The 130,117-nt window shown below is 47.4% G+C and overlaps 6 protein-coding genes across 11 annotated transcripts in view; 2 read left to right on the top strand and 4 right to left on the bottom strand.

Moving 5' to 3' along the window:
* The window catches only part of PPP1R37 (protein phosphatase 1 regulatory subunit 37), a 50,214-nt gene extending 31,402 nt beyond the window's left edge, over positions 1-18,812 (bottom strand). The window contains exon 1 of the mRNA XM_081200191.1: positions 16,441-18,812. Coding sequence (XP_081056317.1) covers positions 16,441-17,197 — 757 coding nt within the window. The 5' untranslated portion in view covers positions 17,198-18,812. The remainder of the gene's footprint in view (positions 1-16,440) is intronic.
* Positions 18,813-19,174: 362 nt separating this feature from the next.
* On the top strand, positions 19,175-35,277 carry GEMIN7 (gem nuclear organelle associated protein 7). 2 transcript variants are annotated; one of them, XM_081200761.1, is made up of 2 exons: positions 19,175-19,440; positions 34,853-35,277. In XM_081200761.1, the coding sequence occupies exons 1-2, from the start codon at positions 19,303-19,305 to the stop codon at positions 35,234-35,236; spliced, it is 522 nt and encodes a 173-aa protein (XP_081056887.1). In that variant the 5' UTR covers positions 19,175-19,302; the 3' UTR covers positions 35,237-35,277. The 2 variants fall into 2 exon arrangements, with proteins under 2 accessions (XP_081056887.1, XP_081056888.1); XM_081200762.1 differs by having other exon boundaries at positions 19,190-19,440; positions 34,856-35,277.
* LOC308590449 (bone morphogenetic protein 4-like) lies at positions 23,492-29,823 on the bottom strand. Its single transcript, XM_081200507.1, has 3 exons — positions 29,396-29,823; positions 27,198-27,538; positions 23,492-25,872 (listed from the first exon to the last, which is right to left on the bottom strand). Exons 1-3 carry the CDS (start codon positions 29,422-29,424, stop codon positions 24,977-24,979), a joined length of 1,266 nt encoding a protein of 421 aa, XP_081056633.1. The 5' UTR covers positions 29,425-29,823; the 3' UTR covers positions 23,492-24,976.
* Positions 35,278-36,874: 1,597 nt separating the features above from the next.
* Positions 36,875-60,005, bottom strand: CLASRP (CLK4 associating serine/arginine rich protein). 2 transcript variants are annotated; one of them, XM_081200359.1, is made up of 21 exons: positions 59,890-60,004; positions 58,755-58,869; positions 57,948-58,045; positions 57,699-57,800; positions 56,575-56,654; positions 55,512-55,596; positions 54,614-54,759; positions 53,723-53,819; positions 52,020-52,098; positions 51,645-51,718; positions 51,260-51,301; positions 49,900-50,142; positions 48,293-48,550; positions 48,022-48,204; positions 45,958-45,997; positions 42,346-42,406; positions 42,160-42,218; positions 41,095-41,141; positions 40,891-40,973; positions 39,273-39,297; positions 36,875-37,050 (listed from the first exon to the last, which is right to left on the bottom strand). In XM_081200359.1, exons 2-21 carry the CDS (start codon positions 58,851-58,853, stop codon positions 37,008-37,010), a joined length of 1,944 nt encoding a protein of 647 aa, XP_081056485.1. In that variant the 5' UTR covers positions 58,854-58,869; positions 59,890-60,004; the 3' UTR covers positions 36,875-37,007. The 2 variants fall into 2 exon arrangements, 1 of the variants encoding a protein (XP_081056485.1); XR_014009759.1 differs by lacking the exons at positions 36,875-37,050; positions 39,273-39,297 and having other exon boundaries at positions 40,938-40,973; positions 45,954-45,997; positions 59,890-60,005.
* Positions 60,006-67,619: 7,614 nt separating this feature from the next.
* On the bottom strand, positions 67,620-93,875 carry RELB (RELB proto-oncogene, NF-kB subunit). 3 transcript variants are annotated; one of them, XM_081200326.1, is made up of 13 exons: positions 93,818-93,875; positions 90,064-90,362; positions 86,393-86,449; positions 85,936-85,989; positions 80,441-80,970; positions 79,134-79,291; positions 76,176-76,267; positions 74,752-74,883; positions 73,716-73,820; positions 72,385-72,600; positions 71,759-71,827; positions 71,564-71,641; positions 67,620-68,620 (listed from the first exon to the last, which is right to left on the bottom strand). In XM_081200326.1, the coding sequence occupies exons 2-13, from the start codon at positions 90,227-90,229 to the stop codon at positions 68,253-68,255; spliced, it is 2,025 nt and encodes a 674-aa protein (XP_081056452.1). In that variant the 5' UTR covers positions 90,230-90,362; positions 93,818-93,875; the 3' UTR covers positions 67,620-68,252. The 3 variants fall into 3 exon arrangements, with proteins under 3 accessions (XP_081056452.1, XP_081056454.1, XP_081056453.1); XM_081200328.1 differs by lacking the exons at positions 90,064-90,362; positions 93,818-93,875 and adding an exon at positions 88,559-88,758; XM_081200327.1 differs by lacking the exons at positions 85,936-85,989; positions 90,064-90,362; positions 93,818-93,875 and adding an exon at positions 88,559-88,763.
* A 77-nt stretch (positions 93,876-93,952) lies between these two features.
* On the top strand, positions 93,953-126,166 carry CLPTM1 (CLPTM1 regulator of GABA type A receptor forward trafficking). Of its 2 annotated transcripts, none has more exons than XM_081200341.1 (14): positions 93,953-94,068; positions 99,776-99,894; positions 109,030-109,153; positions 110,224-110,382; positions 111,754-111,871; positions 113,485-113,570; positions 114,729-114,849; positions 115,401-115,645; positions 117,384-117,477; positions 118,162-118,352; positions 119,916-120,011; positions 120,750-120,885; positions 122,295-122,462; positions 124,712-126,166. In XM_081200341.1, exons 1-14 carry the CDS (start codon positions 94,009-94,011, stop codon positions 125,026-125,028), a joined length of 2,034 nt encoding a protein of 677 aa, XP_081056467.1. In that variant the 5' UTR covers positions 93,953-94,008; the 3' UTR covers positions 125,029-126,166. The 2 variants fall into 2 exon arrangements, with proteins under 2 accessions (XP_081056467.1, XP_081056468.1); XM_081200342.1 differs by lacking the exon at positions 93,953-94,068 and adding an exon at positions 94,196-94,330.
* Positions 126,167-130,117: the final 3,951 nt, after the last annotated feature.

Here is a 130,117-nt window from a genome sequence, read left to right as displayed (position 1 = left end):
GCTACAGCATCAATAGGGGATGCGGGTGGCACTGTGGGTAAAACCTCAGTTCCTAGGACTTGCTGATCGTAAGGTCAGCGGTTTGAATCCCCGCGGCGGGGTGAGCTCCCGTCGTTCAGTCCCAGCTCCTGCCCACCTAGCAGTTCGAAAGCACCCCTAAGTGCAAGTAGATAAATAGGTACCGCTTTATAGCGGGAAGGTAAACGGCGTTTCCGTGTGCGGCGCTGGTGCTGGCTCGCCAGTTGCAGCTTCGTCACGCTGGCCACGTGACCTGGAAGTGTATTCGGACGGTGCCGGCTCCCGGCCTCTTGAGCGAGATGAGCGCGCAACCCTAGAGTCGGTCACGACTGGCCTGTACGGGCAGGGGTACCTTTACCTTTTACAGCATCAATGTCCAGATGGGAGTGAGGGTGGCAAGGTGGAATTCTCCACAAAGAGGCCAGAGCAGCAAAGAGGTCAGGGGGTGCTATGTGAGGTGCTCTGGCTTCCTGGCACAAACAGACTCCCTTGGCTGCTTTCTCTGCAGTTCTCCGATGGGGAGTCCCAGGGCATCAACCTGTCGTATGTCCTTCACCTCTTGCTGGATATACTCAGCACCTCTCTCCCCGGCCGCCTGCCTTTGTCATCTATATGCTTCCAGCCTGGTACCCCAAATACCATTAGCCAGCCTCAGTTTGCTAAGAGAAAGCAGCTTCCAGCTGCCACCGGGGTATTGGTGCAGCTACAACAGATGGCTGAAACCAATTTCAACAGAGGAGTTCAAAAACGGATTCTTCAAAGAGCCAGCATTGTGTTGGGTCCGCTTAACTCTCAACTGCAGTTGCGTCTGTATGTTGCTTAGATGGAAGAAACAGACCATCTGGACTTGAGCTCAGTTGGTCCTAACTTGGGATGTTAGGCAGGGGTTCGGCTTGTGCATCATCACCATGCAACTCCAGCCAAGGGAAGGAAATGGCCAGCAAGACACCCCCCCCCAAAAGCCCCATAGCAAGCATTGGCCAGAGTAGATCAAACAGTGCTCTTTGAGCTCTGCGCCTTGCCAGTCTAAACAAAGAGACACTGCTAGTAAGCACCTCCATGATTACCCAACTTGAAAAGAGCAGAGTTTGGCAAGAATTCCCTGGGAACAAAAAAGTGGAGATGTGCTTCTAGAAGACAAAACCTTTGGCCCTCCAGACCTTGAGGAACTACAACTGCCAACCGCCCTAGCAAGCATGGCCAAAGGCAAGAGATGATGAGAGCTGCTGCTGTTGGCATCCAACTGTCTTGAGAGAGAGACTGGAGTGTGCTTCTGGAGGTAAAGTCAAACTGCTGTGTTGGCAACACTGAAGTGACCTCCCCAGGGCATAATCCTGGGTTATGTGTATGGAGGCCCTGGGCTGTCCACATGACAAGACCCCCCTCTCGGCCTCACTGAAGTGGTCCAAAGGTAAGCATAGCAATACATTTGGGGCCATCTGGGCTGCAAGAGTTTCTGGAAGGAGGCGTACAAGGCACCATCCAACCATCTTAGGGGCTTCGCTCTGGATCTGTGTAGGGTTTACTCCTTAGCCTTTTCTGCTCCAGAAAATATTCTGCAAGGCAGCCAAGGTAAGAAGGCTCCCTTAGAAAATGGAAGTCTTGTCCAAACGAGACCAAATGGAACGCAAAAGATATGTAAGTGGACATTAAGAGATGCTTAAAAACAATTTGAGGAGCACGTTGCTGAAACATAAAGGTTAACAACAAACGGTTCTTTAAATACATTACTAACAGGAGACCAGCTGGGCAGGCGATTGTAGGATGACAAGGCAATAGTGCCTTAGGTGTGCTAACGGAGGATAAGGAGATTGCAGATAAATTGAGTGAATTGCTTGCATCTGTCTTCACAGTGCAATATATGATGTAGAACAACTTCCATATGTGGAGAGCCTGAAGAACTAATGGAAATAGTGTTGACAAGAACATTCCAGGCCTTATAGACAAAATAAAAACTGACAAACTGATGAGTCCAGATAGCATTCGCCCAAGTTTCCTGCTTGGCAGGGGGTTGGACTCGATGGCCCTTGTGGTCTCTTCCAACTCTATGATTCTATGATTCTAAGAATCCTTAAGTAACTCAAATGTGAAATTGTTGCTCTTTTAAGAGTTGCAGTTCAGCAATATTTGGAGGGTCAAAGGTTCCCCACACTTGTGACAGCTATTTGGAACATGCTGGTCTTAGTTCTACGTGAAGGCACATTGCCTTGAATCCCACAATAAAGACATGGAAGATAGAAATGTAAAGAAACATAAATAAGTAACACCAGCAGACCCAACACGATCCATTTTTTACCATGCTAATTTATTTACATAATTTATATCTCACTCCTTCAACACAGATTTAGACTCCCAGGGTGTGAGAAATGTAAAGTACAACTTAAGGCGGGCAAGCTTTTAGCAGAAACAGCATGCACAGAAACGAATTAAGGACAGACTACAGCAGAGCCTGTAGGAAGCTACTTCATTAGGCGGCTCTCCCCATGAAAACTAATGACATCATAATTATTAAGAAGTGCCAGGCAACAGAGAGCAAGGATGCAAGTAAAACCAAACATTGCCAGTTCCTGCAGCGGCTCTTGATCTAGGGAGCTTTCTAGCCCCCGAGTCCACAGGCTCGGCTTTTGACATTTCAGCTCCCAGCTCTCAGGCAAAAATATTGTTTGTTCCTGCACAAAGCCAACTCATTTTCCATCTGGGACTTCAGCCAAGAGTCACGACCCAGACATTAACCCTTTCCCAGCCTCTTGCTTTGGCAAGCTTGCCAAGATTTGTCTTTCTCGCAAGCAAACAAAACCGCGCCAGCGAAAAGAAGCACTGGAAATTGGACAGACCTCTCGGTTCTGACCCAGAAGCTCGGGGAGGGGGGTGGCAGGGAGAAAAGAAGCAACTAGCCCAGGAGAGGAGAAGCAGCACCCCGTGCTGATGGCAAGGAGTTGAGTGAGCAGGCTCTAGCCCAAACTTGCCAGAAGGGGTGCAAAGATAGTCCTTGCATCACGTCTCAGCGGATTTTGGCAGAAAGAGACCTTGTGCAGCCCAAGGAACAGTGGTCAAGTAAGAACTGGCTTCAGTGGCAGAGGACACACTTTGCATGCCAGAGACCCCAGGTTTGATACCCACCATTGCCATTTAAAAAACAACCCCATAGGCAGCAGAGCTGCTGTCAGAATAGACAAGGTATAGCCAACATGGTGCCCCACAGTTGGGACTGTCATCTCCCATCATCTGTCAGGAATGAGGGAAGTTGTGGTCCAACCACATCTTGAGGGTACCACCATGGAGTAGTTGACTCAAATGGGAGAGGGCCTGGTGGTCAGGCCAACAGGTCTGACTAGCCCAGTGTTTTGTTTCCACAGCAGAGTACTTCTCAGAAAACCTACAACAGGGCACAACAGCAACAGCCCCATCCATTCTGCTCCTAGCATATCATAACCAAGAAGGGTGGGCTGTTTCTGACAATACAGAGATGCCATTTACTTTTCGTGGTTCAAAGCCGTTGACAGATCTACCTTCCATAAAAACTGACTCGACAAAATGAGCCAGTGACCCGATTCAGTTTTTAAAAAATATATATATATATGCTCAGTTTCTGCACAAACCTGGAATGAAACCCCAGGCCTGAGTCCAGGAGGCAAGCGCTGCTTGCCAGCTATGGTTGGGCTGTGCTGCCATTTGGGCACTTCAGTACCTGATGCTCAGGCAAACCATTTCCCTCTCAGCCCAGCCTATTTTCATAAGGTTGTGACAGTTCATCTGTCATGCTTAGCTACTTGGAGGAAGGGTGGGATAATAACATAACAAATAATTTAGGACTGCGACCCAATTAAATAAATCTTAGTGGATTGACTGATTGATTATATTTATATACAAGTAAAACCAGTGTTTTGGGAAGCAAAATCATACTTTATTTGTGTTTAGATTATGCATCACCTTAGAAAAGACATTTCCTTCTGCGTGAGAGGTAAAAGTCAGGGTCTCTCCTAGGATGGTGCTTACCATCTGCAGTTTCTTATGAGCACAGTACTTGTTTCTTAAATGTCTCTCTGTGTTTTAATTTGCACATTTTTGTCACTTAAAAGCCTGACTGATTTCCCAAACTTGGGTCTCCAGCTGTTTTTGGACTGCAATGCCCATCATCCCTGGCAACTTGGTCCTGCTAGCTTGGGAAATCTGGATCTAACCAATTAAAATTGCAGCCCTAACATGCCTAGCCTCTGAAACACAACAAGCTATATAAACAGCTAAAAAAAACCCACGCACAACCACTTTTTAAAGCAACTTTATTCTGATCTAGCTTTGACGGTCACAACATCTAACACTGTCAGCCAGGAGGTTCAATTGGGGCTATACATAAGCTTCCAAAGTTTGTTCTGCAAGTCCACAGACTCCACAGGTCCTCCGAGTTGAGCAACTTGGGAGCTGCTTGCTTACACAAGGCTTCCCAGGAAAAACATTAATCGTCATGACCAGACATGACTCAGCTGAGGTTTTAAAGGCAAAAGGCCTCTGGAAAGGCAACGCTTCAACTTGCGCCAACACAGTGAACAAAACCACATCATTATATGCACCAGGGCAGGCAACACACAGCCACCAAGCAAAAGCAGTTCCGAGATAATAACTGGGAAAGGGAAGGCTGGGGAGGGTTCCCCCCCCCCAATAACCCAATGTTAACCTTCAAAAACAGTCCTTGTTAACTTACAATTAGAGCCAGCTTCTTGCTAGCAAATGTTTCCTACAGTGAGGAAAGGGAGAGAATCATGCTTGCCTTAGGTAGAGACTACACAATTTATGACACAACCAACCAAGGAAACACCCCACTTCCCTAAGGCTGCAAATAATGGAGAGGGCTTTGCCAAGCTCCTGGGAAGTTCCCACATGGAGCTACTTTTGGCTTCTTGTGTCACAGGATGCGCAGGCCTGGCCTAGCTCCACCCCTCCCCTACCCCCACCCCTGTCGCCCATATCACTCCTTGCCAAGCTCCCAGGCCCACCCCTTCTCCAGCAACAGCGCCTGTGGTAGGCTGTTCTCCAGTGAGCTGAAAATACTCCCAAATCTATGGTACTCAGCCAAAGGTTCGGAACATACAAGGTGGTTATAATGCTTTAGTGTGGGTCACACCACCCACTGGCATGGGTGGGTGGGTGATTTCAAGGACTGCGGGAGGGTATGGGAGACAAAGATGGGGGGAAGAAAATGTAGGAGCCAAAACAGGGAGTAGGGAATTAAGCTAAGAAGTGCCAATCGGAGGCAGCAGTTTTCATAGGGCAGCATGCTCTCTGCCACACTTCTGCAGACACTAGAAACTTTGTTTTAAATGAACAGATCTGCAATTCCCACTGACCATACAAACGTGACTTGGTGGCCAGGCTCTTGCCCACAACATTTCAGCAGAAGCTCCTAGGTGTGAGCAAAAAAATTATGCTTAAAAGACCTACATTGGCTCCCAGTATGTTTCTGAGCACAATTCAAAGTGTTGGTACTGACCTTTAAAGCCCTAAATGGCCTCGGCCCAGTATATCTGAAGGAGCGTCTCCACCCCATCGTTCTGCCCGGACACTGAGGTCCAACTCCAAGGGCCTTCTGGTGCTTCCCTCACTGCGGGAAGTGAGGTTACAGGGAACCAGGCAGAGGGCCTTCTCGGTAGTGGCTCCCACCCTGTGGAACGCCCTCCCATCAGATGTCAAAGGAATAAACAACTATCTGAAGTTTAGAAGACATCTGAAGGCAGCCCTGTTTAGGGAAGCTTTTAATGTTTGACAGACTATTGTATTTTAATATTTTGTTGGAAGCCGCCCTGAGTGGCTGGGGAAACCGAGCCAGATGGACAGGGTATAAGTAATATATTATTAATTATTATTATTATTATTATTATTATTATTATTATTATTATTATTTGCAATGGTACAAGTCGTGGTGCAAACACAGTTCATCTAAGGCAGTAGCCTTCAACCTTTTCAGACCCAGGAACCACCTTTAACCCAAACATGCATTTGGGGGCCCCACTTAATCTATTGCCATATATTTGCATGGTGGTAGTGCAGCTATTGTGACCCACCCTGGATCAGTTGAAGACCCGCAATCTAAGGAACAGGACCCCAAGAAGGGTCCAAGACTGAATGAAAGCTATGAAGATGTCTCAACAACTGGTCATGCCATCCTAAGACCTTTCAAAGGCAGAATGGCCACACTCATTTGCAAGACTCTCTCTCCTTACAAGGCTGGAGGCACACACTTCTCAGAGGGACATAGGTCCACTGCCAACATGGGAGAGGCAGCACAAAGGGGGGAAAGCTCCTCTGGCTCCTCCTCCCGTTGCTAGGGAATGTCTCTGCTCTATGCGCAGGGCACCTGCAGGACTGTCTCCCCTTCCTCAGCGTCTAAAATCAAAGGGGCAGATAGGCCCTTCCTAGGCAGCTCCCCACCTATGGAATCACTCCCGCTCTACTCCTCTACTCCTGAAATCAACCTGCTACCCCAGCCCCGAGCTAGTCGGGATTGTAGGGCTCACGACACCCAGAGGCTCCATGCAGCCCAAACACCATTATATTACGTCACCCTGCCAGAAGCAATTTAAATGCTTTCTAACCAGTTAGACCAGTCAAAGTGCCAAAGTACACTGAGAAAAGGTCACCGTCCTCTCTTCCCATGTGTAAAGGCCACGAAAATGATGCAAGCTAGCTGTGAATGGGAAGCAACCACCAATAACCCATTCATTTGCTCTAGAATCGAATGATTTCATAGGTGAGGGATGGCCACTGCTAATCAATGGTTAGTACCGTATTTTTTGCACCACAACACTCACTTTTTTCCTCCTAGAAAATAAGGGGAAATGTCTGTGCGTGTTATGGAGCGAATGCCTACGGGTGGCGGGGGGGATCTGCTGCAGTCGTGAGCAGAGGATCCATGGTTCCCCTTCCTTTCCACCTTCGTGGTTACAAAACATGGATCCACATGGATCCTCAGGATTTTTGCATTTGGCTACTCCAAACTCACTGTCAGATCACATGTCTGTGGCCACAGCATGAACCACAAAAATCATATATCCACTATTTCGTTTAGAATATTTTTTTCCTTGTTTTCCTCCTCTAAAAACTACGTGCGTGTTATGGTCTGGTGCGTGTTATAGAGCGAAAAATACGGTAGTTTCCGCAACAGGCCAGAGCCAGAGACAACTGTGGCAGACAAGTCTACTCTCTTGCTGCAGTCAGACTGCTGGACAGGCAAGGAGGAGCTGGAGGGTCATGCTCAGAGCAAAAAGCTGCCCAAGGCCAAGAGATCCTTTGCAACAGTCAGAGACCTGGGCCTCCTTAGGAGCTGATGTGGAGCGCAGCCTTACCCAACCTAAGTGCCCTTGGATGTTGTGGACTACAACTCCCATCAGCCATGGTGCCTATGGCTGATGAGAGTCGCAGTCCAAAACATCTAGGGCATTGCTTTTTTTCCAACTGTTGGCTTGCAACCTCACCAGTAGTAATATGACAGTTCTGTGGAGGAAGGGCAGCAGGGGAAGAAAATAAGTTTGTCTACATAAGCCATGCATGCATTCGACATCAGCAAAGACTGACTTCCAGACCAAAGTTGTTATAATGTTGTTTGCACATCCCGATTGCCATCTTTTGTACTGCTGCTACTGAATGATGGGTTTGTGGTATGCAACAAAAAGTCATCCTTTGTAACTGGATTAAACTGCCTTGAATAAACAGGCTTGGGTAAATGGTACAAATACTTCGTTATTAGACTGTGCGCTTGCAGGGAGGGTCTGTCTTTTTTTGATATATGGAAAGCTCTTCATTTTGGGGGGGTAGTGAGCTGCTGTTGTTTTTTGATTAAGCACTGCATAAACGTTAATAGCAGTAGTACTAACAGAAGCCTGTTTGCCGGTTTGAATCAAAGGTGGACCCTGAATCCAGTCAAACCTCACAGATAGATGTGACAAAGGTCGGGGGAGGGAATGCACCCCACATTTCCCCCTGGGCTTTTACCTCTTTAGCTACAGGTGGAGAAAATTAATTTTAAGTGGGATGATAAGGATGTACAAATGGGTCTTGCCCCGACCCAAGACACTAAACAACCACTGGCACCATCATTCTGTTTTGCAATAGCTTGCTTCTTCGTTTGTGTTGGGGTTTGTTTTTGTTTTTTGGGAGACACAGAGGCAATCAGATGCAAAGAAGGAAAAGCCTTATGCAGCCTTGAATTGCTGGTAGAAGACAAAATTTTGGTAGGTGCAGCTTGCCATGCTGGGAGAAACTATTAAGAGTGATATTCTCTCTTTTTGCATGATTAATGGAATTTGCTGCCACTGGACAGTGCAGTAGCTATGTGCTTAGAGGGCTTTAAAAAGAGATTAGGCAAATGTATGGAAGTGTTTCTGCGGCTATTCACCACAATAGCTAAATTCAGCCTCTAGGTTCAGAGACAGAAATCACAGTCCCTGGAGTGGTCTGCTGCCTTAATGGGCTATGGGATTTCCTGAAGCGTATGACTGGAGTGGCCACTCTGGGAAACAAAATGCTGGACAAGATGGGCACTTCATTGAATTTGGCAGAGCGCTTCTTATGTTCTGATAAGACAGAGGAGACCTGTCTTCCTTTGCAGTTGGTCACCCAGAAAGAGGACGAGAAATGCTAACATCTACAGTCTTTACCTTACAGTCGAGAAAAAGCAAATCCTACACTGCAGGCTGGAATTAAAAAGCTGACAGTGCATCTGAGAAGTCTGAAGGCCCTGGGTATACAAACACTGTTGCACCAACAAATGGCATTCACTTCCTGCTCTGATCGCAGCTGCGAAAAGGCCCCGATTTGGGCCAGGGCTCAACCGCTGTTGTGCAACAAGAGCTGCTGGTGGACAATGCCTGTGACCAGCCTCTGACCCACCTAGCCAAGCACAGATGTACAGTAGCCCCCAAGGGGTTCATAAAGCTTCCTGGTTGTCAGGTGGGGGCTGTCATGTACCTAGAAGACCATGATGCTTCCTTAGCTAGTTGATTATAGGATGGTGAGTCTCAAACCCTGCAGTCCTGTGTTCAGCCAACTAATGTCCACAGTGCTAGAGAAGACTATCGGAGGGCAATGTGGGTTCTGTGAAAGCATTACATACTAGCTGTAGCAAAGTTCAGTATTAATCCAGCAGCTGACATCGAGGAGAGTACAATATTAAGAAAAATTCTGAGCTCTCTTAAAGCTCATGCAGTAAGCTGGCTTTCAGCTTTAACATCCTTTCTAGTTAAATGTGGTGCAAAAAAACACACAAAAACCCAGACATTTCCTTGGCTCAGACAAGCAGCTGTGCCCTTACGGATGGGCAATGATTATCTGGATAACAGGACCTGACAGGTGTCAAGAAAAACAGGACCCAAAACAGCGTAGGCAACGCATACCACTGGCGCAATCAGAAGGAACAGAAGAAAAGTACAGCGTTTATGGGGATGTCTGGGTAAATAAATCAGGCACAGCAACACCAAGAAACCCGAGAACGATACTTTTCAAAGAAAATACGTTATCAGCTATTGTTTGGACAGGATACAACCCACCCACCCCGCTTCAGTGGCAGTCGCCTAGAAGTCTCATTCCCAAATGACACCGTGAGAGGGGCACACTGCGGGGGAAGCTTTGTGCCTAGCTGGCATGCTGTTGTTGAACAACCCATGGCACAGGTTGCACGGGTAGGACGTACGACCTGTGTGCCAATGTGAAACCAACTGATGGATTTCTGGATACGCCCTGAGTGGAGACGAACACATGAAAAGCATACTGCTTTCTTCTTGTCACATATCATTTGCACAATGTGCCAAGAGGATACCTCCCCTCTCTTGTTGAAAGCAACTGAAGGGTGTGGGAGTGTGAGCTGAAGGTTTGTCTTATAATAGGAAGCAGTAAGAATGCCTAATGAAAGGAAGGCTGCCTTTTCACAAATCACCTTGCATGCATGTGACTCGGTGTCTCAGCTCAGCCTTTCCAGGTTAGGTTTGGCAGGGATGGCCACCCACTTATAGCCTAGAACCACCCCCCACTTCTTTTCCTCCCTTCTCCCACCGCTGTGTGTCAGAGGAAGAAGCAGCAAAGACTTAGAACCTGCTATGTTTCTCCAAGTCATAAAAGACAAATGCGTGCATATGGTACATCACAGGGTTCAAAGCACTTCAGAACAATACCCAAGATATACTTACAGCAATCCTGTAATGCAAGACAGTATCTTCAGATGGTAGTTGAGGGGTGCTGATGGTGAGGGGCACTTCACCAAGAAAATGCAGTGAATTTGAGACAGAGGCAAAATTTGAATTGAGGACTTCAAATCAATGCAGAAGGGGTGGACTAGATGACCCTTGGTGTACCTTCCAATTCTATGATTCTATGTCTCTAGTTTTTATAGTTGCCCCTGAAGAATTATTACACCAAATGTATTGGCAAATTTATCTTATGTGCACATTTGAGGTTCTTTTTTCCTCTTTCAGTCCTGCATTTTTTACTTTCAGCCCAAATATAAACACTGCAAAACCATATAAGTAGTTAAAACTAGCACCAGTGAAAACAAACTGAAACTCGAGCAGGTATACAATTAAGAGAGGGAGAAAGTTTTCCACAAAAACAGATTATGCACACAATGTTCGACTACCAACAGAACTGTTGGCACATGCAAATAAAATACATTGGTTTTCAAGAAGGCAGTGCAGAATCCGTCAGAGAACAAGCCCCAGATTCCTGAACTGAACAGGAATTTATAGCAAGGGGCTCTGAAATGCCATTAACCTGAGCAAAGGCCGAACGCAAGTGTTACGCGCATGCATTGCTGCTATAATCCGATTTAAAGGGGCATTTGATATTGAAAGCGAAATTAACAGCTCCAACTGTCCCTGTTTGAATCAATCACTGCTTTTATATGACAACCACTTCAATTAAGCCATACAGCCATCTGCAACAAAGCACCATGTCCCACAACATATGGGCATTGTGCAACACACAATATCTCTCTCATAATCACTGACTAAGAGCTCTGGGGGCTTCTTGATACACACACAGTATTCTCAGAGTATTCTCCTGCTCCACGTCTAGAGGAAGTGGCTCAGATCATGAATAAGCGCAGCAAACTGCTGTACCAACTGGGAAGGCCATGGCTACTGCAGGATCTCAGTGTGCACATTGCAACTCCTGTATGAGACCTTATGGTGAAGGGCGGGCAAGAAATCCAATAAACAAGCAATAAAGGAAAAAGAGCTGCAAGGGAAACTTGATCTGCTGACTTCAATGAAACCAGAAAATTGCCTAGCCCAGGGTTCCTTATATGTAGGCACAGACAACTGGTTGGCTCCACTGAGTGACAGAGGGTGTAATTGTGTTGTGACTGTATCTGTAGCCACCAGGCATGTCTACTAGCAGAACAGGGAACTATTGCCTCAATGAAGTCCCACCAATACAAGCACTGAAAAGGATATATCAAGAACTCTGGCCAAAAGTTTCAATATAAGGAATAATTCCTACTCAAGAGTTGAAATGAAAAACATGTGTATTCTGCTAACTGGTTACCACTACTGAGTCGTACATCTGATTCACACTCCGGATACTCCTTTTTGGCCCTATTTGATCCTTTATTCTTTATTCTGATTTTATATGATGTGGACTCTTTTTGACTGCTATTGAGACTTGTATAAAACAATTGTTGTGCACTGGTATTTTATGTACCTTTGTACTATATCACTGTATATTTGAAACTACATTATTTCTGTACTTAAACGTTGTATCCAAACTTACCATTACTTTAAAACTATCGTACTTACACGTTGTGTTTAAATTTACTACTAGCTTCAAACTGTTATTCTTAGCAGAAGAGTTTCATTTCAACTCTTGAGTAGGAATTATTCCTTATATTGAAACTTTTGGCCAGAGTTCTTGATATATCCTTTTCACTGCAGTTTCAACAAGAACTCCAATTTCTTTAACCACCAATACAAGCGGCATTTCGTTATGGATAGGTGTCACTCTTCGTTATAGTTTTTAAACCACATGCTTGTAAAGATGTGTTCAAAAACTAATTGGTGGCCACTCTAAAGAGTCAGAAACAATTAAGGGGGGGGGGGGGAATCAAGCAGATCTTGCCATTTCTGTCTATTGTGTTTTCTGCCTAAATACCCTAAGTGGGTTATTGTTTTTTAACACTGCACAAACTCGCCATCCTCAACCCAATGCACAACTGAAACATTTGTTATTCTTATTATGTTAATTACATTTGTATACCACCCTATACCCGCAGGTCTCTGGCCAGTTCACAAGATAAAATCACAATATAAAAACACAATATACATAATAAAAACAAAAACAAGAACAACCCAATAATCCCCCCCTTCCCGACACATTTTAAAAGGGCATTTGATATCAATCAGCCCAAAGCCTGTATCTGGTCTTACAGATACAGTACAGACAACTCTAATAGAATACAACATTGTTGATACAATTATGGTCTGCAGCCTCCCACCTCCCCCTACAAAAAAATACCGTATTTTTTGCTCTATAAGACTCACTTTTTCCCTCCTAAAAAGTAAGGGGAAATGTGTGTGCATCTTATGGAGCGAATGCAGGCTGCGCAGCTATCCCAGAAGCCGGAACAGCAAGAGGGATTGCTGCTTTCACTGCGCAGCGATCCCTCTTGCTGTTCTGGCTTCTGAGATTCAGAATATATTTTTTTCTTGTTTTCCTCCTCCAAAAACTAGGTGTGTCTTGTGGTCTGGTGCGTCTTACAGAGCGAAAAATACGGTAATAATAAAACCACATTTGACAATAATGTAAAATCATGACCATGGCTTACTTCAGTTGTAACACCAAACTATGGTTTGGCACCATGAGAAGGACTCTTGTCCTCTGCACTTTCCTTTCATCTTCTCTGCTTCAGCTAGTTAACTTCTGCAATTAGTTAAGTATTACTTTTATGTACACTGTTCTGATTATGCTATGTATATTTTATTTTCTACATAAAATAAGTACTGATGAAAAGCAGTTACCGCTGCAGTTACATAAGTCAGTAAATTATAGATATTTTTTTTCCACCCTAAACCAAGGCTGCAAACCTAATTCCAACCATTACTGGTTTGTGTGAAAGAGGAAATAAGCAACTGAGGAGTGAGAACATGAAGGGAGCAGTGAGAATGTAAAATAAAGATGCAGCTGTAGTTTGGCTTTATGCATAAAGCAATCAAATGTGTATTCATTCTCCAGTATGCAATGCGTTTACAATGGAAACTGCCTAAAAACTACCATTTCAAGTCTTGTCCGACTGGCCAAATGTTAAGGGGTTCATTGAAAGTAATATAATTTATGAGACCACAACTGTTCTGTCACATACACTTTCTCCCCTGTTACCTCTAACTTACCACAAATTAATTTATAAAAATACACATCTGGTGTGACCCCATCAAAACTGCTCTCTAGGGGTCTTAGTAGACCACAAGCTGAATATGAGTCAACAGTGTGATGCAGCAGCAAAAAAAAGCTAATGCTATTCTAGGCTGCATCTAGTGTCCTGATCAAGTGAAGTCGTGGCAAAGAGGAGACAGAGGAGATATGATAGCCATCTTCACATATATAAAGGGTTGTCACATGGAGGATGGCACAAGCTTGTTTTCTGTTGCTTCAGATGCTAGAAGCCAAACCAATGGATTTAAGTTACAAGAAAGGAGATTCTGGCTAAACATCAGGAAGAGCTTTCTGACAATAAGAGCTGTTCAACAGTAGAACAGATTCCCATGAGAAGTGTTAGAAACTCAGATATATAAGCTAGGCACCAAACAGCTTCTAAAAGCAGAGTTACAGTCACCAAAATGGAATGCCTAGCTATCATTTTGGGGCCAGACGGTTCAAGCATCCTATTTTCCAATACAACTTTTTGGTTCCTGAAATTCATTCTGATAACACAGATAAAATACATCAGATAGAATTTCACAGGATAGGGTGTGAAAACAGTCGAGATACAAGGATCCCCAGGCAAGCACCTCCACATGATGGAGACCTCAGGCGCCGACCTGGTGCCTTGGCACCTTCACTTGGTTGAAAGTGGCCAATAGCCAGGTGCAAAGTGCACCTGAAACCTGGCAAATTTTGAGTGGTGATTAACTCTCCTTCCTTGAAGGTTCTTAAGCAGAGTTTGGATGGCTATCTGTTATGTAGGACCTAGCTGAGATTCCTGCATTGCAGGGGGGTTAGACTGTATGACCCTCACAATCCCTTCCAACTCTGTAGTTCTATGAATCTATGATAGGTAAGGCAAACCTCGCACTTGGGGACAGAAAAATGACTTCAGGGTCATTCTCCTTCTCCTAACATCTGTACATCCACCTGGCGTTCCTAACAAAAGTATTTACACGTATTTCCCTTTGAGCTCAACAAGTGTAAATGCATTCAAGTTTACTTTCTTAACCTCCATTTATCTCTAAACATCCACTTATCTCAAAACAAAGGCTTCAGGGAAAGTAAAGAAAAAGTTGGGACAACTTTACATTCCTGTTCGATGTTCAATTCAGTGGGTGGAATTAAAACATCACACTATTAGGATAGTTCTGTCAGTGCAAGCATTTCTCTTTGCCGGATGAAACACTCTTCTCTCTCCTTCCCTACCCCCATGTGTTGTTATGGGGATACTCCCAACAACCCCTCAGAGACTATGGGACTGCAGGGGTAGGCAAGCCCCTTGGTGCTAGTGGGACTTCCTGCGTTGACTCCTGCTTGCACAGTTATTAAGTTGACTCTGGCCCTATTTCTCAGTTCTGGAAGATCAGCACAGGTATTGTCAAAAATATCATACGTATATTTTAAAACTCCAAATACAACCTCGGAAAAACTAGAGCAACTCAGATGCTCTTACAACTGGGGGGGGGGGGGGACCAACAAGAAGGAAAGTGCTTTGGAGGGAGATCAAGAACTCCCAATGCAAATGTAATAATCCAAGGTTAGACAGATCCTTTGAAAAAGACATCTTAAAATGGCATACAAAACGTGCAAAAAAAAAATATGTTCTCAACGCACTTGCACAGCATGCATACCTGCAACACAATACTAACATCATGCTCTGGTACAGAACACTTGTGGTATATACCATCCAAATGTACCCATGTGCTATATCCATAAGAAATCTTAGGATCAGGCTTTTAGATTCCAAGGAATGTGTAACTTGAAAGAGGAAAAAATACACATGTAACAGGACATGCTCAGGAATGAAAAATTCTTACCACCAATGTAACATTATTATCAACCAGACTTTCATAAACTTTTCAGTCCTGTGTATAATACTATAGTATTCTTCATTATTGAAAAATGCTCAACGATGCATTCTCAATAATGCTAACTAGTGATATGAATTATCAATAATAATAGTAATACTTCACCATTTAGCTTTTTTAAAAAAATTATCTGAACCTAGATACTGTATTTTTAAACAATGGAGCCATCAAAACTCCACAATGCATACACAATGGCAGTGTTTGGATGCAATACTAAACCATAGTTTAGAACTACAAGAATAAGCCTAATTTCTCCCACCCAGGGTCACATGCTTCTTTCCTATCCTAGCCTCCTCTAGCGGACAGAAAGAAGATGGTAAACTTCTGTTTTAGATCAACCACACTTTTAACTATATTGTCCAGGCCCTAAACCATGGTTCATCTTAACCACCGTTAGTGACAAGACAGCTTTATGCCTGGAAGTTTGATTGTTTCCATTATCCACAGTTTAGATGAACCCGTTTGTCCAGATTTAGACAACATGGCAAGCTGTGGTTAATCCAAAGCAGAAGGTTCTGTATTTCTACTCACAGTCTACTCAAAGAAGGGGGCGAGTGCAAATTAGTATGGCATTCTGTATGAACCAACCCGATAAAAGTCATTTATGCAGGGCTACTCTGCGCTTAGAATATCAGACATGAACCAGGAGCCCCAGATTCAATTCTGTGCTTAGTCACCAATTCAGTGAGTGACCTTGGAAACAGTTCAGTTCTGCAGCCATAAAATGGGAACATTAGAAGCATGCCTGAACCATCTGGGGCTGATGGGAATTGTAATCCAAAATATTTTGAGGGCACCAGGTTAGGGGTGGCTGTTCTAGAACTTAGTCTGACAACTGAATTATTTTCCTGTTTTCAAGAGCAGGTCAGTGCCTATTGCTTTGTTATTTCCTAGTTCATCTTGTTGTATCAGCTTTCTGCTTTTATAGCATGCACTTACTTTTAATTGGATTGCATAGCTTTGTGTTTGTAACCCTTGATCATAAGATGCGTTGAGAGCTTTTGGTAGATAAGTGACTAACAAAGATAAAAGGAAATATTCGGTTCTCGTACTATAAACCAATTGCCGATCCTGTGAATAAAGGAACTGGCTTGGACAAGTCCAGTCCAGCTGCAAGAAGAGAAAAATGTTTCTAGAGAAGTTGGAACTTGCTTACCATGACGCCAAGGATCTTTGGGTTCCACAGCCCCAGACACAATGTCTTCATCGGAAGGAAATGTGACATGTTTTGCACCAGGCTTCAGTTTCCCATCATCAGCAGGCAAAGAACCATGGCTTGTTTGGTCATCTTCTGGACTCTCTCTACTTGTTGCTTCCAAGCCTAAACAACAGTTCTGCGAAGAGGAGTCCAATTTTTCCTGCAAACAGTTGTTCTGTTGAGAACATTTTTCAGCAACCGTAAGGCATTCTCCGGCAGCTGTGGCCAAAGGAGGATTATTACAGGCCACCTTATTTGCCAGTGACTCTTCCTGTAGCGGATGGCTCAAAGTCTCTTTCCCCGATGGCTGCAACTGCTCCTCTGCCAGATCACAGCGCTCAGTATCTTTCAAATCCTCCTTTGAAGGACATGCAGTAGAATTGCCCACCATCTCTCTGCCAGGATGGCTCCCTAGCGTGGGAGGGCTGTGCGTGAGGTTTTCTGTATTCTGAAGATGTGATGAAAAGTCCAAAGCCTCTTGAAGTTTTGTCCCACCTTGACTGCCGTCCACTCGAGAGACAGCCCAAGGATCAGAAGCCCTTAGCAGGCCCTCCTCTTCCTTCTGCACAGCAGGAGGTGGCAGCAGCAGCATGAGGTGGTCCCCCTCAGCAGCTTTCCCTTGTTGCTGCTGCATGGGGGACACTTGTACACACTCCATGGCCAGGCAAGCGTGATAGGTTTCTGTCAGGGAGAGCTCTCCTTCTTCCCTTCTCATGGAGTCATTACTGAGGGGTCACCTCCTGTCTCTTTTTCACCTTCCCTCACCTGGCAAGAAAAGGCTCCCAAGGTCTCCAGACCCTTTCCTCCCAGCAATGGTGCAATGAGACCATGAATGATGAATGGGATCACCTGGAGGAGGATGCAGGGAGGACCCCTGCCTTTTTGGTACAATAGAACCTTTACTGAGGGTTGGAGGAGAGTGAGCAAGACAAAAAGGGCACTACTTTAACTGGGCTTGGGTCAATTTCTGTGAAGATTTGGCAGGGCACGGAAATATTTTGCTGGTCTGGAAAATGTGGAATGCTCCCTTGCCCGTTACGTTTTTACCCAGTAGGGGTAAACAATGGAGTGTTAGTATAATGGTTGAAGAAGGACTGATTGGAACTAACACCTGCAGAATAGAAAAATGTCCAACAGAAAAGGAACAAAATGGGGCCAACGTCTGCTCCAGAGGCCCAGGAAAGGAAATGCACAGGTTCCTTGTGAAAGCGAGAGCTATCGTAACAGGAAACAGTCCCGTCTGAGTAGTGTGGGAAGCTTATGTGCGTGTAGACTAAAAACACCTGCAGCATAAACAGGACTAGCTGGCAGAAGAGGGCTAAAAGGACTAGTGTCAAGCTGCAGAGGAAAATAAACCTCACAGCTGCCCGCTTTTACAGAAACGGGTGCCTGGTAAGAACCAGAGAGCAATTAATGCCTCACAGGTAAGTAGGGACTCTCTGCCAAGTGTTTAAAAGGAACAAGGTGAGTGCCCGCTCTCTTTTTTGGTGTGCGTGTGCTGGAGGGAGGAATAGCAAAAGGTATAAACAAATGCTATCCTTTTGGAGGAAAGGCGATGCCTATCAAGATATCTGGGCTAGGGGTGGAGTAGATAAACCGTGATTAGTAATGGAAAGTCGCAGAAAGGCTCTTCGTCGGCTGCTGAGGGGTAAGAGGGCCTTTGCTGATCCTCTGGCTCAGGGCTTTGGTGGTGGCAGGCTCGGAAAGGAAGGGGAAGAGGGGAGGGCTGGCGGGGCTGCCTGAGCCGAGGCAAATGCGCACCCGGCGAGGCTGAAAGGGGGGGAGAAGAGAAGAGGGAGCCGGTTCTTGGGTGCTGGCGGGGCCGAGGAGGGAGAGCAAAGGCGCCACACGCTCGGGACCGGCAGGGAGGGATGATGGGGAGCCGGGCAGGTGCGTGCGCGAGAGAGAGGCCCGTCCCGAGCGAGCGGCCCCCTCCCGCGCCGCCGCCGCTTCAGCCAGGGACGGACCCGAGAGAAGCCTCCTCGTAGTCTTCTTTCGCCGCCGCCGCCAGCAGCGAGTGCGCCAGCGGCCTGCGCATTCGCCGAGGCCCTTTCCGCGCGTGCGGGTAGAACAGCCTTCGCGACCACAGGAGCCTCCGCGCGGTGTTTCTCCCTCCCTCGGCAAACCCAGCGGCGGTGGCGGCTCTACCTTCGTCCCCCTCAGCGGCAGCGGCTCCTCTGGCAAAACACCCACCTCACGCTCGGAGCCGACAGGGTCACGTGCCCCCTTTTCCGGTGCTCGGATTGGCGGGCCGGCGGACGGCGCTGGTTGTTTTTTTAAAACGCAGCCAAGCTTGCCCCCTCCTTTCCTTCCCACACTCACTTCTCGGCCCCCACCTTCCCTTTCGCCAAGCGACAGCCAGCTGCTTTTCAGCTATGGCACTTTCGACAACAGCGGCCTCGAGTGAGGGGGGGCGGGGCGGGGCGGGATAAACCTGCCGGTGCGGCTTTCCGCGTGGGGCGGCAAAATGCAAATATTGTATTATTATTTTTAGTCGTGTTCGCATCCTCCTGCCCAAGCGGCGAAGAGGAAAATGGAAGGATGGGTGTCCTCGAATGTGCTGACGGCGAGACAAGGAATGGCGAAACACGGAGGGCCTCCTGATCATGACGTAACGATCACGCGCTTCCCTTTCATCTTTCAGCCCACCAATCGCTAGGAGGAGCCGGAGGCGGGGTGCAGGCACATGGGCCAACGCCGCTCGCCGCCGCCTAGGGGCATACAGGGCAGAGTCATAGAGTTCCCAGTCCTCCTATTAGCAGAGGGGACCTTAAAAAAAAAACCGATAAGGGAAGCGCGGCTTGTCGTCCGCTCATAATAATGTACTTCCGGGTGAAGAGGCTGCTCCTTCCTGTCCCGGCCGCCAACGTGCTGAGTGCTTTGAGGCCCGCAATTTTGAGCGGAACGGTTTGGGGTTGCCATGACGACTTGAGCGGGACCGAACCAAGGCCTATGCAGGTTAGTCGGCGTTAACTGAATTGTTTCATAACTGAGGGGCAATATTTATGGCCAGAGAGAGGAGCGTCTGTTTTCAAAGAGTTTTTAGCTTAATACAGGATGTGGGAAGAAGCGTTTGGGCCTGGCGTCATGACCAGAAGAAGCTCAAAGCTGCTTTCTGGGGAACTCGGTCATGGAGCGGACTGAGTGAAGGCGGTGAAGGTCCTGTGAGTGCCTGGAGGCGGTTGGAGGATGGATGGCGGCTAACAGATTGAGGTTGAATCCTGACAAGACAGAAGTGCTGTTTGGGGGGGACAGGGGGTGAGTGGGTGTGGGGGACTCCCTGGTTCTGAATGGGGCAACTGTGCCCCTGAAGGACCAGGTGCGCAGCCTGGGAGTCATTTTGGACTCACAGCTGTCCATGGAGGTGCAGGTCAAATCTGTGTCCAGGGCAGCTGTTTACCAGCTCCATCTGGTACGTAGGCTGAGACCCTACCTGCCGGCGGACTGTCTTGCCAGAGTGGTGCATGCTCTGGTTATCTCCCGCTTGGACTACTGCAATGCGCTCTATGTGGGGCTACCTTTGAAGGTGCCCAGAAACTGCAATTAATCCAGAATGCGGCAGCTAGACTGGTGACTGGGAGCGGCCGCCGGGACCACATAACACCGGTCCTGAGAGATCTGCATTGGCTCCCAGTACGTTTCCGAGCACAATTCAAAGTGTTGGTGCTGACCTTTAAAGCCCTAAACGGCCTCAGTCCTGTATACCTGAAGGAGTGTCTCCACCCTCATCATTCAGCCCGAACACTGAGATCCAGCACCGAGGGCCTTCTGGTGATTCCCTCGCTGCGTGAAGCCAAGTTACAGGGAACCAGGCAGAGGGCCTTCTCGGTAGTGGCACCCGTCCAGTGGAACACCCTCCCATCCGATGTCAAAGAGATAAACAACTACCTGACATTTAGAAGACATCTGAAGGCAGCCCTGTTCAGGGAAGTTTTTAATATTTAATGCTGTATTGTTTTTAACACTCGATTGGGAGCCCTCCAGAGTGGCTGGGGAAACTCAGCCAGATGGGCGGGGTATAAATAATTAATTATTATTATTATTATTATCCAGGTGCATCTCTGTCTGCCCACACCCCTGCCATCACATAGGTCGTGAGGTATGGGATAGGTGGGGGCGGTTCGGAGGAAATGGCAACTTGGGCTGAGCCAAAGTTGGCCCACAGACTAGCAATTCCCAACCCCTGTTTTGGACTATAACTCCCAGTCTGGTGGCTAAGGCCAGATTATAAACTAATCCATGTAGAAGATGGAGAAATATATTATATCCAGTGCTTTTTTCTTTAAAAAAATAATGTTTAGGGGTACTCTCATTTTGACTCAAGAACATCACCATTTAATAGTTCAAATCGAAAAAAATAAATACAGTAAATGGACAAAAGTGCAAAGATTCACAATGTTTAGGGGTATGTGTACCCCTGCGCGCCCCCAGAAAAAAGCATTGATCATTCCATCTCTCATATATATGCATATGCATCCCAAGGTATGTGGTTATTTGCCACGGTGCAATAGGAAACTCGCATTAATCAAGGCCCATTGTGCCCATTATGTTGGTTAACCTTCATAATAAAATGCTTTCCTCTGAGTTGCTTTTAATACTAAAAATAGCCTCAAGCTATATAAGAGAGATAAGTGATGTTTAAGAAAAAGATGAAATTTGAAGTGATATTATGTTTAAACCAAGCAGTTAAGTATTTGATAAAAATATTCAAAGTTTGAGGCATAATATTTGAGAATTACAAAATAAGAATTGAAACAAGGTAACAAATTGCTGTTTATAACATAATTATGGAGAACGCAGGAAAGGGAGATGTGAGGAAGTCCAAAAGTTATGAAAATATGATTTACGGATAGTTGTTTTTATTGTATCTTTTTGATTCTATGTTTATTTTTTTGTTCACTTCTGTTTTCTTTTGTTTGTTATTTCTTGGTGATGGTATTTTATATGTTTGGTGATTCTTTGTTTAAAACTTGTAATAAATATCTTATAAAAAAAACAAGCTATATAAGAGAGAGGGCATGATTCAGTTTTAATATATGTCTGTATTCTTTAAAGTTTAATAGTAAGAATCCTGTTATTCAGGTTTCATTTTAATTTTTAATTACAGCATCTGTTACTTTTCTATTATTGATTGGATCTACCCAGCTTCTGATTCTCAAAAGCTCTTCCCTCGCTAAGTCTTCCTGGGTCTCTGGTTAATTTATTTTTCTCTTGCCCTGCTCTGCATTTGGTTTAGTTGCTCACTCTGATGTGTTTTTGATAGTGTGTCCGCCCTTTAGTGTACGTAGCTTCCTTGGATGTCTTGATGACAGGAAGGTGGGGTAAAAGTGTTTAGAGGTGTTTTCTTGCTGTTCTAAGCCTTGCATCCTGTCCAGCCCATTTCAGACCTGTAAACTGAAATCCACTCACATGATACTGTCTCTGTCTCTCTACATTACTTACAGTGGTGCCCCGCAAGACGAACGCCTCGCAAGACGGAAAACCCGCTAGACGAAAGGGTTTTCCGTTTTGGAGGCGCTTCGCAAAACGAATTTCCCTATGGGCTTCCTTCGCAAGACGAAAGCCCATAGGGAAATCTCCGGGACAGCGGGGAAGCGCAGCGCTTCTTCCCCACTGTCCTCGGACCTCCTCCGAAGGCTGGCGGTGGGGCGGAAAGCCCTTCTCCCCGCGCCAGCCTTTGGAAGGCTCCTCCGAAGGCTGGCAGTGGGGCGGAAAGCCCTTCTCCCCGCGCCAGCCTTCGGATGGCTGTCCTGAAGTCTTGCGGTGGGAGGAGGGTTTTCCTTCCCACCGCCAACATTCAGAATGCTGTTCTGAATGTTGGCGGTGGGGAGGAAAAACCCTCCTCCCACCGCAAGCCCCGGGAACAGAGGAGAAGCGCTGCGCCCCTTCCCCTCTGTTCCCGTATCTGTCCTGAAGGCTTGCGGTGGGGAGAAAAGCCCTTCTCCGCACCGCCAGCCTGGCAAGCGGTTTCCATAGGAACGCATTAATTGATTTTCAGTGCATTCCTATGAGAAACCGTGCTTCGCAAGACGAAAAACTCGCAAGAAGAAAAAACTTGCGGAACGAATTAATTTCGTCTTGCGAGGCACCACTGTACTTTGGAGTGCACTATTAACTCTGACATCTCTTTCATAAAGCTTCAATGTTGCATCTTAGCCCATTTTCTTACACCCATATTTCATCTGTTTTAAAAGAAGAAAAACATCAGCAAAAGCTCTACAGTTTATTTCACCACTGAATACATTTTTTAATGGACACAAAAGTAGAAATCTTGTGCCCTTTGAAAAACTTTCCCCAGCCAAGTGGCCTCCAGATTTTTTGGATTACAACTTTCACCATCCCATTGTAGTCCAACAACATTGGGCTTGGGTGTGTGGCAGTTTGGAGAAGGCTGACTTAAAACAATGCACTAAAATGCACCATATTCCTGTTGAGTGTTACATTTGTCACCACCACATACCTCAGAGCTTTTTGTCCCTTTCCTTGGTATGAAGCAGAACTTGAGACTTGCCTTGAGACACCAAATAGGGGCTTAGAAGCAATGACTAGCAGGGTGTTTTTTCGGTGTATGTAGTTAGAAGCAGGGTGGAGAAAATCAATTATTTAAAAAATAAATAAATCAGATTTTTAAATTTAATTTGGATTTTTTTATTTGAATTGGATTTTTAAAATTTTTGCTTTTGGAGGAAAAATCTTTCTAAAGATGGTTTTCTATTTAAGTTACATTATAGTCCAAATGCTATTCATCAGGAAATAAGGATTTGTTTTTAATTATGAGGCATGAGTCTTTACATGCAATGTTTAAATTTTTAGGTAAATTAATTCCATTAATCCGTTCACAATGTCATGCTCTTCCAGAGGTTTCTATAAGATTATTTGGGGAAGCTTTTCTAACAAGAAGATATTATCACAGATGCTTGTTTTTGCAGTTCTCAAAAGGGTGAATTTGTGTCTGCAGAGATAACATGCCTTCTCTTCACAAGAAAAATGTCATAAAATAAACATACAGTTGAGGAAAAAACTTTAATCCCATTGTTCCTTTGCAAATTTATATACACAGAATCAACCCCTTACCAAATGTTCCAAGAGGTTCAATGAATAGATTTGTTTTGAATGGAATAGATCTGCATAAGTAGCGAAGTGTGAAGCAGTAAAAATGAAAGTGCAACCTTGTGAGCAGAATACTCCACAAGTCTTGGGATCTTTGTGTAATACTTGTGCACGTCAGTAATTTTTGATAAAACTGTAAAAAGTACTCTGGAAATTTATTATTCCAAAAAATGAAAGCTTGTAAATATTAAGATTAAACCACCAAGAATGAGTCTTTCTGTAAAAAAATTGATTTAAACCAAGTCTTACTGACTAGTGATTTAAATCGATTTGATTTAAATCAAATCCACCCTGGTCAGAAGAAAGTGCTGACTCCCCACCAATAAAATATGGACCACCTGCTCTCTTGTGTCAATCTCTGTCTGCCTTTTTGTCCACACATTTGGTGCAGTGAGGTTTATGATGCCCCTCTGCTTAGAAACAACCCCCAGGGGTATTAGACTCTTAATGCAGGGGTGGAGAACCCTCAGCCTTTCAGATTGCTGCTGGAGCACACCTTCTGTCATTCCTGACTAGTGGCAGTGATGGCTGGAGCTGATGGAGATTGGACTGGAATCCACATCCCTGCTGTAAAGGGTTAGGGAGGGCTACATGTTTCACACAACAGCTGCTGGGAGCACACTGCCATTTTTTCACCCAAAATGTCAGTTCCAGCAGAATTGACAACCACTGCTCTCCTCTACTGGATAAACACTCTGATGGAGAGCTTCTATTTTAGAGCAGGAGTGAGGGAAGCCTGTGGTTCTTCAAGTGTAGGGCCATTGGCTGTGCAGCCCGGGGTCCATGAGAGCTGGTGGTCCAGCAAGTTTGAAGAGCCACAGGTTCCCCATAAACAATGTGTGAAAAGTCAGCCAGCTCTCCCAAATCATCTTTTCAGGAACATCTGGTGCTGATTCTCTTTGGTCATGTGAATTCGCCTTTAGTGGCAACCACACCGTCACACAGTTTTCGCCTTGGCTTAAGGATGCTCACTGTGACAGGCTTGGTAGCGTTCTCATTTATTGTTCAACTAAAGGTCATCACAGTTTAAAACAACAACAACAGCAGCAGCTATTCATCCGTATAGAGAACTTGATGAGGCGTGATAAGAATATAAGAATTCTGCCTTGTTGAATCAGAGGCAAGGTACATCTGTCTCGTACAGCAGGCTGGTGATAGCCTTTGCCTGTTTGCCTCTGGCGCTTGGTGTAAAGTCATATGCTGCCTCTGTGCCCAGATGTCCCATGTATCTCATAGCTGAGCCATCTAATCTTCTGGCTGTCCCCACCTCTTGTGGTAGGAAGTTCCATACATTAATTCCATGTTGCCTGAAGAAAGACTCGTGACGGTGCCAAGCCCTCTGGCTGGGTTACCTGAGAGGAGGCTTATCCCTGCTCTGTGGTTTCTACCGGCACCCACAGCCCTCCACCACCATGTCCTGGTACGTCTTCAGGACCACCATGTCGTGTTGGTCCAGGTAGAGCATAGCGATGGGGCTGAGGTCCGTCGGGACGCAGCACGCCTTGGGCACCCTGGAGTTCACCGAGCTCAGCATGGTCTGCACCACAGCATGGCTGGAGGAGTTCATGTGGTCTGCCAGCGGGAACTGGCACTCCCCGGAGCAGTAGAAAGCATGGTAGCCGCTGGGGGCAACTATCCAGTCGTTCCAGCCAACTTCCTTGAAATCTACAAACAGGCGCTGCCTCCGGCACCTTGTGCTGGCTTTGGCCTTGGGCTTCAGGCCTTTGCGTTTGCTGCGGGAGGCCGGCCCCTTGGGGGCTCTTCGAGCTCCTTTCTGGGTTAGCCCACCCGGCTGGCTCCTGCTTTGTCTCTTCCCACGAGTCAAAGGCTGCCCCCTCCGGTCGTGACTGTAGGTGACCAGCAGAGGCCTTTCTAGAGCCCACTGGGCCTCCTCCTCTCCGGGAGACCGCCTTGCGCGAAGCGGAGCCTGGTGCTGAGGAAGCTCGTGGCTGCCGTTGGGGCGCTCCACCTCAATGAGAAACCCAAGGTGGGGCCTCTGGCCCTCGGCCCTCTGGAAAGCAGCGGTCACGTCAAAGCTCTCCCACCTGGGCTGCTTGGGAGCCAAGAATCTGCGAGCCAGGAGGAGACTGCTCTTGTTTCCGGAAACGGGCAGGGGGCCCATTGCGTGGTATATGTTGATGTGGAAACCCCTGCTTTCCTTCTGCGAGTGGTACAGGCGCAGCTCCAGGGCGGTCAGCTCCTCTTCCACAGGCAGCAAGGTCAGGTTGAACAGGAAGTAGAGCGAACCATCTACGGCTTCAGGGGTGTTTTCCAGATCCTCTAGATATGAAACAGAAGCCGGAAAGGGATTGAGGATTGAGTGTTTGGGGCTGGTGTGGGGAACCTTTGGCCTTGCAGATGTTGCTGAACTACAGCTCCCATCACCCCTGGCCATGGGCCATGCTGGCTGGTGGGAGTTGTAGTTCAGCAACATTCACAAAGGTGGTCCATGCCAGGACTGCAGGAATTGCCTTCTTGCGTCCAACCAAGTGTCCATCTAGCCCGCTCTGTGTTTTGCCCCCTGCATCCAGCCTTGTGCTTCTAAGAAGCTCCCAAGCAACAGCTGTTCCCTGTACATTGTCTTAAAGTTATTGACCTAACTTTTTAAAATAAAAGAAAATACTTATTTGTGGCTATGCAGTGTGCTGCACTTTTTTCTTAGACTGTTTTGGGGTTTTTTAAAGAATCAGAACCGTATCTTGGCATCCCTTTCTGTCCTTGCCTGAAGTGGTGCAGAGTTCCTGGCTCTGCTGATAGCGCAAGCGCCTCCTACCCCGTGTGTGGCTCTGTTGCCTTGCTTGCTCTGCAGGTGGCACTGTAACCCAAGGCAAATCATACACCTCCCAAACCGCAAGAGGGAAAAAGAAGAGATCTTCCTTAAGTAAGCAGAGCATATTCTTGAAATATCTTGGCATTAGGGAGCTTTGCTTTCCTTCCTCCTCGATGAAGCATGTTTGACCCTCAGAGTCAAAATCGGAATTGTAGAGTTGGAAGGGACCACAAGGGTCATCTAGTCAGTGCAACCCTCTGCAATGCAGGAATCTTTCAATGTAGGGCTTGAACCCACAACCCTGAGATTAAGAGTCTTGCGCTCTCCCAACTGAGCCTTCTACCAGGTCAGGCTATTTTGTCAGCCTCTTGTCAGCCGTGGCTTGCAGTGGCTCTCTAAGGACCAGGGCAAACAGAGGGGCTTTCCTTTTAACTGGGGGTGTCAAGGATTGAACTTGGGACCTTCTGCATGCAAAGCAAGGTTCCTGCCTGCTGATCTACCTCTGTTTCCCCTTATTCAGTGCAGCCGCTTATCTACAGCTTTCCACCTCTCCTTCATCCCTGTCCCTGGCTCCCGGTTTTGTGCAATCACTTCAAGGATGGAGAGCCTGTGGCTGCCTCTAGTTGGACTCTAGCTCCCATCAGCCCCTGCAGCTGGCATGGCCAATGTTCAGGGAGATGATGGGAGGTGTAGTCTAGCAACTCTTGGAGGGCCTGGGCTAAATTTCCCCGCATTTCTCCCCTCTACTGCTACCCCAACCAATTTTTCAAGGCCCCAGCCACCCCAGCAGCCCAGATGTGGAATTTGAAGGCGGACGTGGCAATCGCAAGCTCACCAACATGGTGGAAGGTGCGGATGGTGTTGGCTCTCCCGGCTTGTTCCTCCAGGAAGGGAAGCTCTGTCTCTTTGAGGGAGGAGGGAGCCTTCCCCAAGCAGAACTGGTACAGATCCAGAAGATATTGGGGGACCACAAGCCCCGCCCTTGGCTCCGGGCGCCGTTGCAAGCCCAGGCGTCTCAGCAGGATGGTCTGGAGGGCTTGGATGGGGACCTGCTTTGAGGAGTCATGCTCGCCAGCAGTTCCTGGAGAGGCCGCTAGGAGGCCTCCAGATCTCCAGAATTCAAGAGGTATAAGCAGGACCACCAAAACAGCCAAGTTACCAGAAACCATTGTGGAACTGGGGAAGGCAGAGGGAAGACAAAGACATGGTTGGTGAATGTGGCTTATAGACAGAATTGGATTTCCTGGGTTGTTTCTTCCCTTTTCCTCTCCACTCCCCGCCACCCCCACCCCCAAAAAAGAAATAGAAAATCAAAGAATGCATTTGACTTGGAATACGTATAGTGTAGATTAAACTATAGTTAAAGGGAGTAAGTAAAAAGCTGGGTTGCCTTTTTAGCTTTGTGCCCCCTGCTGGTAGTGGGGAGAATTACCCCATGCTGCGCATCAGTATAATTTGATGCAGTTCAGTTACTGTATTTTTCGCCCCATAGGGCGCACCGGCCCATAGGGCGCACCTAGGTTTTTTTTGGGGGGGGGGGAATAAAGAAAAAAAATTATTTTCCCCCCAGGTGTGGGGCTGGGGCAGGGGAAGCCCGAGCTTCCTCCGACCCCAGCCCCCAGAACAGGCTGCTATCCACAGGGATGCAGGCAGCTCTCCGCAAGCCGTGGGAGCCCAGCGCGAAGTCGGGCTTGCAGAAGTCGCTCCCAAGGCTTGCAGGCAGCTTCCTGAAGCCTGGAGAGCGAGAGGGGTCGGTGCACACCGACCCCTCTCGCTCTCCAGGCTTCAGCGAAAGCCTGCATTCGCCCCATAGGATGCACACACATTTCCTCTTCATTTTTGGAGGGGGGAAAGTGCGTCCTATAGGGTGAAAAATACTGTAATTCTGTGGGATTAGGATATAACCTCAGAGAGTGTATGCGTGTTAAATTTCTCCCAGACTGTCTCCGTAGGATGCTGCAGGCAAGTTGCTAGCAGAGGTCTTAGTGAGTACAAAATAAGCCTGAAGAAAGATGCCTCTGCTGAGACTTTTGAACAGAGCAAAACCCTGGGGCGTTCAGATCCCTTTATTTTATCAAGTGCACATTTTGCTTTGCAAAAGGGTTTCAGTGCCAAACAAAATGTGTTGCAAGAAGGCAGAGGGGCTTCTTGGAGCAAGCGAGTTAGATTATTGAGAGTGATGTGTGCTGCATTTTTTGTTTTTGTTTCAAGAGCATGTCTTTTTCCTTTGAAAGAATTCTGCGGTAGATAAGAGAAAGTCCTGGCCTTTGTTAATGTCTTGACATCCCTGCTCCTCCTTGATCTTCCATTTGCCTAGGCTTGGGGTGGGCAATCATGCCTGGTGCCTCACTCACCCTCCCCATAGCTTACCACAGAGGAAGTCATCCTCTGTCATCCGTAGAATTGTAGAGTTGGAAGGGCCTGCAAGGGTCATCTAGTCCAACCCCCTGCAATGTAGGAATCTCAGCTAAAGAACCCCTGGCAGATGGCCACCCAATCTCTGCTTTAAAACCTCCAGCGGAGGAGAACCCACCAATAAAGGAGAGAGACTGAGGCACAGAGAGCTTGCCATATAACACCCACGAAATGGGCACAATTTGCTACAGGCCGACATTTGCAACTAGCCTTGACCATAAGCACTCAAGTCAGCTGTACCCTGGAGATTGCACAAGCCCTTTGAGGTGTTGTGCAGATGAATGTGGGAAGATTCTGGAATGGTGGCCGTAGCCTTGCCCTCAACGTGGCACCATGCACTAGTTGGGTGGGGTTTCTGCCAGAGGTGGGCAGGCAGACTGGCAAGTGGGTGGAGCTTCTCATGAGGGCATCTTGCTGCTGGATGCTGTCTTGAGACACCCTCTTCACCAAGCCTCGGTTAATACATGTAAAATTAGCAGAGCAAGCAAGGACCCATCCAGGGCACTGCCCATAAGAGCCCTCTAAGCACGTCCACAAGGAGGATAGTGTTGCTTTTCTGAAGTGTTGTTGACGGTGTGGATGTCCCGTCCCCCGTTCACCCCGCTCAGAAGTACTTACTTGCAAAGGTTGAGGCTGTTGGCAGGCATCCATTTTCCCCCCTCCTGCAAATCCAGCAGCTTTTCCTTGCCGTTAGGTCTCTCCCAACCTTGCTGCTGCTTCTCTCGGGTCACCCAAGCCAGGGAACAGCCCGCACTGCCCCATGGCCACCCCACTTCTCCCTGGCGACCTCCGCCGTCCTTCCCTTGCTCGGCAAGTGAGCCAGAGGCCGGCCAGCCTCCCAGCTCTTCTCCAGAGTGCTGGGGCTCTGCCCACCCTGCCTGTGGAGGTGCCGTCCTCGCTGCCTTCAGGATGTGATGTCAACCAGGCCAGGAGGCCGAGCCAGAACAAACAAGTTTGTTGTGAGTTGTCGCCTCTTCGCTCTCTCCAGCACAGCACGGTGGCCCATTTTCTGGACTCGCCACTTGCTTCGGCCCTGCCAGAAAGGCAAGAGTGCTATGCCAGCTCTGATCCCAGGTGGGGAACAGGAGGCGACTTGCATCTCCACCCCAGAAAATTATGGGACATCTGCTTCACCAGTTAACAGCTGGGCCAAGGACACGAGGTAGCCAAATTGGGCCAACTCTTCATCTCCCCACAGCCCAGTTAGCAGCAAGGCCTTCAAAAACACCCAGAAGGTGCTGCTACCATGAGCCAAAATTGGTGACTTGACACTGTTCGAAGGCCGACCCTCCCAGTCTGAAATTTGGGCTGCCTACCACCTGGAGCTGACGTTTATCAACCTGCTACTAAGGCACACTGAAAAACAGGGACATGGGGCTTCGCTTGGCACGAGGCTAGTTTTCACAGCGTTTGTGCTGGCAGCCCAATTTACAAGCCTGCAAAGTCAATGCAGGCTTTTACATTGCAGCTTTGACTGCCCCCCCCTTCTTCTTCAGAGTAACACGTGCGATTATTCTCAGGTCGCGTTCAAACAGAAGCTGGTGCCGTCCCAAAGGCACGAGCCTCGCCAGAAAAACAGCCAACCCGTCCCCTCCCCAGGCCCTGTTCTTCCTGGCATGCTGCCCGGGAGTGCAGGAGATCTGGGCCAGGTCCTTATCAGGCCAGAGGGGGAGAGGGCTTTCAGGGGCCGGTGCTTCCTCCGCCACCAGACAGCACGCGCCGGGAACGAGCTGTCTGTGGAAAGAGCGCGTCAACAGGGCCTGAGGAGGAAGCGCTGCGGTCATCGCCCAAGGCAGACTCTTGGAACAAACACACGGTGCAGGAATGTGGCCTCGTTGGGGACCTGGGTGAGGGGTTGGGGAGAGGTAATCTCCAGCAAGGCTGAAGCTGGCGGCATTCCCTCCCAGAAGCCTAAGCTGGAAAAGGATCTTGGCTGCAGGCGCACATTAAGCCAGATTGAATGCGCAGCAGTTCGGCTCTCCTTTCCCAAGGCAGAATTGCAGTTCCTTAAGCTGGAGGTGTGCAATATAATGGCTGCTTTAGTTGAGATCCCTGCATTGCAGGGGGTTGGACTAGATGACCCTTGGGGTCTCTTTCAACTCTACAATTCTGGGATGCTTTTTCTTCATGCTCATGCTGGGGACCCTGACCACTAAGCAAGCCACCGTCATTCCCAAGCAGCAACTTGTGCTTTGAGTCCACCACCGACACCAGGAAAATTCTGCGGGAGCTTCCATGGAACGTGGTCCATTTGAACCACGGGAAGGTTTCCTCTGGCGCTCCAGAATTGAGAAATCGGGAGCTTTTTGTCTCCCTCCAGTTGGTTCAGAGAGCATGCTGAACCCGTATGTACATGTCCTGGCTACCCACTTAGAATCATAGAATCATAGAGTTGGACGATGGAGTGTGTCACAGCAGTGTCAGGCAAGGAATGTCCAGAAGGAGGAGTTAACTCTTTATTGTCAAAAGTACACTTACAAGTTGGGGAAAGGCATGTCCACCCATGCTACCTCCCTCAACTACGCCAGGTTTGCACCCGATGAGGCAGTTGCTGCAACAGAGAGCCCTCGCCCCCAGTTTATGTACCGTATTTTTCGCACCATAGGGCGCACCGGACCATAGGGCGCACCCAGTTTTTAGGGGGGGAATTCAAGAAAAAAAATCTCCCCCCCCCACAGCCCCAAAGAGCAGCGTACAGGCTGCACACAACCTCTCCCTGCCGGAGGGGTTGCGTGCAGCTATGGATCAAGCCAAGGCAGCGAGCGGGATGGATCCCGCTCGCTGTTTTGGCTTCCCCTTTAGCCCCGTGCAGCCTCTCCTTGGCGGAGGGGCTGCACAGGGCTTTCCTGGCTTTACTGGGAGGTGGGGGGATTCCCTCACCTCTCCCCAAAGCCCGCAGAAGCCGTGCAAACCCTTTAAAGAGATCACGGCTTCTCCTGGCTTTCCTGGGAGGCGGGAGGATTCCCCCACCTCCCGCAAAACCGGCAGAAGCCACGCGCCTTTTAAAAGGGCTGCACGGCTTCTCCTGGCTTTCCTGGGAGGCGGGGGGATTCCCCCGCCTCCCGCAAAACCGGCAGAAGCCACGCGCCTTTTAAAAGGGCTGCACGGCTTCTCCTGGCTTTCCTGGGAGGCGGGGGGATCCCCCCGCCTCCCGCAAAACCAGGCTCCCCCCCCCCCAGCCTTCTAGCCAAGTCGGGGGACAGCGGCAAAGGCACGCTGCGCCCCTGCCGCTGTCCCCCGAGTTTGCGGGGCTGGCGACGGGGAGGAGCAGGCTTCTCCCCCCGCCAGCCTTCTAGACAAGTCGGGGGACAGCGGCAAAGGCGCGCTGCGCCCCTGCCGCTGTCTCCCGAGTTTGCGGGGCTGGCGACGGGGAGGAGCAGGCTTCTCCCCCCGCCAGCCTTCTAGCCAAGTCGGGGGACAGCGGCAAAGGCGCGCTGCGCCCCTGCCGCTGTCCCCCGAGTTTGCGGGGCTGGCGACGGGGAGGAGCAGGCTTCTCCCCCCGCCAGCCTTCTAGACAAGTCGGGGGACAGCGGCAAAGGCGCGCTGCGCCCCTGCCGCTGTCTCCCGAGTTTGCGGAGCTGGCGACGGGGAGGAGCAGGCTTCTCCCCCCGCCAGCCTTCTAGCCAAGTCGGGGGACAGCGGCAAAGGCGCGCTGCGCCCCTGCCGCTGTCCCCCGAGTTTGCAGGGCTGGCGACGGGGAGGAGCAGGCTTCTCCCCCCGCCAGCCTTCTAGCCAAGTCGGGGGACAGCGGGAATGGCGCGCTGCGCCTCTCCCGCTGTCTCCCGAGTTTGCGGGGCTGGCGAGGGGGAGGAGCAGGCTCCCCCCCCTGCCAGCCTTCTAACCAAGTCGGGGGACAGCGGGAAGGGTGCACTGCGCCTCTCCCGCTGTCCCCCGAGCTTGGGGGGCTGGCGGTGGGGCTCTCCTGAAGCCTGGAGAGCGAGAGGGGTCGGTGCGCACCGACCCCTCTCGCTCTCCAGGCTTCAGCGAAAGCCTGCATTCGCACCATAGGACGCACACACATTTCCCCTTCATTTTTGGAGGGGAAAAAGTGCGTCCTATAGTGCGAAAAATACGGTATATTCCCTACCCGAGTTTTGCACTGGCAGGTGCAGACTACGCCTGTGTGTATGTGTGTAGCCTGCTTCTACTCCTCCCACTTCAATCCTCTTCTAGTCCTGTGACCCAGAGGGCAGAGATGCAGCAGGTAGCCTCTTCTTGGGACAGGCAGCCCTCTTGCAATCACAACCCATGGCAGGACCTCACCCAGTGGCAACTGACTGGAAGGAGGCAAGATGGGCATGACAAATTGGGCAGAGAGGCAGCAGAAGGGCTGCTCTGTGGCTGGATCCTTTGAGCCTAGAGGACTGTGAATCATGCAGTTTTCTCCCAAAGCTAGTGCGTACCGCCCTGCCTTTTTGGAATCAATCCTCCTCTGGGGGCACATCTCCACCAACAGAGGTCAACTGTCACGGGTTTTCCCGTTGCAAGGAACTTTGGGAATTCCGAATCGGACCAGGGGTTAACCGCCTCTTCTTCAAGCTACTGTCCACCAGGGATGCTGTGGAGAGGAAGCAGTAAATTCATTTTAGGAAACTAGAGTTACCTAGCGTTTTGCTAACAGTCTAAGCTTCTGGATTCAGCAGCATCCTTTTCTGGCCCAGGCCAACCCCTCTCGCTCTCCTCCTTGCACCAGAGTTGTCCTTGGCTGCCGGCGGCTGTTTCTCCAGCTCGCTGTGCAAAACATCCTCTTCGCCGCTGACCCTGGGCTTGGCCGCCCGCCACAGAGGATGTTGGCACAGTGAGGGAGCGTCAAGTTGGTGCCGCCACCGTCCAGAGGGGAAAACAGGCTGTCCTCGTGCAGCAGCACTTCCTGTTTACAGGCCCCCTTAAGCCTGTGCTTAACCCTCTGCTGCCTGAAGACCAGCAGCCATGGCTGCTTCAGCAGGCAAAGAGTTCCCAGCTGGCAAGAGTTCTGCCCTTGGCATAGGGCAGAAGTGACCCAAAATTCCAAGTCAGTAGCTCACCTCTCCCCTAAATCTACAGCACAGGGTGGGAATAAATTTTCATTCTCTTATGGGTAATGAACAGCCATGCCGCATACCAGTGGTGGGCAGGGCCAGAAACAGACCTGGGCAGAGCAATGGGTGGGACTTTTCCTTTTGTGCTACATTCCAGCTGTGCGAAGGTCAGAGGCTTTCTAGCAAGAGGCTTCATCGCCATTGTAGGACACAGCCCAGGCAGGCAAAAGCACTTTAGGGGCAAGGTTGACAGAAGAGAGTAGCCTGGAGGGAGACGCAGGGGCTGGAAGGCTGCTTTTGCTCCGAGGTTCCCAACCTCCCAACCTTCCACCCACCTGGAACAAAAAGTACATTGCTTACCTAGAGCTGGTTGTCTTCAACCTTCTCACACCCCATGACCGACATTTAACCCTGTTGCAACCCACCAGTTGAAAACAGGATGTGAAATTTGTGGCCATCTTGATCAGGCGTGAGAAATCCAAACATTAAGGCCACGGGACCTTGAAATCTTTGTAAGTCTGGGGTTTTTTCTCTCTCCCAGCACAGAATCATAAGGTTCCTTGAACATACAGTGGTACCTCTGGTTAAGAACTTAATTCGTTCCGGAGGTCCGTCCTTAACCTGAAACTGTTCTTAACCTGAAGCACCACTTTAGCTAATGGGGCCTCCCGCTGCCGCTGCGCCGCCAGAGCACAATTTCTGTGCTCATCCTGAAGCAAAGTTCTTAACCCGAAGTACTATTTCTGGGTTAGCAGAGTCTGTAACCTGAAGCGCATGTAACCCGAGGTACCACTGTATAAGCTTTTCTTTAAACATTAAAATGGGCTCATACCTCTCGTGATTATGGAACACAGCAACAAGAGCAAAAAATCCTGCAGTCTATTTCAAACAGCTTAAACTACAGAGTTAACTTGGTCTGCTCAGCAAGGTGAATGGGAGGGCAGAATGTATTCTAAGCCATAGGAGCACCTACTTCCTGAATTATTCCTTAAGAGTACCTGCTGCTGCTGACACAAACAAGGCGCCATTTGTATAACATATTTCTCCTCTTTGCCAGCAGGAGTGCACGATGAAGGTGCCAGTTGCGGTCATCCGCCTGCCCCACGGACCCGACGGGTCAAGCCGCGGCTTCGATCCCAACTCCCCCCGTTTCCAGGCCCTTGGTCCTGCCAGCCTCTCCTCTGGGAGCGCAGCAGACCTAGAGCAGGAGCAGCAAAGCCGTGTGACGCTTCGAGAACGCTACTTGCGCAGCCTCTCAGCCATGGCTGGGCGGCCCGTCAGATTCACCATGTACGAGAGGGTCAAGGTCACAGCTTTGTTTGGAGCGTCCGACATTGACATCCTGAACTTCCAGGTCTCTGAGCTTCAGACTCCACTGGGGATACAGAGAGAGGCGCTGCTCCGATGTTCAGACATCATCGCATACTCCTTTGAGCTTTGACAGCTCTGCCTTTTTACTATTAAAGCACCTTTTATAAGCAAGTGTTCAGTCCTCTGTGAGTTGCAGAGAGCAGACTCGGTTTATTCCTAGCAGACATGTCCAGCGGGCTATGACAAATTAAGTAATGAGTTTGAACTGCAGAGGAGGCTGCCTGCTACATCTCTGCACGATTCACTGTTCTGCACGCACTGCCTCCCAGATTCTAGGTCTGTGTTGCAAGTAAGAGCTGTAACAAAATCTCACAGTATGAAGTGCTGCACCCCACCGCTTTCCTGTTTTGTTTCCCCAGTATTGCCAACATTACAAGCTCCCATTTTTGCTGTTTCGGGGGTCTCCCCCTAAGCCTGCTAATCCCTCCTTCTTGTGGGCAGCCCCATTTTAACTACACTAGCAGTAACGCAGCATCAACACTGTAGAGGGAGTTATTCTCTCATGCAATAAAGCATTGCAATACAGCAAATGCTGATTCAGCAGCTGCTTCTAAACAAACGGCAGGACCCTGGAGGGATGGCAGTTGACTGCAGATGTTTGGTGCTGGGTCTCCCGTGTTCTTTGGCATTTACCTGAAACTAGTGGTGCAGTGGAAATTCTCAGCTGCTTCGGCTCAGAGGAAAGTGAATTAAGGGGCCCTTGTTTTTAAAAAAATGCATTGCAGCTCAGTTCAGGCTCACGCACAGGCGTGACTTTTTTGTGTTTATCCTTTTGAGTATATCATAAACCATCATGAAATATCCATTTAGCCTACTGACCGCTGAGGACTCCAGCCATGGTGCTTTGATTCACACTGAGTTGCGCACACAGAGAACAGGATGCTGCCCTAGATAGGTTTTTGATTTGATCCAGCAAGGCTGTTGTGTCCAGAGAAGGGACCCCCTGGGTCATTTGTGCCTGCCCTTGGACTTATGTGACTATATTTCACTCTAGCACCCTGACTAGGACTGGGCGATATAACATCCAAAACTGGCGTGAAGTCAATTTTGTGATACCAGTTTCATAATTTCTGACCTGCCAACGTATCTCAAATCATGATTGTGTATGTGTGTGTGCTCTGCCAAAATCACAATGCCTCTCTAGATTATTGCAGCCCATTAACTCTGCCAGCTCAGCTCTCCCCTGCCTCCTGCAGGGGAAGTGAATGACAAGAGCAGGCGTCAGCAAAAATCACAATGCGGGGAAAACTGTGAAGCCAGCCAGTGCCTTGACATAGCTCCATCCTTCTTTCAGATACCATGATATATCACTATACCACAATGTTTAGCTGGTGATATATCACAGTGTTGAAAACCATGTCTCACCCAGCCCTAGTCCTGACTCTAAGCATTGGTGGTGGGGAAAACCCAAAAGTAGGAGCGGGCTTGATTATTACATAGTAGTTGCTCTGATTGGTGCCTGTGCATTTTGCTTCACAACTTTTGAGCTGAGTGGCTTATTCCCAGGCTGGCTCTGGATGCAAGCGGAAGCCCTTGGACTTCCCATCCTCACTCCTTGCTGTGCATGATCTCTACAGGGCTTATTACACACAGCTTGGGGATGAAAGGAAGCGCACGTCCTTAGAAGCTCCTATCAAAGTCTTTCCGAAAGGGAGCAAGACGGTTCTGTGCAGCTGAAGGTGCTCGTCAAGAGATGACCGCTTCTGGCTTTATTTATGTATTTATTTAGACAGCATAGAAACAAAAACCAGCAATGTACAGCGTTATTACAGGATTACATGAGGCCTGGTGAACCAGCTGGGCGGGAGGCAGGCAGCGTGGAACAGAACCAGGAACAGATTCTAGTGGCGGTAATGAGGGCTCCGAGATCGGGACCGTGAATGCCTGTAGGAGGCAGAAAAACAGGTCACATGAGAACTCAGAAACCTATATACCGTATTTTTCACTCCATAAGACACACCTAGTTTTTAGAGGGGGAATGCAAAAAAATAATATTCTTTAAAGGGAGCGCTGAGCAGAGGCTGTATGCATCCCAGGCTCTGCTCAGCGCTCCCTTTCACGAGCCGCGTGGAGCGTGTGTGTGGCTCTTGGAGGCTTTTCCCTGAGGAGGGAGAAGGGACTGACGGGCTGCCCTTCTCCCTCCTCAGGGAAAAGCCCCCAAGAGCTGCACACACACTCCACACGGCTCTTTAAAGGGAGCGCTGAGCAGAGCCTCCCACCTGCATTCGCTCCATAAGATGCACACACATTTCCCCTTACTTTTTAGGAGGGAAAAAGTGTGTCTTATGGAGCAAAAAATACAGTAGTAAGAGTTCCACAAAGTCACAACTCCTGTCGGTGGTAGATGATTGCTCTGTTAAGCAAGCACTAGCCAGGCCAACACGGTGTAGCAGATAAGAACACTGAACTTGGTATAGGGAAGTGGTCAAGCACTTTTAATTGCCGAGCCACAAAGCCCACAGTGGCTGGCCTTCCTTGGGAAAGTCTTCCTCTGTGTCAGCTGCATTTTATTGGGTTTTTGTGGAAGTAAAAAAATCAGAAGGCCTAATACTGCAATGCACCAAGCTGCTTGGAAGCAGGGCAAAGTACCGTATTTTTCGCTCTATAACACGCACCCGACCATAACACGCACGTAGTTTTTAGAGGAGGAAAATCCGTAGGCATGCCACCCGTAGGCATTCCCTCCATAACACGCACAGACATTTCCCCTTACTTTCTAGGAGGAAAAAAGTGAGTGTTATGGTGCAAAAAATATGGTACATCCCACTATCCATGTACTTAACCATGTTACTTGTACAAAGAGACTTCAAGGGCACTTAATGACAACTCATAAGTTCAGAACTAGTCACTTGGGTCTTAATAAAGATAATGGCTTCCTGTCCCGACAGATGTGGACACAATTATCCCAGAGATTCCGAAATAAGTTATCACCTCTCCGCCACTTGCAGAGGCTTCTCATGCCTACTGTTTCCCTAGTTATTAATATTTAGGCAGAATTTATAAACATTGCTGTTCACCCAGACGCTTGTTGGCTGAAATATATTATTCTTGGCAACTCTGAAAATTATTTAGCTGGGAAAATATTCTGCCTTTTTAAAAAAAAATCCTTTGCATTGTTTTTGCTGTTTTGTTGTTTACTACCCCAGGCTCCTTTGGGAGGAAGGGCTAGAGAAACAGCTAAAGACTTTTTTAGGTTTCCTGCTTGGCAGGGGGTTGGACTCGATGGCCCTTGTGGTCTCTTCCAACTCTATGATTCTATGACAATACAGAACATGCATCTGAAAGCTTGGACCAAATGACCACAAACTCTTTCTTTTTGCATCTCACTGCCATTCAGCTCCTGCCTTGCATTTTTCTTCTTTAAAATTATTCACACACGTGGGTGTGTATGTGTGTGCAAACGCAAGCAAGCACAACTATACATATATAGTTCTGTGGACCACCCTGAAACTTCCTGGTATGGGGCGGTATATAAATTCAATAAACAATAATAAATAAATAATATACAGTGGTACCTCTAGATATGAACGGGATCCGTTCCGGAGCCCCGTTCGCATCTAGAGGTAAACGTAACTAGCGACGGCACGTCTGCGCGCGTCACTTTTCGCCGCTTCTGCGCATGACGTCATTTTGAGCGTCTGCACATGCGGTGAAACCTGGAAGTAACGCGCTCCGTTACTTCCAGGTTGCCAAGGAGCGCAACTTGAACGCGCTCAACTCGAAGCATACTTGACCCGAGGTATGACTGTACACACACACACACCCTGCCAACTTGAGATTTCATTTCCTGCACCGAACAAAGTAGGCTTGTGCCCATGAACATAGGAAGCATATTGCTCATGCCTTAGCAAATCTAAGAAGACTTGAAGGTGCCAAAGGACCCTTTGCAAACTGTTAAAGTGGCTGGAGAACATCTGCAGCCTGAGAGGGATCAGACTGGCCTCACGTTCAAACTATTTAAATGTTTCAGGCAGCTCAGAGGAAGAAATGCAGGTTCTGAAAGGCGCCTGTATCTCTCCACCTCTGCTCCGTCTTATCAGCTCAGTGAGAGGCCTGCGTCTATCTCCCTTTCGCCACTAGAGTCAATAAGCAAAAGCAAAATTTACCTCCTCGAAGAGCTGTAGTCTCGACCTGCAAGACAAACGGGAAAGTCAAGAACCCCCAAATTACATTTCCGGAACTCTCCGCATTTGCCCATTTAGGCTAAACCTGTTAATCTCTTAGCAAGGGCAGTGGAGGAAGGAAAGGATGTGAACCTTTAAGAAGCCATTAAGAAGCAGAAAAATCACGGAGACCCTCTGGTGCCCCTGAGGCTCGGTCAGCCTTTACAAGGGACAAAGCCTCTTGTTGTAGGACAGTCCCTGTACTATGGAACTCCCTGCAAACAGAGGTTTGGCAAACCGCCTGGCAGGAATATTTGCTTCCTTTCAGGGTCCCAAAGCCTGCAGAAAAGCGAGTCGGGGATGAATCGGCTATGGGGGACCACCTAATTCTCTTCTTAAATCTTTACAAGGGTGGAATTCATGTTCTAATCCAATGTTACCGCACTCCAACCACCCCAGGGTCAGAGCAGAGGTTGGATGGCCCATCTGTCGTGGATCCTTTAGTTGAGATGCCTGCATTGCAGGTGGCTGGACTAGATGATCCTAACTACAATTCCATGATAGTTGTGTGTGTGTTTTTCAGGAAGAGTCAATCTGCAAACAGTGAAGTACAGTGGTACCTTGGTTCTTAAATTTATCCGTTCTGGAAGTCCGTTCCAAAACCAATGTGCACTTTCCCATAGAAAGTAATGCAAAATGGATTAATCCGTTCCAAACTTTTAAGAACAACCCCCTAAAACTGCAATTTAGCATGAATTTTACTATCTAACGAGACCATTGGTCCATAAAATGAAAGCAAGCAATAAACAATGTATTGCAGTCACACAATCCATCAATCAGTAGCTGAACTGGGTTCCATATAAAAAGGTAAAGGGACCCCTGACCATCAGGTCCAGTGGTGACCGACTCTGGGGACGGTGCTCATCTTGCTTTATTGGCCGAGGGAGCCGGCGTACAGCTTCCGGGTCATGTGGCCAGCAGGACTAAGCCGCTTCTGGCGAACCAGAACAGCGCACGGAAACGCCTTTTACCTTCCCGCCGGAGTGGTACCTCTTTATCTACTTGCACTTTGATGTGCTTTCGAACTGCTAGGTTGGCAGGAGCTGGGACCGAGCAATGGGAGCTCACCCCGTTGTGGGGATTCGAACCGCCGACCTTCTGATCAGCAAGTCCTAGGCTCTGTGGTTTAACCCACAGCGCCACCTGCATCCCCTAGGGTTCTATATAGTCACACACACAAAAAGAACCGCAAAAACGCAAAATAAATAGCAAAAACAGACAGACCTTAGCATAACACTCAAAACAGAAGCGTAACACTCAAAACGGAGCATGTTCAGGTTCTAAAAAACATTTGCAAACCAGAACACTTAATTCCAGGTCTGCAGTGTTTGGGTTCCAAGTTGTTTGAATACCAAGGCGTTTGAGAACCAAGGTACCACTGTACTCATGAGGCATGAATGTTTTGGCCAAGACCTCTCTACTTGTCTGGGTGAAGTTCTTTTATCTCTGTAGGGACCTCACTGTCAAAGTAGGACCCCCAAAATAATGATCTTTTCTTCGGTGCTTGACAACAGCCCCATTGCCACTGTGCTCTTCCTCCCACCAGCCCCAGGGCACTCACTGTAACGTGGGGAAGGAGACCGACTCTGCCGGCTGTACTGCCGCTCCCACTCCTCTCGTTCCTTCTCCCGGCGCTCGCGCTCCCTGCCAAGAAAAAATGCTGCCGATTTAGCAGGCAGGCAACCAAGCCACTCCCTCTCCCCCCCCCCCACGCTCCCCCACTGCTCCATGCCGGGAGGGGCAAGGAAACCCCAAAAGACATTACTTCATCCGGATCTTCCTAGCCATGGCACGCAACTCATCTTCCCGCTCCTGGAAGAGACGAGATAGCACATGCCAGTCAGCCGAACGGTGAACACCACGCAAGGCAGACAAGCCAAGGGCGACCTTGGCAAACGGTACGCTCTGCAGCGAGAAAATGGTAATTCTGCAAGTGGAATAAAATTCTGCATCCTTGAAAGCCATGGTTAGCTTTGACTCGCTATGGATCGTTTGAACATCCAAACGCCCAGCCCGGTAGACTCTCGTAGCAACGGACCACAATGTGAAGCCATGCTTTTTTCTGTTGGCTTGCTTTTAAGTATGCTTTGGCACTATGGCTGAACCTCAGCAGTCTGGTGTAACCATGGTTTGTTTGGCCAACTTGCCAAGTTACAAAGGTGCAAGGCAAGAGCTGTTAGAAAATAAGTGAAACCAAAGAAATAAGCTGTGGCTTGCTTGCTCATCTGTGAGACAACTTGTAGTTTTTGTTGAAGAAACCATGGTTAGAAGAAACCCTGCGTTTAGTGTTGCAAGCTTGTCTCAGAATCATGGAGTTGAAAGGGACCATGAGGGTCATCTAACCCAAGCCCTTGCAATACAGGAAACCTTTTGCCCAACGTAGGACTCAAAGACACAACCTTGAAATTAAGAGTCTCATGCTCTACTGACTGAGCTGGCAAGGCTTATTAGACAACAACGGGAAACTGAGCTTTTCATGTCATCGGCCTGGTCCTTTGGAACACACTGCCAATAGAGGTTCAGCAAGGGTTTCAACTTTTAAATGCCTGCTGAAAACTTTTCTAATCCATCAGGTTTCTGCAGACAATTAAAAACGCCTCCTTCCATAATACCCAACTGCCTTCTGACTTGTAAATTTTTATACGGTTTTATGCACAATTGTTGCAAACGGCTCTGAGATTTCTTCTCATGAACAGCGGTAAATAAATATTTTTAGGAACTGACAACAGCATCCCAGTTAGCATTTGTCCATTCCAGCTCCATTTTAAGTTTATTCCACTTGCAGAACAGGGCTTTTCAGACCGCAGAATTCAGTGCGCCTGCCAGTTACCTGTCTTTCGTGTTCCTGTTGCATCATCTTCTCCTGGGCGGCCTTTTTATCTGCTTTGACTGAAGAGGCAGAGTGGGGAATATGAGCGCGTGGAACCAAACAGGTCTAAAGAAGAAGATGGCTCCCCTGGGTGGGTCGCCCGCCCACCCACCACCCCAGCCAGCATCCTCCAGCCCAGATGCTTACACTGCCGGTTAAGCGCCTTCTGCATACGCAGCTTCAGCTTCTCCTGTGGGGTCAGCTTTGGCTACAAGCGGAAGGCAAACAGAAAGGTGTTAAGAGGTTGCCCCCGCCTTGGCCTGAACTCACAGTCAAACGAGTCTGGGAGAAGGCATACATGGGGAGAAAAGGGCCTTGGGGGAGGGACCCTATATAATGTATTTCCGCAGTGTCACACAACATCTGGAGGGAGGAAAAGAGAGACCTCAAGACAGCCAGAGTCCGACTTTCAAGCAAGGAAGAGTAGGTTGAGTTCCAGGGGACTCACCAGCAGCACACCCTGCTCAAGGAGGGGGCTGCTCAAGGGAGGCCATCTCCCCAGGATATATAGCAGGAGAGCCAACAGAGGCCTATGGGCTCCTTTGCCTGTAACGATCAGGAGCCAGGCGCTTTCAACTGAAGGGGATTAATCTTTTTAAAGGAGGAGCGTTTCAAGTGCGGAAAAAGGAAGCTGGAGCCTGTGGGAAGGGAAAACAGTCCCTGGAAATCTAGACTGGGCCATTCCCAAGGAGGTGGCGGTAGGGAAGGTGCAAGGAATCAACTTAACACACATTGACAGGGTACTGAAATCCACTCCAATCCCTACAAGGTTGTTAAGCAGACAGTCATGGCGACTGGGCATCCAAGTCAATGGATAATGTTTGCTGGTACTCAATGGCCTCGAAAAGGGCAGGCAGGAGAGCTGAAAATTGCATCTCCAGTAAAAATGTTAAGGCCAATAACTTTCGAAGGGTTCTTTGCAAAGGTGGGCTTCCATCCGCTTCTCCTCCACTCCTTCCTGTGGCTGGGATAATCCTCAAGAGAACACAGGGGTTCCCAACATCCTCTGTGCAAGCTGCTTGTGGTGCTTCTGTGGTCACTGGTATGAATTACCCCACCCCAACCATAAGCCCTGAGAACCCCCACCTTTCCATCTAAAAAGAAGAAGACAAGCCAAAGTCCTAGCACTCATGATTGCTGAAACACCAGACACAAGCAAACAAGCCCCACCCCACCCAACTCTTCATTAAGTGTCTGAAGTTTAGTCTTTCAGAACCTGAAACCTCTTGGTGACTCTCAACCAAATGTGTTAATTGTCTTCGCCGGGAAAATACTGTTGGGAGAAAATCTCATTGGGAGATGGGACAGTTCTGCCTCGGGGTCCAAATGCACACAAGCAAGTCGTGGCTGGGTGCTGCAGTCAATGAGCAAGGATCCCCACTGTAGCTCAGCCAGTCCTCTGCTGTCACCCATGATGGGTTGGCTCTCAGGATGAGGTTCCCATACATTTGCACTGTTTGAAGAACGTGGACTATGGGGCCATCACCTGCACCCCCACGTGCCAGGATAAGCAGCCCTTCACTGGACTCCCACCCCCCACATTTCTACTTTCCATGCCAAAGTAGGGACATTTGTGCCCACCTGTGAGCATCAATTCCAACCGCTACCACTACTTCTCAAAGACATGCCCAGACATAAAGAAAACTAGCCCAAGGGCACTCCCTGAGCAAGCCCAGTTTAAAACAGAGAGAACTTGAACTAGAAGAGTTAAATAAGCTGCGAAAAGACAAGAAAGCCACATTTGCCTTGGGAGACCTGGCTTTACACTTTGAGAGATGGGGAAAGAAACAGTAGATTTGTTAAACTATGCCCTAAAATCGAGAGGTTTCACTTCCTTCCTTGAGCTTCTGAAGAGCTGCAAGCATCGTTCAGGTCTACAAGTAGTTTCTTCCCCTACAAATTCCAACAAGGAAATTGGCTAGCAAGTAGCGTCCTTTGCTTTAGGCTCCAGCCCAAGCAAGATCGAAATTCACAGACAACCCCCACCTCCCCAATGGCTCAGCTGCCTGCTTGCATAAGCAATCTCTCTGGAAGGTGAACCTGTGGTTTTCCGCATTGATTTTTTAAAGCTCTATACCAACTTTTCATGCCTTAAGAGTTGAAAGCAAACGTTTGAGCAGGGGTGGCTGTGCTCTGCCATGGACCACCAACAGCAGGCAGGAGTCATTTCTAGGAGAAGCACAATCTTTGAGGGAGCAAGCGGACACCGTAACTGAGATAACAAACGTAGTGCTGTTGAAAACTCTCTTCAGTCGTGCAGTGGCTTGAGCTAGGGCTAAAAACCTCCTGCGCACATAAACGCCACCATCCATACCTCAAATCTGTCTTGCTGACACCATACCCCATTGTTTAAATGCTCAGGGAATTCCATGAGATGTCAGAAATGCTCACGCTGGAGCCACTCACAGCTCCCAGTGGCTCTCTCTGGGACTGAATGCCCACTCAGATATTTATATCGAGAGCGGGGGATACTGTCTACATATTTCTCTTAACCCAGATCATAAAGAAGCCCTTGGTTGTGCCAGAGGCTGCCAACACTTTCAGGTCACTCCTTGGATACTGAACCAAGGATCAGGAGGCATTACTCCAAGGTAGTCCACTGAAAGCCACCCAAGACTCAAGACAAATCAAACATCTGGAGGGAACCCTGTTGGCAATCCCTAACATCAGCTTTAAGGCCTGGCTTGGGGGGGGGGGGAATGCTTTTGGATGACGTTGTGTGGGGAAAGGGCATGTGACAGCTGTTGCTTTTTCAACTTTTTCCTCTATTTTTCAATATTTTATTGCTGCTTTGGTTATTATTTCTCCTAAATGGTTTCTGAAGCTTTTGTTGTTTTAATGCACTGTTAGCTACCTTAAGCCCACCGAGGAAAGGCAGGGTATGAGGGATTTAATAAATGGAGGAGGAGGAGGAGTAAATCTACCCATTGTTCTAAACAGCCCCAACCACCAGGAGCAAGGATGCATCAAGACTGGCCCAAGACACAACTCCACCCGGCTTTCCCCTGACAGATGCTTTCCCAACGGGCTCATGGTTGGGTAGGAAGACAGCTCAGCAGCACTGCCATGTTTCTTTATATGCACACTGGTTTCCCATGCGGTGGGGTGGGAACAGGCAGGGCATTTCAGGGGAAACGGAGCCATAAAACATGGAAGGAAAAGGCTTCCAGGAGAAGCGAGATCTGGTTTTGGTCCCAACAAGAGGAAACTACCAGAAGCCAGGGCTGCATGGCAGGATCAGTGCAAAAGTGTCAACAAGAGAGAGAACAAAAAATCCAAGTTAACAGGTAAACCCATGCATTCATAACACACACACACACACACACACACACAGAGAGAGAGAGAGAGAGAGAGAGAGAGAGAGAGAGAGAGAGAGAGAGAGACTCCCCCAAAGAGACAACCCCTGGTATTAGATTCTAGACCTGGTCAGGAAACCCCCCTCCAAAGCAGCTATCCACCCACCCCCTTTGGCTATACCAAAAAGTTAAACCCCAACATTAACACAAACTTCCCTGGAGACCCAACCCCCTCAACACTAGCCTGACAAGGTCCAAATTTAAAAGACGGCTTCCTGGTTTGGTAGCACCCTAAGGAGGTGCTCAAGAGCTACATTTCTGACCATGTCTGAAGCAGTCAAGTGTGGCCATCCAAACTCTAAAAAAACGACAACACTCCCCCCCCCCCCGCATCTCTATTGTTTCCCTGCGTCTTTTTCTGCAGTGATGGAAATTAAGAGGTGAGGTTTAAATTCTTACTGACTTTGGCAGCTCCTGTCTCTTTACCACCGGCAGTTTCAGCCCTGGAGAAAAGGGAGGGAGAGAAGGTAAACAGGTTATATTTGTTACAGCAGAAGAAAAAAATACGGGTGCCCACTCTGGGACAGGAAGGGGTAGGAACGTCAAGTCAGTACAGACAAAAAGATGCTCAAATGCACCTGCTGCTAAAGGAGCACCTTTTGCTGCAGAGGCTGCTATTTCTATTCCCAGATTTTATTAGCCACTGTGGACCCCTGAGCAGAAGAAACCTGCTTGGCTGCAGGAGTTGCAGGAAGGAGGCATACAAGGTACAGTGGTGCCTCGCAAGACGAAAAGAATCCGTTCTGTGATTCTCTTCGTCTAGCGGTTTTTTCGTCTTGTGAAGCAAGCCCATTGAAGGATTAGCGGATTAGCGCTATTAGCGGCTTTTAGCGGCTTATCGGCTGATCGGATCAGCTGATAAGCGGATTAGCGGCTTAGAAAAAGGGGGGGAAGGAAAAAAAACCCGCAGGAACTCGCAAGACATTTTCGTCTTGCGAAGCAAGCCCATAGGAAATTCGTTTTGCGAAGCACCTCCAAAACGGAAAACTCTTTCGTCTAGCGAGTTTTCCGTCTTGCGAGGCATTCGTCTTGCGGGGCACCACTGTACCATCCAACCATCTTAGGGACCCCACTCTGGATTTGGGTAGGGTTTACTCCTTAGCCTTTCCTTCTCCCGAAAATAGCCCACAAGGCAGCACAGGTTTCAGATCAGAATCTTCCTTCTCCTAGAAGGGTTCCTTTTCCAGGTTGATATACTATTGTGTTTGATACTGCAGTGACTGCAACGTTTGTTGCTTGCCAAAGCTATTGCAATTCTTTTGCGAGCCACCCTGAGCTCAACAGTTGTTGTAGGAAAAAGCAGGCTACAAACATTAAATTGAAATAATAATAATAATAATAACTTTTTTATTTATACCCCACCCTCCCCGGCCAGAACCGGGCTCAGGGCGGCTAACACCAATAAAATTACAATAAAAAGTAATAAAAAAGAAAGAACAGTTAATTAAAATACGGGTTGAAGTAATGGTTAAAATACAATTTAAAATGCAGCCTCATTTTAGTAGTAGCCCATAAATCAAAACCATAAGGGGAGGGAAACATAAGGGTCAGACTGAGTCCAAACCAAAGGCCAGGCGGAAAAGCTTCGTCTTGCAGGCCCTGCGGAAAGATGTCAAATCCCGCAGGGCCCTGGTCTCTTGTGACAGAGTGTTCCACCAAGTTGGGGCCAGTACTGAAAAGACCCTGGTTGAGACCAATCTAACAACCTTGCAGACCTCCAAAGTGTTGTTACCGTATTTTTCGCCCTATAAGACGCACTTTTTCCCCTCCAAAAATGAAGGGGAAATGTGGGTGCGTCTTATGGGGCGAATGCAGGCTTTCACTGAAGCCTGGAGAGCGAGAGGGGTTGGTGGCGCCGACCCCTCTCGCTCTCCAGTCTTCAGGAGAGCCCCAGCGCCAGCCCAAGGTCGGGGGACAGAGGGAGGCAGAACGCCGCCATCCCGCTGTCTCCCGAAGTGGTTTGGAGGCTGACGGCGGGGAGAAGAGCGCTTCTCCCCGCCTGCCTGCCCCACCACTCCGGGGACAGCAGGGAGACGCGCTGCGTCTCCTTGCTGTCCCCGGACCTGATCGCAAGGCGGGCGGCGGGGAGAAGAGCGTTTCTCCCCGCTGCCTGCCCCACAAGCGCCTGGGGGGAAATAATTTTTTTTTCTTTATGTCCCCCCCAAAACCTTGATGCGTCCTATGGGCCGGTGCGTCCTATGGGGCGAAAAATACGGTATTTGTGGACTGTAAGCTCCTCCGTGGGGCATACCGGGAGAGGCAGTCCTGTAGGTACGAGGGTCCTAGGCCGCATAGGGCTTTAAAGATCAAAACCAGCACCTTAAACCATAGCTGTCAACTTTCCCCTTTTCTTCGAGGAATCCTATTTGGAATAAGGGAATTTCCCTTTAAAAAAGGGAAACGTTGACAGCTATGCCTTAAACCGGACCCTGTACTCCAATCAAAGCAGCGTGCGCCCCTTGCTCACTTTTTCAGTTTCTCCCCTACAGCTGGGGAAGCCGCAGGCCTCAGCAGTTTCTCTCTGGCTGGAGACGCTGACCGGCTGCGGCTCCGTGACTCGCTGTCGCTGCGGCTGCTGCGGCTGCTGCTCCAGTGCCTCCCTCCCCTGCCGCTGCTCCACCGGTAGCGTTCTCCAGACCGTGAATGGCTTCTAGGGATGAGAGAAGAAGCATGTTGTTGGGGATCGATTTCTCTCTCTCTTCCCCCCCCCAAAAAAATCAGGAGCTCCTCCGACTCACCTGGACCTGCGGCGGGAGCCGTATCGCCAGCCCCGCTCGGGGGAGCGAGATCTGGAGTGGCGCCGGCCATCCCGCGAGCCTCCCGCCGAATAGCGCCTCGTTCTGCTTCGGGACCGGGAGTACCTGTGGCTGCGCGAGCGGCCGTAGCGGCTAGCTCTGTGATAACCGCCGGCCCGGTGAGACCGCGAGCTGGAGCGCGAGCTTGAAGACGAGGACGTGGACGACGTGGAGGAGGAAGAGGAGGAGGTGGAGCGTCGCCTGTAAAGAGGAGAGTCACGGCGCTGGATATTCACACGGCACAGGCAGATCGGCAGGTGCGGGGAAAGTTGAGGGGAGCGGGGAAGACGAGAAGGTGCAGGAGGAGACCCCAGGAGACCAAGACCCAGCCCTGCCGACGGGTCCGCAAGTAGAGACAGAAGCTTCCCAATTAGCAACTACAGTGCCGGAGCTCAAAACATTCACATCTTCAACTTCCTCTCTTTGCTCCGCAGCAAGCAGAGCACACCAGAGGAGCAGGAAGGGGTTGGGAGACCCTGTGGGATGTTGGGTTACTGCCAGATCTCACTGTAAACTCGCTGCAGCTCGCCATCCATTCCATTCCTGATCATGCCAACTTTTAGCTCTCCACGAATGGAAAAAAGCTTTCATTGGAAAAGTTCTGCGTGGAAACAGATTCGGAGCGAGAGACTGGAGGTGGGGGGGGGGCATTGACTAAACTGTACGGATTCTTGCAGCCTCCCAAATCTTTGAGCAGTGAAAAACTGAACGAATGCTTCCAATATGCAATTGTGGTTTTGCTGCTAACGTCCCCAAGCTAGTAGTTAGTGATTTCACTGTTCTAATATCAAATCTATGGTCTAGTTCTCATATTGAGGTGGTTGACCTGGGATATACCACTTCAGACTTTAAAAAAAAAAAAATTCCCTTCCCGTGGGAAACTGGCGTGGCAGGGAGAAAGGTGGCCTAGATCCTTTCTCCCCAACCTTTAAAACCATTTCCACACCTGCAATCTTATGGGACACAGCCTACAAGTTAACCATCTCATCCTTTTGCAGTATTCAATTTTGTCTGTTTACAAAATTTTATGTTTCAACTTGCAGTAAACCAGCAACCCAGGGCTCTGGGATGCCCCAACCAAAAAGTACAACAGGGCCCATTTTAACTCAAGGCAGCCACACAGGATCTCTGACCTTCCTGCTTCCTTCAGTGAAACAACAGCAGCTACTGCTGTTCTCGTTGGAGAGATACAAGATGAGCCAGAAAGAAAAACCGCAGCCCCATATTCTCCCCCTGATACAAACCACGGCTGACCCCGCCCACCTTCACATCCCTTGGACCAACCACCCTTAGGTTTCCCAGCATTCCACAGGAAGAAGGGAATCTCTACTTCCCCTCATTTCCCAGGGGGACTCTGCAACGAACAGTTTGGCTTTGTGGGGATTGGCCCACAGGAGAGGCCAGTGGGAATGCAAAGTTCCCAAAAGTTGGTGGTCAAGGTTCTGAGCAGTCGGGGAGGATGGGAAAGAAAATAAGAAGTCAACCTTTGACCCTGGAATGGTCTCTGCTTTAAGGTTTGGGAAAGCGAGGCAGGTACGAAAGTTACCGACCGGGAGGAGGCGCTATGACCTGCCGCAGCGCTGCCCTGCTGCACTTGGCTGGAGCGTGCCTTGCCGAGGGAGGCGGGCTTCCTGGGAGCTCCTGCGGTTTGAGCGGCGGCGGCGGCAGCAGCGGCAGCGGCTGCCTCTTCGTCACTTCCCCCGAAGCTGGTGATGAAGGTGATCTTCTCCTCGTGACCCGGGGAAGGCGAGCGAGAGCGGGAACGGGACTCGGAAGTGGATTCCGAGGGCGATCTGACGGATCAAGGCAGATAATCAACTGCAGGTTATGAGCAGCAGAACAGAGCAGCTGCGCGTTCCACTTGCTCTTTATCAGACACCCCAACAAGATTTAGGGATGCAAAACTCAGGTGTTCAGGAGCGTTGAGCATCCTTGATCTGCACTAAGCCATCTGGGTGATGCAGTCTTGCTTGTGGACGTATCTTGTCTGAACAGACCAAAACCCACCTAGCTCAGTGTCCTTTTGAGAGAGGTCCAGCAACCAGCAGGTATTACTAAGTGGACTACCAGCTACTTTCTCCCCACCTATGTGGTAGAGGATGGGCCAAGCCCCTGGAAGGCAGCCCAAGCTGGGCTCAGTGCAACACTAGCAAACTCTGTGGTGCAATGAAGCTTAGGAAACAGCTGGGGAGCAAAACCACCTTGGACAAAACACAAAGCCATCAGCGTGGAGTTTCCCCCCGCAAGGCAACTCAGAGTTATTTGCCTCACACTGGGCCCCAACTCTCTCTAAACAAAGCGAAACACACACAGAGATAGCATGTGTTCTGCAAGTATAGTCATATCTCATGTTGTGTCCGTTTCAGGCTATGTGTTTTCGTGTTGCGTCCCACTGCTCACGCATGCGCAGAGGCGCTAAATCACACCGTGTGCATGCACAGACGCAGCACTTTGGCTTGTGTCAGTTCCATGTTACAGACAGGCCTCCAGAACGGATCCCGTCCGTAACACGAGGTTCCACTGTACAGATGTTTTGTTGAATGCGAATGAAAACCTCCCCTTCAACCCAAGGATTACGGAGGAACATGAGCTGGCAGCAGAATATCCAGCCTAAATTCCATGCCATCTGCTGCAACTGTGCTCAATCCATGTCTTGCTGGCCTTTATATCCCAATGTTCCACGTTATGCTCTATACAGTGTTCTACTTCCAGCCTTTTACAGCAGCAAGGGTGCCTCGAACTATGCAAACACCACATTTTGGCTGTCTGGTTGACAGGGAACAGCCCATGTTTGCTTGTTTTAGAAACCCCACCAGAGAAACCGTGCGCCCATTGTGTGCAGGTATATGAAACTCCAAGAGTACAGACACCCACCAGCACATCTGGGGGGGGGCAGCTGCATCCACTCACCGTTTGTAAGGATCATAGGTGGGACTGTCTCTCCGAGCGTAACTGCAACGATAGGGGATTAAATGAGGACAAAACCGGCACCGGTTCTAGAATCACAGAAGCATCACGGGAGACTTGCAAAAGCCCAACCTCTCAGGAAATGCTTCAGCCCAACTCAAGGGGGGCTGCCTATTTTTGCCCCAGCCGTGCCCCAGCATCCTTTCCTCCCTGCAGAGGCTGTCATACAGGCTGCCCTTGTTGCATGGCCCTCACCCAGGGCCCTGAGCTGCCATGAGGGACAAAGGGGAAAGCATTCCCAGGTGCTCCCTCTCAACTCTTGTGGAGAGACAGAAATGCCTAGGCTCGACGGCAGCTGAATTGAGCCCCCATCTTTAAAAAGGCTTACCTCGGAGGACTGATTTTCCTTCCTTTCAAACGCTTCTCTCGGAATTCCCTCCTCTGTCTCCGAGAGCGGCGGCCCTGGAAAGAGGGATAGTCACGAGAGAGTCCACCACGCCAAGAGGGAGGCCCAGAAAATGCTCCCATTTTCTGTTTTTCCTGGAATAAATTGGGTTTTTGGGGGGGTATCCCACCCACACCCCAAGCATGCTTCCATGAGGAATTGATCCTAAAGTTTTCCCTGCTGTTTAACCAAGAGGAACCTCTTGGTCCAGTCAGTCGTAAATAGAGGGAATCACAGATGATCCCTTGGGGTAGCAAGACGGGGTAGGCAAGATGGAGAGGGCTTCTTAGAACTGCCCAGGTCCCCAACTTTCCATACCGAGTACATGGCTTTCTCCTCCTCCAAGGCTTTGGCATGTTTGATGGCTTCTGCTTCCTCCTTGTCCTTCCGCAACATCCTTTCAGAAACAAGGGGAGGAAGGGGCAGGTGGGAGAAAGACAGGGATGCTTAGAATCGTGGGGGGGGGGAGGAACAGGCCTTCTAGTGTCCCGCAGCAGCTATTCTAACTGGTACCAACACATTCAGGGCTCCCCACTCCAAAAAATCACCCTCAATTTGGTACAAGGTCTCATGTCTAACTCAAAAGGCAGGCAAGAGCCTAGTGGCAAGCTTAGGCCTAGTAATAATTCAGCCATTACTGCTAAAACCAGGCTCTCCTCCCCCATTCCCTCCCCCCAACCAAGGGGGAAAGGGCTGCTGTTCCCCTAAGCACAGACTTCTAGTACCTGTCCCCCTCAACTGGCCCTGTGAGAACCTCAATGACATTATAGACAGCAGAGTAACTCCCGACTGCAAGGGAAAGACACTACTGCCAGTATCATGTGGCTTACAGCTGACAATCCAAAGCTTTCTAACATGGATCTACACGTTTTATGCATGTGGTGTCAGAAAGAGGGGGGCAAGTTCTGAATTACGAGGTGTTTGCTTGCTTGGTTTCTGCAGCACAGCATTTTTACCCCATGAAATGAGCCCTACAGGGTCACATCTTAGGCTCAGCTAAGTCAGCCTTCCCCAATCCAGATGTTTTAATATTACAACATGGCTGGCTGGGTCTGGTGGAAGGTGTAGCCCAAAACACATGGCGGGCACCAGGTTGAAGTCCAGCAGCAGCAGCAGCCAGTCAAAGAGAAGGCAACAGCCTCTCTTAAGGGTGGAGACTCTTTCAAGCAGAACCTAGACCACTTGAAAAGGTGACAGCCCTCCTCCCCTGGCTTGTTCCCCAGCAACTGGTATTCAGAGGGAGACTGTCTCTAAATATGAAGGTTTCATTTAACTATTGTGGGTAACAGCCACTCACAGACCTCTCCTTAAGAAATCTGCCTAATCCCTTTTGGCAAGCAGTAACCAGTGTGGTAGTTCTGAACCACCACTCCCATTGGCTAGGCTGGCTAGAGCGGAGAGCTATAATCTGTAGCACTGGCTATCCAAGTCAGTAGTTATTCAGCACGGCCAGTAGGTGCACATTCTGCAAGTTACTTATGCCTTCACAGAAGAAGAAATTCCTCTCCCCTGCCCTGACCAAATTGCCAGAGCTCCTTGGCTGACCCCAAAGGACATGGCGATGGTGAGCTTACATATCCACTCTTTAAACCTTTCATAATTTTATAAGCTTCTGTCTTGGGGAAGGTGGTCTACCCCTTAAATTATGTTGGGTGCCCTTTTCAGCACCTTTTCTCAGCTCCATGACATTACCCAGCTGCCTTGCAAATAAACCCATGAAGTCACTGGCCTGCAAAGAGTTTTACCAGTCTCCTGTAGAGGAGAGACTGAGCGCTCCAGACCTTCCTAAATCAACCTGCTGCATTTCCATGCTGGCCACAGAGGAAGGATGCAATACTCTACCCCTCCTGCAGGCAACTCCTTGTCACCCATGGTGTTTAAAAATAAGAGGCTGGGTACCATGCAAGGTCCCGGGTAACCTAGGTGATGCATCAGCCACTGCACAAGCCCAACGCCATGGAAACGCCTGGCTGATGATGCAGAGGAGAAGCTCAGGAGCCCCGACAGCACAGGCATCTTACCGGACAAAGTCTCCCTCCGCCATCCCATAGGTGGTTGCCTGCTTGTTCAGGTCAGCCACTTGCTCCTGGTTCAGCTCATCTACATCGACTTCAACATCTGCAAGCAACACAAGGGAGCCAGTTGGCAGCTGCACACTGAGGACCTTCATTTAACTAGGGATAATGTTCTCTGTGAGACTTCTCTTCTATTGATTTGTCCCATCCTTATGGAAACACACCTGGTGCCTTCATTATCAGTTTTCAGGCACCAGGCTAAGAACCTTTTCTTCCCTTAGGTCTATGGCAACTAAACTGACCACATCTTTTAGAGGGGTGAGTACAACTTGTCCCCTTTATGTTATCAGATGAGCATTTTAGATATTTTGCACTGTGGGTTTTAAACTGCATTAAATTTTACCCATTTGCATTTTTACCTTGTTAAAGTCGCCCTGAGCCTCTTTTTTTGCGCATGAAGCGACTAACGAAAGTAATACCATTTTAGTTATTATAAAGCTATCCAAGCCAACGCCATACGGCGATTCTGCATCGTCAAATCTACCTGCCAACTCGGAAGCAAACCCTACTGAGTTCAATGGAATTTACTTCCAGGTGAGTATGCGTAGGATCGCATCCTCAGTGGCAGGAGAACTCTGGGAGAAGTGGCTGAGGGTGGTGTGGCTGTGGGGGAAAATGCATGCGGCAGCAGATAGCTCTTGGGAAAGAATACAGGTCCCCATCTCCCACAGACCGCCACCTACTGCACATGGATTAGGGGTGGAAGCATACATCATGTTCAGCACATCGTAAGGCAGGAAGCAGACTGGGGATACTGGGAGAGGACAATGGAGCACCGTCAGATCCCCGACTTTCTAAAAGCCCAATCCCAAACGCCAGAAGGCCTTGGGGACATACCAATATCAGGGATAACTTCATCCTCATCCGTGTTGCTGTCTTCTTCCGAGTCTTCCTCCTCTGTTCTCTTCTCAGACGGGTTCTCAAGCTCCGCCACCGTGCTGTCCTCGTACGTGTAGCCGATGGATGCTTTCTTCTCTGCTAACCTAGTTGGTCAGACCCCTCCCATTAAGTACACGCTGGATGGAGTATGCAGCACAGACACCTGCGCTGGGATTCTAAAGCTCCCCCCGCCATCAAGCCATACCCCTCTTTGCAACCTTTCAAAGACGCAAAAGTAGGAGGGGGAAAGGAATGCCTGGGCCTGCTAAATATAAAAATATACATTCGCGTTGCCACTGAAATTCAAAAAGAATGTGAGGGTTTCTTCTCGGAAGGAGCTGCTTCATAAGGTTTTTGAGTAAAACAAAAGCCCTAGTCGTATTCCAAAGCAGGAAGGGGAAGCCTCAGGCCCAGGGGTGAAATGTGGCCCTTCATGTGTCTTATCTGGCCCTTGGCTCTCTCCTCAGGCTACAACCCTCACTGGCCTGCTTTGCCCTTCAACTGTTTTTCCAGGATTGATTGTGTCCTTGAACTCTGCTCATGCCTCTTGTCCTAATGGAGGGCAGAGAGAGAGGTGTGAGTAGGTGTGCCCCCAAACTAGCCTATGGTGCAAAGGTAAATTCTACATTTGTTGCTCCACCCACTTTTCCCCTGACCCCACCCAACACTAGCATGTGTCCTCTGCATGGAGGAGAATGTGGCCCTTGAGTTGAAAAGCTTCCTCACCCCTGTTCCATACACATTCAACCTGTCCTCAATCCTCTGGGTAGGAGAAAGGAACCAGCTCAAACATACAAAAGGCCTCCATGACTCTGCCTCCATGACTGAACTCAGTCGAGCTTCCCAATACACTCACTTCTTCTTTTCGTCCTCGTTGGGCTTCTGGAGTCCCCCGTACAGCTCATCAATGTAGATCTGATACAGACACTGCTCCTCTGAGACTGGGGGAGAGAGAGAGGAGGAGATGGAGGTGAAGCAGACCAGAAATTCCACAGGTCTAGCGCAAGGAAGACTGCCTGAGAGGGCAGAACAACTCTCCGTTCCTCCATCCCCATCTGCTGACTCCCCCTCCCCTCCAATCCTGACACACCTAGGAAGGGGAAAGGGCAGCTGAAGAGACCCGTTTCAGGCAGCAGGTAGCCAAAAGACAAGCAGATGTGTTTGCGGAGAGGAACTGCCACCAGCCTGCCCAAACTGGTCAAGCAATGCTTCTCCGCAGCCTGCCTCCAGAACTCCAATGTTCTCTTCCCCTGTCACTCAAGGAAGAAACCACACCCCTAGGGGGAGACACAAGATGGTATCAGCAGGAGCTGGGAAGCAAAGAGTGGCAACAGTGGTCCTTCCACTCTCAGCATGCACCAAGCAAGAATTTGTTCCTATCTGCAAACACACCTATACTTGCATCTCTCTCAGGCAAGCTGGTTTGAGTGTCTTCACAAATTTGCCGTACACAAGAGAGGCAGTTTATGGGGGGTTTGCTTCAGCTGGCTGGTCCCCCATCCCTGAATTGGACTGAGTACCGAAGAGTTTTTGGCATCTAGAGTTATTGCCTCCACCGGCTGAAGAGGCCACTCCTCCCAGCATTTGCAGGAGGCAGTACTGTCTTATCTTGTCATTGAGGGGATGAGAGAGAGCGGCAGCAATATCCTGATCACGGGGACTCCAAACTATGTCATGGGTCTGACATACTTCAGCCCTCCCTCAATCTCGCCCATTTAAGGGATATAAGAGAAGGTAATCAGATCAGTTGTGCTTCCTGGTGACTAACCTACAAAATAATCTGGGGTGTAACTTATCAGCCTTCTTGGCAAACAGTAGCAGCAACTGCCACCTGAGCCAGAACGTTAAGGACAGAAGCTCTACTCTTTCCTGACATCTGCCCTATAACAGAAGTAGAAAGAAAGTCAAAGGGAACTTACTGCCAGCGAAGTCGTTCTGCACCAAACCTCTATACCTTTCGTAATTGCATTTCCTCTCATCAGACTCCTGTTCTGGGGTACTAGAGAAGGAAGAGGAAGAGGCTTAGGAAGAGGGATTAGAATGCTAAATATTATGACGACAATTTGTGGGGAGGGAACAAATCTGAGTTATGGTGCCTAACCCATTGCTGAAAGCTGGTTGCTCGCTGTGCATTTAGAATTTAACATAATCTTTGTCCTTTTTTTAAAAAAATGACACCTTTCTAGCCCACAGATCGAAGCTGTTTCCTTTTGCATGTGAAGTATATGGTCTACCACTGAGCAAGGGCCCTCACCCCCACGTTCAAAGAAGTCAAAGGGGACCCCTTTAGCATCACAGGATTAATCGCATGGTTCTTTGGACCCTAGCTTACAAAGCCAACTGTTAAAAGGATGGAAAAATGCTCCATGAAGGCATAAGCAAAAACATACAGGTCTGCATGTAACCATTCATTTGCTTAGCTGTTTCTGAGGGAAATCCCTGCAAACATTTTTTGCATCGCTTAAATAGGAAGACAACCAGGGCATTTTACTTTAATAATGAAACCTCAATCCTTTCAACCATTAAAAAAAAAACCAAACAAGGTTAAAAACTAGTAGTTAGAGAATACCCATTAGCCTGCATAATTTTATGTTCATTTGCATAATACGGGAGCACAATTTTGGAGAAGACTCGCAGGCATTTCAAGTGCCAAATGGGTCCTTTCATAGCAAAATACCAGCCCACCCTCCTCTTCAGAAGTAGTACAGCAATGATCTGGCAGAGGAAATCCTCAAATCTCTCTTGGATAGCAACAAGGCTCTGTTGCCTCAAACTGTGCAGTATATATTCATAGCCCAACTGTGCAAAGATTCTGGACAATCCTGGCCTTAACCTACCCGACATAAGAGATCCCACTATTTCGTTTCACGCTTGCTTGCCCCTTCTGGATGATAAAGTCAGGCATCAAGCCTAATTATCCAAGCTCCTCTTTTCTTTGTTTCCAGCTTCTAATTAACCATTTCATTGTGCAAACAAAGCAAGGGACCCGAAACAAGGGGCAGTGCATCTCAGAATAATAAAAAAAAGCAAATGAACACCTTACATTGGGTTTAGCAGCGGAGGAGTATACATGGGAATGTAGTCCAGGTGGGCTCGAACATCAAACCGATCAATCATGTTGTTAGTATCCCCCTGCCATGGCATCCTGCAAGGGGCAAGATGTCAAGGGAAGGGGGTTAAGAAGTCCTTCCAAAATACCCTCGGGGAGGAATCACATGACAAGGGCAGCCTCCCCACTCGTTTTCAGTAGACAAACTTCCACATTGCCGGCACAGAGCTGAAAGCTACTCACATATTCACAGGGCTTTCAGCTGCAAGAGCCACAGCAGAATCTAAGTGGACTTTGCATGCACGGCCGTGGACCTGGAGGAACTGGGCGGGATCCTTTTTCTGGAAGAGAAGCACAACACAACAAGCTGTCATATTCCTAAGCAGACCGCAGCTTCATCTTGGCACAGTATGGTCTATGCTTATGGGAAGTGGCTTCAAAACTACAACTCCCATCATCCTTGGCCATTTGTCATGCTTGCTGGGGCTGATGGGAGTTACAGTTACGGTAACATAATAAAATAAATAAATAAATAATAATAATAATAATAATAATAATAATAATAATAGTAGTAATAATAGTAATAATAATAATAATAATTTATTTGTACCCCGCCCACCTGACTGGGTTGCTCCAGCCACTCTGGGCAGCTTCCGGCACATATAAAAACATAGTAAAACATTAAACCTTAAAAAGCTTCCCTATACATGGCTGCTTTCAGATGCCTATACAGAGACTCCTCACCTCTCCTTTGCAGGGCTTCAGATGAAGACTTTTGCAGTCCTTCCTGGAGATGGCAGGGACTGAACCTGTGACCTCTGCATATGCTCTATGAGTTCTATGCTCTATGAGTTCTATGAATTCTTATGAGTCACATCTTAAGAAGAAACCAGATGGTGCCATTCAAGAGCTACCTGCTCCCCATGATTTCCCTTTCCCTTTCTCAAGGATGAAGAGAGAAAGGAGCAGGACAGAGAGAACTCCCTCACTGGGAACACTGGATGAAAAGGGAGGGTAGTCATGAGCAGAGCAAAAGAGGGAGACACTCACTATCTTTTCGTAATACTCTCTCCGGCGCTCAGCTCGCTTCTTGTAATCAACCATCATCCCCCGGAGCTTGCGCTCATGCTTTCGAGCTTCGTGCCACATCCTGCCCGCCTACAATCTGTTAGAGAGAAAAGGGCAAGAACAGGAGAGAAGATGACACCAAAACTGCACGAAGCAACATTCTCACACACGTACCCAAGGATCTGTTGCACCCAGAGCAAATGTAATGGTTTGATAACAGCATTAAGAGATCTCATCGTGCATCAAGCCAACCAACTAATAATAATAATAATAATAATAATAATAATAATAATAATTTATTTATACCCCGCCCATCTGGCTGAGCTTCCCCAGCCACTCTGGGCAGCTTCCAACAGAACACTAAAATACAATAACCTATTAAACATTAAAAGCTTCCCTAAACAGGGCTGCCTTCTGATGTCTTCTAAAAGTTTTGTAGTTATTTTTCTCTTTGACATCTGGTGGGAGGGCGTTTCACAGGGCGGGCGCCACTACCGAGAAGGCCCTCTGCCTGGTTCCCTGTAACTTGGCTTCTCGCAGTGAGGGAACCGCCAGAAGGCCCTCGGAGCTGGACCTCAGTGTCCGGGCAGAACGATGGAGGTGGAGACGCTCCTTCAGGTATACTGGGCCGAGGCCGTTCAGGGCTTTAAAGGTCAGCACCAACACTTTGAATTGTGCTCGGAAACGTACTGGGAGCCAGTGTAGGTCTTTCAAGACAGGTGTTATATGGTCTCAGCGGCTGCCAAGAGAGGAGGCTGCCCATTATGTTGCTTAGACAAGTTACTACTCTGGTCTTGCCTCCTTCCAAGCAGCCTCAGGTGGGGGCAACTAATACTGGCATCTCTGCGCATCATTAGTGGATTCAACCCTCCCCAATGGAGAGGTGTGGCAGAATCAGCCAACCTCAGAGAACAATGCCTGCTTCACCTTGTGCAAATGATTTCTCTAAGTTTGCCTCCTTCAGATGGGGAGGAGTTGGATAGTAGAAGCACACTCTGAAAAGAAAACCTGTGCAGGTATAAGAATGAATTGGATAGCTGGGAAGAGTTGAAAGTCAAGGGAGCTTTGACAAATTGCACTGCAGCTGGAAGTCCTGACATGCAAAGCCAATACTCACTCAGAGCAGGAACTTGAGAAATGTCAAAATGGATGCTCTTCTTTTCACTAATCACAGCCCATGAAGAGATTGAAGACACTCTGTGTATCCAGGAGGAGTATCCTAGATAATTGTGAAGTCAGAATGGGTAAGAATGGTTGTGGGAAGACATTTGCCTGCAGGTTCACGCGCAAATAGAATAAAACATATTCACGTTGGAATAAAGACACAGAGTGCACAGCAATTTAACCCAAGTTGTTGTGTATCCAAGCAAATAGGCTGTAACTGGGAAGCCCCTTTCCACTGGATGGTGTCATTAATGAGGCAAAATACCCTTCTGTCTCCTGGGTCCTTCCTTGTGTAAAGAGAGTTTCCCTCACTCCCAAAATAAATCAGCACTGTCAAATTTTAATCAGCAAGGATGAAAAGTTAGTGACATACTGCTTTATTTTTAATAGGTTGTTTTAGTTCTGGTCCAGTACTACAATAGTGAACAAAAATATTGTTAGAAGAGGGCCATTTTTAACATGAGTGGCAGCTTTTTAGAAAAAAAAAATCTAGCACATTAATATCTGAAGGTGAAATTTCTATACGGAAACCTGTATGATATGCAAAAATATTTAATCAAATAAGCTGCTAAGAAGCAGATCATCTATCAGGTTGACATCTCCAGGAAAATCGCTGGCGTATTAGCCACTCCTACGTTACAAAATATGTGCATCTATTTACCCAAGTGAGGACCCTTCATGTAGAAAAAGGCTATGCAGAAACCCGTCCTCATCTGTGTATTCTTTCTACAAGCATACGGATTCGCTAAACATTTCCAAACCACCATGAAATCTAGAAACGTTGCTTGTTTCTAATTTAAAACTGGACACCAAATGCAAGTCACTTGAACAGGGCATGCAAACCCCTGGAGCAGCCTTCTCAATCTGGTGACTTTCAGATGCCTGGGATTGCAAATCCCAAAGGGTTGGGAAAGGCTACTGCAGAGCCTATGGAGTGCCTTTTGAATTCTGCTGACAAACTGAAACAGCTTTTGTATGCAAGCTGCAGCCCATCACCTTTCAGACTCACCTGAAAAAAAGAGAAACCTCATTCACCACAGACCTCTGAAAGTCCTAGCCCTACCATGATGCTTTTAGGAAACTGAGCCATTGCTTGAACAATAAAGAATCTTGTGGCACCTTAGAGACCAACACTTTTATTAAAGCATAAGCTTTCCTGGGTCAGAGTCCACATCATGGCAAGCACCTGATCTAATGAACTCTAGCCCATGAAAGCGGATGCCACAACACCTGCAAGTCTTTTACATTTCTAACAGATCTCGTTGCTTCTGCTGCAACAGATTAAACCATGGCTACCTCTCTGGAAGCTGAGCCACAGCTTGCCATTTTCAGAGGAGTCTTATCTCTATGTACTCCTTTAAAAAAGCTGAAAAGACAGAAAGGGAGCAATAGGTCCCATTCAGGGAAGCGAAATAAGCCTTAACTTATGAACTAGAGTCAAAACAGCCACAGTGAAGGATGTGGGATGAAAAGAACTCTCAGGAAATCAGTGATGCTGGAATAGTTAGCAAGTTAGCATAAGCATAATTAAATTAAAAATCAGCATTACACAATAATATGATGCTAACACACTTGGTGGGAAGAAAGATGAAAAGACAACCACATAAAAATAAAATATGATACTGTGGCACAAACCTGGCAAACAGCACACCTAGGATTATTCCACATACTATGTAACATTATGAACAATATTCTAAGGCAGACATCTATAGATAAAGAACTTCAATATTGCATTCTCAGCTATATATATAACTAGGTAGACCTTTGGGTGTGGCTGCTGAAAATTTCAGCAACATCTCCTTGATTTTTTACTATTTATTATAGATTTGTTGCTTAATACCAAAATGTCCTTCAGCAATTTGCAAAACAGGGTTGGTGCCAATGTTAGCCATACTCAGAGTACAACCACTGAAATTAATGGACATGACTAACTTAGGTCCATTAGTGGCCTACTCCAAGTAGAATTTAGATGGATACAACCTGCAATTTCTTTTTTCTTTTTTAAATCAACATCAAGTTTTAACAGTAACACCACAGGAACCCCTCCCCCCAAAAAAACAAGAGTTAAGAGACAGCAGTGAGCAATTTTGTCATAATTCCTCAATAGCCTGGAAAAAGAGATACATCTTAATCCACTGTAACATCCCTACTGACTCTGTTCTATTCTATCAGTCACCCAGCAGCAGCCATACCACAGGGCAGACACCAGCTGCAGCTGGCTCTTCTCCCCAACTGTCGCCCACCAAGTGACAGGCCCCAACTGAACTATTTCCACCCCAGCCAGAAACAATCTCTTTAAGAACTGGCTCCTGAGGTAGCTTTCTTTTCTTTCCCCCTTCCCCTCCCCTCTTTTCCTTGTGCATCATTCCTTTTGTAACACTGTGAGCCTGAGAAAAGATAGAATCTTACAACTGGATCCTGAAAAGCTCCTTTTTTGGCAAAAAACAATTAATGCTCCATGGCAGGAATGCTCTCTGAAACTAGGGAAAATCCAGAGGTGCTTAAAAACATGCTGTTGGGGGTGGAGGGCAGAAGAAAAGTAAATCCTGAAATATGTCTTTTTAAAAAATTGTTCCAACCCTCAATATGTTTTTATATCTCCCCCTCCTCCCTAAATGGCCCTATAATGGCAGATCTGACTCTTAAAATTATATTTTGGCTCCCGAAAACTGGGTATCTTATTCTCTGTTGTGGAAAGGGGAAAACTGAAATACTCCACCCCAATAATTCCCACATACATATCAAATAAGCAAATATATATATATATATATACACACACACACACACACACACACACACACACAAAACAACCATCCCTCTCTGTATGTGTATACAGCGGTACCTCAGGCTAAGAACTTAATTCATTCTGGAGGTCTGTTCTTAACCTGAAACTGTTCTTAACCTGAGGTACTACTTTAGCTAATGGGACCTCCCCCTGCTGTTGCTGCGCCACCGCCACACAATTTCTGTTCTCATCCTGAAGCAAAGTTCTTCACCCAAGGTACTATTTCTGGGTTAGCGGAGTCTGTAACCTGAAGCGTCTGTAACCCAAGGTACCACTGTTTATAGATAGATAGATAGATATAGATATTAATATAAATATATATGATCAATATGTGGGAATTACTGGGGTGAAGTGTATATATAGTAGAAAGGGGAAAAATGAGATAGTCCACCCCAATAATTCCAATGTATGGATTATAGTATATATTACTAATATATGAATATACAGTGGTACCTCAGGTTACATACGCTTCAGGTTACAGACTCCGCTAACCCAGAAATAGTGCTTCAGGTTAAGAACTTTGCTTCAGGATGAGAACAGAAATTGTGTTCTTGCGGCGCGGCGGCAGCAGGAGGCCCCATTAGCTAAAGTGGTGCTTCAGGTTAAGAACAGTTTCAGGTTAAGAACAGACCTCCGGAACGAATTAAGTACTTTACCCGAGGTACCACTGTATACTACTAATATATTAATTAACATATTAATAGATTATGAGAGAGGGAGCAAGGCTGACGTGTCACAACAGCGCCCCCCTCCCAGCAACCACGCATTCATGTTGTGTTAATACACCTATCTATGTAATATCAAGATGTCTCTCTATCTTACATCCTCTTTTCCTGAGGCCAAAGGGGCTCCCACAGGACAGCGCCCTCCCTCAGGCTGCTTCTCCCTCCTCCCCACAAGCGAATAGGCCCCATTCACCTGAGAGCGAGCGCGAGAGAGAGCAGGGCTCCCCTGTCAAAACAGCCCCCTCAGCCACCAGCCCCGGCCAGCTCGCAGATTAGAGGACAGGAGAGGCCATTCCTCACCCGCCCCAAAAGTCGCAGCTCCCACACCGGAACCGGAAGTACCCCAGGGCCATAGAGCGTTGGGAAGGCGAGGGGACAGAGCGCATACCTTCCTGGCCGAAGCCCCCATTCGTCCGGAGTGAGTCGCGTGACCGGTGGCGGCGCCGGCCAATCACAGCGCTCCTCAGCCCTCCCGCCTTCCGTTCTCTGCGAACATCCCCCTCTGCTGGTCAGTAGGTGGGAATGCATCGCAAGGAAGCCCCCGCGCAAGCGCAGGAGGAGGGGAAAAGCTCTGTTGGGGTCTTAAAACGGATCCCCATCCCATAATCCACAAACATGCATTGGGAAAAGGCAGGAAGGGGCGGAAAGCCCCTGAACGGCAGCGCAAGAAGTTAAGAGCCCTGCTGGATCAACCAATGGCCTCATCTGGTCCTAGAATCCTAGTTGGAAGGGGCACCCAAAGGTCATCCAGTCCAACCCGCTGCAATGCAAGAATATGCAGGTGGCCCCGTATATGGGGATCTTGGTGCTGCCAGCACCACGCTCTAACCAGCTGAGCCAACGGCATTCTGCTCCCACGATGGCCACCAGGGTGTCTGTGGGAAAAATCCTCAAGCAGCAGGAACCGAGGGCAAGAGCACTCTCCGCTCCTGTTGTTTCCAGCAACTGGGATTTGGAAATATTGCTGCCTCCAACAGTGGAGGTACAGCACAGCCCCCCCCCCCCGGCTAGTAGCCATTGATAGCCTTCTCCTCTATGAGTTTGTCTAATCTTGTTTTGAAACCATCCCAAGTTGGTAGCCCTCATTCCCAGGAGGGGTTAGGTTGGCTCCAACTATGTTGGAGGCCAAGATCTACCTGCTCAGACAAGCCTGTGGAAAATAAGGTGCAGACGGTGCTGATCACTAGGCTCCTGTTGAGGTAAATTATATTTAAATTGCTGTTTTCAGATCTGCATTGCCATTGTTGTTTTTAACCAGTTTTGTTTTTATTATTCTGTATTTTACAACTGATGTTTTTAAACTTTTGTAAAAACCACCTTGAAGCCCAACTTGGGGGGAAGGCGTGATATAAATATATTAAATAAACAAGATACCTGGAAATTCCACCTTGAGCTCCATAACTGAAGAAAGGCGAGATACAATTATCAGAATATAAATTTTTTAAAAAGGATAATTCTAGGCCCAAGGGGTGGGGTTGACCTGTCCTTCAAAAGTGCCAGGGCTGAAATAAACTTTCCCTTGGAAGACGCCTCCTTTGACTCACTATCTCTGCTCCTTAACTGCCCAAAAGTGTGGAGCAGCTTTTCCAGATGACTTGCTTACTGAATACTCACCTGGGTTTGTCTCCGGGGAGGCTAGAAAACAGTTGTGTCAAAGCAAGCGTTATCCTACGCTGTCAACTGTGTTTCACTCTCACTTTCCTTATGGCAAAAAGTCCAGTCCTCTGGGGAAGTAGGCTTGCTGTGCAAGAGCTCCACCTCAGCTTTAACTGCACAACCCAAACTTGCTGATATGGAACTGAATCCCACCCAAAAAGGGCAAGTCTGCAAGCATCCAGCGTTGTTTGAAGTTAGCAACTGACAAGGAAACAAGCCCGGAAAACAATCAGAAGCAGTGCCTGTTTTATTAATACTTCACATCTTTCCAGGGCTCAGCCTTGGCACAGAAAACAGGTTATAGGGCTAAAATTAAGCCAGTAATGCTGCATACATTTGAAAGGTAAGCCCAGAGAAGGTACAGTACTTCGTTCAAAAGGACCCACCCAACATTACCACCATCCCAAGATGTATAAATTATTCTCCCTGCCTGGTTACAGATTCTGTGACAGCTTTTGAAGATTTATTTTCCTTACACACCTTGAAATGCTTTTTTAAAGAGTGATTATGTGACCATGGGGTTGGAAATCAAGTGGTTGTGTTTTATTCTTATTATAACAACATCAAAATCCTTTCAGCTACTTCAACCTTTAACCTCTGGCAACATTTGATTTTAAAGCTACAGAAGCAGGAAGAAACCTGAAGAAGGGAGAATGTGACAAACACCATTTGCCAGTACTGAGGAGGTGGCGATCTCTTCTAAATTCAGAATGGTGCCTAGGGAGAGTTTCATTGTCGAATGCCAAAAAAGGAGAAAAAGGCAGGGGGAAGCTATCTATGGTACTATCCTCTTTCTAGGGATCTACCGGTGTTTGGTTTCCAAGGATGAGCTTTTTTAGAAAGGTCACATCCCTTTTGCTGGTAGCTGCTAAGGACCTGTAGTGTCAAGGTCACCTTGGGTTGTATCCAAGGTCAGTTGCACCCAGAGAAGACCAGGGCTTTTTTTCAGTCGAAACTCACCAGAACTCAGTTCTGGCACCTCTCAGGAAGGCGCCATTGTCATTCTAAGAGAACGAGGGAGGCGTTCCAGCCCCTCTTTTTCTAGAAAAATAGCACTGGAGAAGACCCACTTAAATTACAGTGGTGCCCCGCAAGACGAATGCCTCGCAAGATGGAAAACTCTCTAGACGAAAGAGTTTTCCGTTTTGGAGGTGCTTCGCAAAACGAATTTCCTATGGGCTTGCTTCGCAAGATGACAATGTCTTGCGAGTTCCTGCTGGTTTCCCCCCCCCCCTTTTCTAAGCCGCTAAGCCGCTTATCAGCTGATCCGATCAGCAGATAAGCCGCTAATAGCGCTAATCCGCTAATCCTTCAATGGGCTTGCTTCGCAAGACGAAAAAACCGCTAGACGAAGAGAATCACAGAACGGATTATTTTCATCTTGCGAGGCACCACTGTAATACACTTGACTAACTTAGGCCTATTGATTTCCAGTCGGTCTACTCTGTCTAGGATTTAGTTACAATGCAACCCATTAGGAAAAACACATCGTGGTTTTCTGGTTCCGAATGTGAAAAATTTACACTCAGGACGCAAGAGTCAAGTCAAGGCCTATAATACTCGCTCCTTAACATATGTGTTGTTGTTTTTCTGTCATCACCACACCAGCCTTTTTTTCCCCTCCCCTCCGTTAAATCTGGATTTCCCCTTTGCAGGGAAAACCCAAAGAAGTTAAACAGAAAAACAAAAATGGTTGCCAACGACCTGTTTGCGATATCTCAGTGACCCATTCAAAGCATTAAGTCCTTGTTTGGGAGCACCCTAAATTTCTAGGCCCTAAGGCTGGACAGATAGGCTTGACAAGTGCTTGGGGAATACCTTAAGAAACCTTTAACAACCATGAAAGAGTTCAGCAAGATTCTGGCTGGCCAGTCGGCAGGGCTATGAGGATCTGCAGCTACAAGAAACATTCTGAAATGCACAACAATGTTAGGTGCTCACCAATTTTTTTACTGTGAGCAAATTTCCTCCTCAGCTCTACAATACCCCTGCATGGACATTTAAAAAAGATTTTGATGTACCACCTAGCACTTCCATGCTAGTGACATGTTGTAGCCTATACAGGGGGAAGAGAAGCACAGCCTCCCACGTCCCACACGATAATATCCTGGCTTGTAATGCTGTCTGTTTTCTCTGGACCTAGCCGCATCAGACAGCCTCAAGTGCACTGTTTAAAAGTGGTGCAAGCTTTCAGCCCCAACAGGCTTGCTTCGCACAGAGAAGATGAGAGGGAGAGGTTGTAATTCTCCATTAGAGAATAAGTACATTCATCGCATGTGGGCAGTCACACATTCAATCCTTGGCACCTCTAGATAGGTATCTGCAGCAGCTAGAGAGAAAAACCAGGAGTGTCACTAGTAGATAGGTAGCCGTGTTGGTCTGCCATAGTCAAAATAAAAAAATTCCTTCCAGTAGCACCTTAAAGACCAACTAAGTTAGTTCTTGGTATGAGCTTTCGTGTGCATGCACACTTCTTCAGATAGAACTAACTTAGTTGGTCTTTAAGGTGCTACAGGAGTGTCACTGTTAGGGCAACACCAGGTGGACCAACAGCTAAGTCTTATGACTTCATAAATGTATTGAAAGACATGTCCTTGTGGAATATACCACTACGTATCTATGTTAGATCAGCACCTGAGCTACTTCAAAACACAAGGCCGCCCATTAGCTATTGCAGTGTGCGTGGATTTGCAAAAAAGAATCCGAAGTACAAAACGTTCCACGACAGATCGGCATAAATCTTCAAGCAGAGGAAAAGGCCTTAGGGGTACACCCATGAAACTAACAAGACTACATTTGCTAGTCTGACGTTTTTGCCCTAGCACAACAAGTCAGTGTTGTTGACCCGATTTTACAGATGGGGAAAACTGAGGAAGAGAAACTAGGAAGCCAAATGCAGGGGGCACTTCCCTCCCCTGCAATTCTGTCATTAGTGCAATCTTCCTTCCTTCCATTCATGCCATGTCTTCTCTCCCTAAGGGAAGCCTGTCACGGATCCCTGATCGAGATCAATGTAATTTTCCCCTCTTCAGTTTGCCAGTAGGGAAAACATCCCCGTTTGCTTTGCCCAGGGATCTCTCTGCTACCGGTAAGATTCAAAATGGGGAGCGAAGCCCCTTCCCTCCCAGGCCACAGTGGGCCCATGCTCCTTCACAAGGTTGCAGCACTGTCTGTTGACTTGATCTTGGTCTCCATCTCCAGTCGTGCTTCGGCCTCCTTGTATTGGCTGGGGAACATGCTGCTCCCCACCAAACTGGCCGTGCCCTCTGGGTCACAATCCACAGGGAACGGAAAGGGGGCCGAGATGCCAGAGTGGATGGAATAAGCATCCAGCAGGAACTCCTGTTCTGCAGAATCTGGGAAGTCCATAGCAGCTGGCAGCAGGATATCGCTCAAGGTGGGGCCGTTGTAGGAAGAGAAGTCTTGGCCCAGGTTGTAGTCCTCAAACAGGTCCGGCACGGTGATACGCTCCAAGTTGCTCAGGCTATTCCTGTCTTCCGAACCGGTCAAGGAGCCATCTGCAACCAGAACAAGGAAATCAACACTACTCGGGGGCATCTGAGAACAGTCACAGACCCCCTCCACAAAACATGACATAGATCAGGGGTCAGCAAACTTTTTTCAGCAGGGGGCCGGTCCACTGTCCCTCAGACCTTGTGGGGGGCTGGACTATATATTTTTTTGGGGGGGGGGAATAATGAACGAATTCCTATGCCCCACAAATAACCCAGAGATGCATTTTAAATAAAAGCACACCTTCTACTCATGTAAAAACACGCTGATTCCCGGACCATCTGCAGGCCAGATTGAGAAGACAATTGGGCCAGATCCGGCCCCCAGGTCTTAGTTTGCTTACCCGTGATAATAAATAATAATAAAATAATAATAATAATAATAATAATAATAATAATAATAATAATAATAATAATATTTATACCCCAGCCAAGACCGGGCTCAGGGTGGCTAACATCCAATATAAAACAAACTGATTGAAATACAACTTTAAAACAGGATTAAAATACAACATTAAAACATTAAAATATTAAAATACAGCCTCATTAAATGGAAACTCAAATAAAAAACTTTTTGGGGGATGAAAATGTCAAGTCTTCAGCATGGCTAACTTTCCAAACTGGTCCTACACGGGCCAGAAAAAGCCAGGGAAGTCCCCAAATACGAGTTCCATCACAGGAGGGGAAAGGAAAAAAGAAGAGGGGGAGGGAATCAAATTGATTCCAAGCCGAAGGCCAGGCGGAACAACTCTGTCTTGCATAGAATCTTCCTGCTTAGCAAACCCTGTTAAGTATAGCGATTCAATTTACTGAAATTGGGGAATGCTTAAATGCATCACTGTGTGCTTAATTCTGGAATGTTCCCCAGTAACTCCCGTGTCACATGAGAGGCATCTTATTACATTCTCCGCCTTATTTTCTGCGCGACCGACTTGGCTGCATCTCTGTGAACACTGAAGGAGAGACCCGTGTTAGATAACTCTTCTCTAAACACAATAAAGGCGAGAGGCTTGCTAATGTGTGAATGTATGTGACAGAAAGAAGTACAGAAGTTGATGTTCTCCCAAAGAAGCAGTAAGGAGAAGTCTGCTGGAAGGAGAAAATGGAAGCCTCTTAGAAAGAACTGCATGGCTTAGCTTGAGAGCAAACACTGGAAAGGAAGAAAGAAACACAGTTTGTTTGACTGTTTGAGGAAGAAGCTGCAATCTTCAACTAAGAAAAACTAAGCCCATGCTTGCATAAGCATGAGAATATGAATACTTTGAATATATTCTTCTTTAGCTATATGCTCTGCAAGTAAAAGCTTTTGTGTATTTTAACAAGTGGACACTGTTTAATTTAAAGGAAAGAGTCAGTATTGCACATGATTTGGCTTCCTAGCTGCAATATAGCTACTCTGCCAACAAACCCTCTCCTTGGTTTAGCACAGTTTTTAAAGCACTTTGCAGGGACGCAGATTCCAGAATAGCCAACTCAAGTGACTTTTCCCCAAGGTAACAATAGCTATCGGAAATAAGAAGAGACCTTCTGGATCCCCTCCTGCCATTTGCAGCTGTAGGAGGTGAGGACAGGTGACCCCACCTAGGCCCAAAGTCACCCCCCCAACCAGGCCTCAAAACTGTCCAAAATTCCTTTTGTCTTCTAAAAATCCACAGCTACAGCTTTTCTGTGGATTCTCACAAGATGCTGGTACATAGGCAAAATGTTATTTTTTTTATCAGTACAAGAAGGCTTCAAAAGGCTAATGAATAGACTCTGTCAATGCCAAAAATACTCAGGCCTGAGAACTGAATTATCTCATTCAGTTGCAACACCTTGGACATGCTGAACCACCAGGGCTCCTCGACCCACCCCCCTTTGGCTTCTCATTCCCCCTTTCCTGGGAAGAGTGCCAAGAGTCCACAATAGTCCCAAGACAGCTTTCTGTTCATGCTCAGAGGAACTCATGGGCAGGACTCTTGAAGAAGGAGGAGAAAGGGGAGGGAACGGGAATGAGAATAATAATAATAATAATAATAATAATAATAATAATAATAATAATAATAATAAAAAATGTTATTTATATCCCGCCCTCCCCAGCCGGAGCCGGGCTCAGGGCGGCTAACAACACTAAAATAGTGCAACATTCTAAAAACATATACAGTGGTGCCTCGCAAGACGAAAAGAATCCGTTCTGTGATTCTCTTCGTCTAGCGGTTTTTTCGTCTTGCGAAGCAAGCCCATTGACGGATTAGCGCTATTAGTGGCTTTTAGCGGCTTATCGGCTGATCAGATCAGCTGATAAGCGGCTTAGCAGCTTAGAAAAAGGGGGGGAAGGGGGAAAAACCCGCAGGAACTCGCAAGACATTGTCATCTTGCGAAGCAAGCCCATAGGAGATTCGTTTTGCGAAGCACCTCCAAAACGGAAAACTCTTTCGTCTAGCAAGTTTTCCGTCTTGCGAGGCATTCGTCTTGCGGGGCACCACTGTATACTCTGTGCACATGACTGTGAACCCGTGCATGCTTTTTGTGAGTTATCACACTTGCTCCTTCTACCAGTTCATGGATGGTAGAAATAAAGCTTTTTCTCTGAAACTATTCCTTGAGTGTCTGCTGACTCCCACTTCCCTTTTCCCGGGTGCAATATTTTTCCCACCCGAGGGCAAAGCCTCATAAGGCTACACAGCAACTGGTATTCAGAAGCATGCTACTTCTGACAGTGGAAGGAGAGCTGTCAGAGGCCTAGATTTTGCTTCATTTTTACACCAGCTCACCACAACAGTGGCTTTGCCCGCAAACTGGGTTCCCGAAACATTATGGAAAGCCTCTGGTGTGTGTTTGGGGAGAGGGGTTGGTGGTACCACCGCTGTGCCCTCTTCAATAATTTTCTGTACTACTGCATAATAATCAGTTTAGAACTCAGTAGGCTCCAAACAGAGGCAGGCTTCGGCCTAGCCTAGCCGGACTGACCTGCGGACGGAGTCAAGTTGAAATGGTCCATGTACCCTGGCTTCTTTCTCTTCTTTTTGGCTTCGATCCCGTGAGGGTCTGGTGAAACAAAAGGCGAAAGGGAAATTGGACAAAACCATCCACGGTGTGCGGATTCTGCAAAACATATCCGTGACCCCTTGGGCAGCAAACCGAGTTGCCGCCAAGTATACAAACCTGGGCCAGAGAGCTCCTCTAGGACATCGGGCATGCCTTGCTTCCTTTTTTTGTTGACCCGGTAAGTGTCTGCAGAAAGATTGATCCAAAGGTTTGGCAAAGAAGTACAATTTCATTTTATTTTTCGCATTTTAAAGGTAAAGGTAAAGGGACCCTTGACCATTAGGTCCAGTCGTGACCAACTCTGGGGTTGCGGTGCTCATCTCGCTCTATTGGCCGAGGGAGCCGCCGTACAGCTTCCGGGTCATGTGGCCAGCATGACTAAGCTGCTTCTGGTGAACCAGAGCAGTGCACGGAAACGCCGTTTACCTTCCCACCAGAGCGGTACCTATTTATCTACTTGCACTGGTGTGCTTTCGAACTGCTAGGTTGGCAGGAGCAGGGACTGAGCAACGGGAGCTCACCCTGTCGCGGGGATTCAAACCACCGACCTTCTGATCGGCAAGTCCTAGGCTCTGTGGTTTAACCCACAGCACCACCCGTGTCCCCTCAATCTCTGGTATCTCTGGCTAAAAGGAAAAGGTATAAAGTGAAAGGGAAGGCGCACTTTGTCCAAGACCCTGCCAGGAGTGTTAAGCTAGATGGATGAACTTGGTACCAGACAATTTCTCATGCTCCCATCATACCGTTGTCCTTTGGCAGGTAGGTGAAGTTGAAGGGGTCGCTGGAGACGCTGTCCGTCAAACGGCGGAGGTATACCTCCACCTCCACCGGCTCCACAATGTCAAGGTGCTGGTACGGTGGCGTCTTGAAGACGATGGCAATCTGCCGGTGAACATCGGCTTGGGAAAAGTCAGCTTTCCCCTCCCACTTGTCCCTTCGAAAGATGATGGAGATGTCTTCTGCAAGGACGACAGAGGCAAGGAGGTCCTTTTAGATAAGGTCTTCCCCTCCAGGAAGTCTGATTATTGTCTGCCCAAGAAACTACTCTATTCTGAACTTAAAAATGGAAAGCGTAATGCTGGTGGTCAACAAAAGAGGTTCAAAGACTCTCAAAGCAAATCTAAAAAAAATGTAGTATAAACACCGACAATTGGGAAACACTGGCCTGCGAGCGCTCCAATTAGAGAACAGCTTTTAACGAAGGTGTCATGGGCTTTGAAGATGCTCGAACTCAGGATGAAAAGGAGAAATGTGCTAAGAGGAAGGCACACTTGGCAAACCCTCACCGTGATCAACTCCCAGCCAGAAACCTATGTCCCAATTGGAAGGATGTGCAGATCCAGAATCGACCTCCACAGTCACTTACGGACTCACTGTTAAGATTGTGTTCATGGAAGACAATCTTACTCGGCTACGAGGGATTGCCAAAGAAAGAAGATGAGCTCTGCCTCCTCTTAAGAATAGAAGCTGAACCCATCACACTTCTCTGTCTTCCTCACGGTTGTGTTGAACCAAAGCTGAAATGTTCCAGAAGGCCTTCAAGCACCATCTTTGGTAGTCAAGATAACTCCAGAATAATTGGCAATTGTTGCAAGAATGAGCTCATATATGTTTATATTCACTTGTAGTCGGCTGGCTTGATGCTACGCTTATCTGTAGACCTTGAGAAGCTTTGGCTAACTGCCACCTATGGCCTCACCGGCCAGGTGTTCTAGGAGGTTCTGGGTAAACTGACGTATGCTGGTTAGTGCATAAAGGATGTATATACATTTGCTTGGGGGTGCATAAGTCATGACAACCTCTCACTGTTGCAGTGTCTGTCCTGAATCTGTAAAGGCAGTGAGACTCTAGACTCTGTGCTGTAAGTTTACACCTTTCTTTAATAAAGCACTAGAATGGGCCATTCCGGCATTTTTGAAATCCCTCTTTGGGATTCCTGCATCAAACCACTCCCACAGACCTGCAGTTGGGGCCTGCAGTTCAGAACTGCAGGCACCCAATCAAACAAACTCAGCAAGCCTGATGTGTTGGGGAATGAGACCCACGAAAGATCCCTGGAGTTCTTCTCACTTACCTTTCTGGACTTTATCACACAGCAAATAGAGCTCCTCTCCACCCGTACAGCTGCCATACTCCTTATTCATCCGGTAGATCTTCAGCTCCGACGTGTTTGTGGATTCTGCACGTACCCAAACCCACAGCGTTAGAATCTGACCCTGCTTCCCATAACCACATGTGTTTTCTTTTCTGCTCCATGTGTCTGCAAGGGACCTTCTCCGGAGAAAGCCCAGATCGTACACATAGCAAGGGGTGCATGGGAGGAACATTCCCTTAAAGGGCAATCATCCAAAGCTAAGATACAAAGCCCATTCCGATGTCAGGGCTTAGTCCTTGGAAAAGTAATTTCACAGGGCCTGCGGAGTCCAGCTTTGACCAGGACACTGATTTGAAAGCTGAAGTGTCGTGGGTTAAGGAGCTGTACTGGGTTCTTGGTCCTGAGGCTGATGATCAGATCCCTGAACCTGAGGCTGGAAGGCAGGCAGGCAGGCAGCTGCTGAACTATCCTACAACATCAGGGCCTATATACCTGGAGACAGAAAGCTCACAGGCACCTTCCCCCCACCCCAAGCCCAAGAAACCGCCTCCCACTTTACTTCAATCAATGGCACAGGAGACCAATGGAGTACAGACAAAGTGTCCAGCGCCCTTTGATGGACTCCAGTTCTCCACAAGGAAACTGAGCCCAGTCGAGGTGGAGGCTGTTGTTGATTTCCAACCCTTACTGGAGCAAGTTTCTCACCAGGAGCTCTCCATGGTCCTGAAGCAACCAGCTTGCCGTACGCCAAGGCTTCTCCCCAGATCAGAATATAACGCTTCTGATCATGTGTAGTGTGTCATTCCCTCCTATCCACTAATTACAATCCATTTTCTGGGTTTTGTAGAGTCTCAATCCTAGAAAAAGCACTGGATTGGCTGGATTCCTACACCATGTCTCTGCTCCCCGCCCGCCCCCGGTGTTTGTTTACTTGCCCTTTTATTTTCCTTTGTAACCACGGCTAGAAATAACCACTCGCCCACTTCACCACCTTCCAATACTCCCCATTGCTTACTCTTGTCAAAGATGGGTTCTGAAAGAACAGGGCTGAGGTGCTGCGTCTTCCCTGTGCGATCTTGGTATGAGACTTGAAAACAAATCCTGACCACGTTCATGTCAACCTCCTGGTGATTTTTTAATGAGCCAGCTATACAGAGAGAGAAGGAGAGAGAGAAAGTGAGAAACAGAAAGAGCAAACCAAGCTCAGAATAGACGCATTTGTTGTATATGAGCAGAAACAGGGGCTTTTCAGTGGTGGCTCCCTATTTGCGGAAAGCTCTCCTCGGAAAGGCTCGTCTGGTGCCACCATTACATAGCTTTAGGCACCAGTAGGGCTGCCATACGTCCAGGCTTTCCTTGATACGTCTGGAAATTGGGCAGCGAAATGGTGCCCAAGCAGATTTTTTGCTGAATTGGCAAAATGCCTGGGAAAACCCAGACATATGTCAAGGAGGGTTGTTATTTTTTTATTTAAAAACTGCTTTAAAAATCCAAGAAAAGCCCAAAAACGTTTTTGGGCTTTTCTTGGGAGATTTTTTGAAGCTAAAAAACAACAACAACAACAACAACTCAAGAACTTTATCCTGATTTTCACTTTGGGGAATATAGCAACCCTAAGTGCCAGGCAAAAACATTTATTTTTCGCCAGCCCTTTGGCTCTCAATTATCTGTGGCCATCTTGAGTGGCTGAGATGTTTTAATCCCATCTTTTAAAGCTAGGATTGTCTTTTACCTGTTTTTCATTCATGCCAGTTTAAATGTACGTGTTGGTTTGTATAAATAAGTCCCCAATAAATTTAATAAATAAGACTTATAGCAGTACTAGTAGCAATAATAAGTAACTGTTAGGGGTGGTTGGTCCACAGAATAAAACTATGTCTCCCTCCACTCCTATTAGGTATCATAGCACTGGTTCTTGGTGAAAACAACAACCCCATAACTCTTTTCCAAGCCCTCTTTAAGAGAGGGGCAGAGCTGGGGGGGCCAGATGATGGGCGTTGTAGTCCAAAACATCTACAGCACAGGTCACAGCAACCAAAATGGCCACCATGCTCTTGCGATAAAAAACAGCAGGAAGATGGCGTCCTGAATTTTGGCTTCAAGGTGTTGCCATTCCACCAGCATCAGGAGGGCCACAGGCTCCCCAGTTTTTCTTTGATGGGCTGCCCAACTCACAAAGGCCTCTGGCCCATAGCTGTCAACTTTCGGATTTGAAAATAAGGGATCAGCAGCCTCACCTGTCCCGGGGACAGTCTACGGGATATCTAACAATCCGGGATAGCAGCGGGAAACGGCGCTGGAATAAGGCTATTTCCCGCAAGAAAAGGGAAGATTGACAGCTATGCTCTGGCCGCCAAATTTTGGTTCTAGTCCTGCAGGAGCTACTATGACCAACCCGGCCTCTCAAGGCGGCCTATGAGAGCGCCCACCCCGCAATACCTTTGAAAGGATCGATCCCAAGTTGCAGTTTTTTCTCTATGGATTCCTCTATGTCCTTCTTCTTCACGCACTGGATCCCAAGGTTGTTAAAGCTGCAAAGTGATCAGAGGAGAGTTTAGGGTTCAGGAAACCGGAAGGCTGCCAACAAAGGAGGCCTTTTGCTTCCAAGCTGCATTAAACCACATTGGTCTGTTTCTCCATCTAGATCAATGTTGTCTGCAATTCTCAGCATCTTGCTCTTTTTCAGTCCTGACCGGAGACAGCAGGGGATCAAGAGCATACCCAGTAACTTTAAAAGATTTCGAGCCCAGGCTAATAGGCATACGTTTGCACAGAATTTGCATGTACTGTTTCATATGCACAGCTGCAAATTTTGACTGCAAATGCCACGGAAAACAAACCAAGTTATTTCTCATCCAAATAACTCAAAGAAGCCATTCATTCAACTGTCACCCTTTGTACCCTGTCCCAGATCACTCCATTGCACTTCCTCTTCAATTCATTTGCTGCCTAATTCTTTTCCCAACAGATCCTGCTTGAAATCAGTTGGATTCCCCTTCAATTACTCCCAGATCATCTCATTTATTATTATTTTTAAAACACACTTACTCAAAAGTTATAATACAGCTTTGTCCACTGTCGTCATATGTAATATTTGTAATATCTCAAAATGGTAATTCCAATCCTCAATCCCTCATCACCATCATCTCTAAATATGGTTATCTTAAATTAATTTATCCCCCTAAAATAAGTCAGATTGTGCATGCACACACAATACAGTGTGGTGTAGCAGAAAAAAATATTAATGCTATTCTAGGCTGCATCAACAAATTATAGAGTCCAGATCAAGGGAAGCAATAGTCCCGCTCTAGTCTGCCTTGGTCAAACCACACCTGCAGTCCTGTGTCCAGTTCTGGGCACCACAATTTAAGAAGGATACTGACAAACTGGAAGATGTACAGAGGAAGGTAACCAAGATGGAAACCATGCCTTATGTGGACTGGTTGAGGGAGTTAGGTATGTTTAGCCTGGAAAAGAGGCTGAGAGGAAATATGAAAGCAAACTTCAAATATTTCAAGGGCTGGCACACAGAAGATGCAGTAAACTTGTTTTCTGCTCCTCTGGAAGCTAGGACCTGAACCAAAGGCTTCAAGATACAAGAAAGGAGATTCCAACTGAATACAGTGGTGCCCCGCGAGACGAACGCCTCGCGAGACGAAAAACTCGCAAAACGAAAGGTTTTTTCATTTTCGAGTTGCCTCGCAAGACGAATTTCCCTATGGGCTTGCTTCGCAAAACGAAGCTTGCCCCGCAAGCTCCGGGGACAGCGGGAAGCGCAGCGCGTCTTCCCCGCTGTCCCCGGACCTCTTTTGAAGCAAGGGGCGGCGGGGAGAAGCGATCTTCTCCCCGCAGCCCCAGGTCCGGGGACAGCGGGAAGCGCAGCGCGTCTTCCCCGCTGTCCCCGGACCTCTTTTGAAGCAAGGGGCGGCGGGGAGAAGCTATCTTCTCCCCGCAGCCCCTTGCTTCAAAAGAGGGGACAGAGCGGCGCTTCCCCTCTGTCCCCGGACAGTCTCCATAGGAATGCATTGATTGCTTTTCAATGCATTCCTATGGGAAACCGTGCTTCGCAAGACGAAAAACTCGCAAGAAAAAACTTGCGGAACGAATTAATTTCGTCTTGCGAGGCACCACTGTATTGGGAAGAACTTTCTAAAGGTAAGAGCTGTTTGAAAGGGCAACAGACTCCCTTCGTGGCCTCTCCTTCCTTGGGAGGTGTTTAAGCAAATGTTGGCTGTCATGGATGCTTTAGTTGAGATTCCGGCATTATAGGGGCTTGGACCAAATCTACAATTCCATAATCCTAATACAATATCCCCTGCTTAAGTTAGGCCCTATTGGCACAATACACTTAAAGCAGTATCATACCACATTAAATAGCCACGGCTTTCCCCAAAAGAATACTGGAAGCTATGTTTTGTTTAGGGTGCTGATAGTCGTCACAGTTTTGAATTATGGTGCTGGAGGAGACTCTTTTTTAAAATAAATAAATAATTTATTTATTGATACAACAAGAAAAAAGAAAAAAAACACAAATACCAAATTACACACAAGAATAACCATGGACACATAATTTTCTTAGCAAACAATAAAACATCTATTGGTCTTAACACTAAAGAGCCAACCTCCCATCTATTCCATATTTCAAATTCATATTACTTATTGCCAATACACACTTTTATCATAATTAAACTTATTCTTAATAAATCTAATTTCTTATATCTACCTTGCAACTATTTCTGAAGTTCCTCGAATGCTGCAGCAGAATTTAAACTACTGTATTTATTTTTCAGATATTCTTTGAAAACCTTCCATTTTGAAACAAATTCCTGTTTTGATTTATTCTTTATTTTTTCTGATAAACCAGGGGAGACTCTTGAGAGTCCCATGGACTGCAAGAAGATCAAACCTATCCATTCTGAAGGAAATCATCCCTGAGTGCTCACTGGAAGGACAGATCCTGAAGCTGAGGCTCCAATACTTTGGCCACCTCATGGGAAGAGAAGACTCCCTGGAAAAGACCCTGATGTGGGGAAAGATGGAGGGCACAAGGAGAAGGGGACGACAGAGGACAAGATGGTTGGACAGTGTTCTCGAAGCTACCAGCATGAGTTTGACCAAACTGCGGGAGGCAGTGGAAGACAGGAATGCCTGGCTTGCTCTGGTCCAGGGGGTCACAAAGAGTCGGACACGACTAAACAACAACAGTTGTCACAGAGCTGCAATTGCCAGAGTGCTTTAACTATCAATCCCTCTCCACAGGGAACTCTGGGAACTATAGCTATGTGAGAAGGAACAGGGCTCCCCTAACAACTCTCAGCACCTTTAACAGGCCCCACAGCAAACACAGTGCTGCAGCCAACTCTCCGCAGAGCGTCAAGCAATGCAAGGCGTTCTTACCTGTGCTTGGGGTTGGCTCGGGGCTTCAGCGTCACTTCACAGAGACCATTGTTGCAGTCTTTCCCCACCAGGCTGTGAGGGTGGATCCGGTGAGGCCAATCCTTCCACACCAAGCACGCTGTCACCTTCGCTTCTGGGATGCCTGCAAAGTTCTGCAGCTGGAGAAACAAACAGAGAAGGAGGAGGCCTTCTTCTGGGGGCCACCACCAAGGAGCCCACGAACTGCTATTGGCTGAGCTGCCCCTACGGCACCTTCCCAAAGGGCAAGACTTTCATGGGTTCTGTGCAGTTCTTCACACAGCTTTCACCAACCTGTTGGCCTTAACACGGCCTTTCTCAACCTCGGGTCGCCAGATGTTGTTGGACTACAACACCCATCATCCATGACCATTGGATCCTGTGAGCTAAGGACGAAGGGACTTGTAGTCCAAAACATCTGCAGCGCAGCCGGTCGGCAAAGGCGATCTTTTAAACAATGGCTGACCGCAATCTGGGCTTTGATGAAACACACTGTTGTGATGATTCCAAGGGAATGGGGGCAAGTGGCAGGCCCCTAGCTGGCTCCAGCCCACTGGCCAGCAACCGGTCAAACTCTGGTCCTCGGGTCGGCATCAATCTGTGCTTCAGAGCTTCAGAAGCCTTTCAGAAGCTGAGCACGCAAGCCAGCAGAGATAAACTCTTCGCGACGGAAGGGCAGGCAGAGGCATATGTAAAGCATATTTAAAGGTAAAGGTAAAGGGACCCCTGACCATTAGGTCCAGTCGTGACTGACTCTGGGATTGCGCACTCATCTCGCTCTATAGGCCGAGCGAGCCGGCGTTTGTCCGCAGGCAGCTTCCGGGTCATGTGGCCAGCATGACTAAGCCGCTTCTGGCGAACCAGAGCAGCGCACGGAAACGCCGTTTACCTTCCCACTGGAGCAGTACCTATTTATCTACCTGCACTTTGACATGCTTTCGAACTGCTAGGTGGACAGGAGCAGGGACCGAGCAACAGGAGCTCACCCCGTCGTGGGGATTTGAACCGCCGACCTTCTGATCGGCAAGTCCTAGGCTCTGTGGTTTAACCCACAGCGCTACCCGCGTCCCTAAAGCATATTTACAAGCAGTTTATTCAGCATAGATCAGGACAAAGAAAACATGTCTGCTCTCCTTCATGTCCAAGCAAGAAGCATAAGGCAAAAGCTATACACAAACAGAAGTTCCCAGCAAGCTGTGCTGGAATGTAAACAGACACAAGACATACAACAGCTCCACACATCTGTTTAGGTGGAACAGAACATCAATATCCTAACACACACCACTCACCTCAATGGTCGGCAGAGTTTTGTTGGTCTCGGTGCTGAATTCGCCCAAGATGCTTCCAGCCGATCTGCCTTCGCACTGGTAACGGAAACGCATGCCCCTCTGCTTGGGCTGCTCCGTGATCACCAGCCTGGGCGGTTCCTGGATGACGTCATCCAACTGCTCTCGGGACATCCCTGGGCGCAGGGAAGAGGGGAGAGGGGGCCACGAGTCATCAGAGCATCGGCTACTAGGCAGCAGCGGCAGGGACGTCCCCCTTGGAACCAGCTGGGGCCTTAGCGTCAAGTTGTTAAGGTTCTGAGAGAGCTGGGAAGGAGACGGGTCTCGCAGCGCGCAAGAGGCTGAGAAGGAGGAGCCGTAGGGCCGCACAAGGCTCATGCCCATCGGCTCAGCTGGTCTCGGCATTCCGGCTGGTGATGCTAAGTTGGAGCGTTTGGGGATCAGCTCGGCTGGCCCGTTAAGCGAGACCCTGGGGGGAAGCGAGACAGGATCCACCTCGAAGCCATCTTCCTTAATCAGTTCATCAATGATTGCTGAAAGGCAGAATGAGAGCAGGGAGAGGTTACGTTCCAGCTTCCGTTCAAAGCATTGCTATTCACGTTTAAACCTCTGAATGGCCTTGGACTTTACGCATCTCAAGAAATCCCCTTTCCCATAGGAACCACAAGCGCTGCAATCGTCAGCAAGGCTTCTCTTTGAAAGAGCTGGGCATGTGTGGCCTGGAAAAGAGGAGACTGAGAGGAGATGTGATAGCCACCTTCAAATATCTCAAAGGCTGTCATGTGGAAGATGGAGAAAGCTTGTTTTCTCCTGCTCTGGAGGGTAGGACTCGAACCAATGCTGATGGCGCCGCCACTGCAACCAGCTACGGCGACGATTCTCAGGAGAAAACCAGGAGGAGGACAGGTCAGAGGAGTCCCAAGGGAACAGCGGGGCAGTGAGGCCCATAGAGCAGGAGGGGCCAGCAGGAGAGGCAGAATCAGTAAATACAGAGAGAACCCGCGAGGCCGAAAGACACCGGAACCAGAGCCACGACTGAGCGAGCCAGTTGCGCCAGACCAAACGGCCCCATTGCAGCCAGCATCCGCAGAACACGAGCCAGAACACAAACCCCTGACCAGGGAACACCCCAGGCCGCAACGCACACGTAGGCCGCCGGCGTACCTTGAGGACTATGAATGCAACCTCCCAGGCAGCACTGGAACTTAGAGGGGAGGGGTGTTATGTACTGAGTTGAATAGGATCCAAAATGCAGCAGTCTGATTGGTCCTAGAACAACAGGATTCAGAATGCAGCAGTCTGATTGGTCCTAGAACAATACATAACAAATGCCTTCAAGCTACAAGAAAGGAGATTACGACTAAACACCAGAAAAAAACTTTCTGACTGTTGTGTACTGAGCTTGGATCCTAGAACAATAGGCAAGTAGGATCCTAGAATGCAACAACTGATTGGCTTGCAGGAAAAGACCAATCAGGCTCCAGGAGGAAGTTAATCAGCCTATTAGGCTGGTAGGATCATAGAATGTAAGAACTGATTGGCCTGCAGGAAAAGACCAATCAGTCTCCAGGAGGGAAGCAGAATCAGCCAATCAGACGGGACTCATTGTGTAAATAATGTATATAAAAGCCTGAGGTTTGGGGGGCAATTCAATCACTGTTTTACTAGCTGCAATAAAGAGCATGAAATCACTACAGGACTCAGGAGTATATTTCACTGACGGTAAGCGCTGTTTGATAATGAAACAGACTCCTTTGGGAGGTGGTGGACTCTCCTTCCTTGGAGGTTTTTAAGCAGAGGTTGGGTGGCCATCTGTCATGGAGGCTCTGGCTGAGATTCCTGAATTGCAGGGGGTCGGACTGGATGACCCTCTACAATTCTATAATTCTCATTACAGTCCCATATTTGTGAGAAGCAGGGTCCTCTTGGTGGTGGCACCTTCCCTGCGGGACATTTCTACTCAATCTTTTAAGAAATTGGTTCAAACACTCATTATCATCTTAGGGATTGCAGAGTTAGAACTGAACAGTGGGAAATGATATATTATATTAATTGAACAGGATGTTTAAAATAACCTTTGTAAATAAACCAGAAGCTTTTCTTTTGGGAACGATAGGGACAGAACTATCTAAATTGTATATTAAAAATTTATTTAGGTATGTGACTACAGCAGCAAGAATACTACTCGCTCCAAAATGGAAAGATGCAGAAGCAAAGGAAGAATGGATACAAAAACTTATGGAATATGCAGAAATGGCAAAACTTACCGGAAGAGTAAGCAATCAAGATAACAAACTTTTTTATAAAAGAACGGAAATGGTTTATTGAATATTCACAGATGAATTGCAAACAGATAAAAACATTGGCAGGATTATTGTAATAACCTGGAGTTCCTAAGAGTATACAGTGGAACCTTGGGTTACATTACCTTCTAGTAACTAACTTTCAGGTTGCGAACACGGAAACCCAGAAGTGTATACTTCTGGGTTTTGCCGCACGCGCATGCGCAGAAGTGCTCTACCATGCCGTGCACGTGCGCAGAAGTGGCGCCTCATGCTGCGGACTTTTCGGGGTACGCAAGGACCCCCAGAATGAATTAAGGGTCCACTGTATATTTAAAGTAGATAATGAGCAAATGAAATGAATTTGGATATGCGGAAGATATTAAAAAAATAATAATTAAGGAACCGCAGAATGAGGGGGAAGGAAGTCGAACTCTGAAATGTTAAAATGATTGTAAAACTTATGAAATGTATAGATTTGAAAAGTATAAAGAAAAACTTTGTAAAAAAAGTTTTGCCTTCACCTCCAGGAATCTGCATATCCATGGCTACCAGTCATGATGGCTATCTGCCACCTCCGGCATCAGAGGCAATACCTCTTGCTGGGAATCACAGATGGGGCAAGCAATGTTGCACTCTTGCCCCGCTTGTGGACTTCCCAGAGGCATCAGATTGGACACTGTAAGAACAGAGCACTGAACTAGAAAGGCCTTTGATCAACGGAAATGACTGGCAGAATCCGAGACCAGGGAGAAGAGTCGGTGGAAGAAGATTGGAGGAAAATTTAAACTTATTGGAGGAAATTTAAAACTTATTTACAGAAATATTGCAAAATTTTTGAATGCTGATGACATTGAAATGAATCGAAGGGGTTCTAGCAACAAGGTGAAATGTAAGATGGGATTGATAATAGGTAAACTAAATAGGATATGAATTTGCTGAACCAATTCTTAAAAGGGATACAAAAAAGGGAGGCGTGAGGAAGTCAGGAAAATAAGTTAACTAAAGAGGAGAAATCAAGAAAGAGGGAGTTTTGTTTTCTTTTATATGTGTTTTTTCTTCTTTTTTGTGTTTAATGTTTGTATTTTGTAATTTTGTATTTTTCTGTTTTTGTATTTTTCTGAACTTTTCTATTGATAAAACTTAATAAAATATTTAAAAAATAATAATAGAAAGGCCTTTGATCGGATCCAGCAAAGCTATTCTTCTGTCCTCACTACTGTTCTTTGTCGCTGCTGTTTGGGAGGTTTAAAAACAGTGCTTTGTTTAAGTGCCATGGAAATAAAGAAATGGTGTTTCGGCATTACTTGTTTCCTTATGCTTTAGTCTTCTTTTTCATCTTTACAGAACAATCCGACATGATGCTAGTTCTTAGCCGCTGCAGAACCTCCACTATACAGCAGCTACTACTATGCTATAAGATCCACTGTCCTGTGACAGTTTGTATATATACCTTAAGGTCCATAAATAGCAACACCCTAGAGGTCCCGGGCCCTAAGGAAGTTAGATTAGCCTCAACCACAGCCAAGGCCTTTTCAACACTGGCCCCTGCCTGGTGGAACGCTCTCTCTCATGAGACCAGGGCCCTGTGGGATCTGATTTCTTTCCGCAGGGCCTGTAAGACAGAGTTGTTCTGCCTGGCCTTTGCCTTGGAGCCAGTTTGATTCCCTCCCCCTCTTTCTTCTTTCCTTTCTCCTCCTGTGAAGAGGCTGCATCCTAATGTTTTAATGTTGTATTTTAATCTTGTTTTTTAAATTGTATTTTAATCAACTTGTTTTTATTATTGGTTGTTAGCCGCCCTGAGCCCGGTCTTGGCTGGGGAGGGCGGGGTATAAATTAATATTATTATTATTATTATTATTATTATTATATGCGTTTGTACTACTGATGAAGCCCAGGATGGCGAAACAAGGCTAATATTCTGGAAATCCTTGTCTTAGACCCCATGAAAGGATTCTGTGGAACTGTAACAACCTTTTGTGTGGATTGTTGGACTTTATGAACAGACAGGTGGAATAGACACTTACGCATATATGGACCTTATGCATGAACTGATTAGAGAATGAACTGATCCACTGGGTCTTCTACTTTTTTTGTTGACCTTTATGAGGTACTTTTGTTGAAATCTAGAATTTAATACAATGAATAGTATACTTGATTTATTCAAACGTACAGCCGGTTATGTCTTGTGTGTTTATTGAATATGTTTCAAGTAATCGGAGGCTTGTTGTTGTTTTGCGAACCTCCATTATAGCCAAAAAGATCCCAGAATGGGAAAGGAGAACAATGCACAAAGTAGAAAACACAAAAGCAGCGCGTGCTCCACCAGCATCTCTTGAAACACTGCCACAGCTCACTGATCAGACAGAACGCCTGAGTGACTTCCACACACAGAAGCAGCCGCTGAACTCTGACAAATCTCTATCTCTTAACATGGTACTGATGCATAGAATCTAGTTCACACATTTAGATTAAAGCCACTGAGTTATGTGACACTAAGGGACATACACACATGTACGAACCAGTACTTTCACCACCAACTGGTCCTCCACACATACACAGAGAACTTTGTTTAGATGCAACAGTCAAACCATGATTTTTGCCATCTCGAATGGGCTTTGTGCTCCTGCTCCTCCTCCCCTCCCTCCATCATTTCCCGGTTCACACAAACCATGGTTTGTCATTACATCTGAATCGGCAAACTATGGTTTTCCTCCCAATGAGGAATGTTAATCAAACTACAGTTTCCAGTTCTAGTTTGGAAGAAAACTGTGGTTTGGCCAGTTGGATGCAACATCAAATAGCTGCTTGCTGAACCAGGAAATACAGTAAAGGATATGTGCTTAAGCTCTGAAGGGCAAACCATGCTTTGGTCATTAAATGTGAACCAGGCCACATGCAGAAGAAGAAGAGTTTGGATTTGATATCCCGCTTTATCACTACCTGAAGGAGTCTCAAAGCGGCTAACATTCTCCTTTCCCTTCCTCCCCCACAACAAACACTCTGTGAGGTGAGTGGGGCTGAAAGACTTCAAAGAAGTGTGACTGGCCCAAGGTCACCCAGCAGCTGCATGTGGAGGAGCCGGAGACGCGAACCCGGTTCACCAGATTACGAGTCTACCGCTCTTAACCACTACACCACGCTGGATCTCACTTACTGTATGTTCCTTGTTAATGTCAAGAATATATCATCCTAATATTGATTTTTTTTCCTTACCTGAAGTGTGCTTCACTACTCTGCCCCAAGCCCCAGAATCCTTACCTAATTCATCTGAAAAGAAAAGAAAGATAGATCAGTATTTTAAATCAAATCACAGCATATTCCGCCTGTCTGCACATATTGAACAGTGAGGGGTTCACAACCCAGCCCATGTTTACTAACTCATCAGCCCTGCCTTCATTAAATGGTCATTAGGGGTCCCCTGGGAAGAGGGATTGATTGAAAAATTAAGACTTTTGAAAAGCTTTTTTAAAAAACTAAAAGCACATAAAAACTTTTAAGTACTGTAACCCATCCTGGAACCCTACGATAAACGCAAATAATAACAGTAACAATAGTTCCTAGTCTTTCACTTTTTTATTTCTTTCATCGCTAACAGAGGAAGAATTAAACTCTGGGTTTCTAAGAAGTTGATCAAAGGACTACACGTGAAGCGAACGCAAGCGGTCCTTACCAGCCGTCTCTGCCGTGGGCTGCATGATGGACAAACTGGAAGCTGGGAGGGAGGAGCCTGTGAAGACAAACAATGTGTTGGGAAGAAGCATTCTACCATAATTTCCAGGCCGTGTCCACCAAGAAAGTGTTCAAAACCAGGGGAGACCAATGGAGGCAGCCCACTATTAGAGAAGGCCAAGGGCAATCAGCAATGTTTAAATGCAGACCTCATTTGAAACAACCCATGATGCCCCAGATGCAGTGTCGCTCCAGGGCATCGTGGGAAATTCAACGTGGCATCTTCAAGCCACTCAGCATGGCGGCTGTTCAAGGTGCAACAGCAGACCAGTCTGACCTTTTTTCACCTGGTTAGTCTCACTTCCATCCTCAAATTCAGTACCCGGAAAACAACCTTCCCTTTTTAAGAGTGCCTGAATTGCAGGGGTAAAGAGGTTATGAAGCTAAAGGCTATGTACACAGCATGCATTCAAAGCACACTGCTTTCTCCCAAGCAATCATGGGAACTGTAGTTCACCCCTCACAGAGCTGTAACTCCCAGTACCCTTAACAAAGTACAGTTGTCATCTTCATTGATTTATTAATCACCTTGTAACTTAATGATGCATTCTTACTGCCCCAGAATTCTTCCAAGCTACAGATATATCGTCTACTGCACCATTCACCTTCTAGGGCCAAATATCTACCCTTTGCTTTAATAATAAGCATAAGAAAATGATGGCAAGCACTGCTTGATCAGGCTAATGTTCTCACAACAACAGTGGAGACAGAAACATCCATATTTTGTTCACTTTCCCATTTCACTGCCATACAGCGTATAGTTTCTAAGAGCATGCCACCTCCAAGGGATCTCCAAACACCAATGGCTAGGGTCTTACACATTTAAGTTGCAGATAGGGGACATGGGTGGCACTGTGGGTTAAACCACAGAGCCTAGGACTTGCCGATCAGAAGGTCAGCGGTTCGAATCCCTGCGACGGGGTGAGCTCCCGTTGCTCGGTCCCTGCTCCTGCCAACCTAGCAGTTCGAAGGCACACCAGTGTGAGTAGATAAATAGGTACCGCTCTGGCAGGAAGGTAAACGGTGTTTCTGTGTGCTGCTCTGGTTCGCCAGAAGCGGCTTAGTCATGCTGGCCACATGACCCGGAAGCTGTACGCCGGCTCCCTCGGCCAATAAAGCGAGATGAGCGCCGCAATCCCAGAGTCGGACACGACTGGACCTAGTGGTCAGGGGTCCCTTTACCTTTAGCATCAAGATGCATTTTCTACTTTAAAACACCTCATAAGAAATCAGAGCGATTTGAAGAAATCTGCAAAGCCGCTAGCCCATTTAAAAAAAGGGGGGAACCCTACTAGTCTACCTGTCTACATACACCTAAGCTTTCTCAACATTTTGTTGTCTGGTTACCTGGAGACAATTTTTGCTCACCACAGGCGACCAGGCAGACATGAGCCCATTTGCAAGACGGGATGATCAAAAAGTCTTTAAAAACAGAGCCACCAGCTTGGCACTAAAGGGTCAAACTTTCTAAAACCAAATGACCATTCACAGAGCAGGAAACATCTGCTTCAAAACGTTGGAGAAAGCAAATAAAATTGATTTTACTTGCCCCCCAAAACACACTCATGCCCCTTCACCTGCCAGTGTAAGAAACCTCCCTGCCCCTTTAACTTAAGGAGTTTCTTGTGTGAAGTGGCAGGGGGGAAGGAAGAACCCCCTGCCTTTTTAGAAAAGGGATGTCCCCAGGGTGGCCACATGGCTAGAGACGGGACCAAGAGAACCCAAACACGCCCGCTCCTTTTAAGTGCAGGACTGAAATACAGAAATCAGCAAGCGAAGCTTATCAGAGTGTGGAAATCAGCAGGCAGCAAGATTTAGACCTGTGCTGCTCAAAGCCAGAGGAAAAGCAGGGAAACCCATCCCAAATACCCCCCCCCGGGGAATCCACAAGCAGGATCCGTGCAACTCTCCCCTCGCCTCCTGCGGTTTCCGGCATTTAGAGGCACAGCAGAGAGACAGTGACTCTTTCCTGCTGTCCCCAGGCCTCCCAGCGACCCAGTCTGTTGCCTAGACAATAACACAGTGCCCCCAACCCCTGGGCCGGTATCTGAAAAGTCACACACGCCCTCTCTCCCCTAGAACTCATTTCACTCCAGCTGCCCCATACCTAGAGCTGGGGAAGAGTGCATCTCTTTCCTCTGCCAGAGAGGCAATCGCAGCGGCTCCCGTCTCACTCCAGGCCTCTTCATAACCTGGCCCTCAGCTCCATTCCCCCCTCGGTCAGCCCTCAAGCCCCAATTTCTCTCTGTCTGCCTGTCTATTTTTATTATTTTTTTTAAGCTTTGAGGGTTCTTGGAATTCCCCTGCTCTGCCGGCTGCTGCTTCCTGATTGGCTGCTGGCTGTCATGAAGTCATGCTCAATGGAACGGGAAAGCCCCCAGCCTAGCGGTAAAGGGCAGGATCTACTCTCAGGCGTGGAAAAAAAAACCCAAAACGCAGCAAAAAACACACACAACAACCAAGAACCGAGAAAGGAAAAGCAAACAGGCACTCCCTCGTACTTAGTAAGGCAACAGGTGCTAGGCTAAGCGGGGGTGAAGGGGGTGGAGACTTGGTTTCCTACACTCGTTTTCTCTTTCTCGCTCCGGGCAGGATCAGGCCTGCATGCACACCCAGTTGTTCCGCTTCCAGAGGTGGCCAGGCAGATGCTTCTCTGGAAAGGTCACGAGCAAGCAGGCCATGAAGGAAAAACAGCCTTCCCCTTAGCACCTGTTGCTCCAAGGTAGACTTTCTCTGCAGCTGGAGGTTCCATTTAGCTGCCCTGGCTTACCAATGTGCATTCCGAAACCTGCCCTCCATGAATTCCGACAACTAAGCCTTTTCAAAAAGCAAGTCAACCTCGACACACAGGTGAATTCTACAAGATAATAAGCTGGGTGACAAATAACTTCCGAACACCAGTCCTGAGCCTACTTGCTAACTAGCTCCTAGTAATAGGAGAAGAAAAAAATAATTCTAACCCATCAACTCTTTCCACTCCTAACTTTATAAACGTCTGCTGTGTACCCCCCACTCACCTGCTTTTAAGGCTATTGTTAAAGGTTGTTTTATAATACTTAAAAACAATGGCTTGGAAGCAGTGAAGCTGCATGCTAAACCGATGAGAAAATAAGGCAGCCTCCTTTTTACCTGTGTCTTGCGGAGGAGCCCGACGGTCTGCAAAAACCCAGAGACCAAACTGTTTCCCCCCCCCCAACACTGCTGGGACTCCATTTCCCATCAGCCCCAGTCACCATGGCAAATAGTCCTGGATGATGGGATTTGGAGTCCAATAACATCTGGAGCGCAACAGGTTTCCTATTCCTGCGTAAAGGAAGTTCTTCCAAGGGTGCAGGTGTTTCCCTCCATCCTCTGAAAAGCTTCGCCTGTGCTAATATCTGCTGGTCTTTAAATAGTTGGCAACTCAGTGTGGAGATACTGAACGGTTGCTAAACAATCCCTACTCACAGATCAGAATTATCCGTGGTACCTAAACATGCCCCAGGAAGAGTGGGAAAGATCCCAATTTTTTCTTTGCTTGCTTCCCCTTCTTTCATCACAGAAGTATAACAGGGAGTTTCTCTTAACTTCAGCAAGAAATCGAACCCTGTAGGGAGTTCAGCGGCCCCTTACCCAGCTCTCCTTTTAGCTGTGTGCCTTCTCCAAACTGCCCCAACTCCTCAAGGCAAGGCTGAGGTTGGAAGAGTTCTCCCTGGGCAAATTTGCATCCTCCTTCTCCTGCAGCATCTTTCCCCCCAGCACCAGGTTCAGCTTTCGGTTTCGGGGCTTCCAGGCTCATTTCTTTTGAAGAGGAAAGGGATGGGGGGGGAATCAGGAAGGATTTCCAATTCCAGGAAAAGAAAGGAGGGCTGTCATGACCGGAACACACAGCCCCTTTCCCCTCCTTGGTCTTTTGGCACCGGAAGCTCCCACTTCCAAAAAAAAGAAAGAAAGAAAGAAAAAAGTTATTGGCCAAGCCGATCAGCCATGTGGTTTCAAGAAACACAAACTGCCAGAAAGAGAGCACTGTGACCGGAGCTCAGCTTGATGGTCCACATTTGAATTTAACATCTGTCCACGGAGGCTGGTTCATCAGAGTGAATGGGGCACCTGCCCCCCCAGCCCTCCCCTGCCTGCCTTCCTATGGAGGGAGAATAATAATAATAATAAAAATAATAAAAAATAATTTTATTTATATCCCGCCCTCCCCAGCCGAAGCCGGGCTCAGGGCGGCTAACAACAATAAAACAGTACAAAAGTACAGCACAAACAATACTCTAAAATCATCGTCTTCATCATCCTTATCCACAAACACCATAGATTTAAAGCACGTCCGCACCAACAATCCTGGGAACTGTAGCTTACCCTTCACAGAGCTTCAATTCCCAGTAAAGGTAAAGGGACACCCTGTTTTTTTATATGCCTGTTGTATTTGTCCATGGAGTTTTCTTGGCAGGGATACTGGAGTGGAAGAGAAGGCTCCCTGGAAAAGACCCTGATGTTGGGAAAGATGGAGGGCACAAGGAGAAGGGGACGACAGAGGACGAGATGGTTGGACAGTGTTCTCGAAGCTACCAGCATGAGTTTGACCAAACTGCGGGAGGCAGTGGAAGACAGGAGTGCCTGGCGTCTGGTCCATTGGGTCATGAAGAGTCGGACATAACAACAACAACAAAGGGACCCCTGACCAATAGGTCCAGTCGTGACCGACTCTGGGGTTGCGGCACTCATCTCGCTTTATTGGCCGAGGGAGCCGGTGTACAGATTCTGGGTCATGTGGCCAGCATGACTAAGCCGCTTCTGGCGAACCAGAGCAGAGCACGGAAACGCCGTTTACCTTCCTGCTGGAGCGGAACCTATTTAAAAACCTATCTACTTGCACTTTGATGTGCTTTCGAACTGCTAGGTTGGCAGGAGCAGGGACCGAGCAACAGGAGCTCACCCCGTCGTGGGGATTTGAACCGCCGACCTTCTGATTGGCAAGTCCTAGGCTCTGTGGTTTAACCCACAGCGCCACCCACGTCCTCAATTCCCAGTACCTGTAACCAAACTACAATTCCCAGGATTCTTGTTTTAAATGTATGATGTGTGTGCAGATGTATCTCTCAGGGTTGCCCTGGTAGAACTCAGCAGGGAGGAAGATGGGGACAAAACCAGAATTAGTTAGCACTGCCGGTTCACTGGGTTTGGCTTCTCTGGCAACAAAAGTGGGACAAACACCACCACCACCAACAGAACATTCATGGTATATAAAGTGAATTGCAGCAGGAAGCTACGGAACGTGCACCAACTGGAAACAAAGCAGAACGTCTGCATGAAACGTTCGCAGGTGAAAACAGTATTGGAACTCCCTGACTATCGATATAAACCAGGCGTCTCCACTGTACTCTTCAGTGCCTGCTAAAAACATTACAGAGAAGTGTGATAGGAATTTTATGGTCTTAGATATATGGTAATGTTCATAACTGCACATACATAGATCAACACAGGAAGACCAACCTGGAACCATTTTGATTCCTAAACTGACCAAATCCTTTCTCTGCAAGGTTAAACTGGAAAAGCCTCCCCATTGTCTCTTTCCTCAAAAATCCTGTCTCAAGGATATGTCTGTTTGAATAAGGTGTGAGCCTGTGACCTGGCCCAGGAAATAAGTATTTTACCACTACAAAAGAATGGCCAGGCTCCCCAGGCAAGCCAATCAAGTAACTTGCCAGACAGGAGATAAACTGTGAAAGGAGAAAAACAACATTAAAATTTGTGTGATGTAGGTGAGATGTATCTGAGGGGTGGTCTTAGGTTACACCCCTTCTGTGATGTATGCATAATGTTTCTGGGGGTGGTCTTGATCTAGAGCAGGGGTCTGCAACCTTTAAGACAAAAAGAGCCACTTGGACCCGTTTCCGAAGAAAAAACAACAACTGGGAGCCGCAAAACCATTGCGACATTTAAAACAAATATATCTCCGGAGCCACGATCTGACAGCGGGCGGGAAGGTGACGGGACGGTGCGTGACTAATGCACGCACCGCCCCCATGCGACGTCACAGCCAGTACAGCGCCCGCCACAGTGAGGAGTGTCGGGGCGCACAATGCACCTCCTCCCCTCGCTAGTATCCGCCCCGGAGCCGCAGCAAAGATGTAAAAGAGCCACATGCGGCTCCGGAGCCGCGGGTTGCAGACCCCTGATCTAGAGTATGGGAATTTCAAAAGTCTTTATAAGCCCTTGCACAGCAATTTTGGGGGGTCCTCTTCCTCTCCTGTGTGTGAGGGGAGCACCCTGTTGCAACAGATCAATAAAGATCAGGCTTACTAGTGCTTTGCTTCTCAATATTCTCTGGTTGGCCTCTGTTATTTTCTCCTACCAATAGGGAACCTATGTAAGGACTCTATATGGGCTCTTGGATACCCCATAAGGGAAAAGGGCATATTTTTATTTACAACAGAAGCAAACAGATGCTTAGAAAATTGAGGTGCTTTTCATCTGCTTCAGTATTTTAACTTTTGCATGTTTTAAAGTATGGCTGTATTTCCCCCCTGATTTTATTGTTTTATCTTTTTGTAAAACACTTGGAGGTTGTTGTTTTTATTACAATCAAGCAGTGTGTAAGATTTATGAAATACAGTAAACTAATATTAATAGCCTCATGAGCATGAACCAACATGAATGCACAATGAATAGCATGTCTGGATAGGGCCCTAATAGTAGATTCTGCCCACTGATACCATAACTTACTAAAGAATATTGTCCTATCTATTGTTCTCAAATGCAAACAAACAAAACACAATAATCCTTTGAAATGCAAAGCATACTGTAAAAAGAGAAAGAAATGAATTTTTCCCACTTTCTACTGTTTCAGTCAATATTTGGAAAGAGATTTCAACGCTGCCCCATTGTGGTTGTGAGTTCTGAAGATATGGTGGTTATTTTGGACTAACTTATTTTTTTTAAAGGGAATGATTATTTTCTTGAATTAGGGAGCATGCCACCATTTGGTACAGCCAACTTCAGATTATTTCATCTGGCGTAATCTGCGGTGGGTTTCCTTCTCTTGAAACCATATTACAATATTATTATTGTAAATTATGAAGAGCATTTATACGCTGTTTTACAACGGCCTTCAGGGATACAAGCCCGACCAAAAAAAAAAAGCAACACTGAAAAACACAACATATATTCCTACAATCATTCGGAAAATCTTATCTATGGGGGGAAAGCGAAGAGTTATGCAACACCTTAAATGCGAATTTATTATTTCGCAAACTATGGCACGTTATTAGCATTTAGCTTCCCCTCACATGTAAGTCTGCAACATGTGGTAAAGATGCAAAAAGCGGGAGGCGGCAGCAGCAGCAGTTAATTCGGATTAATTCCTCCGGGGTCAACAAACCAGGATCTGCCTCCCTCGCAGGCACTCGGCACTCCCCTGCTGCGGAGCCGCTCGCGAATATACGGTAACCAGACGGAGTTTAGAGGGGAGGAGGTCACGTGGGCCAGAGAGAGCGAGAGAGGGCGGGCGGGAGCAAAGCGGGACTTAGAGGGAACTCTCGCGAGAGCTGCACCAGGCAACGGCGCAGCAAGATGGCGGCGCCGGAGACGGAGGTGGTGGCGGCGGCGGGTCCCGCGTCCGGCCCTGAACAGGTAGCGGCCGCAGAGCCCCTTTCTCCGTCGCCCCCCTCGCGGGAGTTGCCGCTCAGCGGCTCTCCTTTCCCTGCGGGGGGGCAGTTGCCCCTCCCGCCGCCCTCCTTTTGCCCCTCCCGCGGGCCAGGAGAGGGGGGGTTAGGTCCCCTCATGCCCCAACCCCGCCCCTCTCGCCAGTCACGTGACGCCCTTCTCCCTACCCCAGAAAGAAAAAAAATAAATTGGCCTCCAGGGGCGATTGCCCACCATGCCCCTTCTCCAGGTCAGCTCCTTTTCTTATTTATCTCACTCATATATAGATCTGCTGTTTTTTTTATTATTATCGCCTGCATTTTTCCTCCCAAGACGCCAGGGGTGGGGTTGTTTTTTGGGGTAGGGTGGGGAGGAGGGGTCCACACACGCCCAGCCCCCGTTTTATTCTCAGCCGGGCTCAAAGAGGCTTATGGCACGAGTGAGCAAGGATCGCAACCCTGTGGTTATAGCACGCCCTCCGCCTGCAGAGAGTCCCCAAGTTCGGACTCTGGCACCTCCAGGTAGGTCTGGGAAATGCACCTGCCCCGAGACCTCGGAGAGGTGTTGCCAGCCCGTGTAGGCGGTACTGAGCTGCATGGGCCAGTGGTCCGGCCAGGCGCAAGTCGGCTTCTGAAAGGGCCCCTCTCAACCTTGAGGGTCGCCAGATGTTCTTGAACTACAGCTCCCCATCAGCCCTGACGGCCACGTCGCCTAGGAAAGATGGGATTTGTAGTCCGACAACGTCAGGCACCCAAGGTGGAGGAAGGCTGCTCTGAAGTGGTAAAAATCACTCCCGGTGCGTTTGGTAACCCGAATCAAGTCAGGTTCATTTATAATCCGCTTTTCCTTTAAGGAGACAAAGTGGCATGTGTGGTTCTTGCAAATATGGAGTTTTACCTTCGCAACAGCTCTGTGAGGTAGGTTAGGTTAAGCAGTAGCTACTGGCCCTGAATTCCTGAAGGAGTCTCATAGCCTAGTGTGGATGGCAACTTAAATATAGAAAGCGTAAAAACATAGCAAGACGACATTCCAACTCAGACACTTAGTCCATCAGCTCAGTATTCTTTATACTGACAGGCTGTAGAGTCGCAGACAGGACTCTTTCCTAGAAGCTACAGAGTGAAACTGGACCTGCATACAAATCCCCAGAATATGAGCCTGGGTTTCATCATACTGTATAGTTGCGCAAGTGGCAGTTTCTACCCTGCATCTTGCCACACTTCTATACCTGAAAGGTGTATAAATCCTTAATTCTTGGGGACCTGGTTCACCTGTAGTTTCATTGTTTGTATATATTTGCTTCAGGAAGGAGGTTTTTGCCACTCGTCAGGCACAATTTGTAGTAAAACGGGTTGCCCAAATTGCCTCATAGAAACCATGCAGTGAACTTTATGATTAAATGAGGAGTCACCCATTTGTCTCTCGGTTCAATGTCCCACACTAGCCACTCCTTCCTTCTTGGATGTGTCACACAGTGTTGCTTCAGCCTCAACACCCCACTTCTCTTGGGTACACCTCCACCCTTTTGATCTGGCATCCATCTTGTTCCCTTGACTTAGAAATTCTCGCCTGACTCTGTCCCTTGTTAGATAGATCTGATTTCTCAGGTGTATGCCAAGGAATCACTTTCATCTCAATGCCCCCCTCTGGGTAGTTATCTTTCTGCTCCTAATTGGTCTCAATAGCAAATTGCTCCTGCCTTTATCCCCCATAAATAACCAACAAGTTCTGACCCAGATAGCTCTCTTGGCCCTTGCCCCCCATCCTTTATGACAGTCTACATTTCTCACTGTGTTCTGCTTTTCTTGGCTGGTTTCCTCTCTTGTCTCCAACTGACTTTCATGTTTCTTCCAATTTCAGACCATGGTTCCTCTTCCCCAATCTCCTTGACTGTACTGTCAAAAGCTTTTTCTCCCTGAAATTTACAGGTGCCACTCTGTTTTCTCCATCTAGGCTAAGAGTTCACCTGCCATTCCTTTCAACATCACTAATTTCAGAACTTCCTACTTCATGAATTGTTTCTCTTTTTTGAGGAATTTGTCTTTGGGTTCCCTACTAAGGAACTGATTTTTCCCCCTCCTCTGTCCTCCTCCTAAGTTAAATTTCCCATCTGATTCTTATAGCTTTCTGTATGCAGCATGCAGTTAGCTTTTTCATCTGTTAGATGCTTCCCCTTAACTGCATCTAATCTGCTTTTGCAGGTATTGTCCTCTTTTATCTGTAAGGAGACTCTTTTCCCACAAACTAGCACCTGGCTTTCATGGGGAAACTTGACATCATGATCTCTCCTCTCCCCAATTGTCTGTTGATTCTGTGAATATTACACACAGTCTGACCAAAAGTTGTCTCATTCTAGACAGCAGTGCGCTCTCATATACTACCTATTCTAGATGAAACAGCTTATTTTTCCCCTGTATGGAGTCTCATCTCACTCAAAGTCAGTAATTCCTGCACAGATTGTTGTGACACATTTGTGTGCTGTGAGATGTAATAAATAAATAAATAGAATCGTTATAATTTGCCATCAGCTCAAAGCACTCAGCCCATAGTGCCTGCTGGGTACCTGCGTGATTCTTTGCTCTACCCTTACTTACATCCACTCCTTCCTGGGGAAGGACATTTGTGGCCCATCTCAGCATTGGATGTGATTGGATCATTCAGTTGCTCCTGATGCAGAGATGAAGGGAGTCTGTCCGTTGCATCTCTGTGTGAGTTACTGCTCTGAGCTTACATTGAGAAGAAGCACTTGTAGAACAGTGACTTGTCTCAAACACAGGTGAGCTCTTCCAAGTGTGGGAAATTCTTAACACTTTCATTTTCTGAAAGCAAACCACTTCAGGTGTGCCTCCAATTATAATTTAGGGAAGTAAGCTCTAGCTATCAGAAGCTTAGGTAACAGTGCTCAGAGTGTTGTTGGCTGCAGGTGCTTGGGGTGAGAGGATGGGGGGGCACGGGAATTCCCATTCCACACCTTGTTTTTCCACCGTTTGCTGGGAAACAGCCCACACAGGGCCCGCAATCCTTTTGTTTGGCTGCCATCCATGTGTTAAAAGCGGTGTTACCTTTTAGTGTCCTCCCCACCCCTCACCTTGGGATTCCCCAGGTACATTTACCACTTGGATCATTCTTGCTACTTCCCTTTTATCCCCACCCTCTTTTACCATCTAGATTTTTACATAATATCCTTGTGACACACATAATCTGTCACACATAATCTGCCATTTTAAATAAATGATCTAAAAATAAACTTGAATCCAGAATCAAAGCCTTAATTCTCTCAACAATGTTGAATGTGGATGAAGAGGCTCATATTTTGGCCCTCAACCATTATTTTCCTGAAAAGAGATTGAATCATAGAATTGTAGAGTTGGAAGGGAACCCAAGGGTCATCTAGTCCAAACACCTGCAATACAGGAATTGTTTTTTTAAAAGCAGATCTTATTTATTAATTTTTCACAAAGAAAAAAGATATGCAAATTTTAACATAAACCATGTTACTTTGTCAGTTGACTTTCTGTCCTCCCCTTCCATGGTCTCCATATTTACCCTTAAATGCTACATATTTCACCTATACTATTCAATACATTAAATTTAACCTATTTATCTTATTCACACTGCTATAATTGTTCTTTAAATACTCAATAACAATACAGGAATCTTTTGCCCAACATGGATTGGGGTACTTTAAGAGTGAAGAACTGAGATGATAATTTGATTTGTTTTTAAATTCAAATGTAGTACCGAAAAGAATTTGCTGGCTTAAATATTCACTTAATGTCATGGGCTTACTTTACTGACCCTGCGTGCCTGTAGGGAGAGACTGGGAACATGAATTGAGTTTCTCATCTGAAAAATTGGATTAATAGTGGTGAGGTGCTTTTCTTCTGGGCAAATTTGAATAACATAAATCATGTATGCCTTTCCCTCAGATCAGATCCTAATAAGAAATAGTGATTATGTGTTTCCCCCTAAGTACTCAAGGAACTTTGCATATGTTGTTTCAGTAATTCTTAGAACAACTCTGTAAGATAAGCTAGTGAAAACTGGTTGGGGCTAGTATATAGATTGACAAGTTGCTTTTAACACAAGCCTTAATTAAAAGGTCCTACATAAATTTAGCAGCGATGAAGTAAGAGGGCAAATTCTTTTTTGCATCAGCAGCTGATTAAAGATTAGGTTCTGGACCATAGGAGAGTAACTGCATAGTTTTTATAGCGGAGGTTAATAAACAATGGGATCTGTATTAAGACTGGTACTATTTAACATTTATAAATGATCCTGTAGTCAAGTCTGCAGATTATTGGTTGCTTTTTATGTGGCGCTTGCCTGCATTTAGTTGAACCCCAACTTTCTAAATACAATGAAATAAAAAACAATTGATGAATGACCAGAATAGGAAAAACCCAAGCAGCCTGCAGAGAGTCCCAAAAGCGTCTCTGCAACTAGGTAAATAGGAATGAAATGACAAATGAGATTTTCTCTTAAGTGAATGTAACGTGAGGCACCCACAGGTAGAAAATCTTAACCACATAAAAACATGGGGTATCTAAAGTGTCTGTGACTATTAATATATCTTGGGGGAGGGGGTCATTGTTGATAACTTAATGAAAATGTCAACAGGGTGAGGTTGTGGTAAAATAGCAAACTCAAGAATGGATGGGGAACAAAATAGCCACTGCTTAATGCCCTTCTATAAAAAGATGCTGAGCCCACCTTTGGAATATTGCATACAGTTTTCTCTCTCTCTCTCTCTCTCTCTCTCTCTCTCTCTCTCACGCGCACGCACGCACACGCACACACAAAATCTCAAAAGACATATTGGAGAAATGGAAGAAGTGCAGGTAAGGAAAGCCAAAATGATCACGGGGTTGACAGGCCTTTGTCAAAATTATTTGTGGCTTCCTTGTTCAGAAAAACAATGGGGCAATGAGAGATGTTTATGAATGGGGAAGGGGGAGGACAGATAAATTTTCCTTCCCATCCCGTAATACTAGAACTAAATGGTAGATGAAATAGGTGGTAGTCAATTCAGGACAGATGAAAAAAACATAGGGCAGAATTAACTTATAACAGGCAAGGACTGAAGACTTTTAAAAATTCAAGCAGACATTTCAACCAAAGTTTGATTTTATAGTTTACCTTTCTACTTTTTGTACTGTATCCTTGCCAACCTCGTAGTGATAACTATAGTTAATCAGTATATAAATTGTTTAAATACAAAGAAAATAAAAATAATACTCTAATTCATGGCCTGCTTGTGGCTTCCTGGAAGCATCTGCCTGGCTGCTGCTGGAAACGTTGATGGGCTTGGCGGCCTTGATGCAGCCGGGCTCTCCTTACCCTGTTGCCGTTATCCTATATTTCAGATGGCAGACCAAGGCTGAAGGGTGGCGCCTTATGAACTTACGGCTGAGTTGAGATTTGAAATGGGGGTTATTAAAGCCAGATTTCAAGCTCTCCTCCACCGTGCCATCCCAGCTCATTGTTGTACAGCACTTTGCATCTAATTAAAAATCTTGTTTTCCGAGAAGCTGAACTCATTCCTGTCCCGAGAGGAGAGGGGCGGTTTCATGCTTCCGCAAAAGTGTCTCTTTTTAAAAAAAAAAAAAAGTCACAAAGTTTGACCCTCTTGGCTTCTTATGACAAATGGCTTTTGCTGATTTCCATCTTCCCGTTTTTCTCCCCACCTTTATAGCAAGTGACCAGCAATGGAACTGCAGCGGGAGGTGAAGCGGTTGCTGAGACCCAGCAGCAGAACCAACCCCAACAGCAAGCTCCAAATGCTTGGCAGGTCATCAAAGGAGTCTTGTTCAGGTGAGATCTCGACTGCTCTAGAACTGCCGCGCTGTCGTCCTGTGTGTGTGTATATATATCACACTAGAGGGTAGGGTGTGTATGTGTATTTGGTATTTGTCCTTAAATCACTTGCGCTTGGATTTACATGTCCTGGGTCAAGTTCCTGTACTATGAAAGCAGCCAATGCCCACTGTTTTCATTCATCTGCAGGGCGAAACCCACAATAACTGGTGTTTCTATATGGCTTCAATGTAGTCCAAGCACTTTTTGATATTTTAAATTTTAAAATATTTGTATACCGATTTTCCAACAGCGGTGCTGCGCTCAAAGCAGCTCACAGTAACAACAAAAGCATTAAAAAGTAGCAAACATTTCAACCGGTCATAATCCTATCGAAAACACAAGAGCATACAAAGCAAAAGCAAACATTCAGCAGACAATACGAACTCATAATGAACTCAAATGATCAGAAACGGCTTCTGAGCACCAGCCCTGTGCCAGCAGACATGCTCTTTCTTTGCAAAGATGATCTCAGCCATTCTTGCGACACCCCAGACACCCACACTGCGAGTTGGTGAGGGGATACAGTGGTACCTCGGGTTAAGTACTTCATTCGTTCCAGAGGTCCATTCTTAACCTGAAACTGTTCTTAACCTGAAACAGACTTTAGCTAATGGGGCCTCCTGCTGCTGCCACGCCGCCGGAGCACAATTTCTGTTCTTATCCTGAAGCAAAGTTCTTAACCTGAAGCACTATTTCTGGGTTAGCGGAGTCTGTAACCTGAAGCATATGTAACCCGAGGTACCACTGTAGTGGCTTGACTGTGGCCGCCCAGTTAAGTTTATGAAAGAGGTGGTATTTGAACTAGGGGCTTATACTCACTCCTGTCTTGGCCTCCTAGGCACACCGTCTTAACTGCATAGCACTAAATGACCAACCTAAAGCCTGTTTCTCCAAGGTGAGCTGAAGTGCCTCTGCCTCTCACCTTCAGCTCAGATCCTCTGAATACCCAAGGAGCATCCTGCACTGGGAGCACCCATTGGTGCACGGTAAACCAGTATTCTTCCACCTCCCCGGATCACCTTGGAGCTAGAAAAGGGAAGTGGAGCCGTGTGGGTTTTGCTCTGTGCCAGCAGGGCTTCTGAGCTCAGAGAGCACCCATCATTGCGTGCAGAGACAGAGCGACCAATGTGCCTAAGGAGTGCAGGGAGGCAGAGCAATCTGATGTGCCTCCGCTCCCCCTCCTGGCTTTTCAGGCGCAAGCTGAAGCATGGGAGGCAGAGGTCTATCACCATCACTCTGGGTTTATAGGCTCAGGGCTTATTTTCTGCTCTTGGCCTGGAGCTGAAAAGAAGGAATGGATTTTTCTCTGATCCTGCTCTGCATTCCGGACATAGGAACCTAGGGAGCTGCCTTATACCGAGTCAGACCCGTGGTCCATTTAGCTCAGTATTGTCTGCACTGGCAGGCAGATTCCCAAGCTATTCAGACGGGGTTCTCTCCCAGCCATACCTGAAGATGTTGGGGATTGAACCCAGAACCTTCTGCATGCAAAGCAGGTGCTCTACCACTGAACTGCACTTTCCCCCTTAATAAAAGGGGCATCTTGTCCTTTGGAAGGTGTGTGTTTGGTGGGGGGAGGTGTCCTTTTTGGTTAGTTAGAATTTGCCAGCCCCTGGTCCGGATGGTTCCTCTTAAAACTGCAGCTGGAGGCTTGCATGATTGAATTCTCCACCATGCAAGAAACATTCCCTACAGATCAATGTAACAGCAATAAAAATAACATGCTGGGACGTCAGCTAGGCTAGACCAGACCTCTGTCATCTTCTTCACTGCTCTTCTGTATGGAGGACAATAAGCAGCTTCCCTCCACCTGCAGTTTGAAGTAGCACATTGAAGAAACAGGCTTTACGTGCTGTTTCATGAGACCTAAGAGCCATGGCTTTATGTCCTTGTGAACATGGCGGTGGTCTTCCTCCAAGTGATTAGTATGTAAGTAGTCGCTTGTATGCAGAATCAGACCATTGGTCCACCCAGCTCAGTATTTGTCTCCCTCCCGACTGGGAGAGAAAAAATAAAAGCTCCCATGTGAGAGCAGGGAGGATCTTCTACTTTCTGTGTGAGACAAGGGTTAAGAACTACCTTTGAGGGAGTAGGATTGTGTTTTCTCTTTCTTTCTCTGTTTTTGTTTTCATTTAGATTAGTTTATATTTCCGTAAAAAAAGCTTTAATAAAATCTTATTTTAAAAAAAGAATTTGTCTACACCAGCCTTCTTCAGCTTAGCAATGTGAGAGAGCCAGTGTGGTGTAGTGGTTAAGAGCGGTGGACTCGTAATCTGGTGAACCGGGTTCGTGTCTCCGCTCCTCCACATGCAGCTGCTGGGTGACCTTGGGCCAGTCACACTTCTCTGAAGTCTCTCAGCCCCACTCACCTCACAGAGTGTTTGTTGTGGGGGAGGAAGGGAAAGGAGAATGTGAGCCGCTTTGAGACTCCTTAGGGCAGTGATAAAGCGGGATATCAGATCCAGACTCCTCCTCCTCCTCCTCCTCCTCCTCTTCTTCTTCTTCTTCTTCTTCTTCTTCTTCTTCTTCTTCTTCTTCTTCTAGCACCCTCCAAATGTTTGGGGCTAGAACTCCAATGCTGGCTGCAGCCCAAACCCACATCAGGGTTTGTACATCTACAAATTGGAGAGCCAGAAGTGGTGCAGCAGTTAAGAGTGTTGAACCTAGGACTCAGGAGTCTAGGGTTCGAATCCCCACTCAGCCATGAACCTCACTGGGTGACCTTGGACCAGTCACGGCCTCTCAGCCTAGTCTACCTCACAGGATTGTTGTGGGGAATTGAATGAGGAGAGGGAGAACCGTATACGCCAACTCTGATCTCCTTGGGAAAAAAGGCTAGATACAAATAATAAAATATATGGCGAGGAAGGCAAGTGAAGCCTGTCAGGGGCTGTCTGGGATTTCAGCCAGCGTCTTTTATTGCTCTCTTTAGAAATGTGAGGGCTTGAACCTTGAACCTTCTGCATGTGAAGCAGCTAAGAGTCCTTCCCCTTTCTAGAAGGAAGGGAGTGCGTGGGGCCAGCCTATAGGCCTGTGCCAAAGTGTGTTCAGTAAAGTATTAAGCTGATTGCTACCCTAATTAACATATAAGTTAAGCACCTCTTCTCTAAGTTTTGGCGGCATCTTTCCAGGGCAGAGGTCCCCATAAGGCTTTTAACACCAGTCATTCGAGCCAGCTCTTTTGTCACTTGGGATCTCGATAGTTTGGTTTACGGATGAGACTGCGGAGAGAAATGCCTGTGCTTTGACGTCTGCGTTTTGTGTGAGTCAATGCAACCAGACCCTGATGCAAAGTGAGGCGCTGGGCTTCAGGAAGGAAGTGCCTGGCGGTGGCAGGGTCCTTCCCGAAGCTGGGAAAGCACAGACTAGGCTTTGGGAAGGAGGAGGGAGGACTCTAGGATCCTGTCAGGGCCCTTATGTCTCCTTCCCAAAACCCAGTGCAGCGTCAAATGTTGCTGAGGGACTCCCAAAAAAGGCTTTGAGGGCCACAAGTGGCCCTTGGGCTGCGTGTTGAACCACCCTGGTCCAGAAGTTGCTGGACCACAGCTCCAGTCATCAAGCAGGTGCCTTCCCTGTACTCGTTTTGGCGCCTGCTAAAAATGTTCTTGTTTAGACTTGCCTACCCAAACACTTAAGAAAGTTGAGCTACATTTATTTATTTATTTATTTATTTATCATAGAATTTTGTGATATAAACAATAATCCAGCAACATTCCACATTTAACGTTCAGTTAAACAACTTGGGACTTCTCCTCCCTCCAGGGATTCCCAAAAATTTCAATTTGTATTCTGATCACTCCATGCCTTCACTTCTTCCCAAAAGAAGACTAGCCACTATCCTGAAAAGCTGAGGTGATTTTAGTCTGTTTTAGCATTTAAAATATGGTTGTGAACAGTCAAGTGGTGTATAATTTTTATGAAATACAGTGGTGCCCCGCAAGACGAATGCCTCGCAAGACGGAAAACTCGCTAGACGAAAGAGTTTTCCGTTTTGGAGGTGCTTCGCAAAACGAATCTCCTATGGGCTTGCTTTGCAAGACGAAAATGTCTTGCGAGTTCCTGCAGGGGTTTTTTCCTCCCCCCCTTTTTCTAAGCCGCTAAGCCGCTTATCAGCTGATCCGATAAGCTGATAAGCCGCTAATAGCGCTAATAGTGCTAATCCTCTAATCCGTCAATGGGCTTGCTTCGCAAGACGAAAAAAACGCTAGACGAAGAGAATCACGGAACGGATTCTTTTCGTCTTGCGAGGCACCACTGTAAATAAATAACCATTTCTGACCTTCGGCTGGGCTGCCTGGGGCTGATGGGTGTTGGAGACTAACACCCTCTGGAGGACCACAGCCTCCCCATCCCCAGCATAGGAGAAGTTGTGGCATGCATTGTAATCCTGAGATTATTTACTCAGAGGGGCTCCCCGTCAATATCAGTGGGCCTTACTGCTGTAAGTAAGCCTGCAGCCTTCGACTTGCAGGGAGAGGTCTCCCTAGCCTTCCAAAGGTCTCTCTCTGGGTTTTATCAAAAGCTCCGCCCTCTTCATGCTTCTCAAGCTTGAGAGCACAGAAGCGTGGTTGTGTTTGCTCCACTATTCTGCTTTAGCGTGTGGATCAATGACACTCCTTAATACGTGTGTGGTGGCCTCTTGGGGTTTTTGTGGCTTGTGGGGATGAGGCCTACTGATCTTTTTCAGGGTTGTGGTTCTCTCTTGCTGGTCATGGTGGTGGTTGGTTCCCCATCGGGCCTCTCCTTTATGGTACTCCGGGAGTGCACAGAGCTTGAAGCATGAGAAAAAGTTGCAGCTGGTATGGGAATCAAAGCAAATTGAGAGCAGCAGCTTCAGCCAGGCAAAGGGCCTTCTTGGTAGTGTGCCCTCCCTATGGAACGCCCTGCCTTCAGATGCCAAGAAGATAAAGAATTACACAACTTTTAGAAGACATCTGAAGGCAGCCCTGTATTGGGAGGTTTATAATGCTGGATGTTTTATGTTTTTAGATATGCTGTAAGCCGCCCAAGGCCAGTGCTAGAAATCCCCTGGGCACCAGGCACATTTTGCACCTAGCATGGATCCAATTGTAAACATGCAGAGATCTCTGGGCACCAGGATGGCAACTGACAACTCCATCGTGCTGACAATATACACAATTAATTTTCAGCTTTGTAATCCAAGGGGGCGGCACCTAAACATTCCATTGTGGCACCTAGACATTCCATTGTGGCGGCCGTAAGCTAGGTTTGAGGTGCCATTTAATGAGTAGCTTAGGTATCCGAGTTTCTAACACTGTTCACGGGACGAGTAATGGTTCCAGAGGGCTCTGAGATAAGTTGGTCGGGTAGGGCGGAGTTGACTAAATTGAGTAATGCTGTTTCAGATACTGCTCCTTTCGTAGCACTCGCCATCTAGCCACTTGCCCAACAAAATCGGCCCACGAATAGCATTAGCAGGAGCCAACCTTTTCTAACGCATTCAGATGTCCCCTTGAGAGCAGGGTGACCAGGTGGGAAAGAGAAAGCAGAGAGAGTTTGTGCCATTTCCAAAGCCATTATTGCTTGGGATGCTATATTGGCTCTTTGAGCTGTGTCAGCAAAACGTTTTGGCATCTGTTCAGTGCCAGCTGAGCGATGAACTTCCGTATGATTAGAACGGTTAAAACATTTCCATTTATTAATGCAAATCAGATTGGAACAGGCTCGGCGCTGGCGTGTTCTCCCTCTTCCAGAAATGGGCAAATGCTGCAGTAATGCACTTCCAAAATTGTGGGTATGCAAAAAAAAAAAAATCATCTTTACTTGGCAAGGCCCCCACCCCACCCCGGCTGCTGAAATTGATCCAGAACATTGCTTTGAAGTTGAATGAAATAATCCACCCTTCATTGGGCTCAGCATTTTCCAGATGGTTGTGGCCCATTTTAAGTGGGGAGCCTTAGAGGAAGTCGCAGAATAGAATAAATGATTCCATTCTTTTAGTCTGGTAATTCAGAACTGTTGACAACCAAGGAAAACAGGCTTTCCACAGGCATCGCTGCCCCTCCTGCCACACATTTCTTGGTGAGTCACCTGTGGCAAAAAAGGAAGTAAAAAAGGATCCGATTTTTGTAAAGCTTCCCTGCCGAATCACCCAGCAAGGGCAAATCTGAAGCAGAAACAGCTTAGCTAATTAACCTCCTGGCTTAAAACTGATTGATTGGCCGGCTAGATTTGTGTGTGTTTATGCACTGTGAAAGCTCCTGAAGGATATTTGACAGGGGCGGTGGGGAAGATCTTGAAGGAAGGTGACATTGCCTCTTGGGTGCGTGAATTTTAAATTAAGAGATACCGGTCATTGTCTGGAGAAGAGCAAGGAATCTGCATTCCCCCCCCCCCCATTAGATTTGGGAAGCTGGCAACACTATCTGGCCCTCCTAGGTTTGTGAGTTACACAGATGATTCATGAGGCAGCGGAAGCCAGCGGTGCTGTGGTTCTGTCTTCCCAGTTGGCTGGTTATCTTCAGCTATAATTTTAAACACACTAGCCTGCGAATGCCGGAAGAGACGTGCGTAGCTTCTCTGCAAAACCAGATGTGCTTATATATGCAAGGCAGGGTGCCAGGGCAGGGGTCTGGGTCTCTGAGGTCCATACATTCCGAAGCAAGCGTACCTGAGAAGTAGAATAAGCCGGTTGTGCAAGATGATGGACTTGCCTCGTTAACCGTGTTGTGTGTGTGGTTTTAATTGACTGTCCATGAATTCAGTAGAGCTTCTGCCAGTCTCTAGTACACTCCACCATACAGGTAGCATATTCTCAGTATACAGAAGCGCAGAGTGCCTTTTTCAGAATGACGCCACATGGCCATGTTATGTGCATCATCACGGGATGGATTGCTACAATTGCATGTACGTACCACAAGTTCATCTAAATCAGGGCTGGTGGACATGCAGCCCAGAGGGCAGATTTGACCCCCCAGACTCCCCAAATCATACCCACCTACCCCACACCTGATGCATGGGGTGGGTGGAAGGAAGAGACGCAGCTGCACAAAACCGGATTGAACTCCCTGAGCATCATCTAATGCATGGGGAGTTCACTCCTGCTTGGTCACCTTGCCAGCCAATGTTGCCAAGTGGGTGAAACTGCCCACCTGTCAATCATATGACATCATGAACCCAAACAGTTAGAAGGTGGGCGATCCCACCCACCTGTGATAGTTGGCCTGCTGGGTGGGGAGAGGAAGATCTGGTCCACTGGGCCAAAAAGGTTTCCCATCCCTTATATAAATGATCTGCAGTAAACCCAAAAGTTATTCTGATGGGCGGGCGGTATAGGCATAAGAAAGAAAGAAAAAAGCGAGTAAATCCTCCGCCAAAGAAAAGTGAGGTTTCAAAGGGGGCCAACATGTATTTAAATTCCCACTCAGCTGGGAAGCTCTCTGAGTGACCTTGGGCCATTTTCTACCTTCCAGCCTCACCTTCACGGGGTGGCCGTCTGAGGATTAAATGCAAGGAAACAAAACATTGTTGCACTCCAAGTTCCTTGGAGGGGGAAGGCAGGATACAAAAGCAATTATTGCTTTTAAGGATGATGATGATGATGATGATGATGATGATGTATTATTTGACTGCTTGCCAATCCTCAACACAGCAAGTGCTGAAACAGATACAGTGGTATATTGGGTTACGAACCTAATTCGTTCCGGAGGTCCGTTCTTAACCTGAAACCATTCTTAACCTGAGGCATGCTTTCGCTAATGGGGCCGCCCGCTGCTGCAGTGCCCCTGGCACGCGATTCCCATTCTCATCCTGGGGCAAAGTTTGTACAGTGGTGCCCTGCAAGACGAATGCCTCGCAAGACGGAAAACCCGCTAGACGAAAGGGTTTTCCGTTTTTGAGCTGCTTCGCAAGACGAAAATGTCTTGCGAGTGTTCCGATTTTTTTTCGCTTCCCCCCCTTTTTCTAAGCCGCTAATAGCCTTTTAGCCGCTAAACCGCTAATAGCGCTAAGCCGCTAATAGGGTTGCTTCGCAAGACGAAAAAACCGCTAGATGAAGAGACTCGCGGAACGGATTATTTTCGTCTTGCGAGGCACCACTGTACTACTTCCAGCTTAGCGGAGTTTGTAACCCGAGGTGTTTGTAACCTGAGGTACCACTGTATTACAAAGTTGATTTGGAGGCAACTTAAAAGCGACAGCAAGTGCTCAATGCGGAGCTTTTGTTTCCTTTGAGTTGGGGCAGTGGCAGTGCATGCTCTTTGTGCGCACGTGTGTATTGTTCACACAAAGCCCCGGACTAGTATCTTTGCATGTAAAATAATAACAGTGAAGAAGGTGCACATCAAGAGGGGCGGTGCTGCCCTAGCATGCCACATTCCGTTCTGCTGATGGTACCTCTCCGCTGCCTCCCCAAAGGATATTGCAGAAACAGAGTTAGCTCAGATGGTAGCATTGAAGCAAGGAGTCTAATAGAAAGGGACACGGGGGGGGGTTAAATAAGAACGGGCAAGCGCAGGAGGGAGGGAAGCCTGAGCTGCTCTTTTTCACCAATTTGACACAGTGTAAACACAGTTTGCACTGTGTCAAAAACTGTATGGGACGTGGGTGGCACTGTGGGTTAAACCACAGAGCCTAGGACTTGCCGATCAGAAGGTCGGTGGTTTGAATCCCCGCGACGGGGTGAGCTCCCGTTGCTCGGTCCCTGCTCCTGCCAACCTAGCAGTTTGAAAGCACGTCAAAGGGCAAGTAGATAAATAGGTACCGCTCCGGCGGGAAGGTAAACGGTGTTTCCGTGCACTGCTCTGTTTCGCCAGAAGCGGCTTAGTCATCCTGGCCACATGCCCCGGAAGTTGTACGCCGGCTCCCTCGGCCAATAAAGTGAGATGAGTGCCGCAACCCCAGAGTCGGTCGTGACTGGACCTAATGGTCAGGGGTCTCTTTACCTTTACCTTATGGCCCCTGTGAACAAGCAGAGTTATGATATTTGACAAATCTTCGGGAAGCTTCTTTTTAATGTTGAGGCTGTTAGCAATTTCTTTGTGCAGTAGCTGCCTCTAGAAGGAACGGCCAGCTTATAACTGCATCTTGTATTGATTCTCTACTTTTCTCTTCCCCCCCCCCTCCCCAAAGGATCTTTATCATTTGGGCCATCAGCAGTTGGTTCCGTCGTGGGCCGGCACCACAGGATCCAACCACCACTGGCGGAGCACCCAGGGCGCCCAGCCGCAATCTCTTTCCTAAAGACACTTTAATGGTAAGTGCGGCCCGGAACTTGGGTTAGCTGGGCCCCAAAGTTTGCAAAGTGTAAACAAGTATGCGCTCAGTATGTAAAAGTACAATTACGCGCCTGTATGATCTGGATAAAATTTTTGCAGCCTGTCGAACTGCAGCCTCCAGAAATCACGGAAGCTGAGCAGATTTGCAGAATTTCTCTCATTCTGTGTATTGTGTTCTGCCAGTTTTACTGTACTGCATAAATTTTTTATTGAAGCTTTTTTGACGCGACAAAATTTTTAAAGGGGGAAAAGAGACAAAAGAAAAGAAAGAGGGCTTCCGATTCTTCATCTGTCAATTACATAAAAAAGAATTATTCAAAACATTTGCTCCACGGCATCATCCGTTAGTTTTACCATATTGCATCTTTTGTTCTGTCACCACCACTGGAGGTCTTGCACAGCAGCTCATCTGCCACCTGAAAATTCAGCAGGCATTGCCCACGTGCTTTTCAGTTTACCTTTGCAGCCATGAGGGTGGCTGGAAACTTGCTTTTTGTCCTGGATGGAAGCTGTGATTCCTGGGTAGCCGATTTTCCCCTCCTGCACTGCTGAGGAATTGCAGTAAATGCATAGCCCTGATCATCATAACAGTAAAGAAGCTGAACATTTGCCTGGGTCTATTCCTTTATTATAAGGGACACGGGTGGCGCTGTGGGTTAAACCACAGAGCCTAGGACTTGCTGATCAGAAGGTCGGCAGTTCGAATCCCCGCGACGGGGTGAGCTCCCGTTGCTCGGTCCCTGCTCCTGCCCACCTAGCAGTTTGAAAACACGTCAAAGTGCAAGTAGATAAATAGGTACCGCTCCGGCGGTAAGGTAAACGGTGTTTCCATGTGTTGCTCTGGTTCGCCAGAAGCGGCTTAGTCATGCTGGCCACATGACCTGTACGCCGTCTCCCTTGGCCAATAAAGCGAGATGATTGCCGCAACCCCAGAGTCAGCCACGACTGGACCTAATGGTCAGGGGTCCCTTTACCTTTTTATTCCTTTATTGCAGCCCATGATATAGGCTTCCCTGCCTCAAATAATGCTCTTCTCTTCTCCCTGCAGGATCTTCATGTCTATATATCAGAGCATGAGCACTTTACAGATTTCAACGCTACCTCCGCGTTGTTTTGGGAGCAGCGGGATCTTGTCTACGGGGACTGGACCAGTGGCGAGAATTCCGACGGGTGCTATGAACACTACGGAGAGTTAGATATTCCGGAGGTGCGTGAGCAACGCATGTCACTGGCCAGCTGTTCTCCAGCTGCACTCAAGCCAAGCCCCCTGCTGCAGACCTCACTTTTCTCCCTACTTGTCTGCAGTGGGCTGCCTGTACTTAAGGGGACTCTCCATCTCCAGACTCCAAAAGCAAAACTCCTTTAAGAAATACATTGCCTGGACTGGACTAGGAAGCATCTTCTCTTCCATGTTAGAGGCAATAGTTCCTCTACATTAACAAGAGATTATAGAGCTAAGAGGGACGCGGGTGGCACTGTGGGTTAAACCACAGAGCCTAGGGCTTGCCAATCAGAAGGTCGGCAGTTCAATTCGCCGTGACAAGGTGAGCTCCCGTTGCTCGGTCCCTGTTCCTGCCAACCTAGCAGCTCGAAAGCACGAAGTGCAAGTAGATAAATAGGTACCGCTTCAGTGGGAAAGTAAACGGCGTTTCCGTGCGCTGCTCTGGTTCGCCAGAAGCGGCTTAGTCATGCTGGCCACATGACCTGGAAGCTGTACGCCGGCTCCCTCGGCCAATAAAGTGAGATGAGCGCCGCAACCCCAGAGTTGTCCACGACTGGACCTATTGGTCAGGGGTCCCTTTACCTTTACCTATAGAGCTAAGAGAGAGAGACTGGTGTGACCCACTGTCTGAATGTCCAGTACTGATTTAAACGCCATTAGTGGTGATGATCCTTTATGAATGCAAATAGGGGCATCACTCCATTCTAGCACCTCAGAAGTCTTACCCAAGCCCCTAGCCCAAGTGTGGGGAAACCTTATGCCTGCCACATGTTATAAACTACAAGTCCCATCAGGCCCAGGAGCCGTGGCCAAGGAGGATGGGAGTTGTAGTTCTGGAACAACTGGAGCACCAGAGGTTCCCCACATCTGACTGGCTCTGGGAATTTGAATGGTGAAGCCCTCTTCACCATTCTGGAAAGGATTATATTAGTCCAGCATTCAGTTTCTAGCAAGGAAGCAGGACAGGAAGCAGGACAAGGAAGCAGGACAGGACGGGTCTGGGGGAAGCTTTCTGTCTTTGGCCTTTTAAAATGCTAGGTGCTCAGAGAAGGCTTGGAAGGGCTAGGGGGACAAAGCGGGGAAGGAAGGAGACACCAAAGCTACTGTTTGACATTTTAAGGCAGAGGATCCTTAACATTAGGAGGGAGCTTGTGTTTTTATATTTTGCTGGAAGCCTCCCAGAGTGCCTGCAGCAACCCAGTCAGGGTTTATGGGCAACATAAAACTATTAGTATTAGTCCAACAGCTGTGGCTTCCTTGATCACCTCCTTGCTGTGTTGCGTTCCCCCCCCCCCCCAATGTTTCAGTAAAATGGATGAGGCCAGTAGTCCTATTGCGTTGGTTGTTTTTTTCCAGAGCGTTCAGCACAACGGCTCCATGTACATCCACGTGTATTTTACGAAGAGCGGGTTCCACCCCGATCCGAAACAGAAGAACCTGTACAGGCGACTCGCCACGGTCCACACGTCTCGAAGTAAGCCTTCCCCCCCGTCCCTCTCTTTTTGCCGGGAATCTGCAGCCGATGGTTGTGGGTAGAGATGTCTGCACTCAGCACTGTTCTCCCCCCTTCCCCCAGGGCACCTAGTTCCTCGCCTTCTTGTCACATCCTGCCACTTGCCCCACTGAGGCCCCCATTCCCAATTCCAGTAAGTGATGCATTTCCTCTCTCTCTCTCTCTCTCATCTCTCTCTCTCTCTCTTTCTTTCCCTCCAACCATCCTGGAGCAATGATAGGGACTTGAGTGCTACTGGGGCTGCCTTGTCCTTTATGTGGCTGATGCATTTCTGTGCAGTCAACACGGTGATGTTTGACGGGGAACTGCAAACCTGCAAACATCTTTTGTAGCCACATGCTAGGAAGCTGCAGCGGGTTGCAGATTCCCAGTGCATATTTGCTGTGATAATGGATGGGGGGGGGTGTCCCTCTCCCCATGCCGGAATTCAGTATGGTTCGTGATGTGTGTTCTCTCATATTCGAGCACGCATTTCGGTATATTTTCGTTCAGTGGTTGGAGCCCTATGGAAATGCCGCTGGCTTTCAGCAAAGCAGTGTGTGTGTGTGTGTGTGTGTGTGTGTGTGTGTGTGTTTTGTAACATCTGGAAAAGGCATGGGGGGTATTTGAACCCATGGGCAAGAGCCTATATTCTGCGGGGGCAATTCTTACTGGAACTTTCCAAATCTTGTATAAATTCAAGTGCTAAGTGCAGCACTGAACATGTTCCGTACCCCTAAAAGTCTGCATCTGAAAACCGAAAATTCTGAGCTCAGAGTTAGTTTTGCAGGTCCTATGCTATATATTGCTTGGGGGGGGGGGATAATCTGTAAATGTCCTGCCAACTCACCTTTTGTTTTTGTGGTACCACTCTGGGACAGAATAGTAGTGATGGGAAGAAGAGCGAAGGAACCAAGCAATTCATTGATATTATACACCCATAAAAACAGAAAAGCATAATTGCGTTGGACTTGTTCCTTCTCCTTTTTGGCATTTGTGTATTTGCAGAGAGGGATTTGCTGCTGCTGCTTTTTTTTTGCTATATTCTTGCAACTGTGGAAGAGTATATGAGGAACATGCCCTCCTCTGCATCAGAGGCCCTTCTCTGCGTGCCCTACCTGAGGGTGGAGTGGGAAGTGGCTGCGTGAGAGCAGGCCTTTTCAGTGGTGGCCCCCTGTCTGTGGAATCCTCTCCCCAGGGAGATGTGCCCAGCCCCATCATTGTCACTTGTTAAGTGCCAGGCTAAGACATTTTCGCTCACTCAGGCCTTTGGTAATTGCCTCCTTCAATGGTGTTCATATTTTACTGAGGTGCATGGGACTTGTCCTAGCATATTGCTGGATGAGCCTTTTATGCATTGTTCATCGTTTTAAGGTCTTTATTTATTGCACTTGTTTTACTTTAGGATTTTTTTCTTTTGTACAAAGTGACTGGCAAATGTAGTAAATAATAATAACAACAACAACCGTGAGCGATAGAAACAGAGGTTGAAACGTGCTTGTAGTTCTCAGGTTCAGGATAATGCTACTGTCTAGCTTTACCTGCTAGTAGTATTTTGAGTCTGCTTACCTTTCCTTCCCCTTTTTCCTTTGCAGTGATAAATAAGTATAAGCGCAGACGGTTCCAGAAAACCAAGAATCTGCTCACGGGGGAGACAGAAGCAGATCCTGAAATGATAAAAGTAACAATTACTTCTTATCTCAGACCCCCTGCATATTGCCCTCCCCTCTCCGTCCTCCTTTAGCTGTCAAGGTCACAGTTTCTTTCCCCCCTTCCCAGTGGGCACAGTCCCACAGGGCTTCTGGCTAGCACACCTCCATTCTTTCTGTCCCCATAATTCATCCTTCCCGGATTGTGAGGTTGGCAGCCCAAGGCTCTCTGGCAGAGATGAGCCTCTGACAAATCAACACTGGTGGCCAAATCACTATGCTTAATGTTGCAGAACTATTTTCATCATTCCTTTCAGTTCCTCACTTCATAATACGCCGAAAGCCTCCACCTGCCGTCTTTCTTCTGAAGTAGGGGGCGGGAAATTCCATGAACCGTTCTCGTGTATTTATAGTGCTGGAAAGATAATATTGGGCAGGGTGGGGTGAGATGAAGGCAGGGAGGAAATCTATTAGAAACCGCTACAGTAAAAGCCTGGGTTTTTATTGAAACGCTTGGTCTGGAAAAGAGCTCTTTGCAAACTGAGGTTTTGTGGTTCATGCTGGGGGGATATGTTTTAAGTGATGAGTTGAGGCTTGCCTGTGGTCTGCCCAGAAGCATCTGGCTGCATGATGTTGGGAACAGGATGCTGGGCTAGATGAATTCTTACGTAATTGGGGGGGGGGGAGGATGCCTTTGGGGCTGATTTTGGCTCCCTGCCATCCAGATACAGCCTTTGGGGGGTGTTGGCAAATGAGCGAGAGCGCTATATTTAAGCCTCACTTCTTGCATGCAGCCGACATTATAATTTGTGGGGACTCTCTTAGCCCGGCCTCCACCACCCCTGTTCAAAATCAAGCTTTGCTGGTCACACCTGTGTCGCTTTGAATAGAGTGAGTGCTGAGACCCCTCCAGCTGCCACTTAGAAGGGCTGTGCCTAAGGCTAGCCAAAGGCCTTTGTCAAGCATGTTGGCTTCTTCTGCAAGCCCGTGGCTTCTGATACAGCTAATTAGAGGCCTTCTTCCTTGGCATCTCTAAACATCTTCCAGGCTGCGGCAGGAATAGGAGCCGTCCCTTCTGACAGCATAAGGGTCAAAATTGCTTTGAAAACCTTGACTGTATCTATCTGCAGCAGTCCTGCTGCTGGGTTTGATGTGGAAACTGCTTGCAGTCCTTTACGCTTTTGTTGCAGAGAGCTGAAGATTACGGCCCCGTGGAGGTGATCTCACACTGGCACCCAAACCTCACCATCAACATTGTGGATGACCACACACCATGGGTAAAGGGCAGTGTTCCTCCGCCTCTGGACCAATGTAAGGACAACAGATAATTAGCTCCTCAGGCCGCCCGGGTCACAATATGCAGTTGCAGCGGGGAGAGAAGAAATAAAAGCATGACTGTGGCACGTTCCCTTTTGCACACGAGCTCAGGCTGAAACCCGCAGCCTGGAAATTCCTTCCGGTGTGGGGGGAAAAAAGGGGTCAACTTTTGCAGCCTGCATGGTTAATTTGAAAATCCAGGTTGTTGGGAAGTTTTCAGTTGTGCTAATCTACCCCCCGAGCTTCAGTTTGGTTCTCTTTATGGATGTGTTGAGGGGAGAGGAGAGCCCAGAGACAGACGAAGCATGGAAAAAGGTGCACAAAATTATTTGGAAAGTGATATTTAACGTGTAAGGATATTTGTGCAAATCGCCAGCTCATTTGAAAGAAAATCATGCCGTGGTGCAATGCCGTTGTTGTGATAAATTTATGAAATTGTCAGATGCGGGAGACACCTGGGGTGTGGGGTTCCTTTTCTGCGCTCCGCTGTGCCTCGGCAGCATCCTGGTCCAGCTGCACAGCCCTTTGGACTCTCTTTGTTTCAGATGTGAAATTTGACGCGGTGAGTGGCGACTACTACCCCATCTTGTACTTCAACGATTACTGGAACTTACAGAAGGACTACTTCCCTATCAACGAGACACTGGAGCGCCTTCCTTTCCGACTGTCCTTCTGCCCGCTGTCACTGTGGCGATGGCAGCTGTATGCCGCCCAGAGCACCAAGTCCCCCTGGAACTTCCTGGGGGAGGACTTGTATGAGCAGTCGGATGAGGAGCAAGACTCCGTAAAGGTGAGCAGGGAGTGATGGCAGTGATGCCGTTTCTGGGGGGGGGAGGGTAGGGGAGCTGGGGGGAAATCTCACACCCGGCAACCAGCGCATTCCTTTGGTTTCAGATAGTAAATGGGTAGATGAGCCCTACAAAGCTCAGGACACAAATTGCCATGGCCCTCTATTAGCTGTGGTAGCTCGTTTACCAGAAGTAATGTATAGCCACTTTCGCCCTACAGAGGAGCTGGCGTTGCGGGCTTCATTTTTTTTTTTAAATAAAATATTTATTAAAGTTTCAGAAAGGGGAATTACATAAAAACAAAAAATACAGAGGTAAAAGACAAAAATAAAAATACAAGAAGGATACAGAATAAAAAAGTAAGTACACTTACAGAAAAAAAGGAAAAAAATAAAAATAAAAAAATCAATCTTTCCATATCTTACATTCATATCCTTGTTTCCCTGACCTCCTCATACCTCCCTTTTTTGTGTTCCAATTCAATTAATTAATTCAGCAATTTCTTTCCCTCCTTATTATCCTGATCTTTAATCTTAATATATTGTAACATTAAATTTTTACCTATTTAGAAATCCAATTTTCCATATTCTTTTATATCATTACAGCTAGAAACCACTTAACTTCAATCAAACATCATTCTAACATTCATTAATTTTGCAATATTTCTGTAAATAATCTTTAAATTTCTTCCAATCTTCTTCCACCGACTCTTCTCCCTGGTCTCGGATTCTACCAGTCATTTCCGCCAATTCCATGTAGTCCATCACTTTCATCTGCCATTCTTCCAAAGTGGGTAGATCTTGTGTCTTCCAATACTTTGCGATGAGTATTCTTGCTGCTGTTGTAGCATACATAAAGAAAATTCTGTCCTTCTTTAACACCGATTGGCCGACCATGCCCAGGAGAAAGGCCTCTGGTTTCTTCAAGAAGGTATATTTAAATACCTTTTTCAGTTCATTGGCGTTGCGGGCTTCATGGCCCCACCATGCGTGTAGTGGGTGGAGGCCAGCCCCCATGCGATTGGGGGGATTCCCGGCCGCGTCACCCCCTGGCCGGCCAATTGGCCGGTTCAGGGGGCATGGCCTACCCTATAAAGGCAGGAAGAGGCCGGGGATCTCCCTCTTTGCTGCTCATCAGCTGGTATAGTTCTGTAGATGGAAGAGGGTAGGTAGCGCCATCACCTGCCCTGCATATTAAAGGGTAGTCCGGTAAAGGATTCCGGGGGATGTGACTGTCCGAAGCCTAGGGAGGTGAGGGCCTAAGGCACACCCCTAACTGTGACCCAGAGGGAGTTCCTAGTTGATGTGCATCAGCAGGACTCCCCCTATTGGTGGTTAACCCTTTCCGGACTTCAAGTGGACGGGCTGAAGTCAGATATAGTCGGTTAGTTGGCCTAAGCCAATACTGCTCATCACCTGTAACCAATAAAGCTGCGACCTTTTTTAGCCCATTAACCTTAATAATTGTGTCATGTGTCATTATTTCCACATGGGGGGGCGGGGAGTGTGAACTCACCACGCAATTAGCGTTAACTCTGGAAATGTATACCTGATTCAGATCGAACTAAGCCTTCTACAGCAGAAAAACATCAGGAGGCTTCCTTTGGTCAGAATTGAGTGTACATTTCCAGAGTTAATGGTAAATACGTTACATATGACTGGCGTGCTTCTAATTTTGTATATTTTGGGGGTGCCCTGGAAATGCTGGTCTTTCTCATACCCTCTTTCTCCTTTCTCCTAGGTTGCACTATTAGAAACCAATCCCTACCTTCTGGCGTTGACCATTATTGTTTCCATTGTACATAGCATTTTCGAATTCCTCGCTTTCAAAAATGGTAGGTTCCAAAATATTTGAGCTTCTTCTCTTCTCTCTCCCCAGCCCCCTTTCCCCCTCCTGCCTGTTTAAAGCCAGAAGGTGAAGGGGGCAGGGGAGGATGACGCAAGGCTCTAGCGCAGCTGCCTGTCTTCCTCCTCAGTGCCTTCTGCGCTTCAAGTCAAAGCCACCTCTGGCCAGATACCAGCCTAGCCAGCAGTACTGGAGGATTGTGGGAGGAGGGTGGCGCTGTGGTCTAAACCACCGAGCCTCTTGGGCTTGCCGATCAGAAGGTCAACAGTTCAAATCCCCGCAACGGGGTGAGCTCCCATTGCTCTGTCCCAGCTTCTGCCAACCTAGCAGTTCGAAAGCACGCCATTGCAAGTAGATAAATAGGTACCGCTGAGGTGGAAAGATAAACGGCGTTTCCGTGCACTCTGGCTTTTGTCACGGTGTTCCATTGTGCCAGAAGCGGTTTAGTCATGCTGGCCACATGACCCGGAAAGCTGTCTGTGGACAAACGCTGGCTCTCTCAGCCTGAAAGCAAGATGAGCGCCACAACCCCCTAGTCGCCTTTGACTGAACTTAACTGTCCAGCAGTCCTTTATCTTTTTACCTTTTACTGGAGGGTTGGGAAGTAGCTGCAGTGAAAAGCTGAAAAGCATTCTTTTCCTTTTAAACCTCTGTTTGTCATCTTCCTTTTTAGATATTCAGTTCTGGAACAGCAGGCAGTCCCTAGAGGGGCTCTCTGTCCGCTCAGTATTCTTTGGAGTATTCCAGTCACTCGTGGTCCTTCTCTACATCCTGGACAACGAAACTAACTTTGTGGTGCAAGTCAGCGTCTTCATTGGGCTCCTGATCGATCTCTGGAAGATCACAAAAGTTATGGATGTCAGGGTAAGAGCTGGACAAGGAGGGCAGTTAGTGCATGAAGGTGTCTGCTCTCGTCTCATCTCTTGTTTCGATGACATGAAATTAGGGTTGTTAAAACAAAGCAAAAAATAGGGATGAGATCCAAAAGGATCTCTCCTAGCTGGGCAGATGACCAGTACAGTGGTACCTCGGGTTACATACGCTTCAGGTTACATACACTTCAGGTTACAGACTCCGCTAACCCAGAAATAGTACCTCGGGTTAAGAACTTTGCTTCAGGATGAGAACAGAAATTGTGCTCCAGTGGCGCAGCAGGAGGCCCCGTTAGCTAAAGTGGTGCTTCAGGTTAAGAACAGTTTCAGGTTAAGAACGGACCTCCGGAACAAATTAAGTACTTAACCCGAGGTACCACTGTAAAATGGGAGGATCACAGGGTGGTTTTTGGTATTAAAAAAAATGAGAATATGTAGCATAATAGCAAACAAAACAGTAACATGCAGTTTAAAAGGCCATAGGCTGGCTAATTGAACCAAGGCCTGGTTGAAGAGGAATATTTTCACCTGGCACCTAAAGGATACGTAGTGAAGGCGCCAGGCAAGCCCCCCTGGGGAAAGCATTCCAGAAACGGGGAGCCACTGCAGAGAAGGCCCTGTTCTCGTGTTGCCTCCCTCCAGACCTCTCACGGTGGAGGCACACAAAGAAGGGCTTTGGATGATGAGCGCAGGGTCTGAGTCAGTTCATATGGGGAGAGTAGGTCCTTGAGGTATTGTGGTCCTGTCTCAATGGAAGCGAGTGTAAAATAATTGGGGCGAAAGAAACTAACTGATTGGGCGTGAGCTGGCAGTGACTGACTAGGAAGAAAAAGCACTTGGGTAACTGCGCAAGCCCAGCCGTTCGGAACCAAAGAAAAGCCCCGCTTGATCAACCCGGCAGCCCATCTTCCCCAGATCCAGTGGTCAGCCTGATTCCTCACAAACAGGGCCAGAAGCACGTACACAACCCTGTTCCTTCCAGTGGCGTAGTGTCTCTGAACATTGAGAGTTCCAGGTGGCCATTGCGACTTAAGAGCCATTGATAGCCCCGCCCTCCTCGAATTCCCTGCATCCCTTTTCGAAGCAGCCTGAGAACCAACTTCAGTACATGTTAACTGCCTTGCGCAAAGCAGTCCTTTATTTCACCTGCCCTTGTGCTTTTTCTGTATGAGGGCTCGAGAGTTATTTAAAAAGACTCTTGGTAATAGAACCGTTGCGTTAGTTTTTGTTGTTGTTGCTTCTGCAAGATGCTTAGAACTCTGCGTAGACTTCTAGCTATTTCGGAGAAAGCCGGGGATCTGGGACAATTTGAGTGTGAACAGGTTAAGCTGTTCCTGCCACAACAGCATCACATGGAGTTGGGTCAAAAAAGCATTTGGGAATCCTAGTTTCCTGCACATCGGCAGTTCTGGGATGAGAACACTTTTTGCCTCCCTTTGCATCGTGGGCTTCACCTCATTTGCTTCAAGTCCGCTGGATTCCCTTCCCTCCGAGTCTTGTCTCTTAACGCCTTTCCTCTCTCTGCTCTTTCCTCCCTCGGATAATGCTGCAACAGCTGGATCGGGAAAACAAAATTGCCGGGATCCTCCCACGCTTGACTTTCAAAGACAAATCGACGTACATCGAATCGTCTACCAAAGTCTATGATGACGTGAGTTTAGCACCTAGGAGAGGGTCCTCTCCAGATACTATGGGGAGGGGAGCTATTTTCCATGGTGGTGATTTGTACAAGTGCATACCGGCTAGGGAATTGGTTGTTTTCATTACTATTGTTGTTGTTAGTTAGTTACCCTAAGGGACGCGGGTAGCGCTGTGGTCTAAACCACTGAACCTCTTGGGTTTGCCAATCAGAAGGTCATCGGTTCGAATCCCCGCAACGGGGTGAGCTCCCGTTGCTCTGTCCCAGCTCCTGCCAACCTAGCAGTTCGAAAGCATACCGGTCCAAGTAGACAAATAGGTACCGCTGCGGCGGGAAGGTAAACGGCGTTTCCGTGTGCTCTGGTTTCCATCACGGTGTCCCGTTGCGCCAGAAGCGGCTTAGTCATGCTGGGCACATGACCTGGAAAAGCTGCCTGTGAACAAACACCAGTCCTCTTGCCCAAAAGCGAGATGTGCGCCACAACCCCACAGTTGCCTTTGACTTAACCATCCAGGGGCCCTTTACTTTGATTTTTTTTACCTGGGGAAAACTGCAAAAATCTAAAATGCAACTTTGAAAACAGACTAAAATGCTTAGTTACAACAAATTCAACCAAAAAACAACACCACATCACACCTGCACATGTGGGTGGCTAGTCAGGCACCTCTGGATCTCCCTCCGTTTCTAATTTTCCCAATTGTGGACTTTCCTATTCCTTCTGAACTTGTCTCGATTTGTTCACCTTTGCAGATGGCTTTCCGGTATCTCTCCTGGATCCTCTTCCCCCTCCTGGGTTGCTACGCTGTTTACAGCCTCCTCTACATGGAGCACAAGGGCTGGTACTCCTGGGTTCTCAGCATGCTCTATGGGTTCCTGCTGACTTTCGGTGAGTAATGGGAGTATTCGTAAAGCAGTGTTCTGTGTGGCGCGGCAGCTTGCATCTCCCCACGTGCGGAACTGGGCATCTCCATGTGAATTATGTTCTCTTCGCCCATTAACCCAGGGTTGCCCCAGACTCCAAAGCTTTGTCTCTTCTTTGTTTTATAAACAGAAAAAGCAAATCTCTAGTTATTCTGGAAAGAAAGTTATGGGGCAAAACTCACAGAAACTTCCTAAGCAATTTCTGTGAAATTTCCTTTCCTTTCAGTTTTAATTGCATACCGCCTTTCTATATTACTATGCACAAGGCGGTTTACGGGTTTCTTTGTTGAAGAAACAACAAAGACCACGCACCTTTTAACAATCTGAGCCAATGCAAAAAATGGCATAATAAAAACTTGACTTTAAAATAAGCAACTTCTATTAAATAAAGTACGGTAACACTCAATAATCCATTAGGATATAATAAGTAAAAAAAAATTTTTTCTTCCAGTAGCACCTTAAAGACCAACTAAGTTAGTTCTTGGTATGAGCTTTCGTGTGCATGCACACTTCTTCAGATACACGGAAACAGAAGTTGCCAGATCCTTCTATATAGTGAGAAGGTGGGGAGGGGTGTTACTCACTATATAGAAGGATCTGGCAACTTCTGTTTCAGTGTATCTGAAGAAGTGTGCATGCACACGAAAGCTCATACCAAGAACTAACTTAGTTGGTCTTTAAGGTGCTACTGGAAGAAAAAAAAATTTTTTTACTTTGACTATGGCAGACCAACACGGCTACCTATCTACTACTAGGATATAATAGTACGCAATAAAATTAAAGGTCAGCAAATAAGAATTAAACAAGTATTCAATCTTTGCAATTACAATAAATAATTCCTAAACTATAATCAATAAAAAAATAACAGAAATGAGAGTGGGGGTGGTTTGGCTACCTTGTATATTTTTCCAGGTACTAAGGAATGTTCTCTGTGCCTATTAGACAGCAACAGAATCAGCCGCTTTGTGTGTGTGTGTGTGTTTGTGTATGTGTGTGCGTGTGTGTGTGTGTATAAGTGTATAAATTGATCTCCACAATCTGGACCATAGCTGTCAACTTTTCCCTTTTCTTGCGAGGAATCCTATTCGGAATAAGGGAATTTCCCTTAAAAAAAGGGAAAGGTTGACAGCTGTAATCTGAACCAGCAGGACATAGCTGACTTCCCCTAGTAAGCAAAAGATTCCTGGGGATGTCCACGTCTCTAATTTTGTGTTTTGTCATCCACCCCACCCCAGGACACTCTCAATACTTGGAAGTGCACCCACTGGTCAGAAAAGGTTGCTGACTTCTGCGTTAACTACTCCAGCATTGACTTTTTCTTTTCCTTCCTTCCTTCCTTTGTTTTGTTTTGCCCTGCCCTGTCCCCCCTCCCAGGCTTCATCACCATGACGCCTCAGCTGTTCATCAACTACAAGCTGAAGTCTGTTGCTCACCTGCCCTGGCGGATGCTCACCTACAAAGCCCTCAACACCTTCATCGACGACCTGTTTGCCTTCGTCATCAAAATGCCCATGATGTACAGAATAGGCTGCCTTCGAGACGGTAATTCCTCTCCCTCCTCCTGCATCTCATCATATTCTCCCACCCCGCCTCCTGTGTATCTCAGGGGGGCTTTTTCTATGACCGCCCACTCCAAACCAATGATATCTCACTTGGTAGAGCGTGAGACCTTTAATCTCAGGATCATGGGATCGAGCCCCACATTGGGCAAAAGATTCCTGCGTTGCAGGGCATTGGCCTGGATGACCCTGGTGGTCCCTTCCAACTGTACAATTCTTTGTTTTTTTTTTTTTTAAAAATATTTATTGGATTTTCACAGATTATAAAAACACACACAATACACTACACAATACAAACATACACACACAAAAACAAACATGTATAATTTCAAGTCCTTTTTTTCTTGAAACTTGCTTCATCGACTTCCCCATACCTCCCCTTTCTGCATTCCAATTTCCAAATTTGTTTCAACAAATCCTCCCCCTTAATTTTATCTAATTATTTCCTTTTCTTTTACTTAATCTTTACAGCTGTAATACACTTACTTTCTATATCTCCAACATTTTAACACTCATTAATTTTACAATATTTCTTAAGATAAATTTTAAATTTCTTCCAATCTTCTTCCGCCGTCTCTTTTCCCTGGTCTCAGATTCTGCCAGTCATTTCAGCCAGTCCCATGTAGTCTATCACCTTCATCTGCCATTCTTCCAGAGTGGGTAGATCTTGTGTCTTCCAATACTTTGCAATAAGTATTCTTGCTGCTGTTGTAGCATACATAAAAAATGTTCTATCTTTCTTTGACACCAATTGGCCGACAATGCCCAAGAGAAAGGCTTCTGGTTTCTTAGGGAAAGTACATTTAAGTACCTTTTTCATCTCGTTATATATAATTTCCCAGAAGGCCTTAATCTTCGGGCACATCCACCAAAGGTGAAAGAATGTACCCTCAGTTTCTTTACATTTCCAACATATTATCAGGCAAATGATAGATTTTTGCAAGCTTGACTGGGGTCATGTACCACCTGTAAATCATTTTCATAATATTCTCTCTTAAGGCATTACATGCCGTAAATTTTATGCCGGTGGTCCACAACTGTTCCCAGTCAGCAAACATAATGTTATGACCAATGTCTTGTGCCCACTTTATCATAGCTGATTTCACTATTTCATCTTATGTATTCCATTTCAGCAGCAAGTTGTATATTCTTGACAGATTCTTAGTATTGGGTTCTAACAGTTCTGTTTCTAATTTTGATTCCAACTGTACAATTCTTTGATTCTGTTGAGTGATTCCCGGACAATGTGCAGACTTTTGCATATAATAATAATAATTTATTATTTGTACCCTGCGCATCTGGCTGGGTTTCCCCAGCCACTCTGGGCAGCTTCCAACAAAGATTAAAAATACATTAAAATGTCACACATCAAAAACTTCCCTGAACAGGGCTGCCTTCAGATGTCTTCTAAATGTCAGGCAGTTGTTTATCTCTTTGACATCTGATGGGAGGGCGTTCCACAGGGCGGGCGCCACCACCGAGAAGCCCTCTGCCTGCTTCCCTGTAGCTTTGGTTCTCGCAGTGAGGGAACTGCCAGAAGGCCCTCGGAGCTGGACCTCAACTTCCGGGCAGAACGATGGGGGTGGAGACGCTCCTTCAGGTATACTGGGTTGAGGACGTTTAGGGCTTTAAAGGTCAGCACCAACACTTTGAATTGTGCTCGGAAACGTACTGGGAGCCAATGTAGGTCTTTCAAGACCGGTGTTATGTGGTCTCGGCGGCCGCCCCCAGTCACCAGTCTAGCTGCCGCATTCTGGATCAGTTGTAGTTTCCGGGTCACCTTCAAAGGTAGCCCCATGTAGAGTGCATTACAGTAGTCCAAGCGGGAGATAACTAGAGCATGCACCACTCTGGTGAGACAGTTCGCGGGCAGGTAGGGTCTTAGCCTGTGTACCAGATCAAGCTGATAAACAGCTGCCCTATGCATACAGGTTCGTGTGTGTGTGTGTGTGTGTGTGTGTGTGTGTGTGTGTGGAAATATTAAATAAATGTGCCAAACAGGCTTCTAAGAGGTCTGAGATACCTCAGTCGGTAGAGCATGAGCCTCTTAATACCGGTCGTGGGCAAAAGATTCCTGCATTACAGGGGGTTGGACTAGATGACCCTCGTGGTCCCTTCCAACTCTACAATTCTGTGATCCTTGGACAAATCTATGGAGAGCTCCAAGCCAAAGTGCCCCTCTCTCTCCTAAACTGTTGTAACGCCTGGCCTTTCCTCCTCCTCCTCCCGCAGATGTCGTTTTCTTCATTTACCTCTACCAGCGGTGGATCTACCGGGTGGATCCGACGCGCGTCAACGAGTTCGGGATCAGCGGGGAGGACCAAGTATCTCGGACCGCGACGCCGAGCGTTGCTCAGCAGGACGGTGGCCCTGCAGTGCTGGCCAACAGGGCCATCAGGGCGGTAACGGAGGGCCCGGCAAACGGTGCCCCCGCAGCAGCGACGGAGAGGGGAGCCGCCGACATTCCCGCAGCCACCTCGGCGAGCTTGCCAGACGGCGCGGCCGAAGCACTCCCTTCGAAAACGGCGGAAGAGAAGAAGAAAGATTAACCTGCTCCCGCGTTTATTTTTTAAGATCCCTAACCTGACACTCTCACTGTTGGATAATGGACAGAAAGCAAAATGGGTGGGGGAGGCAAGCAGAGTTGCTTCGGCCCTCCAGGGTCCAAAGCGTTTTATTCTCTATTCCAGTAAACACGTGGCGGCGGCTGGGGCGGGTTTTCGGGAGGGGGCGGGGTGGGGTGGGAGGAAGACCGCTTGAAATGTTGGTGGAGTTCGATGTGATAAGCTGTATCCATGAGAGAGAAACCTCACCTCACCCACCCACTTCCCCCCGCCCCTCCGTAAATCTCTATGTTTAAAAGCAAAACTCAAACCAGTAATCATTGTGACCTCCATGCCATTGTGCGGGTATTTAGGACATTGTTATTAAGGAGTTTTCCTCCAAGTTGTGTCTCCGTTTCATAAAGAGAGCTGATGATCAGAACAAAAGATAGCAAAACACGGTTTCTCATCATTACATCCTAATAACAGACTCTGGATTTAATAAATTCATTTGGGTGTTTTAAGTTAATAATAATAATAATACACCAAAACGACCCCTCTGCTTCTCCCTCCTCCTGTTTCTTCTCACAAGGCTTTAGGGTAAGAAATTTCCTCCAGGACTGTGCATGTGTCACTGGGTGTAAAATCCAGCTTTCATTTAACAGCAAGATTCAGGTATCTAACACAGTGTTAATTATGTGTGAATTACTTCCTTTCCTTTGGGATCTTCAGTGGCTTTAGTATTATGGGGGGGGGGATTGGAGATTACCTGCTGTAAATTTGTGTGATGTCTCTCTTAACTGCCCCACCCACCCACACTGATTTTCACATAATGCCAAACCATGGTTTAGCATTACATATAATCCCAGCCCTCCTGCTTAACTCTGGCTTGATAACTACAGCTAAAGGACATTTGTTAACCGTGGTTCATAGTTTGCAAACCTTAGTTGTCATTAACCAAAGCTTAGCATTACTTCTAAGCCCAGGCCTCCTCCCTGAACTATGGTTAAGAAGCCATCGACCTCCACAAGCCAGACCTGGGAGTGAAGAGCAACAAAAAATTCAAACTGCTCTCAAGGAATGGCTGATCTCACTGTTGTTTTTAACTGTACTGTGCTGTAGTAAACCAAGTTTTGAGTGATCATCTGCCAGACACTTCGGCTTTCACTAATGTTTATTAGGTTTAGCATTAACCATGGTTTAGCTTATTGCACAGATTTAAAATTCCCCTCAATTTTCCCCCCATGCATTTTAAGGTAAGGTGCATCAACCCTTTGCTTATTTGAGTTGTCTCTCTCCCCTCCCCCATGTCTTGTCTTTCCCCCCCACTTAAAATAAGGTCACGGAGACCTATGCACAATTTTTCTTTTTAGGCTGTTCTCGTCTCGGATTTACAACGGCTAAACCACAGTGTGGGGATGCTCTGTTCCTGCTTTGGTCAGCAAAGCTTCCCTCCCCGCAGCAGCGGCACTGCTGCCTCCAAAAATTTGGGTCATGCTGGGTGGACTTTTCCTGGGGGAGGCTCCATAGACACACAGCTTTGCCTCCCTGCTTTGTGATGATTTCGCCCTTATGAGATGGGCTGTTCTTGCTCATAGACCTTTTCTGTAGCTCAGTACCAGGAAATCTGCTTTGTTGTTGTTGTTTAGTCATTTAGTCGTGTCTGACTCTTCGTGACCCCATGGACCAGAGCACGCCAGGCACTCCTGTTTTCCACTGCATCCCGCCGTTTGGTCAGACTCATGTTTGTAGCTTCGAAGACACTATCCAACCATCTCGTCCTCTGCCGTCCCCTTCTCCTTGTGCCCTCCATCTTTCCCAACATCAGGGTCTTTTCCAGGGAGTCTTCTCTTCTCATGAGATGGCCAAAGTATTGGAGCCTCAGCTTCAGGATCTGTCCTTCCAGTGAGCACTCAGGGCTGATTTCCTACTAGCTGCTGCTTTCCTTCCTTCCTTCCTTCCTTCCTTCCTTCCTTCCTTCCTTCCTTCCTTCCTTCCTTCCTTGTTTCGTTCCTCCCAAAGTGATGGAATGTGGTAGCTTAATCCCACTGAAGCAGCTGATCAGCCTCTGCTGGCGCGAAGTGTTCTTACAACTCTGGAACTGCAACTCCACTATCCAGAATTCTGTGCGCAGCACCAAATTTTACGTTAGCTCAGCCAGCCTGCAAAGAAGTGGCATTTGCTGAGCCCCGGCTATAGATTATTTGGAGACGGGAAGGGAGCGAGTGGCAGCCTCTTGCCAAGCCCATCCTCTCTTAAAATATCTGCCTCATCCCCAGGACCAACCTTTCTTCTTACGTTATAAAGGGCAGGAAATTCTTTTCGGCTAAACTTGCAGGCAGTCATGCCTCAGGAATGCTCATCCCAGGAATGTCTCGCAGTTGCATGTGTTGAGTCTGGACTGTCGCTTTGTGGCATCCTAACGGTTTATCTTGGATTAAGGGCATTGGGGGAACCCTTGCTGCAAAGAACACAAGGAAGGTGGGGGGAGAACGTGGAAGAATGGGGACGCAGGACCGACATCAGGCTAACAATTTCCCACAGGGCCCCTCTGTGTGAATTCCCTCCCTTTCTGAAGGAGCACTTTCTCCTGTGTGCTAACCATGGTTTAGCTTTAACCAGCTTCTAACTGGTTTTAATTCCAAAATGCTGCCTTTTGTATTAGGAATATTAATAATCTGGCTGGAGTATAAACTTGTAGGGAATACAGAGAAAGAGTCAGAGCATTAATACTTTGCTGCTTTAACCATTGGGAAATCTGGCTCTGGCTGCACTGCTGTACCCATACAGTTTCTCAGACTCCGGTCAAGTGCTGGCCAGTTGCTGTTAAGCCTTTATTTGCAGCCTTAAGAACTAGAAACTTGTTTTAAGGGTATAGCAAGGAGACTCACCATGCTGAGTTTTGTATCTAGTACCAGTTTCTGTGCTTGAGCAATGGCTATTTCTGCTCACACACCTCTGGTTACTGGGAAATAACAGCATTTTTAGAAGTGTGCAGGCACACGAAAGCTCATACCAATAACAAACTTAGTTGGTCTCTTAATGTGCTACTGGAAGGAATTTTTTAATAGCATTTTAAGAGACCTTTCTAAGGTAAAGGGGCCCCTGACCATTAGGTCCAGTCGTGGCCGACTCTGGGGTTGCAGCGCTCATCTCGCTTTATTGGCTGAGGGAGCCGGTGTACAGCTTCCGGGTCATGTGGCCAGCATGACTAAGCTGCTTCTGGCGAAACAGAGCAGCGCACGGAAACGCCGTTTACCTTCCCGCCGGAGCAGTACCTATTTATCTACTTGCACTTTGACGTGCTTTTGAACTGCTAGGTTGGCAGGAGCAGGGACTGAGCAACGGGAGCTCACCTTGTCGCAGGGATTCGAACCGCCGACCTTCTGATCGGCAAGTCCTAGGCTCTACACTGCGTTAATTTGCTGTCCAATAACCCATCCAGCACAGGCGCAAAATGTACCGGGCTGTATTGGTCTTTAAGAAATAAGAATTGCTGTGTAATGTTAGTGACAGTTCAAGCTGACCAGCTGCAGAGAGTGAAGAGCGCTGCAGGAGATCTTTTTGGCCATGTGCAATGAATTGTTAACGCTTCTGCTTTGCAGGCAAGATGGAGCTGCCACCCCCATGAACTGGCTTAAGATTTGATTTCTACAGACCTTAAAGGCAGCGGGGAGGATGCTGAAGGTTGAAGGGTAGCAACTTATACCTTTAAAATAATTTTTTTTTAAAGCATCCTTGGAGCTGGGATGAACCATCCTCAGCCTTCCAGATGTGATTGAAGTCCAGTTCACATCAGCCCCTGTCCGCATGGCCAGAGGTCAAGATATCATTGCGTATTAGATTTATATACTCTTCATTAAGAGACACAGGGTGGTTTGCAAAGGTGGTGCAACTGGAAGACCACAGTTCCCTGTTCTCGCTTTATATGGAGAACATCCCAGATTCAGGTGTTCAGATTCTGGCCATTCCAGATTAAAAGGACCAAGTGACAGGAAATACCCCGCAAAAACCACTGCTAGCATCAGAAGAGATGATCTTGAGCCTGAATAACTGACAGTCTAACCCGGTATTATAAGGCAGTGCTTCCTACATTCCTGAACTCTCGAAGGGGCAAAACTATTTTTGATAAATGGGAAATGGAAGCGGGGGGGGGGGGTGTTGGGTCAAGCAGCGGAATTTCAAAAAATATTTAAGGAATAAGCAAACACAACATCCAGTCACTATTCCAAAATGCAGAAGAAGTGGTGGCTTGGGGTGTGGCTCCCCATATTTTGTGAGGAGGGGGTGATCAGCTTTTCTCACTTGGTAAACTTTTGCAGGGTGTCTCCCAATTCCCCTGGGCTGTCCCACAAAACATGCCAGGGTGTGGCCTTTTGGGAGGGAGCTCTGTTCCATGTAGCTGCCGCAGAAGAAAACATCTGGTACCAGATGTCAACAGCTGTACATGCACACACACAGAAAGCCTGTGTTGGAAATGGCATTTTCCATTTTTGTGCGCGAGGCCACTGGAAAGATCTGAAGATGATGGGCAAAAGAAAGCCGGAACGTATAGCCCATCTGAGAAGGGACCTCTTTTCCAAATGGCCCCAGATAACCCCAGGCTCTTGGCGCGTAAGGGGTTACGCTCCTTCGCTGCAATTTCATATTTTCACAGCTTGTTTTGTTGACCTCAAGTTCTTGGCGAATCGGAGCGAGATCTGGCTTTGCCTTGCACTGGGAGTGTCTGTTTGGCAACCTCCATAGCTATTGGGTTACCAGATGTGTGTGTGTGTAAGAGAGAAGGGACACTCTTGCCCCTTTTGCATTAAAGGAAGGATTTTAGCCGGGGTAAACTTTCCTGCTCCAGCAGCACCCGGCAGAAAATCAACTCCTCTAAGCAAAATGGCCGTCCCAGTACAGGACAGGGGACCTGTCGAACCGCCAGGTGCTATTGGACCCCAACTCCCATCATGCCTCACTGTGAGCCATGCTGCCTGGGGCTGATGGGAGTTGGAGTTCAACATCAAGGCCTATGGCTTTTCTAACCTGGGTAAAGGTAAAGGGACCCCTGACCATTAGGTCCAGTCGTGGCAGACTCTGGGGTTGCGGCAAT

The sequence above is a fragment of the Podarcis bocagei genome (assembly GCF_964188305.1).
Source record: "Podarcis bocagei genome assembly, chromosome: 7".
NCBI lineage: Eukaryota > Metazoa > Chordata > Lepidosauria > Squamata > Lacertidae > Podarcis > Podarcis bocagei.
Note: the sequence above shows the minus strand (reverse complement) of the source record. Positions and strands in the feature narration are given on the sequence as shown.

Excerpts from the sequence above, each read along its gene's own strand:
- GEMIN7 (XM_081200761.1), top strand. The coding sequence starts at position 19,303 with ATGTACTTCCGGGTGAAGAGGCTGCTCCTTCCTGTCCCGGCCGCCAAC. Across the intron at positions 19,441-34,852 it reads CCGAACCAAGGCCTATGCAG|CAGGAGTGCACGATGAAGGT; the intron begins GTTAGTCGGCGT and ends CCTCTTTGCCAG.
- LOC308590449 (XM_081200507.1), bottom strand. The coding sequence starts at position 29,424 with ATGCCTGCCAACAGCCTCAACCTTTGCAA. Across the intron at positions 27,539-29,395 it reads AACAGCCTCAACCTTTGCAA|TTCCACAATGGTTTCTGGTA; the intron begins GTAAGTACTTCT and ends TGCCTTCCCCAG. Across the intron at positions 25,873-27,197 it reads CCGCACCTTCCACCATGTTG|AGGATCTGGAAAACACCCCT; the intron begins GTGAGCTTGCGA and ends TTTCATATCTAG.
- CLASRP (XM_081200359.1), bottom strand. The coding sequence starts at position 58,853 with ATGTGGCACGAAGCTCGAAAGCATGAGCGCAAGCTCCGGGGGATGATG. Across the intron at positions 51,302-51,644 it reads AGGAAAATCAGTCCTCCGAG|TTACGCTCGGAGAGACAGTC; the intron begins GTAAGCCTTTTT and ends CTATCGTTGCAG. Across the intron at positions 41,142-42,159 it reads AACAGGAACACGAAAGACAG|GAGCGGGAAGATGAGTTGCG; the intron begins GTAACTGGCAGG and ends CGTCTCTTCCAG.
- RELB (XM_081200326.1), bottom strand. The coding sequence starts at position 90,229 with ATGAGCCTGGAAGCCCCGAAACCGAAAGCTGAACCTGGTGCTGGGGGG. Across the intron at positions 72,601-73,715 it reads GTGTGATAAAGTCCAGAAAG|AAGACATCTCCATCATCTTT; the intron begins GTAAGTGAGAAG and ends TCGTCCTTGCAG. Across the intron at positions 68,621-71,563 it reads CAACTTGACTCCGTCCGCAG|ATGGCTCCTTGACCGGTTCG; the intron begins GTCAGTCCGGCT and ends TTCTGGTTGCAG.
- CLPTM1 (XM_081200341.1), top strand. The coding sequence starts at position 94,009 with ATGGCGGCGCCGGAGACGGAGGTGGTGGCGGCGGCGGGTCCCGCGTCC. Across the intron at positions 120,012-120,749 it reads CTACCAAAGTCTATGATGAC|ATGGCTTTCCGGTATCTCTC; the intron begins GTGAGTTTAGCA and ends TCACCTTTGCAG. Across the intron at positions 120,886-122,294 it reads TGGGTTCCTGCTGACTTTCG|GCTTCATCACCATGACGCCT; the intron begins GTGAGTAATGGG and ends CCCCCCTCCCAG.